At 50.5% G+C, this 142,268-nt stretch overlaps 2 protein-coding genes and 2 pseudogenes across 2 annotated transcripts; all 4 read right to left on the bottom strand.

Annotated features, from left to right (window-relative positions):
* Window positions 1–1,360: 1,360 nt before the first annotated feature.
* Window positions 1,361–5,120, bottom strand: LOC110742557 (annotated as a pseudogene).
* A 22,888-nt stretch (window positions 5,121–28,008) lies between these two features.
* PADI3 (peptidyl arginine deiminase 3) lies at window positions 28,009–66,172 on the bottom strand. The gene is made up of 16 exons (XM_003891205.3): window positions 66,053–66,172; window positions 55,856–56,036; window positions 53,381–53,453; window positions 49,929–49,990; window positions 48,809–48,926; window positions 47,689–47,814; window positions 45,165–45,343; window positions 44,595–44,698; window positions 44,399–44,510; window positions 42,011–42,118; window positions 40,665–40,816; window positions 38,530–38,674; window positions 38,317–38,419; window positions 34,788–34,867; window positions 31,782–31,907; window positions 28,009–29,392 (listed from the first exon to the last, which is right to left on the bottom strand). The coding sequence occupies exons 1-16, from the start codon at window positions 66,142–66,144 to the stop codon at window positions 29,159–29,161; spliced, it is 1,995 nt and encodes a 664-aa protein (XP_003891254.2). The 5' UTR covers window positions 66,145–66,172; the 3' UTR covers window positions 28,009–29,158.
* A 2,774-nt stretch (window positions 66,173–68,946) lies between these two features.
* On the bottom strand, window positions 68,947–109,877 carry PADI1 (peptidyl arginine deiminase 1). The gene is made up of 16 exons (XM_031664837.1): window positions 108,237–109,877; window positions 91,504–91,684; window positions 90,329–90,401; window positions 89,595–89,656; window positions 88,110–88,227; window positions 87,880–88,005; window positions 85,147–85,319; window positions 84,895–84,998; window positions 83,715–83,838; window positions 83,220–83,327; window positions 81,093–81,244; window positions 76,654–76,798; window positions 75,416–75,509; window positions 74,354–74,433; window positions 73,385–73,510; window positions 68,947–70,934 (listed from the first exon to the last, which is right to left on the bottom strand). Exons 1-16 carry the CDS (start codon window positions 108,326–108,328, stop codon window positions 70,701–70,703), a joined length of 1,992 nt encoding a protein of 663 aa, XP_031520697.1. The 5' UTR covers window positions 108,329–109,877; the 3' UTR covers window positions 68,947–70,700.
* Window positions 109,878–116,585: 6,708 nt separating this feature from the next.
* On the bottom strand, window positions 116,586–120,696 carry LOC101001803 (annotated as a pseudogene).
* Window positions 120,697–142,268: the final 21,572 nt, after the last annotated feature.

Raw genomic sequence — 142,268 nt, 5'->3', positions numbered from 1 at the left:
TTCACACAGCTCTTCCCTGTCCCCAGCATCTCTCCTTTCTCTCCCTTGCAGAATCCTCCTAGGTTCTGGAGATTCATGGGCACACAAGGGCAAAATCACGACTCTAACATGTGCCAGGCCCTGCACTGGAGCCCATTCATGTGAACAATACACTAACCCAACGAAAGTCAGTCATTGACAGATGAGCAGCACATTAGGGGCATCGACAGGAGATGGAGCCCAAATCTGCATCGAAAGCCTGCAACCTTCCACTCTGCCACCTTTGAGAAAAGGAAGGGGACCAGTCAGATGAAGGCAAATGTCTCTGTATTCCCTTTCTGGAACTGGCTCCTACCCAACCCTTGACACCAGGTGCTTACGTGTCTTCTCTGGCACCCAGGATTTCTCCTGAGGACCATGACCATGAGAATGTGAGTGACATGAGAGCATGGACTTTGCTTTACTATCTCCCTAGTGCTTAGGACAGGGCCTGGCACAGAGTAAGTAAACAAGAAATACTGTATTTTACTGAATTTATGACACTATTTATTTTAAGATACATTCCTTGCTACAGCATCATCTGTTGAAAGGACTTTTTCAACACATTGTAATTGAATTGTTTTTGCATCTTTGTCAAAAATTGTACATGTTGGGGGCTATTTCCAGGTTCTATATTCAGTTCCATTGGTCTGTGCCTGTTCCTCCAACAATGACACTATCTTGATTACTGTAGGCGTATGATAAATCTTAAAATTGGGTAGTATATTAGACTCTTCCTGCCTTGCTGAAAAGAAATACCTGAGACTGGGTAATTTATAAAGGAAAGAAGTTTCATTGGCTCATGGTTCTGCAGGCTTTACAGGAAACACAGTGCTGGCATCCGCTTGGCTTCCAGTGAAGCCTCAGGGAGCTTTCAGTCATGGTGGAAGATCAATCTGAGAGCAGACATACTTCACATGATGAAAGCAGGAGCAAGAGAGCGAGTGAGCCTGGGGAGGTGCCACACACTTTAAAATTACCAGATCTCATGAGAACTCACTATCACAAAGACAGCACCAAGCCATGTGTTGGAGTGATCAGACCCAACACCAGGTTGTGGGGGCAACAAAGTCTGGCAGAGTCAAAGGAATGAGAAAGAGAGTTTTTTGTTTGTTTGTTGAGAGAGTGTCTTGCTCTGTCGCCCAGGCTGGAGTGCAGTGGCGCGATCTCCACTCACTGCAAGCTCCGCCTCCCGGGTTCACGCCATTCTCCTGCCTTAGCCTCCCGTGTGGCTGGGACTACAGGTGCCCGCTACCACGCCCGGCTAATTTTTTTTTTTTATTTTTGGTAGACATGAGGTTTCACTGTGTTAGCCAGGGTAGTCTTGATCTCCTGACCTCGTGATCCACCCGTCTTGGCCTCCCAAAGTGCTGGGATTACAGGTGTGAGCCACTGTGCCTGGCTGAAAAAGACAGCCTTGAGAGAGAAAGTGGGCCCAGGGGGGTGTTCCGAGTGTGGAGGCTCTGTAGGCACCCCCCCCCCACCGGCTCTGGGAACCCACCCTATTTATTGGTGTCCAAACAGGTGGTGAGGATGTGGGGGTTGAAAGGAAACAGTGTATCAAGTCAATGAGAAACATATGGCTGCTTGAGATAATGGGAGTGCTAGAAGCAAGGAGCCAGCAAGTCTAGCAGACAAGCAACACCTGCCTCAGCTTCTCTCCCAACACTCAGCTTTTCTCCCAACATGCCCTCCTTCTGTTTTGTAAAAACCACCACAGCTATCATTATTATTAGCATAAGGTGGTCTCTCCTTTTTAAATTAATTAAGGCAATTGCAGGCTGTACAGCCCTTAATTGCCGGTTGGTGATCCAGCTTCATTTTTCTTAGCCCTTATTCAAAATGGAGTCGCTCTGGTTTGAATGCTTCCCACATATCTCCCCTTTCCCTTTTACAAGAGGACCCTTAATCCTAGGGGTTGCAGAAGGTTGAAGGTCCATCTTCTGTAATTTCTTCATGCTGAATAGGGGTGATGATACTCCTGCCTACCTATTAGTGTCCCTTGTATTCAGGGTAGAAAGGAGTTCAGTCAGAAAGCATTGGTCCATTAAGCATCTATAGGTAAAACCTTGGCGCTCCAGCAGTTTCTCAACATGGCAAGTACTGAGGGAACCTGGTCTATGGTTAGGATCCATGGGCCCTTCCAGTCTCCTGTTCCATGGTCGTACACATCTTGAGGGCACCTACATGGTTTATCTCCTGCAAAAACACAAGCATACCCTCACCCCCATATTAGTAAATCTACTGAAACGAACCAAAAACTTTTGTGGCTGTAGCCAGGAGACATGCCATTGCTGAAGCATTTGTAACTCAGCTTCGGCCTCTTTGGTTAATTACCTCGGGGTAAAACTTACCATTGATAAGAAGCAGCAGCCCCCTTCTAACAGAAGGCACAGAGAAAGCAAATTGAGGCTTAAAAGCAATCCTTAAACCTTCAATTTGCACTGTACAGGTGGGTCCACTAGATACTGTGGCTCATGATAGATCTCCAGATGTTTGGTGGACACCCACACAGGCACCTCATTGTCTCCTGGAGAGACACAAGCAAATCCTCTTCCCCATAATATTGTCTTTCCTGTGTTCCAGCCTTTTGTATGTGCATCCCTCCACCGTGTATCTTGTCCAGCCTTTTTATTTTCCTTTGTCAGTGGCCATTGCTCCACCCAAACCAGTTTGGCAGTTAGCCAAACAAGAGGAACAGGAGCCGGACGCTCAACAATGACCACTCCTAAAAATGACACCCCAGTCCGGTCCGATCTGTTTGCTGTTGTAATTCTAAAGGTTCTGATTGGCCATTTTTATCTTTTCCTAGTCCTTTTCCTGAGCAATGTCCCATATTTCTCATCGTTTGTCTACTATTACTACTATATTGATCCATAGGAATAGATATTTCAGCATCCCATTGTTGCAGTTAAGTCTCTACCCTATAAATTGACAGGAATAGATGTAATGATAGGCTGAAATGTCCCTTCCTGACCATCCGGTCCTTGACATGGTAAAATCAAGGAACTCTGAAAAACTCTGAGGCAGCGCCTACTCCAACAATACCAATGGATGCCTTTTGCTTAGGCCAGTGCTGGGGCCATTGATTTATAGCAATAATAGAGACATCAGCTCCAGTATCTACTAGTCCTTCAAAATCTTTTCCCTGAATAGTAACTGTGCAAATAGGTCTTTTGTCAGACACTTGATTAAACCAATACACAGCTTTTCCTGCTGGATTAGTATTACCAAAGGCTCCTGTTCTTTTCACTGTGCTGCTTCCTAGTTTTATGTAAGGTAATGGCAACAACTGAGCAATTCTTTCTCCTGGGGAGGCAGACCACAGAGTCAAGGAATTAATAACTAATTGAATCTTTCCAGTATAACCAGAGTCAATTATTCCCGTTTGTACAGTAACATCTTTTAAATTTAGACTAGACCTTCCAAGTAATAGACCGACTGTTCCTGAGGGTAAGGGTCCCCTAACTCCCATGGGGACCTTCTTTGGTGGCTCCCCAGGAAGTGTGAACTAAAAGATGAGTTACATAGATGCTTACAAAACACAACTGGACATTTTCCATTATTTTGGGATAAACCAAAATAAATTTTAAAGTTTCATTTGCAGATTTCAAAGCTGAAAATGCTTTCAGCAAATTCTTAGACCTTAAGAAAGTGCCATAGATCTTAAGTATATATTGTCCATTGTTTATAAAATCACTTGCCTTTTTGATCTAAAAATTTGAATTCTTGAATTTAATAGGTTTTTCTTCTGGAAAAGTTCTTTGGCATTCAAGTAAAATCAGTACTTTCAGAGTAGTGACCTGCATCACACTGGAGTGACTGCTTTAATTTCTAAATCATCAATTAGTGTAACCCAGGAATACTGATGGCCTTGATACATAATTTAATCTTGTCATTATAGCGTGTGGAAATCAGGCCTTTGTGGGGGCAACATCTGACCCCATTTCTTTTTACCACAATGGTTCCTGCTACAATGTCATAGGCTGTTCGATTATGTTGAAAAAAAACAGCAGTGTGATGAAAGCAGAGAAAAAAGAAGCAATCAAAAAATTGTTGATCATAGCTCGTATAGTGGACGTTGTAATGCTGACATTTGAGAAAGGAATCACTGAAACCCGACTTAGTGCAATAAGCACTGACGTATCTATCACATGTCACAACTTGAAGCCCCACCAGGAACTTCCCTGGGGTAGCTCTAACTGCTCCCCAAATGCAAATTATCTCATAAAAACAAACTAATAATCTGTATATAAGAGACACAACCATAATTTTCTGCAAGTTTTCCATTGATGTCTTCATCTGTTTTTTCCATTATATAATGCATAGCAAACTTAAGAGATACCCTTTATCCCACTGAGGCGCATAATGCTTAAGACAATGGTTGCTTTTACAAAAAGAGAATAAAGAAATCCACCATCTCTGCCATAAATCTGTGAGTCAAGGATGGAATAACATATTCCCTGCCTGCCTGGTGCCCGGTCTCACTTGGGCTTCGCAAGGGGGCTGCACATCCTACCTTCGTCACTGGAGTGGCTCGGACCTACGCCTGCACCTGAGGAGCCTGGGGTCTCAGGCCAGCAACTGGAGCAGCGGTGCTGATGCCAGCAGCCGTCCCGGGGTCAGACCCCGAGGCCCGAGGGACTGCAGCGCCGCCCGAAGGGAAACTCTGCGAGGGCCGTTGGAGGCTGCAATAGGCGGGGAAGGCAGCCAGGCTGCTGCGCCAAGTGAGTTAGCCGCAGCAGGACTGCCACAGCCACTTGTGCATTTGCTGGGAGTACTCGTGGGCGCTCAGCTGCGCCGGTCTCTCCCACGGTGCGGCGGCTTTGGGCCCTTGGCTGCTCCGCCTGCTCCGCCTGCTCCTGCAGCCCGGCACTGGAGCTGGAGGCTGCCTCCTTGCGCCTCCCGAGCTCGCGGGGCCGCTCCGACGTGTCAGCAGCAGCGGCTGAGAGAGGCCTGCGGCCTTGGGCCAGCCTGGGGGCTGCCGCGGGGCCATGGGATGGCCGCGGCAGAAGGTCCCGCAGCGAAGGGACGGGCTCCTGGTCCCCTCTGCCCTCCCCGCGCCCGGGAGGGTGGCCTTGGGCCCCCTCTCCCCCAACCATCGTCACCCCAGCAGCACCCCCCCGCGGCACCTGTGACTGCTCCATCTTTATATGCCCTTTTAAAATCTCTTCCAATTCTCACCCATTCATGCAACTCTATAGTACCCTGTTTCGGGAACAATGGGCAAAACTGCTTTACCATACTAAAAAAGTGATAGCAAACTCTTGAGTACTTTTACGCCCCCACTTCATAACAAATGCTTTAAAAAACTTAAATAAGCAGAATGTCTGCTTTCACTTTGTCTCATTGTTACCCTGGTTCTTCCAAGCACTCAGCTTTCCCGCAGAGGTTCTTTTAGACGTCCTCAGGTGTCCTTTGACAATGTATCCTCTGCTTTCACACACTCTGAGGTTCTTTCACCGGGGTCTTTGTCGTCCCATGTTGGGTGCCAGGAACGTTTGGGGTGATCAGACCCAACACCAGGTTGTGGGGGCAATGAAGTCCCCCAGAGTCAGAGTAATGAGAAAAAGACAGTTTGACAGAGAAAGTGGGACCAGGGGGCCATCGCGAGTGTGGAGGCTTCGAAGGCCCCAGCTCTGGGAGCCCATGCTATTTATTGGTGCTCAAAGAGGTGGTGAGGATGTGGGGGTTGAAAGGAAACAGTGTATCAAGTGAATGAGAAACATATGGCTTCTTGAGATAATGGGAGTGCTAGAAGTGAGGAGCCAGCAAGTCTAGCAGACATGCAAGCCCTGCCTCAGCTTCTCTCCCAACACACAGCTTTTCTCCCAACACCATGAGGGATCTGCTCCCATGATCCAAACACCTCTCACCAGGCCCCACATCCAGCATTGGGGATTACAGCTCAACAGGAGATTTGGGCAGGGATAAATATCCAAACTATATCTATAGACAAATTGCTTCTACTTTATTCTTCTTCAAAATTGTCTTAGCTATTATAGTTCCTTTGGCTTTCCATATAATGCTAGAATAAACCTGCCTATATCTTCAAAAACATCTTGCTAAGATTTTGATAGCAATTGCATTAAATCTATATATCAATTTGAGGAAGATTGATGTCTTTACTATGTTGAATCTCAATTCATGAACATGGTATGTGTCCCTATTTAGATGCTTTTTAGATTTCTTTCATCAGTCTTTTGTAGCTTTCAACATGTAAATCTCTTACATGTTTTGTTAGATTTAAACCTAACAATTTTTTTGGAATGATTATAAACAGTATTGTATTTTTAATTTCTTTCTTTTTTTTTTTATTTTTGAGAAGGACTCTTGTTGCCCAGGCTGGAGTGCAGTGGTGTGATCTTGGCTCACTGCAACCTCTGCCTCCTGGGTTCAAGTGATTCTCCTGCCTCAGCCTCCTGAGTAGCTGGGATTACAGGCACTTGCCACCATGCCCAGCTACTTTTTTTTTTTTTTTTTTTTTTTTGAGACAGAGTTTCACTCTTGTTGCCTGAGTTGGATTGCAATGGCATGATCTTGGCTCACTGCAGCCTCCACCTTCCGAGTTCAAACAATTCTCCTGCCTTAGCCCCCCAAGTAGCTGGGATTATAGGCACCTGCCACCACACATGGCTAATTGTTGTATTTTTAGTAGAGACAGGGTTTCATGATGTTGGCCGCCAGGGATTTTAATGGGAATTTAGACCCAAGCTGGCTCAATGTCCAAGACTTTTCCTCCACTACTGGGCAGTTGGATGTGAAGAGCCCATGGCAACTATGTGAGAGAGGCTTTCTTGGTGCTGGTGACAACTGGTATCTGGTCCAGCCAGTGGAGAATAGGCTCAGAATCTGCTTTCCTCCCTGGTGAAAGGAGGCTTCCCCAGCGTGGCAGAGACTAAGTCAAAGGATAAATTTCTTCTATTTTGGGGGGAAACAACCAGCTCATTATTTGGGAGTTTGAAGAAGACTTCTCTCCCTGACAATGTTCAAGGATCTTACCCTACCCACTGGAGGAGACTCAAAATGCCACCAGCTTTGGAACTTTGCTTCCTGTTGATGGAAACCTCACAAAGGAGACCTCATATTTTGCAGGGTAGAATTAGTGAGTTCCATAGTTTCTTTTTAAAAAGTTTAGAAACCATTTCCCCCTCCTTACTATAAGTGGATGATAAGAAAAATGATGGTGGAGGGGGATATGAGTTGAAGGGAATACAAAATAAAAATATTACCTGGTTTCAATCAAATAGTCATTTCCAGCACATAATTTTATTTCCTTCCATTTTTAACAGAATTTTTTATTTCATATCTTACAGATTATTTATTATTTATTTTTTTTTTGGAGACAGAGTCTTGCTCTGTCGCTCAGGCTGTAGTGCAGTGGCACGATCTTGGCTCACTGCAACCTCTGCCTCCCGGGTTCAAGCTATTCTACTGCCTCAACCTCCCAAGTAGCTGGGATTACAGATGCCCATCACCATGCCTGGCTAATTTTTGTATTTTTAGTAGAGACGAGGTTTTACCATGTTGGCCAGGCTGCTCTCGAACCCCTGACCTAAGGTGATCCACCCACCTCAGCCTCCCAAAGTGCTGGGATTACAGGTGCGAGCCAGCAATTACTGTTTCAAAACTATTATTAATAGTAGCAATACTGATTTATATTTTCCAGCTTTCTTGAGGTATGATTGGCAAATAAAAATTATGTACATTTAAAGTGTATGAGGCCATGCAAGGTGGCTCACACCTGTAATCCCAGCACTTTGGGAAGCTGAGGTGGGTGGATCAGGTGAGGTCAGGAGTTTGAGACCAACCTGGCCAACATGGTGAAACCCCCATCTCTACTAAAAATACAAAAATTAGCCTGGTGTGGTGGCATGCACTTGTAATCCCAGCTACTCAGGAAGCTGAGGAAGGAGAATCCCTTGAACCTGGGAGGTGGAGGTTGCAGTGAGCCGAGATTGCACTATTGCACTCCAGCCTGGGAGACAGAGTAAGACTCCACCTCAGAAAAAATGAATAAATAAAAAAAGTGTATGTTTTGTTATACACATGCATTGTGAAATAATTATTACAATCAAGCTGACATATCCATCACCTCACATAGTTACATGTGTTACTGTGTGTGTGTGTGAACACCGGAGATCTCTTAACAAATTTCAAGTATAAGATACATTATTATTAACCATAGTCACCATGCTATATATTAGCTTTCCAGAATTTATTCATCTTGTAATGGAAAGTTTTACCTTGACTAACATCTCCCATCTTCTCCTACCCCCATCCCCAGTAACCACCATTTCTCGTCTCTGTTGCTGAGTTCAACTTTTTAAAGATGCCAGTTATAAGTAAGAATGTGCAGCATTTGTTTTTATGTGCCTAGCTTATTTCACCTGGATAATGTCCTTCCAGTTTCATCCATGTTGTCTCAAATGGCAGGGTTTTCTCCTTTTTTCAAAGGCTGAATAATATTCCTCTGGGTGTGTGTGTCGTGTGTGTGTATCACATTTTCTTTATCCAATCATCTGTTGATAGACACTTAGGTTATTTCCATGTCTTGGCTACTTTTTTTTTTTTTTTTTTTTTTGAGATGAAGTCTTGCACTGTCGCCCTGGCTGGAGTGCAATGGTGAGATTTCGACTCACTGCAACCTCCGCTTCCACACCTGGCTAATTTTTGTATTTTTAGTAGAGATGGGGTTTCACTATGTTGGCCAGGATGGTCTCGAACTCCTAACCTCAAGTGATCTGCCCGCCCAGACCTTCCAAAGTGCTGGGATTACAGGCATGAGCCACCACACTTGACCTTCCCTCTTTTTCCCTACTTTAAAAACTTAAAAGATGCAGTCAAAGCAAATCATGCCTAATTTAATCAATTTCCATAGGTAACGATTACTACAACCACCGTCACTTAGACCACTTCTACTTTCTTGTTTAGCTCTTTGTCATTTCATGGATGATTTTCTTTTGTAGTCATATTTTTTCACTTAACATAAAAGGTATTTGTCACACTGCCATAAAGACCTCAGAAGTTTCATATATTGCATCAAATGGAGGCACCGCAATTTTCCTACTCATTCCCACAGGTTTCTAACATTTTGACCAGCTCGATTCTGATTTTTTGCTATGAAGCATCCCTAATAAATATTTGTGTCTGATTAGAGATACTTCTTTGTTTATTTTCCTAGAGATTGAACTCCTGATATTTGAAACTCTTTTCCAAAGGATGATATCAAACCCCACCTCTATATTTAACACTCAAGGCTGCTCACTTCACCCTGGCCTGTCCGGAAACTTTCTTTTTTGTTTCTGTTTCTGCTATTTTGATTGTGGTGTTTTATGTTCATTTACTGCTTAATGAGATCAACAAATGTTCCTGGTATTTGTCATCAAGTTGTTGATGTTGTAGTTGCTCTTGTTATATGAGAGCAATATTGGTCAGGAGAGATGTTGGCAGGGCTGGGGCAGTGGTGAGGGGCTAGAAGTGGGAGATGGTTAGTGCCAACACCGGGAAACTGGAGCGCTGCAGGCAGTTTGCAACCTCACAGATTCATCACTTTACTTTTTCTGGTTAGGACTGTGATCGTATCCTTCCAACGGCAAATTGAAGGTTGAACCTGGAGCTATGTTCACGTAACATTGCCATAAAACTTGTACCTTGGGCTGGTTTGAAATAACTCTGACTTCTCACATTCTCCTCTGTCAGGCTTGAGTGATTCTCTTTGCCAAAATTTATTTGTTCTGTGATTCACACTCAGCAGAAGTCATGAGGTAGGGCTGGATCATGCTGTCCCAAGGGTGTTGGCAGAGCTGCCTGTTTAGTTGGTGATTAGTTCTTCTCTTCCCAGGTGTCCCAGACTTCACCAAGCTTTCCTTCTTGCTAAGCAGAGTTGCCCAGGCATCTTCAGCTGCCTTTAGAATGGTTTAGAGTGAACATGCCTCTTGGTCCTATAGTCCGGGACCCAGAAACCATGATGGAGAAGAGTTAGGCATGGGGTTGCTATATCTCCTCTTACTTTAGTGCTCTCATCCTATTTTTCACTAATCAGGGCCTCAAATGGCTGTAACATACTATTTGTGCACCCCTCCTCCATTCAATTTCTTCGGCACTCATGTGCCAGGCCCTTTCCAGGTCTCAAGAAATTCAGGCCTCAATTTTTCTGGAATGTTCTGATTTCAAATATGCTGCCCCCAAATAATATTTCCTCAGATACCTTTGTGCAGAGAATGGTAGGTCCTAATGTTCATGTTCCCAGCCAGTGACATTGACTTTGGTGTGCTGAGCCCTCTGCAGGCTTCAGGCTGAGCTGCTGACATGCACCACCTCATGTAATTCTTTTTTCTTTTTTAAGAGATGGAGTCTCGCTCTGTCGCCCATGCTGGAGTGCAGTGGCGTGATCTCGGCTCACTACAGCCTCCGCCTCCTGGGTTCCAGCGATTCTCTTGCCTCAGCCTCCTGGGTAGCTGGGATTACAGGCACATGCCACCACGCCTGGCTAACTTTTGTATTTTTAGTAAAGACAGGGTTTTGTCATGTTGGCCAGGCTGGTCTCAAACTCCTGACCTCAGGTGATCCGCCCGCCTTGGCCTCCCAGAGTGCTGGGATTACAGGCATGAGCCACCGCACCGGCCTCACGTAATTCTTATTTCAACCCCATGAGGAAGTCATTATTGACCCCATTTTGTAGGCAAGGAAACAGGCTCAGAGAAGAGGAATGACTCAACCAAGATCGTACAACTGTTAGCAAAAGAAATCAGGACTTGAACCCCGATCTAGCTAATTGCAAAGCCTTAACCATAAGGTTTTGCTGGCCAAATACAGGGGGAGATAAAAGATCCCAGACCCTCTGATCTTCTGGTTTAGATTCATTCAATAGACACCTGCTAAGCACCCCTCTGCTGAGCACCCCTCTATCCTAGGCACTGGGGACACACAGAAACAGAACCAATAGAACATATAGATGTACAGATATAGATGTAGATAGATATCTATCTACATCTATATCTGTATGTTTGTATATATGGAGTGGGGGAGAGAGAGAATTCAAGGAATTGGCTCAGCTCACATGATTGTAGAGGCTGGCAAATCCAAAATCTGTTAAGTAGGCCAGCAGGCTGGAGACCAGGGAAGAGCTGATGTTGCAGCTCAAGCCAACAGGCGTAGAACTCCAACTCCCTCTTCCTTGCGGGGATGTCAGTCTTTTTTCTCTGGAGGCTTTCAGCCAATTGGACGAGGCCCACCACAAACGAAAGTCATCTGCTTTACTAGAAGTCTATTGATTTAAATGTGAATCTCAACCAAAACGCACCTTCACAGCGACATCCAGACGGGTGTTTGACCAAACATCTGGGAGCTGGTGGTCTGGCCAAGTTGACACAAAAAAATTAACCAGTACCAAACACATAGTTTAAGGCAGGGTTCCTAATCCTATGGGGTCATTTAGCCTTTTGAACATTTAAAGGAAACAGTCAAGATGCCCTTTGCTTTCCTCTTTTTGCATGTGGGGAACATGAGGCTCAGGTAGAAGCTGTAACTTGCCTTAAGCTACAGGCAAGTGGATGCAGAACGAAGGCAGGGGCTTCCTCTTCTGACTCCAGTTAGCGTTCTTCATCTTCTGGGAGGTTCTTAGTTTGGGCTCCCCCAGAAGGCAATTCTGAGACAAAGATTTGTGTGCAAGTGGCTTATTGGGAGGTGCAGGATACACAGGTAGAGAGTGGGAAAATGAGTCAGGGAAGGAAAGAAGCGAATAAAGGGTCTGTTAATGAGCTGATTACCACCTGTGGGTAACTGAAGATCACCCCGCCTGAGGAGTGCTAGAAGTAGGGTGAAGCCCATGCCTCAGAGTTAGCCCAAGGAGCAAGGGAGCTGGGGCATTTATACTCCCACTCCCTTCTGCAATTGGCTGAGGGCTGCTCCAGGTGGTATTAGTTCCCTGGCGCTTTGGTCAGCAGGCTCCAGTGGTCAGAGAAGGCCTCAGGTAAACAGTGCAGGTGCTGGCACTTAGAGTCCGGGTCTCTTTGAGCTGAAGGAGGGGTTGTAGGAGGAGTGGGTGGGCACACATGGCATCTTCTACAGGCTGGGGGAGGGTTAACACTCCTTCCAGCAGCAGAAGACAACTGGGAACACACTCTCCTGAAAGACACACATGGAATTTTCTGTGTACAGTTGGACGGATTTATGGACCCATGGACCTCACCTGGGGACCCAAGTTTAAGATTCTTGACTTGAATCTTCCTCTGGCGACTGGTCCTTCCTCTTTTCTCCACGCCCATGCACCTGCGCTCCCCAGGAAATAGGCAAGACTTCATTGACACAGCTGCCATCCACCCACATGTGCCCAGGAACTTTTCCAGGAGGCGGCTCAGTGATGGCATCCTGGTGTGGTCCCCCACTGTGCAACACCCTGCTCTTCCCCAAGCTTCCAGCAGCTGGCCCCCTGCCAGCCCACCCCCAGTACCCCCACCGTGGGTAACTCAGTCCTCTGCAATCTGCCCGCTGGAGGCCAGACCTCCTCTTTGTCCCATCAGTGTGAACAGTGTGGAGTAACTGGATTAATTCACATACATATGCATTCATGATTGCCTTTGTATCTGTGTGCAGCTTCTAAAATTGCAAAATATACATCTGGAGGAGTGTGTAAACATATGTGCATTTATGGGATAATACTAAACTGAGTACCAAGTAAACACCACCAAGGTTAAGAAATAGAAAGTCTTCAGTAGGCTTTTTTTTTTTTGAGACGGAGTCTTGCTCTGTCACCCAGGCTGGAGTGCGGTGGCGAGATCTCCGCTCACTGCAAGCTCCGCCTCCTGGGTTCACGCCATTCTCCTGCCTCAGCCTCCCGAGTAGCTGGGACTACAGGCGTCCGCCACCACACCTGGCTATTTTTTTTGTATTTTTTAGTAAAGACAGGGTTTCACCATGTTAGCCAGGATGGTCTCTATCTCCTGACCTCATGATCCGCCCGCCTCGGCCTCCCAAAATGCTAGGATTACAGGAGTGAGCCACCTTTGGGGATATCTCCCTGACTACATCCCCCCCGCCCCCCAGAACTAACAGTTACGCTGACTTTTGTGATCATCATTCCCTTGCATTTATGGTTTATACTTTATTGTTATTTTCATTGTTTTAGAGACAGGGTCTTTCTCTGTCGCCCAGGCTGGAGGGCAGTAGTAGTGCAATCACAGCTCACTGCAGCCTTGCACTCCTGGACTCATCCTCCCAACTCAGCCTCTTGAGTAGCTGGGACTACAGGCACACACCATCATGACTGCTAATTTATTTTATTTTATTCTTTGTAGAGACAGGTTCCTACTATGTTGCCCACACTGGCCTCAAACTCCTGCTTCAAGTGATCCTCCCGCGTTGGCCTCCCAAAGTGCTGACATTATGGGTCAAGTGCATTGGTTACTGTTTAGTTTTGCCTGTTTTTGTCTTTATGTGAATGAAAGCACACTTTATTCCTTTGTGGCTTGCTTCTTTCACTCAACATGGTGTTTGTGAAATTCATCCATGTTGATGTATGTTGGAGGCTGAAGGAGTGAGGGTCATGATCAACTCAGTATACCACTGGAGGCTATATGAGTAAACAGCAAACTGTGCTCATGAAAGCAGAATGTTGGCAAACTGACAAACTGCGTCTGCCACCCAGAAGGACTGCCAAGGGCAGTTGCGACCCAGGCTCAAGTGTTTCTTGTTATAAGGTGTAATTGAAGCCTGTTAGTAATAATGTGAACCTGTGATCAATTAAGCAGCTGCCCAATCGTTGCCTCCTCCTCCCTGCTCTTTCTACCCAGCGAATGAGAAGGGCTGTGGAAGCTCAGGGACTGCCTTGCTCACTAGAAGCAGGGAGCTCTCTTCTTCCTGCCTGGTTCCTCTTCCTTTATAATAGTTTCTTTTGTCTTAAGTTTTCATTTCTACATTCATCCCTTCATTCAGTCTCGTAATGATGGTCTCAAGCAGTAACAGTAGTAATTGCTACAGTGATGGTCTCAGGTAGTAGCAGTGGCTGTCAGCCACAGATGTGTGAGTCATAAATTGTTCATCTTTATCACTCTCTAATATTCCGTTGTATGAATAGACCACAATTTAGTTATTTGTTCTACTGGTGATGGGCACTGTTTCTAGTTTTTGGATAACATGACCAATGTTGCTATGGATATTCATGTCTCCTGAGGCAGAACAAGGGTTTCTCTAAATATTACCTAGGAGTCGAATTTCTCGCATTGGGTGTAGGCATTTTCAACTTCAATGAGGAGCACAAACTGTTTTTCAGGGCTGGTACCAATTTCATTCCCATCAGCAGTTGTGAGGGGTCTGGCTCCTCCACATCCTTGCTACCAGTTCTATTTTGTATATTTATTTTTTTCCTAAGTGGTGAGCATGTAATAGTGTGCCACTGAGGTTTTAATTTGAATTTCCCTGATAACTAATTAGGTTGAATACCTTTTCTGTTGGATTGTTTATCTTCTTTTTCTCATGTTTATTGAATGATTGGAGCATTGTTTGTACATCTTAGATACTGGTTCACAAAGAACAAAATGATAAAAAGGAAAGAATGATAAATTTAACTATTTTAATATATTATTAACGCATGTAATATAATTAATAAAAGTAAGAGCTTCTGGTTTTTGAAAGAGTAGAAATAACTCTGGTTAACAGAGTAGAAATATAAACCACAAACTAGGAGAAAATGTATTTGTTACACATGCAAATGATGACTGATGAGTATATAGGATTAATAAACAACTGCTATCATTCAATAATAAAATGTCTTGCCCTCTCTTTTGTGTAATTGGTCTATTTGTCTCTGCATAAGTTCCATATTGTCTTAATTACTGTGGCTTTATAATAAGTCTTGATATCTGGTAGAGCAAGTTCTCTTATCTTTTCATCTTCAAGGATGACTTAGGTATTCTTGGCTCTTTGCACTTCTATATAAATTTTAGAATCACCTTATAAATGTCCTTCCCTTCCTGTCCAGTCCCTCCCCTTCCCATCCAGTGCCTCACCCTGCCTCGCCCCGCTTCCCCTCCCCTCCCCTCTCACATGTGCACACACACATACATACACGCTGTAGAAATTCTGATTGGATTTACACTGATTTGTAGGTCTTGCAGAGAATTGACATCTTTTTAATATTGAGCCTTTCAATCTATGAACATGGCATATCTCTCCATTAATTAGGTCTCCTCTAATGTTTTTTCAATACAGTTGTATAGTATGCTCCATAAGGTTTTTGCACATCTTTTGTTAGATATGCTGTTTTTTTACTTTTTGATGCTATTATAAAAGGTATATTTCAAATTTGCCATTTTCTATTTCTTTTTAGTATATAGAAATGTAGTTGGGCCAGGTGTGGTGACTCATACCTGTAATCCCAGTACTCTGGGAGGCCAAGGCGGGAGGATTGCTTGAGGCCAGGAGCTCGCAATCAGCTAGGGCAACATGCGAGATCCTGTCTCTACAAAAAAACAAAAACAAAAACAAAAAACCAAAAAAATTAGCAGGCATGGGGGCACACACGTGTAGTCCCAGCTACTTGGGGGACTTAGGTGGGGGAATTGCTTGAGCCCAGGAGGTCGAGGCTGCAGTATATTGTGACTGAGCCATTACATTTCAGCCTAGGCGACAGAACAAGACCCTGTCCCACAAGAAAAAAAAATACAATTGATTTTTGTATATTGGTTTTATAGTGACAGCCTCGCTAAACCCTCTTATGAATTCTTCTGCTTTGTAGATTCTTTTGGATTTTCTGCATATATGATAATTCCTTTCTAATCTTATAACTCAATGGCAAGAACCTTCTGTTCAATGCTGATGAACAGTTATGATAATGGGTATTCTTATTCTGATCCTAGAAGGAATGGTTTCAATACTTTATCATTAAGAATAATTTTTGATGTGAGTTTCTTATAGATCAGTAGTTCTCAAACTTCAGTGGCACTAGAATTACCTGAAGGGCTTTATTGAAACACAGACTGCTGCTCCCCCAGCCTCCAGAGTTTCTGATTCAGAAGGTCTGGGTGGGCCTGAGGACTTCCATTTTGGACATGCTCCCTGGTAATGCTGATAATGCTAATGCTGGTCTGGGGACCACACTTTGAGAATCACTATTGTAGCTTTTTTTTTTTTTTTTTTTTGAGATAGAATCTTGCTTTGTCACCCAGGCTGCAGTGCAGTGGCGTGATCTCGGCTCACTGCAACTTCTGCCTCTTGAGTTCAAGCAATCCTCCTGTCTCAGCCTCCTGAGTAGCTGGGATTACAGGCATGCGCCATCATGCCCCACTGATTTTTGTATTTTTAGTAGAGATGGGGTTTTACCATGTTGCCCAGGCTGGTCTTAAACTCCTGACCTCAAATGATCCGCCCACCTCAACCTCCCAAATTGCTGGGATTACAGGAGTGAGCTAGCATGCCCGGCCTATAGCTATTCTTTATGGGGTTAAAGAAGTTTATTTTCACTCTTAGCTTAAGTTTTGTTTAAAAATCATAAATGGCAATTTTATTAACTTTTTTTCTGATTTATTGAGATGATCACGTAAATTTTTTCTTTGATCTATTAACCTGTTGAATTGATTTTCTAAGATGCAACTTTCATTCCTGGGATCAATTTATTCTGATCTGATATTGTATAATCTGATGATTTTTGAATTGAGTTTGCTAATAGTTTTGTTTAGAATTTTTGCATTTATGGGTTTATTGTTATGTCTATAGGTTTTCTTTCTTATTCTGTTCTTGTCAAGCACAGTAACAAACTCAGGTTACATGCTAAAAAATAGAAGCTATTACAGTTATTATTATGGTTTTACAATTGTACTTATCATACCATGTTGCTACTGTCCGTTTGCCCTGCTTCTCTACTAACCTGTGAGCTTCCTAAAGGCAGACTCCATATCTGCTCACCCACTTCTGTATCCCCAGAATCTGCTGCTGAGCTGGATACATAGTAGGGAAAATTGTGCCCGTGTAAAATAGGTGTGAGGATTAGGTAGCTACCCTGGAGAGGATAAAGAAGGCACTAAGCTTGCCGGGGATAGAAAATGAAGAAATAAACATTTGTTAGGTTCTTACTGTCTGCCAGGTACTGCTCTAGTCCTCAAACACCCCATGAAGGTAAGCATTATTCCCATTTTACAGATAAGCAAATGGAGGCTCAGCCATAAGAAATCTCCCATCGAATTTGGTCTTGCAATTGCTTCTTGGCCTTTTGGCTAAGAGCAAATGTAGAATTTGCTCTTGCAAGGTGGTTGAGCACACTGACCACTCCATGTTCCTTTATAAAGGTCCATGTATGATGGGAATCATTTTGGCATGCTGCCTTCCTTCTGATAATGAGAATTAGGTGGTTGACTCTGGTTCTCTTCTTGCATGGGCTGCTGGGAAGCTCTGATCCTAATTATAGCTTGGTTCTTATGGTCATATATTTGTCCTTTACTGTGGGTTTTATTTTCTGGATTTTTTTTCTGTTTTGGTGTATTATTATTATTGTTGTTGTTATTATTTCGAGAAAGAGTCTCACTCCAGTGCCCAGGCTGGAGTGCAATGGTGTAATCTTGGCTTACTGCAATCTCCATTTCCTGGGTTCAAGTGATTCTCCTGCCTCAGCCTACTGAGTAGCTGGGATTACAGGCACCCGCCACCATGTCTGGCTAATTTTTGTATTTTTAGTAGAATGGGGCTTCACCATGTTGACCAGGCTGGTCTCAAACTCCTGACCTTAACTGATCCACTTGCCTTAGCCTTCCAAAGTGCTGGGCTTACAGGCGTAAGCCACCGCGCCTGGCCTTGGTATCTTAATTAAAACAAAAAAAAAAATTAATCATCAGCTTGTTGAATGTACTCTTAATGTAAGTCACCTCAACTCCATAGAGGAATGTGCCAAGGGAATTAAAAAAAAAAAAAAAACAGTAAGTAAATGTGCTGATTGAGCTGTCCAGTAGCCTCTTGGGGAGCGTTACTCACATAAACACTTACTTCTGAACGATGCCCTGCCCAGCCCTGCTCAGGTCCCTGCTTGCTGGAGCACTGGAAACTGCCCGAGGCAGCTGTAATTTCTGTGATTGAGATGTTTTGGGTTAAGATAATTGGCATTGAGATGCAGTTTCTCAGAATGCCAAGACTTATTTAAAGACCCAAGAAGGGTTCGGAAAAGAAACTATGGAGCTAGCTTTAGTGCTGGCTTCCAGTTCTTGAAAGACAGCATTGCTTCAGAGAGCCAGCTGAGCCGTGGTTTCTTTCCATCTGCTGGTTCAGGACACACACATCCACCAAGCGCCCACGCCAGCAATGTTCAGCCTGGGTTTCTGAGTGTGCATTCCTTTCCAGGAACTCGGAAGGTGACCCTTGCCCCCTGACATCCTATCAGGAACCATCTCAAATCCTCACCACCAACCTAACAATGAAATGCTGTGAACCAGGAGACCCAGGCCTGGGGCCCAGAATTGGGGGGATGCACTTGGGGGAACAGGGATCCCAGCCCTCTTCTTGCCCCAAGCCTCAAAAAACTTGCCCACTGCTTGACTCATCTGTGAGTCTTGGGGGAGTGGCCACTGGCCCATCGTGGTGGGCAAATGGGGGATACACATACCTGCTTTGTTATCAAAGCTTTGCTGTAGTCAGGCTTTTTTTGGGGGGTTTTTTAGATGGAGTCTCCCTCTGTCGCCCAGGCTGGAGTGCAGTGGCGCGATCTCGGCTCACTGCAACCTCTGCCTCCCGGGTTCAAGCAATTTTCCTGCCTCAGCCTTCCGAGTAGCTGGGACTACAGGCGCCTGCCACCACGCCCAGCCAATTTTCGTATTTTTAGTAGAGTTGGGGTTTCACCATGTTGGCCAGGATGGTGTCGATCTCTCGACCTTGTGATCCGCCTGCCTCGGCCTTCCAAAGTGCTGGGATTACAGGCGTAAGCCACCACACCCGGCCTATAGCCAGACTTTTTAAGTGTCCAGTTGCAACTTTCTAAAACCATATTTGTCACCAGGAAAAAGTGGGTAAGAGACTCCCTGGGTGGCAGTGCAGAAAAACCGAGTCTTCAGAGCCAAGCACACCTGTCTTTTTCGTTTACTTGGGCAAGCTGCGTCAAGTTATATCCTTCCCTGACAGATAGCTGCTGTTTGTTGACTGCCAAGCACGAGGCCGAGCTCCTCCCTGGACCACCTCTTAATGCTGTTCACAATGGCTCCCCAAGATACGTACCACTACTAGCCCCATCTTACTGACAAGGAAAGCAAAGTTCAGAGAGGTTAAGTAACCTCCCCAACGTCACACAGCTGACAAGTGGCAAAGCCAAGAAGCACACCCTGGCAGTCTGGCCTCAGAATCCATGCTTTCAACTCTGCTGCAGCCATTGCCACTTACTGTCTGGGCACACAGTCCATGCTCAATAAACAGCTAATGAATTAATGGGAGTGTACTTGAGAGTCGGCTCCTGGTTCCACCTCCCATTTGCGAAGCTCTCATTTGTGGGCAGTGGGCAGGTACAGGCTGGCAATCAGCCTCACCCTGCTTCCACATTGGCATCTCCATTGCTTCATTCCCACTGACAGGGAAACGGAAAAGATGGAAAGAGACATTTCTCCAAACACCTTCATCAGTCACCCTTGATGGGCCCTTTTTTTCTGCTTATACTGACTCATTCGTCTCTCTCCAGGAAACTACTTGCTGTGGCTGTTGATCCGTGGTTGAAACACAGGACTGCAGGATGAATGTGCTGGGAGTGGGGTGAGAGGGCAGGCAGAGAGGAACCTACAGGGGCTAAGTCCAGCTCTGTATGGCCACAGCTAGGAGAGGAAGGCTGACTCTCAATCCCTAAGGATAGGATACCACGAAGTGAGCAGCAATAAAACTGGAGCTACAAACTGAGGGTTCAGACCTGGGGTGCCTCCCCTGGGGAGAGATTTTATTTTTTTTTCCCTGGCCCATTCTTTTTCTCTCCTGAGTCAGCAAAGAACTTCTTCTCCCTCTTCTACAGCATGGATTTGACTCTAGGAGGCGGCTGCCCAGGTGAGGACCATGTTACCCAGAGCCCCTTGCATCCAGATATGGCCACTGAGTTGTTCTTGCTGATGGACTGTAAGTGCAAGTCATGTGTGTCTCTTCTGGCCCGACATGATTAAGAAGCAGGTTTGCTTTCTCCGTCTTTTCTCTTCTCCTTTCTGCTGGCTCGAGGTCAACATCCAGGGTGATCTTGGAAGTCACATTTGGAAAACAGCAGGGCCTCTATTAGCCTGGGTCCCTGAGTGCCTGTGTGGAGCAGAGATCCCCCATCCCACCCTGATACACATGCATACTTACCATTCAGACCTGACCAGCCTTAAAGGGTCAACACGAGCAAGAAATAAACATATATTGCTACTGAGCAGTTATACATGTTTTAGTCTATTTGTTAGAGCAGCTAGCCTACCTGAGTGAGTGAGTGTTTCCTCCAGACTGATCCTTTCCCTTCTTTTCCCATGGCTCCACCATTCTTCTTGTTCATAAAGCCAAAAACCATCTAGATACATATTCTAGAGAGATTCGTGAACACCAGGAACATCCCTAAGAATGTTGACAGCAGCATTGACTATTATGACAAAAGAATGGAAACGACCCACGTGCCTGTTGACAAAAAAGTATGAATAAATTGTATATAATAAATTCCATTCATCTGACCCGGCGGTGGCTCACGCCTGTAATCCCAGCACTTTGGGAGGCCAAGGCAGGTGGATTGCTTGAGCTCAGGAGTTCGAGACCAGCTTGGGCAACATGGTGAAATCCCGTCTCCACAAAAAATACAAAAATTAGGTATGGTGGCACACGCCTCTAATCCCGGCTACTCGGGAAGTTGAGGTAGGGGGATGACTTAAGCCCAGGAGCTGGAGGTTGCAGTGAGCTGAGATTGTGCCACTGCACTCCAGTCTGGGTGACAGAGCCAGACCTTGTCTCAAAATAATAATAATATAAATTCAATTCATAAAATGGAATGCTTTGTAGCAATAAGGAGGAATGAATTATGGTGATGTACAACATGAATGACACTAATACGGTGCTGAATGAAAGAAGAGAATCACAGAACACCAACATTAACATGGCCCTATGAAAAAATTTCTAACAACAGGCAAAACTAAACAGTATGCAGTTCAGGGATACTCACATGGGGAAATTATAAAGAGGAGCAAAGGAATGATAAATGCAAATTTCAGATGAGTGAGAATCCCGGGTATGGGAGGAAGTAGGAAGCGCCTCCATAGGGTTGCAGAGGGGTTTGGAATGTTCCCTTTTTAAAAGAGAAGATGCTGAGAGTACACAGGTTTTCTGTTTTTTGTTTTGTTTTGTTTTTTTGAGACAGAGTCTTACTCTGTTGCCCAGGCTGGAGTGCAGTGGTGCGATCTTGGCTCACTGCAAGCTCCGCCTCCCAGGTTCACACCATTCTCTTGCCTCAGCCTCCCAAGTAGCTGGGACTACAGGTGCCCGCCACCATGCCCGGTTAATTTTTTGTATTTTTAGTAGAGACAGGGTTTCACTGCATTAGCCAGGACGGTCTCGATCTCCTGACCTCGTGATCCGCCTGCCTCGGCCTCCCAAAGTGCTCGGATTACAGGTGTGAGCCACCACACTCAGCCAGCCAGAGTACACAGGTTTTCATTCCATAATTATTCTTTAAGTCATTCAGAAACATTATAAAAACTTCGTTTGTATTCATGATTTACTTCATAATAAATCAATGAGTAAATAAATCTCCAAATCTGGGAGGGACTCTTGTCCCTGCCCTTTCCCTGTTCCCCACGTCCTGCCCAGCAAGCCGGTCGCTTCTGGTTTCCCCACAAAGAGTGAATTGAACGCAGTGGCTTCTCTTCAGCTGAAATAGCTGCCACCTTCTGACTTGTCTCCCTGCTCCCATCCCTCACTCCAAAATTTCATGCTAAACTTTTCCCCATGCAGAGCTTTCTTTATTATTATTTTGAGATGGAGTCTTGCTCAGTCTCACCCCAGCTGGAGTACAGTGGTGCGATCTTGGCTTACTGCAACCTCTGCCTGCCTCCCTGGTTCAAGCGATTCTCCCGCCTCAGTCTCCCAAGTAGCTGGGATTACAGGTGCGCGCCACCACGCCCAGGTGATTTTTTTTTTTTTTTTTGAGACAACGTCTCACTTCATCACCAGGCTGGAGTGCAGTGGCATGATCTCAGCTCACTGCAACCTGTACTTTCCAGGTTCAAGCGATTCTCCTGCCTCAGCCTCCCGAGTAGCTGGGACCACAGGCACGTGCAACCACGCCCGGGTAATTTTTTGTATTTTTAGTAGAGATGGGGTTTCACCACGTTAGCCAGGATGGTCTCGATCTTCTGACCTTGTGATCCACCCGTCTCGGCCTCCCAAAGTGCTGGGATTACAGGCGTGAGCCACCACGCCCAGCCAAATTTTTGTATTTTTAGTAAAGACAGGCCATATTGGCCAGGCTGGTCTCCAACTCCTGACATCAGGTGATCTGCCCTCCTCGACCTCCCAAAGTGTTGGGAGTACAGGCCTGAGCCACCTCGCCCAGCCCAGAGCATTCTTTGAAACAGGGTAGGCTGGGTGCGGTAGCTCATGCCTGTAATCCCAGTGCTTTGGGAGGCTGAGGCAGGTGGATCACTTGAGGTCAGGAGTTCGAGACCAGCCTGACCAACATGGAGAAACCCCGTCACTACTAAAAATACAAAATTAGCCAGGCATGGTGGTGCATGCCTGTAATCCTAGCTACTTGGGAGGCTGAGGCAGGAGAATCGCTTGAAACCAGGAGGTGGAGGTTTCGGTGAGCCGAGATCGTGCCATTGCACTCCAGCCTGGACAACAAGAGCAAAACTCGTCTCAAAACAACAACAACAAGAACAAACCAAAAAAACAGGGCTGCAGACTGGTACCCATCTGAGGCCTGTTAAGAACTGCTCACAGCAGGTGAGCAGCAGGCAAGCGGGCGTTACCACCTCCTGTCAGATAGGGGCGCCATTAGATTCTCTAGGACCCCGAGCCCACTTGTGAACTGTGCATGCAAGCGGTCTAGGTTGCATGCTCCTTATGAGAATCTAATGCCTGATGATCTGAGGTGGAACAGTTTCATCCCGAAACCACAACCATCCCCACCTTCCCTATGTCCTGGAAAATTGTCTTCCATAAAATCGGTCCCTGGGCCGGGCACGGTGGCTCACGCCTGTAATCCCAGCACTTTGGGAGGCCGAGGCGGGTGGATCACGAGGTCAGGAGATCGAGACTATCCTGGCTAACATGGTGAAACCCCGTCTCTACTAAAAATACAAAAAAAAAACAAAAAACTAGCTGGGCGTGGTGGTGGGCGCCTGTAGTCCCAGCTACTTGGGAGGCTGAGGCGGGAGAATGGCGTGAACCCGGGAGGCGGAGCTTGCAGTGAGCCGAGATCACGCCACTGCACTCCAGCCTGGGCGACATAGCGAGACTCCATCTCAAAAAAAAAAAAAAAAATCGGTCCCTGGTGCCAAAAACGCTGGGGACTCTTGCTTTAAAAAATGCAGAGCACCTCATGTCACACCCTGCTTAGAGGGCTTCCACTGCATCAGATGGCAGCCATGCTCATCGCTGGGGCCTCCCAGACCCCAGAGACAGGGACCTGCCCTCCATTCATGCTATCCAATGCCATGCCTCTCGAGCCCACACACCCCACCCCAGAGGCCTTCGGCCAGTATCTGGAACACATGGAGCCAGTCCCCACTCAGGGCATAGCACGAGCTACTCTCTCCTCCCTGGCTCCTTCCCATCCTTCACACCCAGCCTGAGATGCCACCTCCCTTGAAGGCCTTCCTGGCCACTTCTTTTTTTCTTTTTCTTTTTCTTTTTTTTTTGAGGCAGTTTCACTCTTGTCACCCAGGCTGGAGTGCAATGGCACGATCTCTGCTCACTGCAACCTCCGCCTCCTGGGTTCAAGTGATTCTCCTGCCTCAGCCTCCCGCATAGCTGGGACTACAGGCAATTTCCACCATGCGCGGCTCATTTTTGTATTTTTAGTAAAGACGGGGTTTTGGCATGTTGGCCAGGCTGGTCTCAAGCTCCTGACCTCTGGTGATCCGCCCGCCTGGGCTCCCAAAGTGTTGCCGTGTCCTGGCTACACACCTGAGTCACCGAGTTACTTTGTGTAACATCCCAATGTCCGGACAGAATTTCTGATGGTGGGGGCCTGGCCCTGCTAGGTTTTAATAGCCTTCCAAGTGATTCTAATGTGTAGATGGGTTGAGAACCACTGGTGTGACTGGTTAAGAACCCAGGGTACAGAGGTCACGTGTCTAGGCTCAAATTTGTCTCCCCCACTTAATAGCTCTGTGACCAGAGCAAGCTCTTTTATGTGGCTGAGCCTCAGTTTCCCTGTCTATAAAGTGAGAGCAATAATAATAGCTGCCTGCCGGCATGCTGTGAGGGATATATCAGATGGTGCTCAGGGAGCATTCGGTACCTGCTGGCACAATGCTTGCATTCACCATCATTATGCTGGAGGGGACTTGGGATGACAGAGACTTTGTAGGAAGTGACAGGTCCCACGGACTCTGTCCAGCCATCCTCACCCAGGGCCCTCTTTCCTGGGCTGCTGGAAGCCGCAGGAGGCCACAGGTTGGGCAATGTCTGCCGAAGCCCTGCAGCTACTTATTCCAAATTTGAAGAAAGCATGAGTCAGGGCCGCCCAGAGCTGCAAATCCCCATAAGAAAGACGGGCTTGCTTGTCGGCTTCTTGTCTGGGCAGGAACCTCCACCTGGGCCATTCCCACACAGCTGAGACAAGCAGGGTATGATCTGAGAATAGCCAGGACAGCTGTCCCTTCCGTACCTCCCTCATCTCGCCTCTGGGTCTCAGAGGGTCTTTGTCATCTATTAAAGTGCGGGGATTAGGAGTGTTTTACACAGCAGATGCTTGAGGAAGGGCTAGGGGATGTTATGTAACAACAGTCATCATTTACTGAGCACTTACTATGCACCATGCACTGTGGTGTTAACACTAAGTGTGTCTTGTGAGTTACCCTACTTCATCCCCATGCAAGCTCTATGAGGCAGGCAGTTATTTTGCCCATTTTATGGAGGGGGAGACTGAGGCTCACACAGGTTAAGTGCTCAGCTACAGAGTACAAGTTCAGCAACTAATGGTCCAACTCCGAGGGGTTCCAGGCAGCCAGCTGGGAGTAGGTGAGCCAGCTGGGTGTCTTCCCTTATCCTCAGGCCTGGTCAAGGTTGCCCACGGTGTTAGAGGAACCACAATAGGGTGAAGGGGAAGTTTCCCCACAAGAACCCCAGCCTCATCCCAGTCTCCCTGGGATTTCCAGGCCTGAGAACCAGGCCCCGGAAGGGACCAGGAAGTGTGGCATAGGCAGCTGTCTGGGAAGGCAGTGGCCAGTGGAGGTGACCCCTGACCCCAGGCCTGGTAGGGGCAGCTTCCAGTGCTTTTTGGAGCCACCCAGCCTGCATCTATGGGATCCCAGATCTCAGCCCAGCTGAGGGTCCAGAACTGAACACCAGTCCCAGAGTGAGGGCTCATTGACTGCATCTTTCTGCTGCTGCCTCTGTGGATTTCAGAGGGGACCGGGTATGGTCTCACTCTTGGAGGCCAGAAAGGGCAGTCGGGGCCTGGTTGCCTGTAGTCAGCAGAAAAATTCCACTTTCCACTTTCGAACCAGCAGAAAAATTCCAAAGATTTCCACTTTTGAATCTGCAGAACTCGTGAGTATATGACCTTCTTAGTAAAAGGGAATGAAGGTTGCAGATGGAATGAAGTTTGCTCATCAGCTGACCTAGAGATGGTGGGTGAGCCTTGCTTATCCAGATGAGCCCAAGGGCATCGCAAGCGTCCTTACAAGTAGAAGAAAGAAGCAGAAGAATCCGTCAGAGGAAGATACAAAAATGTTACTACGCTGCTGGCTTTGAAGATGGAGGAAAAGCCCAGCAACTGAGGGGTGTAGGCAGCCTCTAGGAGCTGGAAAAGGCAAGAAAAAGGATTCTTCCCTAGAGCCCAGAAGGAACCACCGCTTCCGAGATGCTGACTTTAGCTCAGTGAGAGCCATGTGTATGGCAGACGCACTGCCAGCAACAGCTTAACTGAAGCATACTCTGAGAATGACCTTACAGTCTGTGACGAATGTGCATTTGGGATTCCCAGCTATGGAAAGTGCCCAACCCAGAGATTCATTTCTTTTCTGTGAGGAACGTTGGGACCCACCGCTTATCTCATAGAATGCAGGCTGTACGGGAGTTGAGGCCCTTTGTTATGGGTGAAATGAAGATTGCCAGGAGGAGGTTGTCAGGGTGAGAGTGCTAAGTGAAAATGCTATATAAACTGCATGCTTTTCTTTCCTTTTTTTTTTTTTTTTTTTTGAGATGGAGTCTTGCTCTGTCGCCCAGGCTAGAGTGCAGTGACACCATCTCGGCTCACTGCAACATCCACCTCCCGGGTTCAAGCAATTCTCCTGCCTCAGCCTCCTGGGTAGCTGGAATTACAGGTGCCCTCCACTGCACCTGGCTAATTTTTGTATTTTTAGTAGAGACGGGGTTTCACCATCTTGGCCAGGCTGGTCTCGAACTCCTGACCTCGTGCTCCACCTGCCTTGGCAAACTGCTGGGATTATAGGCATGAGTCACTGTGCCTGGCCAACTGCATGCTTTTTACAAGCAGAGGTGGTTCTCCTGTCCAGCCCACCACCACCGGATTGCCCTGTATATGAGTCCCCTCAATAAACCTTGTCTCGGTCACTGGCTCCAGGTCTCTTCTTTGGTCTCTCAAACATGGTGCCATCCCTATCTTTTTTTTTTTTTTTGAGATAGAGTCTCACTCTGTCACTCAGGTTGGAGTGCAGTGGTGTGATTTTCGCTCACTGTAACCTCAAACTCCTAGTCTCAAGCAATTTTCCTTCCTCAACCTCCCGAATAGCTAGGACTACAGGCATGTACCACCATGCCCAGCTTCTACTGAAGTCAGTAGAGGTCCAGCATGACACCATGTCAGACTTCTGACCTCCAGAACCATAAGATAATACATTTGTGTTGTTTTAAGCCACTTCGTTTATGGTAATTTGTTATAGCAGCCTTCGAAAAGTAATGCACTGACCCTGTCCTTTGCTGTGGACAGGTGGATGCCGTGTTCAACTGTTTTGCTTCTCGTCCGCCTTTGGGTTAGGTTGCCCCACCCACACCAACCTAGAGCACAGGGAGCAACTTTGAGAGGCAAGAAGTTTCCAGGGCTTTATGCTGGGTCCACCCAGAGTCTTGTGTTTAGTCTTGAGAGTGAGAAAAGCCTGTTGGAAACTCATCCCTCTTCTCCGAATTTTAGGCATTTGCCTTCTAGAGAGTCACATTTCCCTCCCCAAACCCTTTCAGAAAATAAGATGTTCTCAGCCTCTTCATCTGTCTCAGCTTCTCCTGCTGGGGGAAATGGGGGAGGGAGCTTATTTTGTCAAAATCTGGGCATGTGAGGGGACACCGGGAATCTGTTCAGAGAACCTAAGTAATCTATGGCAAGGAGGCAGCACTGGAGAAACCTGCACAGCTCTAGCCACCCAGCCTGGGGTGAGCTTGAGTGTGTTTCTGTGTTTTGCACCTTGAGGGAGAATAAGGGGGTTGGGAGGGTGGAGGGCAGAGGGACAGTGCCCGAGTGCTCTGAAGTAAGGCTTCTGCAGCCTCTTGCAGGCAGAAGGAGGATGCTGCTAAGGACATGCAAAAGGCCTCCACATGCTCCCCACTGCCCCTCCTTCCACAGTGCAACCTCCGGCCACAGCCCGGCCATGCTCACTTGTCCTGGTAGCCTAGCATTTTACCCCCAGGCTTGCTTTTATGTGTCCATATCATCACAACTGTCCATGGCAGCCCTAACCTATCTTCTGGCCAAGGCAAGGCAATCTCAGTCTTATCAAAATTTGGGTTGTCAGCCCCAAATTCTTGGGGGTCAAGAAAGCAAATGCTTCAGCTGCAAGAAAGTCCTCTTTCTTTGCTGTCTCATTCTAAGCTCAAAGAAGGGTCAACATGAGAGCCAAGCCATTTGTGTTTCTGTTGATTTATTAGCGAGTGATGGAAACGCAGCTGGACCCATACAGAATACACGTGTAGCTGGCACACATCTCGAGAACCGCCCCCCCCAACCGCCATTCCCTGAATTCAGTGGTTCATTCCCAGAGTTTTCCCGCCGTGAACTGTCTTGGTGGATCCAGTCCCTTTAGCCCCCTCTTCTGCAGCTATGCGGAAACGCTGACCAAAGGCCAATAGAGAGCCTGGGACCAATCCAGAGGAGAGGCAGGGGTCTCTCCTCCTGCAGAGAGAGGTCCTGGGGCCAATGAAGCATCCTTCTCCAGACACCTAATATTAACCATCACAAGGTGGATCACCATAGTCCACCATGTGTATTATGGGAGATATTTTTCACCCTTGTACCCAGTCTTCCCAGTACCCAACAATCCCCCAGATAATTTCATCTCCAAGAAATTCCAGGAGGATTCTGGACAAAGCTGGATTTCTGCATGTCAGATGATGGGGAGTTTATAAGGCTAAGGGACAATTCTCATTGCTTCCACACACATCTAGAAGCTCATACCATGTGACAGCTCATGCTGGGTGAGGGTCAACATCTGGGCAGGAACTTGGCAGGGTGAAAGATGGTCCCGCCCTGATCTCAGTGGATCCCCAGCTCCCTTTTTATGGGGGAAGCTTTAGGAAGAATCTCTCCTGCCTGTCCTGTGCGGAGTGATCTCTTTTTAGGGTTGTTCCTCTGCAGAGAGGAAGCAATTAGACCAAAGCAGAATCATGGATCCTTCCTCTGTTAGGATAAACAGGACAAGATGGCTGATGAGATACATGGATGTTTCTAGACCCCAATGTGGATTTGTCCCCAAATGGATGATTTCAGAGTGAAGAGGGGACATCTCCATGGGTTGTGTTGAATCACAGGAGAGGCTGTAAGAAATGAGGTCCTTCTTTTTGTGGGGCCAAGAAGATTCAAGTCTGAGAACCACATGGGTTGTAGGTGAGGCATGGACACTTCCAGGGAAAAGGCTTCTGAGAGGGACGGTCACCCTCCATGTTCCATCTGGAGCCTTGGGGTCTCTTGGTGCTTATCGTTCAGGGGCCTGTCTCTGTCTCCACCACCTGGGCCAATGCCCGCCCCAGGGGGACAGGATGGTGGGTGGGAGCTGTCTCAGGGCACCATGTTCCACCACTTGAAGGAGAAGGGCTTTCTGCGCACATTGGTGCCACAGTGCACCTCCCCATGCAGCATGTGGTATGGAGTGAAGTCATCAATGAAGGTGCAGTGGAGGCCTAGCGGCTCCAGCAGGGATCGCACCTTCTCCTCCAGGCAGCAGCGGCCGTCGATGATGGGCCCGAAGGGCTTGGGGATGCCCAGGTGCTTCCCCAGCACCAGCATATTCACCTGCAGTCCGAAGGGGAGGCAGAACTTCATCACTAGGCTCCCACCTCACACCTCTACTCTATCTGCAGGACCTAGGTTTGTGTTTTAGGCAGTCTTATCAATAGCTGCTCACCCTTTCCTGTGCAATGAGAGGGTAACTGGCTAAAGGGGCTGGGAAGAACACTTTAGCCAGGTACCTTTGGGAGCATCTACAGAGCTCACTCTGGCAACGTCCTCTGGAAACTGCCCTAATGTGAATTTGGAATTGTGGATTGTGGCAGCTGCCATGTTTGTGCTACAGAATCCCAACCTTCTAGGCCATAGCTGATTGGGCCAGGGAGGACAGCTGGTCCAAGATGGACCAATCAGAGTCCCTCTCCCAGGAATTTGAAACTGACAATGGGAGAGTTTAGTCGGTCTCTGCCCGTGTCAGTGTCTCTGTGCATGGCCATACTCATCTTTGTCCCCAGGAACAGAGAAGCAAAGGAAGCCAAGCTGGAAGAAGAGGGAGAGGAAGTAGGAGATGGAGAGGGTGAGAGAAAGAGAGAGAATGAATGATGTAGACACGGAAACAGAGAGGATTCCAGGCTCTGCTGCAGCTATCCTGCCCTCAGGTTTCTGGTGTCCTTATATTAAGACTCCCTCTGGCTGAAGCTGGCTTGAGTAGGACTCTCTCTCTTGTGAACACAAGAACCTGAATCATTGCACAAGCTTCTTGGGGCACATATATAATTACAAGATAGCCTCGAACAGGAAGGAAGGGGAGTGGCAAGAGGCTTTGCAAGTGGAGGGCAAAAAGTTGCCTGAAAAGAGGAAGGAAAAAGGGGGGCATGAAGCAACAGTGGTGTGGACAGGTTCCCCTCAAGGCTCTGACAATGGCAAATTGAGTTCTTCTAGGGGATGGAGGTGGGGAGGCGTGGAGAGGGGAGCTGGGTGGCCTATAGCAGTGCTGCTCAAACTGTGTTCCTCTAAAACGCAGCATCAGCACCACCTGGGCGCTTGTTAGCGAGGCAGCAGTGCCTTGGGCCCTGCCTTAGACCTGCTGAATCAGGACCGCGGGGTGGGGCCCCACCTGTCCCGGTGTTTCAAATGCAAGCTCAAGATTCAGAAGCAGGCCAGGCACGGTGGCTCCCGCCTGTAATCCCAGCACTTTGGGAGGCTGAGGCGGGTGGGTCATTGGAGGTCAGGAGTTCAAGACCAGCCTGGCCAACATGGGGAAACCCCGTCTCTAATAAAAATACAGAAATTTGGCCGGGCGCGGTGGCTCAAGCCTGTAATCCCAGCACTTTGGGAGGCCGAGACGGGCGGATCACGAGGTCAGGAGATCGAGACCATCCTGGCTAACATGGTGAAACCCCGTCTCTATTAAGAAATACAAAAAACTAGCCGGGCGAGGTGGCGGGCGTCTGTAGTCCCAGCTACTCGGGAGGCTGAGGCCGGAGAATGGCGTGAACCCGGGAGGCGGAGCTTGCAGTGAGCTGAGATCCGGCCACTGCACTCCAGCCCGGACAACAGAGCGAGACTCCGTCTCAAAAAACAAAAAAAAAACAAACAAACAAACAAAAAAAATACAGAAATTAGCCAGGTGTGGTGGTGCACGCCTGTAATCCCAGCTACTCAGGAGGCTGAGGTAGGAGAATTGCTTGAACCCTGGAGGCGGAGGCTGCAGTGAGCAAGATCACGCCATTGCACTCCAGCCTGGGCGACAGAGCGAGACTCCAGCTCAAAAAACAAAAACAAACAAACAAACAAAAAGATTTAGAAGCATTAGAGGCGAAGCATCAGAGGCAAAGCCCTCAAGGCTCAGTCAAAGGCCACTTCTTCCATGAAGCCTCTTGGATCTCCAGTTCTACCTCTTAGGCTGGAAGTGCTTTGTTTCACCTCCAAACTGCCACGTCGCCTTATCCTACAAAATAGATCATTGGGACATGTCCTCAGAGAGGGGGAGCATTTCCCTCTCAACAGATTAGACTGAAAGTCCCTTGAGAGCAGCGGGCATTCTTAATCATCTCTGCATCTGCCACAGGAAACCCTAAATACATGTGGGATGGATGAAGAGTGGCAAGCTGGGACGAAGAAAGCAGAATGAGCATCTGGGTTCCCAGCTGATGCCATGTGCTTTGCACACGTGACCTCATGCAATCATTCATTCACTCCACAAATGTCAAGTGGTCCCCTTCCCTGACACCCCTTGGGCCAGGGCTTGGCCAGCAAGCATTCCACAGGGACCATGGTGGTCAGCCAGCTAGAAGCCCTTCTGAGGAGCACCATAGGACCCCTGATTCTCCCTGCCACCCCCACTGGCCACCACAATCCTAAATACGACTGTGACCAAACATTTTTCCCCTCTAGGGCTTAGAGGCTTGCAGCCTGATTTGGCGTAGTCCGGAGTCATGGGTGGTGGCCTCACCAAGTCAGGGAAGAAGGCCATTGCTTTTTTCCTCTCGGTCTTGAAGAGCTGCGGGATGTCGATGATGTCACACTCGGCCAGGCCCAGCTCCCGCTTCAGCACCTCACGGTTCCAGTCGATGCAGCTCTGGGGGCAGGGGAGGGCTAGAGTTGGGGGCACCTTGCCAGTGTGTTTTGGGGGCACTCAAGGCATCATGTCTAGTTGAGGAGAGGCAGGATACCCAAGTGCCCATAGGTCAATTGTCCACACAGACCTTATCTGCGTGCCCCTTTGTCAAAATATGCCTATCGCGTGTCCACCCCTCACAGTTCTACCCCATAAGGTTAAAAATGAGTGTTTCAGAGTGCTCCGTCCTTGACCCTCTTCTTCAAATCCCTCATGCCTTAGAGGATCTCACTCTGTCTCATGTTTTTTTTTGTTGTTGTTGTTGTTGTTTGTTTGTTTTGAGATGGAGTCTTGCTCTGTCTCCCAGGCTGGAGTGCAGTGGTGTGATCTCGGCTCACTGCAACCTCCGCCTCTTGGGTTCAAGCGATTCTCCTGCCTCAGACTCCCAAGTAGCTGGGATTACAGGTGCCCACCATAACACACCCAGCTAATTTTTGTATTTTTAGTAGAGACAGGCTTTCACCACATTGGCCAGGTTGGTCTCAAACTCCTGGCCTCAGGTGATCTGCCCGTCTCAGCCTCCTAAAGTGCTAGGATTAGAGGCATGTGCCACAGCCCCCGGCCTGTCTCATGGTTTAAAACACCTCTATACAGTGACAACTCTCAAATGTGCATCTCCCCACCTCTTTGTTTGTTTGTTTGTTTTTTGAGACAGGGTCTCCCTCTGTCACCCAGGCCGTAGTGCACTGGCACAATCTTGGCTCACTGCAACCTCTGCCTCCTGGGCTCAAGTGATTCTCCTGCCTCAGCCTCCTGAGTAGCTGGGATTACAGGCACCCAGCACCATGCCTGGCTAATCCCAACCTCTTTATAAAGCCCATCTCTTTCCTAAGCTCAGACATGTGAGTGTGGCTGCTTACTTAGCATCTTCACGTGGGTGTCTAACAGGCTCATCAAACATGATGCATCCAAAGAGAAACGCTTAATTTCTACCCCACTACCCCGCTTCTTCCCCCAGGGTTCTTCAGCTTAGTACATGTCACCGCTGTTCACCCAGCTGTTAGGGCCACAAGTCTTGCTGTTATTCTTGATGTCTCCTGTCCCCTCCTCCAAATCCAATTCATCAGCAAGTCCTGTGGATGCTACCTTTGCCATCTGTTCCCAATCTGCCTCCTTCCCACCTGGTCTGAAGGCCACCCACTCCAGCCTGGTGGACCGCGATGGCTTCCTATAGGGTCTCTGCCCTTGCCCCATGTGGCAGCCATGATAACTCCTCTTGCACACCTCCAACTTGGGAGTGTAACTGACCAAGGGTGCTTGCTGCCCAGCTCTGAAGCCCTTCCTGGGTTTAAGGTCACACCTCACTGACTGCTCCTAGCTAATGGCTGAGAGTGATAGTGCACTCAGGCGGACCCATTTCTGAGAGACGAGGGACTCCTCTAGTGGCCGACTGTGGCTGGTGGGATCCCCCACGGCTTTCCTGAAAGTTCCCCAGGCTGTATGCAGTACAGGGTGCATGCACCCCACCTTCCTTCTCTCTTCCACTCGGGGTCTCCCAGTCTTCTCTGGCTCCCAGTCTATTTCCTCACACAGGCATTTTCACTAATAAAACCCTGACATGTTTAACCCCATCTTGACATTCTTGGAGGATTTCGACTCATGCAGTCCCTATGTGGGAAATTCTGTTTGCCCTTCAGGAACACTGTACACCCATCTCTGCCCTGTGCACGGGGAGGCTGATCCCTAGGAATCAAGGACTCCAGTGCCCTCTGGCTCCTGATTGGGCTGAGCCAACTGGAGCAAAGAAGGAGGAGAATACAGCTGAGGTATTTGTCCCTGCAGCTCCCTCCCTCCAGTTCACTGTGGGTTGGCTGTCACATCTCCTGTCTCGCAGCCTCTTATCCTGGTGGCCTCTCCAGGTTCCAGGAACAGTTCCCTTCCCTCATTCCTTCAGGTGTAGGGGTGGTAACACTTCCCGCTCGTCCTAGCCTGGGATACTGAACAGTCCTTTGCTAGTTTCCTTGAGCCTGCCTGTACCTTTGTAAATATGTCCTTTATCAACCTCTTCTGCAGTTATACAGCTCCGGGTGCCATGTATTTCCCGTTGGAATCTACTGTCACCTCTTACCTCCACAGAATATATGTTTTCAACACAGCAACAGAGAGATTTTTTTTTCCGAGATAGAGTCTTGCTTTGTCACCCAGGCTGGAGTGCAGTGGTGCAATCTTGGCTCACTGCAGCCTCTGCCTCCCAGGTTCAAGTAATTCTCCTGCCTTAACCTCCTGAGCAGCTAGGATTACAAGCACATGCCACCATACTCGGCTAATTTTTGTAGTTTTAGTAAAGAAGGGGTTTCGCCATGTTGGCCAGGCTGGTCTCAAACTGGCTGGTCTGAAACTCCTGACCTTGTGATCTGCCTGCCTCGGCCTCCCAAAGTGCTGAAATTACAGGCAAGAGCCACTGCGCCCAGCCGAGAGATCTTTTAAAGCATAAGTCAGACTGGTCTCTCTGCTCATATCCCCTAATGGCCTCAAATCTCACTCAGAATCACAGCCAAAGTTCCAGCGATGCCTACGAGGCCTCACGTGATGTGACCTGGCCTCTTCTGGCTCCCCATCAGCCTCCTGACTTGTCCTAAAATACTCCAGGCCTGTTCGTTCCACCTCAGGGCCATTGCCTGTGCTGTTCCCTCTGCCTGGAATGCCTGTCTTCTTCTCATACACATGCCTCGATCCCCTCACTTCTCCTGGGTCAAAGGGGGGTGTGGGGGCCCCTTTGTCTGGGCCTGTTCTAACCTGAGCTTTCATGAACAGTGAGCCTTAGATGTCCGTATCCCATCCTTGCCTCCAGGCCCACCTGCTCCCAAATCACAGCCCACAGGTACACCACAGCCCTTGTACCTGAACAAACTTATTGTAGTTGATGAGGTCTTTATTGGAGAGCACCTGGTTGATGGAGATGGTCCTCACCCGCTCATCATCTGTGAAGGAGAGAGATGAAAGGGAAGGACATGGACAGCACCAACATGAGGACCCCGTGTTTAGGGAAGCAGACAGGCAGGAGCCAAGTTCACAGCTACTGGTCTTGCCGAGTCAGCAGCCTCTGACTTTCCCGGGCCTTGGGTGGGCACCACCTATCTAAGCTTGTCTTGGCCATTGTGCACATCTGGGTGTGTAAGGAGTGGGAGGGTCTGGTTCCCATAGCGGGGTGAACTTTAGACCTTTATTTGAGTTCACCAGAAGTGGTAACGCCTTTCACTGGAAATTTACAACCGCCCGAGGGCACTGCATGAGGACTCCTCTTGCTTTGGCTGAGCCAGGAGCTGGGTCAGTTGCTGCCTACCCACCCACCATCAGAGTCAGGTTTTCTAGGTTCACTGAGCAGCGAACCAGCCAGTTCTGGGATTCGGACACCATCAGGCCCCAACCCTGCCCTCCAGGAGTGACTGCATGAAATGGGGACCTCCCAGGGGCCCAGATTTTCTCAGCCTGATGGGGTGCCCATGGAGATGAGACTGGACAGGGAAGGGGAGGCTAGAGTCAATGGCACACAATCCTATGGCTGCCACTCAGTAAGCGCTTACCATGAGCAGGCCCCGAGGGCAGTGCCCACGTTCAGCATCTCACTTAACCCTCATGGTGACCCCCACAAGGTATGCATTATGATCTTCACTTTACAGATGAGAAAACTGAGGCTCAGAGAGGTCAGAAGACTTGGCCAGGGTCACACAGGTAGGCTATGTAGGGGCTTGTGATTCAAACCCAAGCCCAGGGTTCGCACAGGGCCTCAAGCCTTGACCAAGGGAAAGGAGAGGGCTGCCCGGACCCATCTGCAGGCCCAACACCCGCTTCACCCCAGTTTAAGGCAGGCAGCTGGGGTCCAGTCCCAGCTCCACTGCAATCTTGCTGAGGCCTCTGGGCCAGTGACGTCCCCTCTCTGAGCCTCACATTCTTGGGTACAAAGGTGGGTGATGGTCATCCCACAGGCTCTCGTGAGATCAAATGAGATAACACGTGTGATGCACACAGCGTGAGGCCTGGCACACTGAGGTGCCTAATAAGCGCTCTGGCCCCTGTGTCTGTATAATTAATCGCCACAGTCACTGCCTGAGTGTCAGCCCTTGAGGGTGGGGTGGCTGCTTGTGGCCTGCCATCTGTGAATTCTCCCACGCTCCCTCCCAGCTGGGCAGGTTGGAGTAACTTTGCTCAACCCATTCCTGGGTCTTGCTCACCACGAACATGGTTCTCCCAGGAAAGATGAAGGTGGCATTTCTCCCTGCCTGGTACATCATTTGGATTTAAGGATTTCTAAGACTTACTCTAGGTTCACCAGAGTCTAGTCAGGGTCCCTTTGGGAGCAACAGGATCAAGAAAGACTATTTCTCTTCCATTTTATTGCTAGGTCTCCAGGGTTGTGTTGGAAGAAGTTAACGCTAGCAAACAGAGAGCAAGGGGACTTTGGAAGTTATTATACCTGGGAGCATCTAAGTTCTAAAGGAGCTTTTTTTCTCTCTGAGCTGTGTTTGGTCTAGGATGCTATATGCCTCCCCTGAGGCCATGGGGCCAAGAAAACCTACGATCCTGCATGCCAAAGGGTCTTTGCCCTGTGGCCTCTGGGGTCACCGAGAAAGGGAGGATCCTCTGGGATTCATGCAGTCTCACTGGGGCTGGAAAGGAAATGAATTTGAGAACTGTTCCAGCAAGTTTGCCAGATGATGACTCCAGTCCAGCCAGCTCTCTCTCTCTCAAAATTCCTCCAGTGCCAAAAAAAAAAAAAAAAAAAGTGGGCCCTCGCCAGACACAATGGTTCACACCTGTAATCCTGCACGTTGGGAGGCCAAGACAGACAGATCACTTGAGCTCAGGAGTTCAAGACCAGCCTGGGCAACATGGTGAGACTCCATCTCTACAAAAAATACAAAAAGCCAGGCGTGTTGGTGCATGCCTGTGGTCCCAGCTACTCGTGAGACTGCGGTGGGAGGATCGCTTAAGTCTGGGAGGTTGAGGCTGCAGTGAGCTGAGATCATGTCACTGCACTCCAGGCCTGGCTGATAGACCCTGTCTCAAAAAAGAAAAAGAAAATGCCAGCTCCTTGCTTAAACAGCAGAGAAAAAGAGTACCATTAAAGGTGCTATAGTATAAAGCTGTTTCTTTCTCCCCGAATCTCTCTCCTGACTTTTCAGGATGGTTTTTATTTGCTATTTCACATTGCACTTTGCCGGGGACACGCATGGGGCTGGGCAGACCCTTGCTGGTGTCAGGGCCTGGCCTGTGGGCCTCATAGTGGAGGCCTAGCTCCCCGTGGGCTGTGCCTGGGCATGCCTCTGCTGTGAGACCCACATGCTGTGCCCTGGAATGGGGCCAGCAGGTCCAGCCTGGCATCTCTCCTTCCCATAGGCCCGCCACCCCAAGCCAAGGCAAATGGGCGACCTCCAGAGTATTGTGGCCTCTGGGTATGTGCTGGGTACCTGAGCAAGGCTGGGTGAGACACTTACCCCTCCCCAAGTTGCCCACCAAATGCCCTTGCAGGGCAGGGACGACTGATGCCATGAAGATGCTGAGTGGCACATGTGCCCATGCCAGGCTCCTGCTGGGGGCACAGTGCTGCAGCATCTCAGGACAGTGACAGAGATGGGGAGGCCTGGCACTGGGGCTCCAGGGAGCACAGGAGTAGGCAGCACATAATCTGTGCCAGGGAGGCAGGGAGGCTGGGAGACAGGACTGTGCCTGAGCAGAGGCTCCAAGCCCCATAGACGCTCCATTGATCCATCAGACCTCACAAAACAGAATTAAGATTTCAGGACAGCCAGGTGCGGTGGCTCACACCTGTAATCCCAGCACTTTGGGAGGCTGACCGCGGGCCCATCACCTGAGGTCGGGAGTTCGAGACCAGCCTGACCAACATGAAGAAAGCCCGTCTCTACTAAAAACACAAAATTAGCCGGGCGTGGTGGCGCATGCCTGTAATCCCAGCTACTCAGGAGGCTGAGGGAGGAGAATCACTTGAACTCGGGAGGCGGGGGTTGCGGTGAGTGGAGATCACACCATTGCATTCCAGCCTGGGCAACAAGAGCGAAAATCCGTCTCAAGAAGAAAAAAAAAAAAAAGAAAAAAAGGGGGATTTCAGGACAGTGACTGCAGAACATTAAAGCTCCACAGCGTGACTGCATTGGTCGCCTGCCTGGGAAGCCACTATGTCCCTGCTCAGTCCATGCCCACCTTCCATCACCCCGCTCCCCGCCTCAGCTTGGCCCCAGTCGTGGGCAGTGGTATCTGGTGAAGCAAAGGTGCGGGGGTAGGAGTGAGAAGCCCTGAATTTGGGGACACACCCCTGCTTTAAAACTTGCCCTCCCCCTCTCAAGCCATAATGTGTCTTAATTTGGGTGAGGGGCAGGCAAGCTGCAAGGAGGGACATGGCGCTGTTACCCACCAACAACCCCCTGGAACAGGAGGGCCCTCCCGTGGCCACACTTCCGCTTTTCCTGGAAGAGCTTGAAGCAGGCCCCGGGGCTGGCCAGGAGCATCCGGAAGCCCTGTGTGCAGAGAACAGATTCGGCTGAGCCTCCTGCCTTGGTGTGGCGCCCCGGAGCTCAGTTCTTGCCCCAGATGCCAGGGAAAGACATGTCATGCACCATGCTCTTACCTTCCCATCGGGGGCAGGGACGAAGCTCAGAAACTCATCCACGTGGCCCACAGCCAACCAGTCCACAAAGAGCTCCACGGGGGGCTGCACCTTCTGGGCATGGAGGAAGTCCCGCACCACCTGGGTGACCCTGCGGCCACTTGACCTGGGACCCACGAGGTTAAAAAAAAGTCGCTTAACTAAAAAGACTCCATGCAAAAATAAAATGACAAGAATTTAGCATTCCTGCAATATCTGATTTTTTTAAAAACAAAAAATATGCATTACTTTTTTTTTTTTTTTTTTTTTTTTGAGACGGAGTCTTGCTCTGTCGCCCAGGCTGGAGTGCAGTGGCCGGATCTCAGCTCACTGCAAGCTCCACCTCCTGGGTTTACACCATTCTCCTGCCTCAGCCTCCCGAGTAGCTGGGACTACAGGCGCCCGCCACCTCGCCCGGCTAGTTTTTCGTATTTTTTAGTAGAGACGGGGTTTCACCAGGATGGTCTCGATCTCCTGACCTCGTGATCCGCCCGTCTCGGCCTCCCAAAGTGCTAGGATTACAGGTTTGAGCCACCGCGCCCGGCCACTTTTATAAACAGGAAAGATAATAAATATGTATATTTTATTTTATATATATATTTATTTATTTTTGAGATGGAAACTCACTCTGTCACCTAGGCTGGAGTGCAGTGGCACCATCTTGCCTCACTGCAACTTCCGCCTCCCAGGTTCAAGGGGTTCTCCTCCTCAGCCTCCCACGCAACTGGGATTACATGAGTGCACCACCAGGCCAGGCTAATTTTTCTGTATTTTTACTAGAGATAGGGTTTTACCATGTTGGCTGGCTGGTCTTCAACTCCTGACCTCAAGTTATCTGCTCGCCTCGGCCTCCCAAAGTGCTGGGATTACAGGCATGAGCCACTGTGCCCAGTCAGATATGTATATTTAAAAATTCCACTCAGGGTGAGTTCTGCGTGAAGCAGACTCAGGACAGGTCGGTCATACCAGGGCAATGACCCACCAGGTCCCACCATCCAGGAAAATCTTCAGAACCACCCTCATACCAAGTCCTCATTCTCCAAGAGACAGATTTCACCCCCGTGTTCAATCTTTAGGAAAATGTATCTAAGGGCATGGTCCAGCTTCCTCTTTCAATGGGATATGTATTTGAGGGCAGTGAGTCCCCTGCAAAGCTTGATTCTGGATTCATTCATTATTTGATCCCAAGTCTGTTCTAACAGCTTTGTTGCATTTGGTTAGCTCAATGTCTTGGTCTAGTGCACAGCAAGTAACCAATATGATAGGATTCCTTTTCCATCAGCACCCCTGTGTCACTACTGAACAACACATCATTTGTTTTGGTAAAAATGATATTTTTACCAATGGTAAAAAATGATATTACCATTTACATGGTAGTATGAACAAGCTTTGACCTAAAGGTGTTTTCTCCCAGGACTGTTGGGAATGGAAACTTTTTCTTTTGTTACTTTTTTTCTTTTTGAGACAGAGTCTCCTTCTCTCACCCATGCTGGAGTGCAGTGGTGTGATCTCAGCTCACTGCAAGCTCTACCTCCCAGGTTCACGCCATTCTCCTGCCTCAGTCTCCCAAGTAGCTGGGACTACAGGTGCCCGCTACCACGCTCAACTTTTTTTTTTTTTTTTGTATTTTTAGTACAGACGGGGTTTCACTGTGTTAGCTAGGATGGTCTCGATCTCCTGACCTCATGATCTGCCCACCTCGGCCTCCCAAAGTGCTGGGATTACAGGCGTGAGCCACCGCGCCCGGTCTTCTTCTGTTACTATTAATTGACTGTTACTAGTATCATCTATTTATTTTCAGAATCAGAAAACCTGAGTCTAGTTATAACTTTGCTTTCTATGTGACTCACTTACCCTCCCTGGGCCCACTTGTAAAATAAAAGTGTTGGACCGAATGATCTCTTAGGTCTCTGCTCTCTCTGGTTTCAAAGTCCCCGAGGTAAGTGTGTACCGTGTCTGGTGAACACCCACCACGCCCACTACATCCGGGAGTATAATTTCATCACTCCTTGCTTCTGATTCTCTTCAAGGAGTGGAATGGCCCCTGCTCCAACATCACCACCACCCCTAACCCTCAGCCTCCACCCCAGGAACTCCGCTCCCTGTCACTCTCTCACCCAGGCAGGTTGCCCCCAATGAGGATCCTCCCCAGGGGGTACTCCTTCCCATTGGCCACCACTGGGGGGCTGACCTCCAGGTTCCCAAAGGAGTCCAGGCCACTCACAGACCTGTCGCGTGGTTCCCGAGTCACGTAACCAAAATCTGGACCCTGGAGAGGGAAACCAAGTTAGGCGGGGGTGGAGGGTACCAGGAAGAGCCTGAACCAACTTGCTGGGCTCTGAGCTCCTTCAAGACAGGGTGGGAAAGGCCATCCATTCTTCAGATGGAAATACAGAGTCATTGGCGGTGGGTGGGGGATCTGAGCCAGTCAAAATTTCATGCACGCATAGCAGGCCAAGTTGGGAAGTGCTCGGACTCTCTGGCCTTGCTGCCTTATCATGGCAAGACAGCAGGGGACGCTCTGGTCGCTCCACCACTCCGCATCGGACATACAGCCTGAGGCTATGGCCACTCCACCCCCTTACCTACACAGCCTTCCTGCCAAGTTCAGACCAAGGGCAAGTGGCAGCCCAAGTGGCCAGTTGTGGGAACCAAGAGGCTGCTGATGGCTCTCTGGGCCTCTGTCTTTGAACTCTACAGAAGGGGAGACCTCCCCAGGGCCATCTCTCAGAAGGAACTTCGACAACATCAAGGGTCAGGAGAGAGAGCTCCTAGCATCTGTGTAATCAGTGAGGGGGTTGGAGGGGTCTTCTGTTCTTTATGGCACCAAGCAAGTCACTCCTCTTTTCTCAGGAGGTCCCAGTTAGCAACCATCGCCTTCCCTCTTATCCTTTTTAATTACAATAATGATAGCAGCTAACGGTGGTGCGCGCGCACACACACTCCCTCCATGCAGGTACTGTGACGATGAGACGCTTCACAAACACCTGTGAGGCCAGGGCCAAAGTATCATTGTTACTGATGAGGAAAATAAGGCTCAGAGAGTGGTAGTAACTCACGCAACATCACACAGCATGTAAGTAATGGAGCAGGGTTGTTCTGACTCTAAAGTTTGTGTTCTGAACAGGTGCACCATCCTGCTTCCCCTATTTAGTGCTACAAGATTTAGTAAATAAAAATACAGGATGCCCAATTAACTTTGAATTTTAGATAAACAACAACTTTTTTTAGTGTAAGTATATCCCATGCAGTATTTGGGACATACTTACACCAAAAAGTTAACCTGTTGCTTGTCTGAAATTCACATTTGACTGGGCATCTCCTGCATTTTATCTGGCAACCCTACCCTCATCCCCAAAGAGCACAGTTCCCACCGCTGCCCTCTGTACCCCACACCCCGTTGTGGCCCTTGGGGTAAGGCCTCTCAGCTCTCACAGGTGGGCTGCAGCCGGGGACCACTCACCAGGATTCTTTTGTAAGGGAAATCCTGCAGTTCCCCATTCCTTGGGGAGTCAAAGACCACTGGGAGGGTCTTGTGTGGCGCCTGAACGTAGCCCAGCTCCATCTCATCCTGCAAGTGAGGAGAGGCGAGAGATGCACAGCTGTGACAGTCAACAGCTGCCCCTGCTGGTTCGGCTCTGAGCCCTGTGTGCAGACTGCTCACCAAGACCCCTGTCCCAAGCATGTTTTGCACTTGGATGTGGAGAGGACCGAGGTCAGGGTGCCTGCTGACTGGAGGAGGGGCTGGAGGCTCAAAGAGGGGGTGCACTTGTCTAAGGTCACACAGCAAGACAGAAGCCAGAGGTGAACGAGAGGGGGTGTCCCCATGAGTGCTGGGCCAGGGCAGGTGAACACAGAAACCCCCACGGTGGCCTGAGTTGGACAGGGCTGAGGGACCCTGTGGGGATACAAATATGCCTCCTTCTCAGACCCACAAATGTGCCCAGGTCAGTCCTGACCCCCCAGATTCTGGAGGAAAAGATGGCCCAGTGTGAATGAACTACACATCCAGGTCCTGCCCTAAACTCTTTATAAACATTAACTCCATTCATCCTCATGACACGCTTGACGTGGGTGCCATAATTACCCCATGTGACAGATGAGGAAAATGAGGAACCAAGAGGTCTAATTATTTATCCAGTCTGGGTGTGGTGGCTCACACCTATAATCCCAGCACTTTGGGAGGATGAGGCGGAGGATTGCTTGAGGCCCGGAGTTTGAGACAACCCTGGGCAACATGGCAAGACTCCATCCCTACAAAAAAATTAGCTGAGCCTGATGGCTGCACCTGTAGTCTCAGCTACTCAGGAGACTGAGGCAGGAGGATCACTTGAACCCGGGACTTCGAGGCTGCCAGTGAGCTGTGATCACGCCATGGCACTCCAGCCAGGGTGACAGAGAGACACTGTCTCCAAAAAGAAAAATAAATTAAAAATATATTAATTAAAAAAATAAAAATTAAAAAATATTTGTCCCAAAGCTCACAGCTAGTCAGTTGGTGGCACAGCCAGGCTCTAAACACAGTCCATCTTGCCCCAGAGTCCTGCCCCAAACCCTCTCACTGGACTGACCTCCAGCCAAGAGGAAAGCTCCTTAACTTGGCGTTCAAGGTCTCCCACCTCAACCCTTGCCTCAGGCTGCCAAGTACCAGGCTGTACAGGAGGCTCAACCCTGTACAGCCTCCTGTACAGCCTGGTACTTGGCAGCCTGAGTCCCAGCACTGCCTGTACCAGCTCTGTGGCCCAGTCACGCTCCCCTAAGAGCTCCTGAATTATGGTGGACTTACAGGAGGTTATCAAGAAATGATGCTATGCCTGGCCTGCAGAAAATGCTGTGTAAATGGCAGAAGTCATGTGCACCCATCTGCCAAGTCTGGTCCAGCTCAGATGCTCTCCTTCCCGGAGGTCTTCACTGATTCCCTGGGCAGAGGTGATGCTGCATCCCCCAAACCCTGCTAGTGCCTTGCTGGTACAGCCTCTGCACCCTAGATCTTTTTTTTTTTTTTTTCCTTCCTTCCTCCTTCCTTCCTTCCTTCCTTCCTTCCTTCCTTCCTTCCTTCCTTCCTTCCTTCCTTCCTTCCTTCCTTCTTTCCTTCCTTCCTTCCCTCTTTCTTTCCTTTCCATTCCATTCCTTTCCTTTTTCTTTCTTTTCTTTTCTTTTTTCTTTTCTTTTCTTTTTTGAGACAAAGTCTCATTCTATTGCCGAGGCTGGAGTGCAGTGGCACAACCACAGCTCACTGCAGCCTTGACCTTCCTAAACTCAGGTGATCCTCTGACCTCAGCCTCCAGAGTAGCTGGGACTACAGACACACGCCACCATGCCGTGCTAATTTTTTAACTTTTTTGTAGAGACGGTTTTACCATGTTGCCCGAGCTACACCTTAGATGGTAGGAGTAGGTATTTTTGTAGCCATCATTCTGCACGCCAGGGTTTCTCAGCTTCAACACTACTGATGCGTGGGACTGGATTATGTTATTGTGGGGGCTTGTCCTGCGCGCTGTCTGCAGGTACTGCCAAACGTCTCCTGGGGACAAATCGCCTCTTGATGAGAACCACTGACCTCAGCTGTTGAGGGCAGGGAGTGTGTGTTTCACACCTGTGCCACCCCTATGGGCCTAGCCCAGTGCCTAGCCCAGATCCGGTGGGTGAATGGGTGTTGAATCCAGCATCAGCGTGTGTCTGGGTCTCCAGAAAGTTCTGGAGAGAGGCCTCTAGGTCTCACATTAGAAAGGGCAGCAAGTTCCCTGGGGAGCACCCAGGTCCTCCTGGGCGTTTCTCGGTGGCCTCCAGATGAAGGCCTTTCCCTCTAGGATGGTGTCCTGGCCGGGCCCTGCCCAGCGGGTGTGGTTACCTGGATCCAGCGGTCGTTGCGGTTCTCGGCCTGTGGGCAGATGGTCAGCTTGCAGCCGGCCTTCCTGGCCAGCTCTGCCACCGCATCCACAAAACACGTGTTGTTCCTCACACTATGGAGAAGCCCAGGGAGGAGGGGCTCAGGATGGAGCCAGGGCCTGGGGGCCAGAAGAGCCACCCACTGCCCCAAGACTCACCGGCACACGTACACCTCTAGGGGCGGCAGGGTGCTGGGTGTCATGATCCAGGGTGCCACTCGGAACACCACAGTGTCAGTGAAGATAGGGGATGCCGAGAAATCCTGCAGGGGCAGACCAGGGGAGAAAGAGCTGGACTTGGAGTCCAGAGGCCTGGGGGGACTCTGAGTCCACCACTGTGGTCTGTAAGAAAGCCCCTTGCTTCTCTGCAAGACGGAAATGAACCAGAGGGGGCGCTAAGAAGTCCAGGGTCTTTCACACCAGTGGTGCCTGGTAGACTTACTAGGAATGGAGCCCTCCCTACCGCCCTTTATTATTACTACTTTTTGGAGACAGGGTCTTACTTTGTTGCCCAGGCTGCAGAGTGCAGTGGGATGATCATGGCTCACTGCAACCTCAACCCCCCCTGGATTCAGGTGATCCTCCCACCTCGGCCTCCCAAGTAGCTGAGACTATAGGTGCACACCACTATGCCTCACTAATTTTTTTTTTTTTTGTAGAGATGGGGTTTCACCATGTTGCCTACACTGGTCCTGAGTGGACCCCCTCTTGAACCGCCTCTGTCCCTACCTCGTTGGAGTCGTCCAGCAGAGTGACATGGAAGGAGATGAGTCCTGTGAAGCCGGCATCGGGGAAGGACAGGCCTTCCACGAAGAAGCGCTCCTCGTCCCCATGGAAGCGGGGTACCTCGTAGGACACCTTGTCTTGGCCCAGCACATGCCTATAGGCCTCACAGACATCCTCAGGACCTGGAAGGGGAGGGAAGGGGTGGCTGTGACTCCCTGTGGGCCCAGGGAGCATGAGTATGAGGGACACGGGAAGAGGTCTGCAGCCTCACCAAAAATTCCAAGTCCTCCAACAACTCCATCCTTTCACCTCCACTGGCAAAGGAGAGGACAGGTAATACACAGTGGGGGCGCGGCTGAGGGAAAGGATCTTCCTTTCTAAGACTGGCGCTCATGTCTTTTTGGAGGGCAATTTGGCAGCATCCAACAAAGTAATGTTTACCCCTAGCCCAGCAATTCCACTACTAGGTATCTTTCCTACAAAAATACATCTCCAGGCTGGGCACGGTGGCTGATGCCTGTAATCACAGCACTTTGGGAGGCCGAGGGTGGTGGATCACCTGAAGTTAGGAGTTCAAGACCAGCCCGGCTAACATGGTGAAACCCTGTCTCTACTAAAAATACAAAAATTAGCCGGGCGGTGGTGGTGCACACCTATAATCCCAGCTACTCAGGAGGCTTAGGTAGGAGGACTGCTTGAACCTAGGAGGCAGAGGTTGCAGTGAGCCGAGATTACACCACTTTACTCCAGCCTGGGCACAGAGCGAGACTCCGTCTCAAAAAAAACAAAAAACAAAACAACAAACAAACAATAAAAGATACAAATTCACATAATATTTCTGTACAAGAGTGCTCGATATTCATTAATTCATCAAATATTTACTGTGCAACTACAGTGCACCCATGGGGTATGGTTCTGGACTTGAACAAAGCCCCTGACCTCAAGCAACCTGCACTGTTATAAAATCAAAACACTGCAAACCACTATGATGTTCAGAGAACTGTGTAAGTCACAGCACCTCTACGCTTAGGAATATTATACAGCAGTGGAAAAGAATGAAGTGGAGCTCAATAAATACCAGGAAAGATGTGTGGGATTATTATTCGATGAAAGAAGCCGTTTGGAAAGCAGCATATGGACACATGCCGGAGAGCATGTATAATAAAGTTGGGAAGTGCATAACCCAATTCGTTAACAGTGAGAGTCAGATTTAGGCCAGGTGTGGCGTCTCACGCCTATAATCCTAGCACTTCGGGAGGCCAAAGTGGGTGGATTGCTTGAGCCCAGGAGTTCAGGACCAGTCTGGGCAGCATGGTGAAACCTTGTCTTTACAAAAAAAAAAAAAAAATACAAAAATACAAAAATACAAAAATTAGCAGGGTGTGGTGGTACATGCCTGCAGTCCCAGCTACTTGGGAGGCTAAGGTGGAAGGACTGCTTGAGTCTGAAAGGTGGAGGCTGCAGTGAGCTGAGATCACACCACTGCACTCCAGCCTGGGCAACAGAGGAAGACCTTGACTCAAATAAATAAATAAATAAATAAATAAATAAAATAAAGGCAGATTTAGAGACGGGGTAGAGAACTCTCAGGTTTCATTTTCTATACTTCCATATTGTCTTTATTTTAAAAATTGTCATTATTTTTAAAATGTCATTGTCATTATTTAAAAAATAAGCGGCTGGGCGTTGGTTGCTCACGCCTGTAATCCCAGCACTTTAGGAGGCTGAGGCAGGTGGATCACGAGGTCAAGAGATCGAGACCATCCTGGCTAAGACAATGAAATCCCGTCTCTACTAAAAATACAAAAATTTAGCTGGGGGTGGTGGCACATGCCTGTAGTCACAGCTACTTTGGAGGCTGAGGCAGGAAAATCGCCGGAACCTGCGAGGTGGAGGTTGCAGTGAGCCAAGATTGCACCACTGCACTCCAGCCAGAGTGACAGAGCGAGACTCCATCAAAAAAAAAAAAAAAAAAAAAAAAGCATCTTATTACTTGTATACAGTTTTACTTTCTCAAAGGCATTTAGATTCTTACTTTATTTCTTTCTTGTGATTTGGGCACTGTGACTATGTAAAACAGCAGCCATCTATATCTGGGGGGGAATACAAACTGAATTAATTAGGGGTGAAATCTATGGTGTTTGGGGTTGGTTTTACAATACTTCAGCGAGACAGACAAAACAGTGATAATTGTTTAATCTGAGTGAGAGGCACGTGGGGATTCATCGGCCTGCTTTTTGTGTATGTTTCAAATTTTTGATAAGAATTTCTACATACGCTTAAAATGTATTTGAAAAGTTCATTCATCCAATAAAATGACATCAGGCCAGGTGTTGTGCTGGGGGCACCAGTTCGTCAGTTCCAAAGCCCCCACTTCTGACTGCTCTTACTGTGACCCGCCACCCACCAGGGCATCTCCCGGAGTGTGAGCAGGACCTGCCCATGGCCCAAGGCAGGAAGACGAGGTTCCCTGGCAGGCAACCTGGCAACAGGGCACAGACGGCAAGGGGGAGTGGCACAAACTCACCGCAGACATGGAAGACCTGTGCCCGTTCGGCATCATAGCTGGAGGTGTGGAGGACAAGTTTGTGGTCGTCAAAGAGGGCTGCAGGGCCCTGCGTCCGCAGGACCATGACAGACATATCTTCCAGGTCTGTGAAGCCAGACAGAGTGGTCGTGACTCAGGGGAGTCCTGGCCACTGGCCCCTTCCTCTGCTGCTTGGCTCCCTCCCCTGGTCAGTGGGTATCAAGACCTGGGTCTCCTAGCCCCAGCTTTGTGAAAACCCTGGAAGCCATCAAGAACAAACCACGAAGACATCTATGCTCTCCTGGACTCATGTTTCCTCAATTGCCCAGAGAAACATGAAGTGTGGCATAGCCAGCCGGTGTCTGACACGCAACAGGTGCTCCAGAGAAGCGAGGAGGGTAAGGCCATGGGGGCATTTCACAGGTGAGGGTTCTGGTGTCCGTCCCAGCATCCCTCCCTGTGACACAAGCCTCTCCCTTCCGGAGCCCGAGCATCCCCATCTCCAATGGTGCCCACTTCAGAAGGCAGCCATGGGCTTCTTCCGTGGACAGTACCTAGCACACCCTGGAATAGTGCAGCTCATTCTCCGTGGGGCTGGAATTCAGGACAGATGGGCTTAGCAAGAGGTGGGGTGTCACAGAAATTCAGGCCAGAAGTGCAGAAGGAGGAGGCCCAGATTTGGGGTTGAGAGGGGAGGCCCTGGATCAGACACCGTCTTCAGGGAGTCTCCTTGCTTCTGAGTCTCAGCATCCTCATCTCTAAATTGGAGTGATGATACCGTCCCACTTGGATGATTCAACGAGAATTTGGGGAAAGGGCCTGGCACACAGTAGATGCTCAAACAATGCTAGCATCCTCTGCTCCCCTGGAGGAAGAGAATGGCTAAGTGGCTCATTTCCAGAGCTTCTCCCCTGGCATGTGAGTGCCTGCTGGCACTAGAGACACTAGGGAGGGGCAGCTGCCAGCCTGAGATGGGTTTTGAGGAGCATTGAGGAGTGTCTGGAGGCTGGCGCTCTCCCCTGGACTCTGGCCTTAGAGTCCCGCGGGTGGGTTGGAACTCCCAAGGGGTAACTGAGCAGTGACCCTGGACACCTGGGGACTCAGGCTGCCCTGGCCTCACCTTGCAGGCAGCGCACGTGCTCGTCACAGTTGTCCTGGACACCACAGCTTGGATCATCACGGTCACAGTTCACCAGCAAGATGCCACCATACCCACTGGGCCCCCAGACCCACTGCCGCTGCCAATGGCAAAACATAGCCAGTGATGAGGGCTCAGATGAGACCTGTGCCTCCCTGCCCAGGAACCCCAGCCTGGCCTGTAACCACCCCACCCTGTGAGGTTAGGTCCATGTTCTCGAAACACCTTCTCAAGACATGGCAATGGCAATGGCTCTCTATTGCCCACACCATCCAGTCCAAAGCGCAGAGCTGTCTTTCGTGGCTGTCTGTGATGGGCCTTCAGCCAACATCCTCTTTCTCAATAGGCAATCTCCTGATTCTAGGACCACATGCCTTACTCTGTGCTCATTCCTCCATTAAACGCTCCTTAGTTTTGCTCCTGCCATTCCCTGCACCTGGAATGCCATCCCTCCTGCATCCCTTCAGAGCCCAGCTCAAGAGTATGTCCCTCCAGGAAGCCTTCCTCTCCTGCCCAGCCCACCTCGACCTTCTCCATTAACTCCCAGGGCACCAAGTTCCAACACAATTCAGTCCCAAGTTCTTCAACAGTTTCATATTTGGTTTCTCTTCTCGCCTAGGTCAGGATCAGCATATTATGAACTGTGAGCCAAATCAGGCCCACTGCCTGTTTGTATAAATAAAGTTTTATTGGCACACAGTCACATCCATCTGTTTGTGTATTAACTGTGGCTGCTTTCGCACTATCATGGCAGAATTGAGACCTATGGCCCACAAAGACTAAAATACTTGCTATGTGACTTTTCATGGAAAGAGTTTGCCCACTCCTGACCTAGATCATGAGTCCAGAAGGTCTTGATCCCACAAACCAAGGCCTAGCTCAGGGCTGGGTACCTCCATGCCTGATAATTCCTGGTGATGATTTTTCTGCTGGTGAAAGAAGATCCCCAGCCAGCCATACCTGGTTTCTGTTTTTGGCTCCCTTGGCCTCAGCATCAGCTGGGAGGCAGGGAGATACCTGTAATGGCCTCGCCTTTCTTAACCCAACCTAGAGCAAGCTCCAACTGCACTCCCGCTTCCTGGGCCCAGGCAGAGATGCTTACCTTGTCTACAAAAGTCCTGTCCTGCTTTCCCTCACAGTTCAGGTCGCAATCCAGAGAGATGTCTGTAAGAAGAGGTGGAGGGTAAGTCACTACAAGGTTCCCAGGAGCTCAGGGCAGGCCTTGATCTCAGGGCTTGTCTGGGGCTGGGCAAATGCAAGTCATTTCCAAGGAGACACCATCCAAGAGGTGAGGGCATCTGCACCCTCTGGGCTGGGGAAAGACGCCTGAGGCAAGGAGCAGGGTCACAGCAAAGGCCCAGGACAAATGCTGCCCCCTCTAGGAAGCCTTCCCTGACCACTTCCTATCTGCATTCTTGCAGCCCTTGCAGTCCCAGGCACACCCTGAACTGAGCCCAGGTCTCCAGGAACATTCTTGTCTATATAAAGCTGCCTCATCTCCTTGGAATGGGGTAGCAAACCTGGACTTTGGTGTCAAACAGATGTGAACACGAACCCAGGTTCTGCCACCTACTGACTGTGTGTCCTCTCTGAGCCACTCACAGTCCCCAAATCCCACCCCCATCCCACCTTCTTAACATTTATCCCTAGACACTGGGGGAGATTTCACAATGCAAATGGAGCATTCAAGAGGTCAGATCAATCTTCCTGCTCTGAAAAAAAAAGTAGTCTTCTTAGTTCTTAAAGAAGAAGCAGTGAGGAGCACGGAGGGAGAGAAAAAAGAATAAATTGGATAGGATTTTTTTTTTTTTTCCCCGAGACAAGACAGGGTCTCTGTTGCCCAGGCTGGAGTGCAGTGGCATGATCATGGCTCACTGCAACCTCTGCCTCCTGGGCTCAAGTGATCCTCCCACTTCAGCCTCCTGAGTGCTGGGACTACTAGTGCATGCCACCATGCCCAACTAATTTTTGTATCTTTCATACAGACAGGATTTCACCATGTTGCCTAGGCTGGTCTTGAACTCCTGGGCTCGAGTGATCCACCCACCCCAGCCTCCCAAAGTGCTGGGATTACAAGTACGAGCCACCACGTGTGGCCTGAAATGATTTTTAAACTTGTGAAAAGATACTCAACCACCATGCAACAAGTGGATAAATCTTACAAACACAACATGGGGCAAAAGATGCCCAACACAAAAGAATATACGTGATATGACTGCATCCGTAGAAAATCAGATGGTAAAATGAGACCATGTTATTTGGGTATGCATATTCAGGAGATAAAACCATAAGGAAAAGCAAGAAAATACTTATCACAAGATAGTGGTTACCTGTAGGGGAAGAAGGGAGTTATGATCAGAGAGGGACATTGAGGGGGACTTTGGGGTGCTGGTAGTATTTTATTTCTTGGGCTACTCTTGGATTTATTTCCTGGGCTATTCTTCAGTTTGCTTTGCAATTATTTGTGTGTGTGTGTGTGTGTGTGTGTGTGTGTTGTTTTATACACATATGTATGTAAAATAAAGCTTTATGTACTTTTCTGTCTATGTTGTTTTCCAATGATCATGTGTGTATGCATTTGGGCTGCAGATGGGAAATGCCCAACCTCACTCCTAACTAAAGAAAGGCAAAGTAAAACAACAGTGAGATGCCAACTGATTGGCAAAAAGGGAAAAAGTTGATAATGCAGTGTTGGCAAAGCATATATGCAGTTGGCAGACATGTATACTGATACAATGTTTTTGGAGAGCAATTTGGCAATATCTATCAAGTTAAAAAATATAGATTCTCTATAACCTAGAAGTTCTGCTTCTAAAAAATGCCTCCTACAGATAAAGCATTTTCAACTTCTTTGCTAATTGCTTCGCAAGTGTGTAAGCCAAAGCAAACTCCCACCCACTCCTTTGTAAGGAGTTTCCCAGCTTCACCACCTTGGCAATGCTCAGTTAGGCATCTTTTAATTTGGGTTTTGATCACTGGGGCTTTCTCTTCTGTGAATTGCTTATTCATGTTTTTGCCCATTTCTATTATTTTTGTCCTTTTCTTATTGATTGGAGTTCTTCATATTCTATATGCACCAAGTCAGCCATATGCATTGCAGATTTCTTCTCCTAGTTCATAGTTTGGCTTTTTACTTGTCTGTTGCACATAAATTTTTAATTTTAATACAGTCTAATTTAGCAATCTTTCCCCTTACGATCTTTGCACTTTCATTTTGCCTTGTTAAAGAAAATCTTTACTATCTTGAAGGTACAAATATATTCTTTTCTAAAAGCTTTACAATTTTGATTTTCACCTTAAGATTTTTAACTGACTTGAAATTTAGTTTTGAGTATGGTGTGAGGTAGGGCTCCAAGTTCATTTATTGCCACACAAACATGGGTCTGTTATTTGCTCCATTGCTCTATACCAATTTCACAATGCCTCAAGTACTATAGCTTGAAAAAAAAGTCTTGATATTTGGAATTGTGAATCCCTCCACCTTGTTCTTCATCAAAATCATCTTAGCTATTCTTGACCTTTGCTCTTCCATACAAGTTTTAGGATCAGCTCTGTAAAGTTATAGTAAAAAGCCATGTTGGGGCTGGGCACAGTAGCTCACACCTGTAATCCCGGCACTTTGGGAGGCCGAGGCAGGCAGATCACCTGAGGTCAGGAGTTCAAGACCAGCCTGGCCAACACAGCGAAACTCTGTCTCTACTAAAAATACAAAAGTAGCTGGGCGTGAAGGCATGAGCCTGTAATCGCAGCTACTCAGGAGGCTGAGGTAGGAGAATCATTTGAACCTGGGAGGCAGAGGTTGCAGTGAGCTGATATTGTGCCACTGCACTCCAGCCTGGGCAACAAGAGCGAAACTCCATAAAAAAAGAAACCATGTTGGAATTTCTATGGGAATTGCATTGAATTTAGACCGTCTGATACTGTCACAGAGCTCTTAGATTTCTTATGTTTTTTCATTTGTTTGTTTTATTCTTTTTTCTCTTTGGGTTTCAGTTTGGGTAACTTTTATTCACTTATCTTCAAGTTCACTGATTCTTTCCTAAGCTGTGTCAGGTCTACTGGTGAAACCTTCAAAAGCATTTTTAAAATCTCCATTATTATGGTTTTTATTTCTAGCATTTCCATTTGACTCTTTCTTAACAATTTTCTTTTCTGTTGAAATTCCCCATCTGTTCATGCATGTTGTCCACCTTTTCTACTAGAACTCTTAACATATTAATCACAATTACTTAGCTCCAACATCTGAGTCATCTTGCATGGAGTTTGTATATCCATTTGTGGAGGCTTAGCAGAAAAACTTTAAGCTGACAAAAGCAAGGTCCAGTTTCATGTCTATAGTATGCTTCAATTTGCTTACAAAATAGTAGGGATATACAGGTATGTATGTGCCTTCATATATAAGCACAGCATATCTCCAGGAAAATGCTGGGTTTGGGGAACTAGAAGTCTTGAGTTGGAGGGAAGGAGGTTTAATTTTCAATGTATACTCTTTTGTACTGTTTGAATTTTTAAAATGTGCCCTTGGCCACACCATCAACATGGCCCCCAACTTACCAACACAGGTGAGGTAGAGCACCGCGTAGGCCAGGGGCAGAGGCTTGTGGCTGGAGTGGTAGGAAATCTGAACCTGTGGAGAGTTGGGCACAGAGTGATACCAGCAGAAGCCAAGAGCTCCCACCCCAAAAGATAGTTCTCGGGGATCTGGTAAGGAGGGGAAGGGGCTCCAGGAACCTTGCTCTTTCTTTAACCTCCTCTGTGCCATTTATTTTTCTGTGTCTTGGTTGGCACATCTGTAAAACGGGAGCTATTTGTAAGAGCTTCTCTAGAGACTTGGGTCCCAGTCCCTCCAATAACCTACTCCATGATTTTTGACAAGCTCTTACTCCCCTTTGGGCCTCAGTTTTGCCATTTGTAAAATAAAGGGTTTGGACTAGGCAGGGTTTAGGCACACTCTCCAAGCCAACATTCTTGTCTGTGGGACTCAGGCCTGGGCTTGAGCCTGGAACCTCTGGGCACTCTATGACCTTGGCCAAGGCCTCTCACCTCTCTGAGCCACCTCAGTTTTCTCATCTGCAAAATGGGAAAAGGTCTCTACCTCTATAGGTCTCTACCTCAGAGGCTTGCAGTGCAGCTTGGAAATGATAAATGTAAAAGACTGAGTCCATAGGAAGTGCCCAAGAAATACCAGCTACTGTTATCAGTGGGCAGATGGCATCTGGTGGGGTGGGAGGTGGTTAAATGCAGGGCTCTGGGGTCAGGTGGCCTGGACTCAGATGCTGGATCCTCCACTTTTGAATATCCCAGGAAAAGTTACTGATCTTCTCTGGGCCTCAATTTCCTCAACTGTAAAGTGGGGATAATAATAGTTCCCACCCTTAGGACTAATTAGAGGCTATGAAGATGAAAGGAGTCATGCATGGGGCATGTGCAGCTTGGTGCCCGGCCCACAGTGAGCACCCAAGAACTGTTACAGGGTGAGGATGAAGATGGCGAGGATGATATTTGGTTGGAGGCAGACGAATCCAGGGCATCCAAGTTCCCTTTAAAGCAAGACCCTCCTGTTGGGGTGCTCCCTCCTGATGTGGGTCTGTCAACTCTCTGCTTCTGATGTTTGAATTTCAGCCAGAGGGGGAGGATCTTGCAGGGGCCACTCACCTCCTTAGTCCTGGGAGCCCCTAAATCCTGCAATTACTGACCCCCACGTGTCAATCACCAGCAGTGATGCTTGCCTCAAACATACAGTTACTGGGATCCTGGCCAAAGGCCGGATTGGGAGCAGGGGTATATGGTGGGCAGGGGGAAGAGTGGGAGAGACTCTGAACTTCCTCCATCCCACCAGCCATCATGGCCAAGGAATTCAAGGAGGGGGGTACCCACACCATCCCCAGTTCAACCGGCACCAAGGTGGGGCCCCTCACAGGCTGGCCGGTCCTCTTGCACTGCCCCTGGGACTCTGTCCTGACTCTCACCAACTCTGCCACTCACTAGATCATGTGACTTCAGGAAAGCCACACCCCCTTCTCCATCTTAGTTTTCTTGCCTGTTAAATGGGTTCACTGGGTCCTGCACTATGTGCCTCACGGAGTTCAGTGGAGAGGCTCAATTCAGATGCATAGCTGGGAACAGAGGTGGGGGTGATGGAGGGAGGCTGCCCCCAGGGGTCAGGCAGGTCTGCACTGAATTCTAGCTCTCCTGACCATTAGTATGTGGTCCCGGGACAGTTACTCTGAACCTCAGTCATCCCATCTGTGAAATGGGCATCAGTCCCCTGCCTCTCTGGGCTGCTGTGAGGACTGGATAAGGTCATGGCTGCCCAGTGCCTGGCACGTGGTCAGTGCTTCTTAAAGGGCTAGTTTCTGACATCACTTCTGACATGGAGTGGATCCCACTCCTCCCACCCTCCAAGTCCTGGTCCCCATCAGCCCTTGAAGTGAACATCACCTGTGCGAAGCTTAAAGGCCACCCATTTCTCCCATGTGTTAAATGTCCCTACCCTGCAAAAAGGATCAGGAAGAGAGTGGCTTAAGGACAGCAAAGCACCTTGGGGAAATTGTCACCTAGGAAGGGGGTCTCCCCAGGCACCGGTGTCCCTCCCCTGTCCCTGCTTTCTCTCTTTCATTCAAAGTAGCAGAGATCCCCTGATCAACCCTCAGCCTATATATGAGGAAACTGAGACCCAACTCAGCAGAACTGGGACAACTCCTTCTCCAGGGGGTCTTGGGAAGCAAGAGAAGGAGCAACACTGGCTCCTGTGGCACTCCGCAGCAATGATAGGACGCAGGGGTTCTGATTATTCCATTTTACAGATGGCAGACAGAGGCCCCGAGGGGTGATACGGCTTTCCAAGGACACAAGGTATGTGTCTGTAACTTGCAGAGCTGGGATTCAAAACCAGCAGCATGGCTCCAAGGCCAGGCACTTACCCACTGTGCTGCCCTGCGCTCTAGAGAAAGAGAATGTTGGGCCCTCCTAGAGCTAGACAGCTGCCTCCCCCGCAACCTCTCCCCACTCCACCAGGGACCAGCTCACATGGCTGTCGTTGAGGTCATTGCTGGGGGAGTTCATGACCACGATGATCTCCAAAGTCGCGTCAAAGCGCCACCGTCTGGTGTCTGCGCGCTCCCGGCCCCTCTCCATGTTGGGAGAGATGTAGATGTCCACTCCAGGCGTCCCATAGACCTCGAACATCTCTGTGCCCTCAGGCACTGACCTGGGCAGGACAGACAGCCATGGGCGGTGCTGAAGGAGGTGTGTTTTGCTCAGATGTTTGAGCTTTGGCTCAAGCCCTGCTTCCTCTAGGAAGCCTTCCTTGGCCACCCAGGCCCCTCAGATCCTCACAGCAAGTTCCCAGGAGTCAAGCCTGGACCCCACACGAACATATACACAGTCAGCCAGGTGTGGTGACTCACTCCTTTAATCCTAGCACTTTGGGAAGCTGAGGCGGATAGATCACTTGAGGTCAGGCACTTTGGGAAGCCGAGGCGGGCGGATCACTTGAGGTCGAGACCAGCCTGGCCAACATGGTGAAACCCCGTCTCTACTAAAAGTACAAAAAATTATCCGGGCATAGTGGCATGCGCCTGTAATCCCAGCTACTGGGGAGGCTGAGGTAGGAGAATCGCTTGAATCCAGGAAGCAGAGGTTGCAGTGAGCCAAGATTGCACCACTGCACTCCAGCCTGGGCAAGAGAGCAAGACCCGGTTTCAAAACAAAACATACACACAGTCTGACGTTCTAAGCCCCTGTGTTAATGTCATTAACATTTCCCTTGTGAGTTTCTTTACCACCCACCAGAATGGCGAGCTCCTCAGAAGTCAGAAACCAGCCGTGTGCTGGATAAATCCCCAGGGCAGGGCTGGGCACGAAGAGCTCAGTGAACACCAGCCAGTGGTGGGTGGAGCCCCTTACAGTTCTGAGAGCTTTAAAAAGAGCAATTCTCACCCCAGATCCCATCACATGTCTCCTTAGTGGGTGGGAAGATATCCTTGGATTCTTCCCTGGGAAGGGAATTCAATCTGGTTGAGTGCCCGCTGCATGGCAGGCACCTGGCACACACAGCTCCCTCCACTCTTACAAGCTGTAAGGTGAGCAACATCATCCCCATTTGACATATTAGCAACTGAGGCTCAAGAAGGCCTAGTGACAAGCCTGAGTTTGCATCAAATGGCAGAGCCAGGTGTGCACCAGGTCTGACTCCAAGCCCCTGCTGTTCCACAGCTCTGCAGTGTCACCCGGGAAACTTGGCCAGATTTGGTCAGATATCTGTGATGTTACCTGGCCCTGAAATTGCATTTGCCTCGTTCCTGCTAGTCTGGGGTTCCTCGTTGGAAACCAGCTTGTGCATCCTTTGACTATGGGGTGCCCACTGTGCACTCAGGTACTACCTGGCTGGGCCGATCCACCCACAGCTCTCCCCACTGCCCCAGAGCTGTTGATCCCGCTGGGGAGCTGAGGACCAACATTGTCCAGGGGAGCCAGATGGGGCTCGGGGCCACAGGATTACAGTGGGAACCCATGTAGGGAGAGGCCACTGTGAGTTGGAGGGCTTCCTGGAGGAAGCAGCATGCACCCCCCTGGGGGATAACAGTGACTGACACTTGTTGAGCTCATGCTCTGTGCCAGCCCATCATGCAATCCTCTCAATAACCCTAGAAGGGAGGCACCATCTATTACTGTCTCCCATTATACAGATGGGAAAGCCGAGGTTAAGTAACTTGCCCAAGGTCTGTGGTGGGGCTGGGATCCAAACCCAGCCATGTGGCTCCTCAGTCCACAGTCTTGCCCACCACCTCCCCAGGAGTAGTAATAACAACAATACCGTTAGACAAAAACCCCCCAGCCTCTGCGCCCTTAGCACAGCAGGCCTGGCCAAGCCTTTTTGTACATTAGCTCATCTGATCCTCACTGCAGTCCCAGGATGAGATAATTACTCCTGTTTACACATGGGGAAATGAGGCTCGGGATACATACAGGACTCCCCGAGTTTTCACAGCTGGCCACTCCCCTCCTTTCCCATTTTCCCTCGGAGTAAGGCAGACCTCCCCAAAAACACCCTCTTCACTCTTCCACCAACATGATTCTGATACATCTCACAGCAGCTCTTTTATAAAAAGGGAAATAAACCAAGCTCAAGCTTCTCTCCATCAGGCGGGTTACACTCTGGGGTGCGGGCCCCTGTCAGGTGTCCTCACCAGGTGGAAGGGACAGACACACCTGTTTCTCCTCCTAAGCGGGGCTGCCAGACTTAGCAAATAAAAATACAGAATGCTCAGTTGGACCTGGATTTCAAATAAACAGTCAATCATTGTTTGGAACTCCCATGAAATATTTGGGATATACTTATACTAAAAAATTACTAATTATTTATCTGAAATTCAATTTTAACTAGGCATCTTTTATTTTATCTGGCATCCCTACTCCCAAAGGCTGTAATTTCCAGGGCTAGTGGAGCCCTCTGGCCTGTTCTGCCCTGGGCAGCGCCCCACAGGGGAAATGGCAGACCCAGGTAGAGAGGCATGAAGACACAGAGACAGAGAGATAGGGACAGAGAGACTTGGAGAGACACAGCGAGATGGAGAGTCAGAGACAGGGAGTCAGAAAGACAGACACAGGAAGACAAACCCAGGTAGGAAGAGCAGCCTCTCATACCCTCAGGAACACCCTCAGCCCCACTCCTGAGGCACCTGACTTCCATCTCCCAAGTAAGCCTTTTTTGTTTTGTTTTGTTTTGTTTTGTTTTGAGACAGAGTCTCGCTCTGTTGCCCAGGCTAGAGTGCAGTGGCCAGGCTGGAGTGCAGTGGTGCAATCTCGGCTCACTGCAACCTCCACCTCCCAGGTTCAAGCAATTCTCATGCCTTAGGCTTCCAAGCAGCTGGGACAACAGAGCCCACCTCCGTGCCCGGCTAATTTTTGTATTTTCAGTAGAGACAGGGTTTCACCACATTGGCCAGACTGGTCTTGAACTCCTGACCTCAGGTGATCCGCCTGCCTCAGCCTCCCAGCTGGGATTACAGGCATGAGCCACCACGCCTGGCTGAAGCCTGTAAACTTTTTATGGAACTCCCTCAACCCCAAAGCTGTTCCCTGGGCCCCGAGCATCCATGGGCGAGGGCTGAGCACCCTTGATAGTCCTTCTGGTATGAAAATCCCACTCAGTCCCCAGGCTCCAGCCCCTGCGTGTAGGGTATTTCAGCCCAGCGCCCTTGCCCCTCCATGTGCCAGGCTCTGTGTGAGATGCTGGGGGATTCCTAATGAAGATCCTACCGTCCAGGAGAGTCCCCAGGGCCACGGTCTGAACAAGGGCTTCGCACAGAAGGTGAACAAGCTACATCTGAGGTTGGGGAAGGGAGGGTCCGCAGAAGTCGAGGGCTCGGGTGATGCTGGGACCAGACTCAAGAATTAGGTTCTAGACCAGGCTGGGTCACACCAGCTGAGCTTGACTAAATCACTTAGTCTCTCTGGGCCCATTAACCTCACCTATAAAGTGGGATAATGACACTTGGCCAACCTCATGGGCAATCATGAAACTCAAGTGTGATAATAGATGGGAAAGGCTTGGAACACCATTGGCCCAGGACAGGGAAGGGGTTATTAAAGTAAATGAGGGTGCAGGAAACGGGTCTGGAGGCAGGATGAGACAGTGGGCTGGGCAGCTGGGGCAGGTTCCCCAAGGAAGGCACCAAGAGGAGACACAAGTGAGGGGAAGGTGTTTTCACCATGGAGCCTTAAGAGGTCTAGTTTAGACTCAGGTTATAATGAGCTTGTTTTCATTTTATCCCTCTGTAATGGGGAGCCAGCGACGGCTCTTGATCAGGGGGGCAACATGATGGAGCCGTGTTGAGGTACTTGAGCCCGTGGTCCCGGGGCCAGGCAACTGGGTTCAAACCCCAGTCCCACCACTCATTAGGTGTGTGACTTTGAGCGAGTGACTGCCTCCCTCAGCTGCAGCGTCTACATCTATCTGGTGGGGATGAGGAGAAGATGAAAGGAACCAGTGTGGGTAAAGCACTCAGGATAAGCAAAAGTCATGCCCTCATTTCACTGCTGGGGAAACTGAGGCCCAAAAGAGAAGCGACTAGAAGGTAGGGCTGCTGACTCCCAGTCCAGTGCTTATGCCTGTCATGAAAACTGTGTGCTAGGAAAATGAAAGGGGCAGCTGCTGGGAGGAGATCCTGCATCAGGTACAGGAGGATCTAGCTTCCCATTTCCTAGAGAACAGGGGAAGTACCTGGAGCCTCACCTGGACAAAGTCCTTCCTCTCCAGGCCACCTTGAGCTGCCAGCATGGCTGAGTCGCCACATGCTGGCTTCTGGGTTTTCTAGGCAGTGCTTCTGGTCTAGCCCTGGGCTCAGGGCCTTGGGCCCTCCCCTGCTGAGGCTTCCATACACAGGCCTGTCCAGGGCTCTCCCAGCCCCACACCCTCCCAGCCAGCCCGAGAACTCAATTGCTCCCATGGCACAGCCAGCCTAAGATGGTGAGTGGGGGGTAAAACGTGGTAGGGTGGCCGACAGCATCGGTTTGCTGGGACTAAGGCTGTCTCTGGATACAGAATTTGCTGTGCTAAAACCTGCCAGGTTCCAGACAAAGAGGAGCAGTTGGTCTCCCTAAAAGTAGCCAACCGCAGACCCACCTTATTGAAAATGTAGATTCTTACAGTGCTGCAGGCAGGGCCCTGGAACCTCATTTTAAGCCATTCTGATGTTCACTGACATCTGAGAATCACGGCTTAAAGTAGGTTGTCTTAGAAATGCTGGAGTCTGGTCCCTCCAGCGCGTGTAGAGTTGACTCAGTGTGAGCCCATCCCCTCGTGTATCACCCCCTTCAATGGTGAGGAGGAGGATGGGGCATTGGTGATGAAGGTATCCCCCACAGCCATATGACATGTGTGCTATTATCCCCACTTTACAGATGAGAATACTGAGCCTTGGAGACGGCAGGTGATTTACCCAAAGTCACACAGCTAGTAAAGGACAGAGCCAGGACTCACCGCCAGCTCTGTCCCCACTCCCCCGCAAATCCAAACCTACCTTCTCTCTTCATGGACTCAGGGCCTGGACTCTCTGGGAGCACAAAACCAGACATTTCAGGAGCTGAGAAACCGATGGGAAAGGTCCCCATGGCTGAACACAGAAAGGCTGACAAGATGACCAACAAGGTCTCCACCAAGCTGGACTGTGGGAGCAGAGGAGACCAAGACCCAGGCAGCTGGGTTTCTGGGTGGCAGTTCCAGCTGCCCCTCCCCAGTCAGCAAGGATCCCAGATCTGCCGACCCTGCCGGCCTCATCAACCAAACCAGGTTCAGGAAATCACGGTCCCACCGTAATCCTGGATGGCCCTGCCCCACCCTACCCCTGGAAAGTGGCAGCCACATACGCCCTTTTTCCAAATCCCCCGTATTTAAAAGGGTAGAAATGCACCAGCCCCCCCAGGGCCCAGCTCTCTGCACAGGCAGGTCAGAGCTCTCACATCAAACAAAATCAGATGTTGACAGAATGGAAGCTGCTTTGTCAAATCAGCGAGGGGATTCAGAGGCCTCCATGAGTGGAACTTGAAACCCACTGTTCTGTGCCAACCCCTTCAGCATCCATATGGGGAAAATGAGGCCCAGGGTTGAGTGGAAAGTTGCTCAAGATGACATAGTGAGTGGCAACAGAACTAGGACCAGAACTCAGGGTCCTGGCTCCATTAGGCAGCCTCTGCGGAGACAGGGTGACATGAGCCGTTTGTCCTCCCAACGAGGGCAGCAGTTCTCAGCCCCAGATGCACATTCATCCCCAGTGGATCCTGGAAAACCTAGGGTGCTGGGACCCTTCAGAGATGAGTTGAATCAGGTTTCGCAAGGTGGGGCCTGGGCATCCATTATTTTATGGGTCCCCAGGTGATTGAAACACGCTGCCAGGGTTGAGAACCTCCGAGCTGGAGAAAAGAGGGGCTGGATGGCTCATCACCAGGTGTGGTCCCTTAGGAGACACCTGCGCGGGGTACCTTAGTGGTGGGCTCTCTGCCTTCTGTCTTTTCCATGTGCTGCTACTTGAGGTCATTCTCAGGGGCGGGAGCTGTGCACCTGCTCAGGTCAAGGTGGCCCCCTCTTAGAGGTGTCCGGGCTGCCATCAGAACAGACTCCGCTGCCCTCCAGGCTGCTATGTGTGCTGGGCCCCTCTGCAGCCATGCAGATGGGACCTGACCCTTCCGGGACCTTCTGACTGCGGGGCCTACACAGCTGTGCAGCTGAGAATACCTGGAGCTCTGGGGCCCTTAGAGCCAAGTGTGCCACAAGCCCCACCAGGCCCTCCAATCCAGGTGAGTCTCAGCACCTCTGTGACTCAGTTTCCTCTTCACCAACAGTCAGAGATCCTTCATTTGAATTGGAAGATCTGGTTTCTAGTTTTAGCTCTGTCCCTAACTCGCTATGTAACCCTGAGCAAGTCATTTACACTCCAGGCCTCAGTTTCCCCAAGTGAAAAATGAAGGGGTGGGTAAGACCCCAGAGATGTCTCACTGAACCAGCCTGGGGACTGCTCTCCAAGGCCACCTGTGATGAATCCCAAAGGTGACCAGCTTCGCGGGCCCCTCAGCCACAGGCGCAGCCACAACCCAACAGACTCCAGGAAGCATCTCCACATGTTACGGGAAAGCGCCGTGGGAGTGGGTCCAGTCCGTCCTTGCTACTGGACCAATGACAGAGGCCCTGAGGATGGCCCTCTCCACCAGAGGTGGTCCTGGGATTTTGATTTTGCCCATTAAGAATGAAACCAGGCCAGACATGGTGGCTCTCACCTGTAATCCCAGCACTTTGGGAGGCTCAGGCAGGCGGATCACTTGAGCCCAGGAGTTCAAGACCAGCCTGGGCAACATGGCAAAACCCCATCTCTACAAAAAATACAAAAATTAGTCAGGGACGGTGGTGCATGCTTGTAGTCCCAGCTACTCAGGAGGCTGAGGCGGGAGGATCGCTTGAGCCTGGGGAGGTCCAGGCTGCAGTGAGCCAAGATTGCACCATTATGTTCTAGCCTGGGCAACAGAGTGAGCCCCTGTCTCCAGAAAAAAAAAAAAAAAGGAAAGAAAAAAGAAAGCAGCTTTCTTCCTGCACCAAGGCTTTGTGCTAAGGTTTGCGCTGATGATTGAGCCTTGAGAAAGAGCTGTGTGGAACCAAGCAAACCACCTGGGCTGTGGAACTTGATGGGATCTGGGTTCAAGCACTTGTCAGAACACCATCCCTCTGAGCCTGCCTCCAGTTGCAGGGAGGAGTTAATGAGCCACCAGACGCCCAGTGCATGGCTCAGTGCACCAGGGTACCCTTCCTTCCCTTTCCCCATCCTAAGACTCACTGCTCAGGAAAGAAAAGCCCCCATATCATGCCTGGGTCATCTTCAATTCATGGAAAGGCAAGAAGATAAAGTTGAATCCACTGCCACAGATAGAGAGGCCCAACAGACTTGCTTGTCCTCGTCCTTCAAGGCTTTGACTGGTGCCCCTCCTCCAGGAAGCCTGCCCTGACTCAGCTAGGCTAATTTATCTTTTTTCAACTCCTTCTCCCAATACGGTCCAGAGGCTGTTTCCCAGACATCTTGCATATGGCAGGTTTGGGGATGCTTGAGGCTGTCCACAGGCCCAGGACAAAGCCTTAAACCGATGATGATGATAATGGTGACAGTTAACATACTGAATGTTCACCACAAATCAGTATTAGTTACATGCTTTGCACACACAATCTCATTCAATCCCCCCAACTGCCCTGTGAAGTAAGGCCAAACTGGGTTACATCCTGGCTCTGCCACTCACTGGCTGTGTGACCTTGGGCAAGTTGTTTAACCTCTCTGTGCCTCTGTTTTCTCATCTATAAGATGACGATGATGACAGTACCCACTTTAGAACTGTGTGAGAATTAGTTAACATATGGAAAGTGCTTAGGACCAGCACTGCTGGGGAGTGGCATTAAGTGTCATTGCTGGTATTATTATCATCCCCAGGCGACAGGTGAGGAAACAAAGACTCAGAGAAGTTAAAGGAGTTTTCCACAGTCGGAGAGCTGGGAAGTTGCAGAGCCAGGATGGAGCCACCACACCTACTGCCCTTTCTCTTGTTGGCCCGCAGGCTGAGCACCCAGGAATGTTACATCACAGCACCTCCAAGCCAGGAGGGACCTCAGAGCTAACTCAGTCCTGCTCCCTTTCCCAGAAACGAGTCCTTTCTGCAGCACTCCTGTAAGAAGGTTGTCCAGCCTCTGCCGGCCTCTCAGAGGGGAGGGGCTGCTTCTGCACCCTTGTGTGTGTCCCCAGAGCCTGTGCTCATCCTTCAAGGCTCTGACTGGTACACACACTAGACTCAAAAGAAATACTTGAAGAATGTGTGAATGAACAAACTAGGAGGTCTCCACTCCCACCCCTGGGGGGTTAGGCCATCAGGGCCCAATAATCCCTCATTTGAAGGCATCAGAACTTCCATCCCCTACCCTGTGACTGTCCCACCCTCGGCCTTCTCTGTAAACCTCCAGTGTGGCTCAGGTGACTCCAGGAAGCTATGGCCTTTGTCTCCTATCACCCCAATCCATCCTCTATCCTCTAAGGAAGCTCTGCTGGGGAGGAGCCAGCCCCAGGCTTCCTGGGGCAGGTCAAACCGGAGCCACATCTGCCCAACAGGCACGAGGTAGCAGGGGCAGGTGCGTCACCCCATGGCACACAGCCCAGTCACCTCATGGCAGGCAGACAGTGGTGCCAAGTGGTAGCTACCCCTCCTTCCTTACCCCTCCTCCTTACCCCTGTGGCACAGCCTCCGTGGCTTCCCCTTCCTGCAAGAACCACTGAATCCCCTTCCTCCTCCTCACTGCCCATCCACCCACCCAATACCAGGATTTATGTCCTGGACTGGCTCTGCTCCAGACTTGGTTCCCTCCCATGAGCAGCTCCTCAACCCTCTCATCCAATGCCCTGGAGCAACCCCATCGCTGCTCCCAAGTTCACCCCGATTTTTCGAGTCTTAGTCTCGGAGACTCGTTCTCAATGGGTGGGCTATTTTCCTCCCCACCCCAGGGCACATTTGGCAACGTCTGGGGACATTTTTGGTTGTCACAACTTGGGAGCGTGCTGCTGGTATCTAGCAAAGAGAGGCCCGGAATGCTGCTCTCCATCCTACAGTGCACAGGGCGGCCCCCATGACAAAGAGGTACCGTGACAGTAGTGCTGAGGTTGAGAAACCTGGCCCGAGGAGAGGGCTGGGAGACTTGGGAGGCGGGAGCTGTCCCACAGTTCTGCACCCTCCTCTCCCAATATCCAGATTACCTCAAAGCCAGGTAACCGGAGACTCCCCAAAAGCCTAAGAAGCCAGCTCCCTGGTGGTCCCCAGAGCCCAGCTCCTAAAACCCTACCTTAACCCTCTTTTCTTCCTAAGAGAGAGAAGACAGGGCCTTACCTCCCTCCACCAAGGGCCTTAAATACATGACCTGGCACACAGTAGGGGCATAATGCATGGCCATTGAGTGTCTGGAGGAAATCAGGTTGGAAATCTCTATTTTCCAAGTATCAGAGCAGCTAAAACCATAAGACTCTTGAGTAAGACCACAAGCGGGTTTAAACTCTGGCTTTGCCACTTAGTAACTGTGTGACTTGAGCAAATGGCTTGCCCTCTCTGCCTCAGTTTTCTCATTTGTCTGATGAGATGATGCTAATAATAAACGTAGTTCACAGGGTTGTTGTAAGGGTTAAATTCAAGATTAAAGTTCGAAAGTTAACTCAAGAGGCTTGTGAAGCTCTTAGAACAGTGCCTGGCACATGGTAAGTGCTATGTATTAACCTATTTTTTAAAAATGATTCACGCTCTGTTTCTAGGCTCATGGGCTCAGGATGGGGCTGGGGATATCTGCCTCTTCCTATTCTTTCGTGCCCCAGACAGATCCTCAGCCTAACCTGCAGGATCCCTTGGACACAGAAAAGTGCCATCTCTTCGTGGCACCAGCCCCCTCCAAGCCCCTGGCCTGGAGCTCAGCCATTGAAGCCTCTTCTACCCCGCTCAGCCTCCCAAACTTCAAACTCCCTGGCTGAGGTCTTCAGGAAACTCAGCTGACCAAGAGGAGGACCCAGGCTTCCCTGATTGGCTGCTGTTCCGAGGCCAAGGCTGGGGAGTGGGCCCTGAAGAAGCCCTGCCCGGCCTGCAGGGAGGAAGGTCCAAGGGAGGAAGGTTCAAGGGCATCAGCACCAAGGGCCTGCAAACCACTAGACCTCTGACTCTTACCCATAAATGTCCACGACGGTCTCCACGCCAGCCACACACACCGCGCTGGTGGGATGCTCCAGGGACACACGCACGATTCTCTGCAGCGACATGCTGGTCTTGGACTTAGCTGTGGCCGCCAACCCCAACACTGCCCCTGAGGCCCCTTAGGATGAGGTTTAAAAGCCCCTGGCCCCACCCCTCCAGCCAGGGTGCCGATTCATTGGCTCCAGTCATGAAAGCCCAGCCCCTTCCCAAAACTGAGAGCTCAGGATAGGCTGGAAGGGACCCAGTATTTGTAATGAACCTGTTGTCCTGACCCCAGCACCCAGGAAGTTAATTTCTTGGGAAGCAAGTCCCCACAGGTACCTGGCTAGGCACCAGGAACTGTTGGGGGCAGGTGCTGTTGAAGGGGTGCAGAGATATATGATACCGGTCTCGGACTCTTCTTTCCCCCTCACCTCCATTTTCTGCATTTTCAGAGACAATATAATTTAATGGGGAGCTTTCTTACTCTGCTGGGGAGCTGGTGAAAATGCGGATTCCCAGGTCTGTTGTCCACTCTGATCCAGCAGGTTAGGGGTGCAGCCTGGCCTCTGGATTTTTTTTTTTTTTTTTTTTTTTTTTGAGGGAGTTTCACTTTTGTTGCCCAGGCTGGAGTGTAATGGTGCGATCTCAGCTCACCGCAACCTTCGCCTCCTGGCTTCAAGTGATTCTCCTGCCTCAGTTTCCTGAGCAGCTGGGATTACCGGCGTGTGCCACCACTCCTGGCTAATTTTGTATTTTTAGTAGAAATGGGATTTTTCCATGTTGGTCAGGCTGGTTTCGAACTCCAGACCTCAGGTGGTCCGCCTGCCTGGGCCTCCCAAAGTGCTGGGATTACAGGCATGAGCCACCGCGCCCGGCCCTCTGGAGTTTTTAATAAGCTCCCCAATGCATTTTGGTGTCCTTTGAGAAACACCAGCTTTTTTTTTTTTTTTTTTTGGCATGGATTTTAGAGCCAGGCCTGGGTTTCAGCCCTGCCTCAGCCACTTCCTGGATGGGCGACCCTGGGCAAGTTTCTTAATAGTTCGCGCCTCACTTCTCTCATCTGAAAAATGGTTGCTGTGAGGCCTCATGGACAGCGTTAGTAGAGCTCTGGAATGGAGCCTGGCGTTATTGTATTACTGTTGTTGTCATTAGATCTCAAAAACCTCTGAAAGGGGTAAATGATGAGGGCGAGAACTCTCTCCAGCCAGGGGAGCTTGGCATGTCAGAGTAGGAAGGCTCAGTCGTCGGGCGGGAAAACCGAAGTCAGAGGGGGCATTCGGGCTCCTGGAGGAGCAGGAGCAAAGGCTCTGGGGAGAGAAGTCTTGGGTTCAGATGCAGACTCCACTGTGTACCCACAATAGGGCCTTGGGTGCCAGTGTCTCCCCCTCTTGGAGACTCGGTTTCCTCATCTGTAGAAAATGCAGCTAATCACTGGCGCTGGCGGAGATAATAGTGAAGACGCACCCTGCCTGGGGGAGGCTCAGGAGATACTGAATAGAAGTTTCCTCCCTTTTCCCTGGCAGTGCTGACAGCCTAAGGCAGGATGGGGACCAGGACCCGCTCCCCAGCACCTCCAGCTGGGACATCTGCACCAGTTCAAGGACCTCAGCAGGACCCTAAGATTGTCATTTCCATGTCTCAGTTTCTGGGAAGGATGTTCTTTTCAAGGAGAACTGCTGGGCTGCTGGGCCAAGAGACAGCTTCACTGTTTTCAGCTGTGGAACGGCTTGATGGCTGTGTCAGCCCTGGGTAAGAGTTCGAGCTCAGGAGGAAGCCTTAGTCTCCCTAGCCTGCTTGTGAGCACAGATGGGGAATAGACGCAGAAAGTGGGGGCTTTCCCTGGAGTGCTGGCTCACCACCTGCCTCCTTCTCAGAGAACTGTATGTGCCTTTGGAAGGAGACTCATGCCTTCACTTCTCCCCCATTAATACCAACTTTTAGAAACAGGTTTGTGGTTAACTCAGACTAAAATGTCAATGACTAACAGGCAACAACTTTTTGCCCTCTTAGTCCACAACAAAAGCTAAAATAAAGTGAGTATCAAAGGGTATAATTTGAGGCAGCAGCAAATGTGTAGGATGAGAGGGTGACATTTTCAGGCATCCAAACTCAGACCACTGAAGCCGGGTAACTTAGAAGCTTCAGAGGCAAAAATGGAAGGGAACTGGGCCAGGCACAGTAGCTCACACCTGTAATCCCAGCACTTTGGGAGGCCAAGATGGGAGGATAGCTTGAGCCCAGGAGTTTGAGACCAGCCTGGGTAACACAGCAAAACCCCAGCTCTGTAAAAAATAAATTAGCAATTTGCGCATGGTGGCCTGTGCCTGTATTCCCAGCTACTCAGGAGGCTGAGGTGGGAGGATCACTTGAGCACAAGAATTCAAGGCTGTAATGAGCTGTGATCGCACCACTGCACTCCAGCCTGGGTGACAGAGCAAGACTCAGTCTCAAACAAAACAAAACAAAACAAAAACCAGAAAGGGAACTGTAGTGGCCTGTGGCCCTGGGAACCAGCCCTGCTGGGGAACTCTCACCTCTGTTAATAGGACCCAGGCTGCCTCCCCGTCCTGTCCTCCCTGAGAGATGGAGGAGATGCTGAAGGAAGAGAGGAGAGAGGAAGAGGCAGGACCCATCCCTGCCCCGATCTGATCTCCATCTCAGCAGGGCCATCAGCCCCAGAGCAAGAGGCATGTGCCAGTCATCCTGCTGAATCAGCCTGCCTGGCACTGGCCGTGGCACTGTGAGGCTCTCCCAGCTGAGCAGGGTCTGCCTGTGGCAGCAGAAGTTGAGCCAAGCAGCTGCATAGTGGGTGGAACTGGAAGCAGGCGTCTCCGCTTTCCTCCCCTCCTCCCCAACCCAACAAACAGGTTACGGAGACAGCCCTGTAAGAAACGCATGTTGACATTTTTATTGATCGGAAAGGAGGTGACTGGTCACCCAGAACATTCTCAGAGCCAACACCAGGGCCCCTCGATGGCCCAGCAGCAACTCCAGAGCTCCCCACACCCAGGGTGGCCCTGACCCCCAGCCCTATCTCTGCAATGCCCACTCCCCTCCTACCCACAGCTCTTTCTCGGGGGATTCCCAAGCCCAGCTCACACCCCCGGCCCCTTCAGAGCCTCCTTCTCCTTCTTGACTCAGTGCAGCCTGGGGTATGATCCTGAGCAGAGGGTGCTCAGGTTAAAGCAGGAGCTTGCAGATGCGGTTCTGTAGAACCTTCCAGAAGGGGATTTTCAGGTTCCTGCTCACCCACTTTAACCATAGCAGTTCCAGGCTAGCTTTTGTTGGTTAAAAGAGTGACAGTAGTTGGCTCAGTGTGAGGTCTCCCCAGGGGCCACCAAAAACCTAGATGAGCAGAGGCTCTAGGGCTGACTGCCCTGCAGGGACCACACTGGCGGTGGGGGCTTTCTCCTGCCCGTGCCCTGCAGCCCAGCTGAACCAGACTGCCTGTGCCTGTCTCAGCGACCGCACTCAGAGCGATGAACCTCCCGTGGCAGCTGTCTTCCCTACTGTGGGAGGGAACACGGGCCTGCCACAGCGGTGTATTCAGGGGTGAAACCCATGCTGTGTGCAGGGTCCCTGGGTTGCTGAGAGAGACCAGGCAAGCCTTCCCTTCCCACTGCCTGCAGAATGAAGGGGAATAATTAAAGACTATTAAAGGAAATTAAACTCCACCTTCAGAGAGAACCTAATTTCCTCCCAACACACACACCCACTTCTAACATTCTGGGCCCCCACCCCTGCTACATCTGGAAGCGCCAGCTCCCTTCAAATCCAGAGTTCAAAATCCCAGCCCAGGAGCCATGGACACCTCTAGGCCCCCAAATCCATCATCACACACTCCGCCATCCTGACCTCGTCCCCTCCTGCCCCATCTTCCTTTGTGTGTCCTCAGGCCTCACATTGGCCTCTCAGCATTTCTGAGGAGGGAGAAGCCGGCTCCGGTAATTAAAGTCTTTCGAGAAAGGTAACAATCAGTCTTCTGAGGTTGGAGTCAGTTATTAAAATTTTGTTGTCTTTTTTTTTTTTTCTATTGAAATTGGCCCTTGGACATTGGGTTTTTCTGTCCTTGTTTGTCCACACACAGCTGAAAGGTGCTGGATGGGGGTGGAGGTAAGTGTCACAGCCTTGGGCCCCCTTTGGGAGAAGAAATCTGGATGGGGCAGAGGATGTTTCTGATCTTTCCTAGCTTTCCAAGAGCAGAGGCAGCCTGGTGCCTGGCACACCAGACCCCAGGTCCTCCGGGCCCCATTCCTGGTGCAGACACACAAAGTTACTGTCCTTGTTCCCCAGGGAGGCATCAGAATGAAGGGGGAGCAATTCAAAGTGGGGCCCATCTCCCTAGGCCACCCACAGCCATTCTCGAACATGCTAACATTGGGGGTCCGGAGCCTCTGGGGGCTGTGGGTGGGGAAGAGGCGAGGGAAGAATGACGTGCGTTCTTCTCAGGTTGGGTAGGCCGTTCCAGAGGCGAGGGTGGGTGGTATCCATGCCTGTGTCCTGGTGCCCACAGGGGCCAGGATGTTTGCAAAGTGCCAAGGCTCCCCCAAGAGAATGGAGGCCAGGTGGTTGTTCCTTGCCCTCACCCTGGTGGGGTTCCCCAGCAAGAGGGCAGAGAGGATGGCGGGTGGGGGCAGGCTCAGGGCACCATGTTCCACCATTTGAAGGGAAAGGGCTTCCTGCGCACGTTGGTGCCACAGTGGATCTCGCCCTGCAGCTCGTGGTAGGACAAGTAGTCATCAATGAAGACGCAGTGCAGGCCCAGAGGTTCCAGCAGGGACTGCACCTTCTCCTCGAGGCAGCAGCGGCCGTTGATGATGGGCCCGTAGGGCTTGGGGATGCCCAGGTACTTGCCTAAGACCACCATGTTAACCTGCAAGAGAGAAAAGGCAAGAGGGAGGCTGTCTGGCTGCGAGCGCTGTGCTTCTAGCACCCCTTCCTTGCCGGAATAAGACAGACCCTGGGGAATGGGTTGGCCATCGCTAGAGCCCACAAAGGGCTCTAGGACTGGGGTTTGCTCAAGAGTTAGGGTCTATGAAAGCAGAGGAGAAAAAGATTCAGGGTTGGAAATGAGGTTGAATAACAGCCAGGGCTACCAGGAATTTTGTACATAAAAAAAAAAAAAAAAAAAAAAAAAAAAGAACCACTTCTCCAACACTTTCTTCCATCTATGAGAAAACTGTCATATTATAGCAACTTTGTTAGAACAAGAGATTTTCATGTCCTCTACCAAAAACTTGTACAACAAATATACACACCTACAAGGTCTGTGGTGTGAATGTCTTCCAAAGTGTGGTGTGCTTTTGCAGTGCACAGCTTGCTTAACTGTCTTTGGCAGCCCTGATCATTGTTAGCATTTATTGAGCATTTTCTATGTGCCAGATATATCATCACTAAATCTCACAGCCTGCCTCCGAAGCTGTGGCTCAGACAGGTTAAGTCACACAATCATACAACCAGAGAATGATGAGACTGACATTTGGACTTGGATCGGACTGATGCCAAAACCCATGCTCTTTGTATCTGGCCACCTGTGGGACTGAGGAGTTGGGGGAAAGGGCTGAAAGCTTTTGGGGACACTTGAGTTTAACTCTGGGGGCACCTCTCCTTCCCTTGATTGTGGACCTGGCTTGGGGTCCTAATTCTGGGGATGGGCCAGAACATGCTGGGGTGGGAGTGGGGGTGGGGCATGCAGGGGGCAAAGGGCAGAAAGAGGAAAAAAGAGCCAGGACCAGGACCAGGACCAGGGCCAGGGTCAGAGCCAGCCGGGCCTCTGCTTCCTCCTAAATGAGGAGTTATGGGATTGGGGGCTGGTCCCAACTCCGCCACTCGCTCACTGTGTGACCTCAGACACATGACCCACTCTCCTTCTAAGCCTCAGTTTCCCCATCTGACAAACCAAGGGGTTAACTGGGTGTTCCCTATGGGACCCGCCAGTGAAGACAAGCTGGGATCCTTCAGCAGAGCCTGGAATGAAGCTAGGGAATCCCCACAGGATGGCCCACAGGCAGGGGGCTTCCAGCAGACAGAGGCCAGGCCACAGTCACACGCGCTCCAGCCTAGGCCCTCCCCCCACCTTCAGCCAGAACCAGAGCTTAGCAGTCCCTTAGAGCTCTGCTGTCCACCACAGTAGCCACTGGCACATGCAGTTGTTTAAATTAAAATTAAACTTATATACAGTTACAATTTCCGTTCTTCATCGACACTAGCCACATTTCAAGTGGTAGCTGAGTGGCTACTGGACTGTATTGTGTAGATATGGAACATTTTCATCAGCACAGAATGTTCTAACAGACAATACTGCCTGACTTCAAGCAGTGGTTCTCAATCAGGGATGATTTTGTCCACTAAGGCATTTTCAGTTGTCACAACTAGGAGAGTGCTATTGGCATTTAGTGAGTAGAGACCAGGGAGGCCACTAAACATCCTGCGAGGCACAGTACAGCATCTACAACAAAGGCTTATCCAGCCTAAAACAGCAATAGAGCTACAGAGTCAAGAAATCCTGCTTGGGGGTCTCTGCCAGGACCTAGAGGCTGGAATCTCCCCAGGAGGAGTTAGGAAAGCACACGGGTCCTCCCCACCTCCCACAACCTGCATCCTGATTCCAACATTCGCTTCCAACCCTCGGCTTGTCCCAAGAGAGGGATTCAAGCTAAAGACCGCAGTGTGAAGAAAGAGGGTCTATCCCCATCCTGGAGGACCATCCCTCCCAGGTGCCAACACCCCAACATCCTTTCACAAGAGGTTAATGGGCACTTGGGCCAGGTCCACCCCGATAGCATCGCTCAGGCCTCTCCCAGGTGAGATCACATCTGCCCATCTCCTTGTCAGCTGCCCGGTTAATGAGAGTCAGTGAGGCCACCGCCCGCCCCCGCCTGCCTGCCTGCCTGACACAGGACCCCCACTGGGGAGCAGCAAGTGAGGGACTGTGGTGGGAACACAGCAGGCAGTTGAGACCCAGAGAGAGAAGCCTGAAACACTTGGAACCAAACCACGTATTCTTTTTCCATCTGGGTGAGGAAAAAAAAAGTGCTTTGAGGCGGGGCATCCCATGCCCTGTAGGATGTTTAGTGAAATTCCTGGCTTCTACCCACCAGATGCCAGGGGCACGCACCTCCCTGTGGCAACAAAAAATCCCCTGGGGGAAAAATTGCCCCGGTTGAGAGTCACTGATAGGAATGTTCTCTATATTCACAAAAACAGACCCTGGAGAGGTCCGCAGGGCCCTCCAGCCTCTGCACCAGCCTGCCCTGGGCCAGGGAGTGCTTCTTCTGGGAGCCCCGCAGACCCCCCAGCAGGACCCTGACCAAGGGCTCTCACCATGTCTGGGAAGAAGGCTTCTGCATAGAAGTTTTTCAGGAAGAAGAGCTGAGGAATATCCACGATGTCACTCTCTGCCAGGCCCAGTTCCCGCTTCAGTACATTACGGTTCCAGTCAATGCATTTCTGGGGAAAGGAGGCAGCTGGGCAGCCCGGGACCAGGAAGAACATAACACTGGCCAAGCACCTACTGTGTGCCAGGCCCGTGTGGAGCCCTCTGGGCCCGTTAGCTCCTTGAAGCCTCACAACAGCTTTGTGCCATAGAAGCCATTGCTGTCTGGGGGAAACTGAGGCTCAAGCAACCTGCTCAAGTGCACACAGCTAGGAAGTGCCAGAGCTGGGGTTCGAACCCACACAGTTTTGTTCTTGTCAGTACAACACACTGTCTCAGCCCCAGCCACAGCGTGGCTGATGCTGCTGTCTCTTCTCAGCAGCTTAGGAGAAAGTGCTGGGCACCACCGGGGAGGGGTAAGGGGCCTCCTCCCGTTAATTGAGCACCGACTCTGACTCTGCGCTAGCCCCTTCACCTTGCACAGGGCAGGCACTTTTTATCTTGGGGTGAGCCCTGCCCCTTCCTGACACCTTGCTTTACCTGTTCTCACAGAATCCCCCTGACTCTTACCCGCCCCACCTCTGGGCCCCGCAAGGTCCTATTTCCCCACCATGTCTCTCGTCTCGCATTTCACCAGACTTCTCGGATGAGAGGCTCAGGTTTGCCTCTGTGGAAATAGGTCATTGCCCCAGAGTGGGGCCAGGTCTCCCTCATTAGGCTGGGAGCTCCCTGAGGGCATGGCTCTGTCTCTTGGGTTCCTGAAGGCAGAGGCTGTATCCTACCCACAGGCCCCAGCAGCCCCCAGGACCATCAGAGCTCCAGCGCCGAATCCCTGACGCTCCCCCAGCAGTTCCAGGGGCTGCTTCTCCCTGGAAGGGAAAGGACCCCTTAGAGCAGCTGGTGGTCCTGCCCCTCACCTGTGCATGAAGATTGTCTCTCCGGAGGTGTCTGTCTGCCAGCATCTCATTAATGCTTATTTTTGCCTGGTGTTTTAACCCTGCAAGAAGAGAAAGACAATGCATAGCTCAGGGAGCACTGCCTGGAGGCCCTCTTCGGCCTGGGGCTACATAATCCAGGCCAGGATTTCCCTCCTACCTCAGTGCCAGGGTCAGAAGCCAGGATAGAGAAAGTCGGAGACTGAGAACCCTGATGGAACCAGGCCCTGGCTGCAAGGAAAACCTGGTGATGGATGAGGAACCTCTCAGGAAGTGACTCCGGACTCAGAGCCTAATAATTATGGCACAGGTACCATTATTGAATGTCTGCCATGCTCTGGACATCCCACTTAATGTATTATTAATATTTAAAGCAACTATAAGAGGGATTAATTATCACCTACAACTCAGAGAAGAGGAAACTGAGGCACTGAGAGGTTCAGAACACACCCTTGATACCAGAGCCAGCAAATGCCAAGACCAGGATTTAAACCCAGGACTATCCTTGTGGACAGTGGCACCACATCCATTCCAATGCTCTATTCCCCAGATGAGAACACTGAGGCTGTGACAAGGAGGGGAGGTGGGCCAACCAAGCCCTTGGAGGGTCTGTTAGCTCCTGCAAGAAGCTCTGCAGAGTGGCCCTGACCAAGCCTGGCTTCTCCTCCTTCCTCTCTCGAGCCCCCAGCCCTGCTGCTCCCTGGCTGCACAGCCCTGGCCAAGCCAGTTCTCCTCTCTGAGCCTCAGTTTCCACTTCTGTGAACAGGGATAAGGAAGAGGGAGGAGAGATCAGATGGGAGCGAGAACAAGAACGTGCCTGGCATTGACTGGCACCTGGGGCACTCATGGCTTCCTTTGCCTTTCCTCTCCTGGGGTGTGGCCCAGGAACTTCCCCACCCATCAGAGGACCTGGGGGCCCAAGACACAGAGAGTGGGTGTTGGGTTCTGAGCCCAGCTGAGAGCCCTGCAGGTGCAGGGACTGTAACCAAGGTTGGTGATGAAAGGGCAGGGTTCCCCAGGGGTGACCGGGTCATTGGCACTCACCATCAAACTGGGCTGCCTCGCCATAGCCCTCTTCTTTCTTCTCTTGGAAGAGTTTGAGGCAAGCGCTAGGGCTAGCCAGGAGCAGCCGGAAGCCCTGGCACAGAGGGAGGGAGAATGGTTCAGTGGACAGGGTCCCCCTAGACACAGGAGACCCCAGACTCAGGAGGGGCCTGACAGTGCTTATGACTCCCCTCTCCCGCTCAGTCTGCACCCCAGCCACAAAGCACTGTCTGCAGCAATCCCGGTCCTCTACGCAGGTTCCCACCTCCAGAACTTTTGTCTGTGCTGTTCTCCCTCCCTGGAGGCCCTTTGCATTTTGCCCACTAAGGCATTCTGACTTCTTCCTTCAAGGCCCAATTCAGGGCTAGGTGTGGTGGCTCACGCCTATAATCCCAGCACTTTGGGAGGCCAAGGTGGGCGGATCACCTGCAGTCAGGAGTTTGAGACCAGCCTGGCCAACATGGTGAAACCCCATCTCTACTAAACAGACAAAAAATTAGCCGGACATGGTGGCGTAATCCCAGCTACTTGGGAGGCTGAGGCAGGAGCATCACTTGAACCTAGCAGGTGGAGTTGTAGTGAGCTGAGATCGCACTATTTCACTCCAGCCTGGGCGACAGAGCAAGACTCTGTCTCAAAAAATAAACAAACAAAAACAAAATACCCAATTCAGATGTCTCCTCCTTCACTGTCAGAGCTGTCCCCTAGCAGAGCTGTAACCACTGGTCACTGGGAAGCCTCTTCTCCCAGGCTGCTGGCTCCCTGGCCATGCCTTCCCCAGCCACCTCTGCAAGGCTTACTGTAGAGGCCCAGAACCAGGATTTGAATCCTATCCTGACACCTGCAGGCTGGGTGATCTTGGATGGGCTAATGGCCCTTCTGAGCCTCAATTTCCTCACTTGTAAAATGGGGCAATAATAATCGCACCCACCTGACGGGCTTGTTGGAGGATTAAATGAATTAAAACGTGAGTATTTGGCACATAGTAGGTGCTCAGTAAATATTACCAATTATTATCAATATCATTCCTGACTGTTGGCTAAGGGATTTGGGTTCAAGCACAAATACCCAGGAAGGGTGAGGATGAGCGTGTTGGGGTGCCCTGACCCAGAGGATGCCCCAATCCAGAGGTTACTCGGGGCACAGGGTTGAGCTGGTTCTAGATGGCTTTGCCCTGACTCATCCCATCAGGTCAGACAGGGGCAGAGGTGGCTCAAGCAGGGAGGGAGGGGACGCACCTTTTGGTCAGAGGTAGGCACAAAGGTCAGGAACTCGTCCACATGGCCCACAGAGAGCCAGTCTGAGTAGAGCTCCACGGGTGCCTGCACCTGCTGGGCCTTCAGGAAGTTCCGCACCACCCTGGCCATCTGCCGCCCGCCGGACCTGGCCAGGAGGGAGAGGGCGTGCAGTCACCTTGTGCCTGGGAGGCATCAGGCCTTACCTCTCAGTCATCATCAGATCTGCCACCAGGGGGCAGGATTGCTCAAAGAACGCTTTAAATGTGGGGTGTAGAGGGTGGAGAGGCCAAGACAACAGAGAATGGACTGTGCATTTGTGTGTGCATGTGAGCACCTACTGTGTGCTGTCCTTAGGGTACTCTCACTAAGTGTCTTGTTTAATCCTCCTGATGACCCTATGCTATACATACAAATACCAGCTCCAAGTTACATCTGAAGTGTGCTCGGCGGAGCTGTCTGGCCTCACTCCCCACTGCGCACCTCCTTGGTCACTTGGCTCCAGGTCCACCGGCCTCCCTGCTGGTCTGCTGTCTCCAGCCTGCTCCTGCCTCAGGGCCTTTGCACGGCTGTTTCTACACCCTGGAATATTCTCCTAAGTAGCCACATCTTTAACTGCCTCTTCTTTCTTTGTTTCCTTCTTTTCTCTTTCTTCGTTTTTCTTTTCTTTCTCCCTCCTTCCTTCCTTCTGTTCTTTCTTTTTCTTTCTTTTCTTTTCTTTCTTTCTTTCCTTTCTTTCTTCTTTCTTTTTTCTCTTCTTTCTTTCTTCTTCCTCTCTCTCTCTCTTTTTTTTTTTTTTTTTGAGACAGGGTCTCACTCACTCTGTCACCCATGCTGGAGTGCAGCGTTGTGATCATGGCTTACTGCAGCCTCAACTTCCTATGCTCAAGCAATCCTCCCACCTCAGCCTCCCGAGTAGCTTGGACTACAGGTATGTGCCACCACGCAGGGCTAATTTTTGTATTTTTTGTGGAGGTGGAGTTTCACCATGCCACCCAGGCTAGTCTTAAACCCCTGGATTCAAGCGAGCCCCCCACCTCGGCCTCCCACAGCACTGGGACTACAAATGAGGGCCACTGTGCCTGGCCTAACTGCCTCTTTTCCTTCAAGGCTTTGTTTAAACATCAGACTCTCAGCAAACCTGAGACAAACATTTACTGACATGTGCCACACACATGCTTTACCCAGGCTACCTCATTTAATCCTTATAACAGCCCTGTGGGGTGGGGACCATTACTGTCCCCATTTTACAGATGAGGAAGTTGAGGCCCAGAAAATTAAAGATATGTGCATTTGTTTATGCATTCATACTATATTCATACACATGATCGTAGGTACTTATTTGTTTTGTTTACTTATTGTCTGTTTCTCGCTGCCAGAATGTTTGGTTGTCTGTTTTGTCCATTGCTAAGGTCAGAAACCAAGGCAGGGTTACTGGACAGCAGCCTGAGGTGCTAAATTTGAGTTTGGGGCCCAGGTAGAAGGAGACCTGGGTTCTGACCGTACTGCTAACTTGCGGTGTGGTCCTAAGTACGTAGCCAACCCTTTTCAAACCTCAGGTCCCATCTGTCCACCAAAGGCCTGATTCCTGGTTTTCAATCCAACAGCCAATGGAATGGGGACACGTCCACACTGGAGATCCCTCACTTTCCCATGTGGGGTCCTTGCTCTGTGCCTGGGAGTTCCCCTGCACCCTTGAGAGAAGGCTCCTGGCTTGGTTCCCTGGCTCGTGAGGCTTGTGGGAGCAGACAGGTAAGGATGCTCATGTATTGCAGCATGATACAGAGACTGGGGCAGGAGCCTGGGACACAGAAGGAAGCAAAGTCCTTGGAGAACACCAAGGAGCCCCTCTCCTTCCCCAGCCTGCATCCTCTGAGCTCTCGGCTCCTGAGCCCAGGTCCCAGGGATCCCGGAGGAGAGAACCGCCCTGTGAGGCATCTGAACAGAATGATTTCTCCCCGAACTCTGTCCCCAGCTGGACCTGCAGAGCCCTCTCCTGCCTGAGGTCCTAAAGTCCATCCCCGCTCATCTGCATGCCACCCATACTGAGTTCTTTCCACTTTTCCTTTGAGCTGCACCTTCTCTGGCTTCCAGGCTTCTGCCTATGCTCTTCCCTCTGCCTGCAACACTGGTCCACTCCACTACTTTCCTTCCTTCCTTTCCTTCCTTCCTTCCTTCCTTCCTTCCTTCCTCCCTCCCTCCCTCCCTCCCTCCCTTCCTTCATTTGTTTGTTGAGATGGAGTCTTGCTCTGTTGCCCAGGCTAGAGTGCAGTGGCGTGATCTCGGCTCAACGCAACCTCTACCTCCTAGATTCAAGCAATTCTCCTGCCTCAGTCTCCCAAGTAACTGGGACCACGGGTGTGCACCACCATGCCCAGCTAATTTTAGTATTTTTAGTAGAGACGAGGTTTCACCATGTTGGCCAGGCTGGTCTCGAACTCTTGGCCTCAGGTGATCCACCCACCTCGGCCTCCCAAAGTGCATGAGCCACTGTGCCCAGGCTACTTTGCTTCTTTCCTTACCTGCCTGAAGTCTGCTCACTGTTTATGATTACGTGTTTATGATTACGTGTCCATATCGTTGGCTGCCCCTAGGAAGCCTTCTGGGACACCGCACGTGGGATGATATGTGATCCCCTCTCTGATCCATTGCTTCACTGTCTCCCTCATTAGACTCTAAATCTCAAGGGCAAGCTCCTCAGCCATTTCTGTATCCCCGGCATTCAACCTTGGGCTTGGCCTATAGGAAGTCTCCATAAATATTTACTGAATTGGTAAACGAATGTATGAAAGAATGCACATAACTTTTCCAAGCCTCAGCTTCCTTATCTGTAAAATGGGGATGATGATGGTCTCAGCCTCACAGGGTTTTTGTAGAAATTCAATGAGGTAGCCTTGGAAAAGCACTATGGATGTGACACGTAGTGGGTAGTAGGTGGTCAATACATTTTGTCCAATTAGTTCCACCTGCTATGAAGCAGCTCCACTACTGGGGCCAACTGAAAAATACCTAAGCATTCAAGAGGTAGATGACACGAATTCTTTATCCCCAGTAATGCTGATTCTATAGCTGGGACTGGGATTTTCATCAGGCCCATTTTAAAGATAAGGAAACTGAGGCATGGAGTATAAAAGAATTTGCTCATTTAAAAGGCATCTCTTTTGTTCACTGATGTATCCCCAGTACCTTTAACTGTGCCTAGCACACAATAAATATTTTTAAATGAATTAATTGAGTACCTATTGTGTGCCAGGCACTGTGGTAAACACTGGTTTGGGGGACACATCCCCAATCATGTGGCTGGCAAGTGGCAGGGCCAGGACTCAAACCCAAGTCCATCTGATTCCAAAGCCTGTGCTCCTTCCTCACAGCTTCCTCCCTGAGTTAGAGAAAGACCGTCCTGAGGCCTCAAGGCCTGTCTGCCCCCAAGGGTGTGGGCAGAACAGCACACACAGTAGTGTCTGGGCATGAGTCACATGCCTCTCGCCTGGCCAGTCTCAGCCCCAGGCACCCTGCCTGGGCACCCAGTTACGTGCCTGGGTGGGTGCCAAGAAGCCTTACCTCATCTGATCCAGAGATCTGAGACTGCCAGATTCACCAGGTGAGGCTGTGACCTTCTCAGCACTGCCTGACTCCTCTGGGCTGGAGACCAGATGGTCAGCCAGGGCTTGGGGGGCAAGTGGGGGCACCCCTGCCATGCAAAAACCCCACAAATAGGAAGGTGATCTCCAGGGCTTGCAGTGGGTATCATCTCCAGGGAGGAAACAGGGGAACCCACCAGGACCCTGCACTGCACACCCCATTCTTTGATTACCTGCAGGGAGGGTGTGCACCCATTCAGCAGGACCTAACAGACATCGCCACCTGTTTGAGCATTAAAACCTAAATACCTTGTTTCCTGCTCCATCACATCTGTCCGGGGTGAGATCCACTGACTCACCTCTGCCATCAGGGTATCCTGGCCAGTCACCTGCTTACCTGCAGCCACCTGCTCTGGGAACCTCATGACCTCAGGGCCCTTTTAAGCTATGGTTAGGACAGAAGCTATTCTGACTTCCTAATGGGAGAAGTCGATGAGTCTATTCCTCCGTCTCTGTGCCAGACTGTATCTCACCTCCCCAGCTTCTCCAGTTTTTCATGAGAAGCCAGAAACCTTGGCTTTTTACGGGAGGCCCCCTGATATCTCTTTAACGTTGATGACTCATTAAGCCCATAAAATGAGGTAGGTCAAAAGATCACAGGCCACAGGCATATGAGTTTTCTCCTAAGATTCTGTGATCTTTTGAGATCCTAGGTTGCCGAGTCTTTGATTCCAGGATTCCACACAGGAAGTTAAGACCACTTCTCAGACTGGGGAATTGTGTTTGTGATGGGGGCACAGGGAGGGCGGATGCTGCGGTCAACCCCGTGTGCCCCCCCCACCTCCCACCCCAGCTCCTCACTTGGGGTAGCTGCTCCCGATGAGGATCCGGCCCAGGGGGTACTCCATGCTGCCCACCGTGACAGGCGGACTGACGTCCAGGTTGCCGAAGGAGTCAAGGCTGGAGGGACCAGAGAGTGGGATCTCCCGGGTCACATATCCAAAGTCAGGACCCTATGGAAGGACCAGCGAGACCCCCGCCCCAAGAAGGAGAGGTCAGTGAGGACAGGACGAGGCGCTTCTTGGAGCAGAGGGAAGATGCTGGGGGCCTCCCACTCCATGGCTCCTGGTGCTTAAAAAACGATCTCTGTCCACTTTTTACAAATCCCCCCGGGCTCTGAGAACCATGCAGTTAAAGTCAAATCAATAACCAAAAGATAACTAGAAATCCCCCCGAATGTTTGGAAATTAAGCAATACACATCTAAGGAATACATAGATCAAAGAAGAAATCAAAGAGGGCATTAGACAAGATTTTGAAGTGAAAGTTCATAAAAATCTGCTGTGTTTTGGTAGCACATTAAAACTCATGGGATGTTGGTGAGGCAGCACTGCTAGGGAGTTGCCAGAGCTCTAGACATGTATATTTAAACCGAGCGTGGTGAGGCATGTCTGAGTTCCTGGCTCCTCAGGAGGCTGAAGTGGGAGGATGGCTTGAGCCTAGGAGGTGGAGGCTGCAGTGAGCTAGGACTGCACCACTGCACTCCAGCCTGGGTGACAGAGCAAGACCCTGTCTCATAAAACAAAGTAGGCCAGGCAAGGTGGCTCACACCTGTAATCCTAGCACTTTGGGAGACCGAGGTGGGTGGATCACGAGGTCAGGAGTTCGAGATCAGCCTGGACAACATGGTGAAACCCCATCTCTACTAAAAATACAAAAAATTAACCTGGCATGGTGGTGGGGGGAGGGGGCGCCTGTAATCCCAGCTACTCGGGAGACTGAGACAGGAGAGTCACTTGAACCTGGGAGGCAGAGGTTGCAGTGAGCTGAGATCGCGCCATTGCACTCCAGCCCAGGCAACAGTGCGAGACACCGTCTCAAAATAAATAAATAAATAAATAATAAAACACGTGTGTTTTTTAGGAAAAGGCTGAATCATCTTAGATTCCATTTGAAGCTAGAAAAAGAACAGCAAACTAAACACAAAGAAAGTGGAAAATGAAAGCGATAAAGAGGAGAGCAGAAATCAGTGAAAAAATCCTCTGGCCCCTATAGGCCAAGCCCAGGGCAGGTCAGGTGGGTCTCTCTCCAGCATACTGGCCCTGGCAGGTGCACTCACCTGCTGGTTTCATTGTCACCTGATCCCTCCAGGCTGGGATGAATGTCCCTGCTCTGTGTGCCCACAGACTGCATCCCATCACAGCTCCTACCTAGACTGGGGCTGTCCCAGCAGTGGGGGAGTGGGAGCCGGGAAACAGGCAGAGACCATGGGCTCACCTGGAGGGGTAGTGCACTCGAGGCTGAGTGCAGGGCTGTGCACTCAGCTTTGCATCTTGGTGCCACTATTAACTTGCTGCATGGCCTTGGGCAAGTTATTTAACCTCCCTGAGCCTTGGTTTCCTCATCCATAAAGAGGAAATAATGATACCACTTATCCATAGGCGTGCCCCATGGAATTCATGAGGTAAGCCTTGGAAGGCTAGAAGACAGTGCCTGGAACTCAATATGTAATGGTGGGTGCTGCTGTTGCCATCTTGTGCACAGGCGGTAGCACAGTGCCTGGCACGTGGTAGGTGTTCAGAAAACATTTGACACCTAAAGAGAGGACCTAGCTGTTAAGAACAAGAGCCATGCAGGCTCACTAAGTGTACATTCCCTCCAAAAGGCAGTTTGGTCTCCCCAAAGCTGACCACGCTGCCAATTCCCCCTTGGTGACCAGTCCCTTCTCCAGAAGAGCTCTGCTGACCTGCCCCTCTCAACACAGGAATAATCAGGCTGCTGCCTATTTGCATGTGATTTGCATATCATTTCCATCTCTTGCCCAAACTCCCCACTGGCTCCCCAGTTTGCTGCTGTCCCACCTCCTGTATACTTCTGCCTCCTTTTCCTGTTCTCCAAGCCTCATAGGACCAGGCCCAGATGAGACTTCACCAGTGCCCCTCCAGGAGGACCCAACCAGGGTTTCCACACTCTGCCTGTCGCCACATACCAGGATCCTCTTATAGGGGAAATCCTTCAGGCCTCTGTTCCGGGGGGAGTCAAAGACCACGGGGAAGGATTTGTGAGGGGCCTCGATGTAGCCAAACTCCATCTCGTCCTGGGAGGGCAGAGATGAAAAAGTCATGGTGACCTTTTTCGGGTGGGTTACAGAACAGGGTGGTCCCCACCGGGCCTGGGGCAGGACAGGGCAGCAGATCTTCCCTAAGATCTGGTGAGGGGCAGAGGTAGACGTGAGGCCTCTTAGGACCCCAGCCAGGTGAGGACTCTCGTCTGGGACCAGAGCGTTTGGAGGGCAGCAGTGGGGGCTGGGGCTGATGCAGGCAGCGGAAAAGCCCTCGCCCCGGAAGCCTGGCCCGGGCGGCCGTGGCTTCTCTAGCGACACGGAGGTCCATCAGGCACCTGTGCGGCTTCCCTTTCCCCAAGCCAGGCTGCAGGCTTCCCGGGCTGCCCCCAGCTCTCTTCTGGAGTCGGCTTCGGCTCCCACCTGGATCCAGCGGTCATTTCGATTTTCAACTCGAGGGCAGATGATCAGCTTGCAGTTGGCTTTCAACGTCAGGTAAGACATGTCCTCCAAGAATTTCTCATTGGAGCCGTGAGTGTCCATCACACTGTAAAAGGCAGGGAGAGGGGAGCATGCTAATGGCCTCTGACTGTGGCTGAGGTGTGAGTGGCCTTGATTCAGTTTGTGCTGGGCCCTGTGCAGCCTCTGGGGTACAGGGGTTCCAGCTCATGACCTTGAGAGGCTCATAGGCCCATGGGGAAGATGGATAAAGTCTCCAGATCATATCAGGTGACCCGAGCAAGGTGAGGCATAAGCGCAGGCTGTGGAGCCCAGAGGCAGGGCACCTAACCCAGCACAGGGAGTCAGGGAAGTCGCCACAGAGGTGACCTGGGGCTGAATCTCTCGGGTTAAAATAGCAGCGAGGGGCAGGTGGCCCCGTCTACTCCTGTTCCACACAACTGACCTAAGCAAAGGGGTCAGGGTGGGATTAGCAAGCAGAAGAGTCTCTTTTTAATACCTACACACACCTAGACCCAGGGAAGCACAGCAAACCTGTGTGGCCACACCCTTCCCAGCCTTTTAACTTCTGTCCAGCTCGACTGTGGCTTTTTCCAGTGGTCTGACCTCTGGCACAGAGGCCTGGCAGGGCTTTGCCAGTCAAGGCTGGTCCTTCCCTCAAGGGCATGGTGAGGATTCTGAGACAGCAGAAGGATCAGCAAGCTGGGTGAGACCGGGCTTGCAGTGAGACCTGAGGACTGGGTTCCCACGTCCTTAGCAGGCACGGGATTGTACCCATGTCACAGTAAGGATAGGTCTCCAATGGTCACCAGCAGCCTGTGCAGAGCCTGGCCCCACTGCCCAGACTAAATCTGAGATGTTCTGGGGCTGCAGCCACCGGACAGGATGGGCAGGAAAACAAGAGCTTGAGCCAGTGACCTGGGAGGGGCCTTAGCTGCACAGAGCAGGGTGGGTCAGGGTTGGGCAGGGTGGGTCAGGGTTGGGCAGGGTGGGGCCCCAGCCCACCTGCTGCTGTCCTGCCACCAGCTGAATTGGTGCCCACAATGAATCCATTAGTCTGAGTGAGGCACGCAGCCCTGAGGCAGCTTCTGTCGCTACCTCTGCACTCCAGACCTGGGGGAGGGCGGGAGGGAAGGAGCCTCACCTGCACACATACAGCTCCTCAGGAGGCTGAGTGTTGGGCGTCATGATCCAGGGGGCCATGCGGAAGCCCACAGTGTCTGTGAACAGGGTCACCTCAGGCAGGGTCTGAGGGGAAAATGAGGACTTGGTGGGCCCTGCAGGGACCCCTAGCCTGCCTCAAGCCCCCCAGCCCCCAGCCTGCCCAGCCCTGGAGCCTCCAAACTAGGTCCCCAAACCCCTCAGCCTCCATGCCCACCCCCAGTGCTGTACACACCCCCGTGTCCACCAGGCTGACACTGAGGGAAACCAGCCCCAGGAAATCGGCATCGGGGAAGGTCAGCCCCTCCACATAGAACCTGATCTCCTGCTCCCCCGACTGCCGCTCAACTTCATAGGACAGATGCTGGGGCCCCAGCACCTGCTTGTAGTCCGAGAGAGAATTCCCACCTAGGAAGAACAAGAATCAGGGACTAGCGTCGGGACAGGGGTGAGGGGCTGCAAGCCCAGGAATCCAGGACAGAGCCCCCTTTTTGGTTAGAGCTGCTTGGGTTTCTCTCTGGCTCTGCCACGTGCAAGCTGTGTGGCCTTGACTCAGTGACTCAACCTCTCTGAGCCTCAGTTTCTTATCTGTAAAATGGTTAACATTTTCTCATGAGGCCAATATAAACTTTAAGCTAAATAAAGAGATAGAAGCACCTGGCACAAAGGTGAAAACTACCCATGGATAAATACATATGCAAAATGTGATATAGTCATAAGATGGAATATTATTAATTCATAAAAAGTAATGACCAGCCAGGTACGGTGGCTCATGTCTGTAATCCCAGCACTTTGGGAGGCCAAGGTGGGGAGATCGCTTGAGACCAGCCTGGGCAACAGAGTGAGACCACATCTGTACAAAAAAATTTTTTTTTGTTGTTTGTTTGAGACAGAGTCTTGCTCTGTCGCCCAGGCTGGAGTGCAGTGGTGCGATCTCAGCTCATTGCAAGCTCCGCTTCCCGGGTTCACGCCAGTCTCCTGCCTCAGCCTCCCAAGTAGCTGGGACTACAGGTGCCCAACACCATGCCTGGCTAATTTATTTTATTTTTATTTTTATTTTTAGTAGAGATGGAGTTTCACCATGTTAGCTGGGATGGTCTCGATCTTCTGACCTCGTGATCTGCCCATCTTGGTCTCCCAAAGTGTTGGGATGAGCCACCGCACCGGGCCCCCAAAATTTTTTAAAATAGCCAGGCATGGTGGCATATGTCTGTAGTCCCAGCTGCTCGGGAGGCTGAGGTGGGAGTATCACTTGAGCCCGGGAGTTCAAGGCCGCAGTGAGCCGTGGTAGTATCACTGCACGCCAGCCTGGACAACAGAGTGAGACCCTGTCTCTAAAACATAAGAAAAGTAATGAAGCACTGATTCATGCTACACCATGGATGAAACTTGAAGACATTATGCTAACTGAAATAAGCCTACTGTATGGTTCCATTGATATGAAATATCCAGATAGGGAATTCCAGAGGTACAGAAAGCACATCAGTGGCCGCACACGGCAGGAGAGGCTGTCCCTTCACTTGTCAAGACTCTGCTTATTCCCTGGTGTCACATTAAGTGCTTTCAAGCTGAGTCCTCTGCCTAAACGTCCACCACTGGTCCATGGGAGGGAACATTCTGGCCCCTGCCAGGCTCATTTAGCTGGAATAACTAGTTCTGGGTCAGTTTGAACAGAGGAGGGTGAAGGGGAATCAGGAAGGGCTAGAAGCCTGTTGCTGTTTGTAAAAACAAGTAAGAGCACTCCGGGGTTAAGGAGTGGTACATTTTTTATTTAATTTAATTTATTTATTTATTTGAGACAGGGTCTCACTCTGTCTCCCAGGCTGGAGTACAGTGGCATGAACACGGCTCCCTGCAGCCTTGACTTCCTGGGCTCGAGTGATCTCCCACTTCAGCCTCCAAAGTAGCTGGGACTACAGGCTAATTTTTTTGTATGTTTTGTAGAGACGAGGTTTTGCCATGTTGCCCAGGCTGGTCTCAAACTCCTGGGCTCAAGTGATCCTCCCACCTTGGCCTCCCAAAGTGCTGGAATTACAGACATGAGCCACTGCGCCCAGCCAATTTTTTTTTTTTTTTTGAAATGCAGTCTTGCTCTGTCGCCCAGGCTAGGGTGCAGCGGGGCACGATCTCAGCTCACTGCAACCTCCACCTCCCGGGTTCACGCCATTCTCCTGCCTTAGCCTCCCAAGTAGCTGGGACTACAGGCACCCGCCAACACCCCCGGCTAATTTTTTTGTATTTTTTAGTAGAAACAGGTTTTCACCATGTTAGCCAGGATAGTCTCGATCTCCTGACCTTGTGATCCATCCGCCTCAGCCCCCCAAAGTGCTGGGAGTACAGGTGTGAGCCACCGCACCTGGCCTAATTTTTGTATTTTTAATAGCGACAGGGTTTCACTGTGTTGGCCAGGCTGCTCTCAAACTCCTGACCTCAGGTAATCCGCCTCCCAAAGTACTGGGATTACAGATGTGAGGCATTGCGCCCAGCCTTGGCCATATTTTTTAAAGCCACAGGCTGATTAATAAAAACTCTGGTGAGAAAGTTGGGTTCTGGGGCCAGGGGCAGGGCCTGGGCCTCAGCCTCGCTGGTTCTCACGCCCTCCCTGCCTGGACAGTGCTTGGCATGCGGTTCAGTCCACACTGATTGACCAGAGGAGGGAACGGGGGTGGGGCAATGGTAAAAGGAGGAACTTTGGTGCACCCAAGACACCTGGGTTGGAATGCCTGCTCCACCCCAGGTGGTTGTGCCACAGTGCATTCCTGCATCTGAGCCTCAGTTTTCCTCTCCATAAAACGGAACTCGTTGCTGAACCTCCTCCTTGAGGACTATATTTGGTACTGATGGAGTGGTTGTTTGTAAGCTGTAATGAGAGTTACAAAAAGGTGATGGAAAAAAAAGAGAGAGAAATGGCGAGGAGAGGATAGACATGGATGGAGCTGGGAGGACAAGGCCCCGTCAGGCCACTCACCCCGGGCACAGAAGACCCTCACTCTTTTGGAATCAGAGACGGGCATGTTCAAGACAAGCTTGTGGCTGTCGAAGAGCTCGTCGGGGCCATTACAGCTCAGCACCATCGGGGACATGTCCTGCAAGTCTGGAGAGAGTGGCCCCCTTGAGATCACCCTTTCTCCACTCCGCCAACAGGATCCCCTCCCATCCCCGCACCCCACTCCCCAGACAACACCTTGTGTCACTCACCAGCCAGCGACATCAGCCAGCTGTGGGTGAGGTCAGGCTCTGTGGACCTGTGATTGTCCCGGTCACAGTTCACCAGCAAGATAGCCCCATAGCCCTCAGGGCCCCAGCGCCAGGTTTTCTGTGGCAAAATAAGATGCCTTGGGATCAGTGGGACCCAGGAGGCTCCAGGAAGGGGTTCTAGACATGGCCAGGGCGGGCTGCTTTGTTAGATTGTATACTTTCATATTCTTGGTTTGCTTAAGGATTTTAAAAAGGATTATTTGGGGAATGGAGTTACAGGTAAGGCTCTAGACCCACCTCATCCTTGTGCAGTGAACAATCTGCACAACCATACACAATGGCTCCACCCAGTCATCACACTGGAGAAGCAAAAGTGTTACCATACCCAGAAATGGCCCTCAAAAGCTGGCTAAGCTTTAGCTCTGCCTGGGGGGGCAGAGGCTGCCCACCATGACCTTGATGAGGGTCGGGATCTGGAGAATCTTTGGGAGACCCTCCTCATCCCAGCACTCTCCTGGGACCTGTCCCATAGGTATCTCTGGCATCTGCCTGCAGTCCCGCAGGATCTGCAAGCTCAGGTCTGAGCCAAGGCGGGAAAGATGGCTGGAGCTCTCCCTGCCTCTGTGGCTGCTGCTCTCCCCAACACGCCTCCCCACCAGACCCACAAGGCAGGGCTCACTTTCCCCATTTCACAGAAGGGGACGGGGAGGTTCTGGGAGGTGAGTCCCAAGCCACATAGCTGGCCTTCAAACCCAGGTCCTTGGGATTGCCCAGGGCTACTATTAGCCTTTATGGCACTCTTGCCCACACCTCTGGGTAGATGCCACTCTGCAGTAGGGTCCCAGACATGATTTGTATCATAGTTGCCACCATGCCCAAGCACTCTTGTGCAGTGAACTACCGGCACTGCCATCCGTGGCAGCCCTGCCCACCTTGTCCTCCAAGCCTTGTGATCCAGGCTGCCTCTCTGGAGTCTTTCTCTTCAAATTGTACCTTCTAGCCCTCCCAGGAAAGCTTCCAGATACTTCCTGTAGGGGGAGGCCCTGAGCCCACTCGGTCCTCCATACTCTTCAGGCTTTACCTGGGGCTGGCCACCATAGCCTCCTCTACCTGAAGGCTTGTCTTCTCCTTGCCTTCGGTCACTCAACAACCTTTTAGGAAGCACTCCCACATGTGTAGGGGTCCAAATATCGCCCTCAAACTAAAAAAGGCAGCAAGCAAAAGAACCAATCCCAATTTCAAAGTGGCATAACAGAGACCCAGAGAGGGTAAGCTATTTTCCAGCAGTCACAGCATGTTGGCTACAGGGTGTAGGTTAATATCCATTCATGCCAACTTGGCTGTCCCAAATGGGTTTCCTACATGATTGGATACTACAGACCCTAGGAATCCATCATCCTTCCGTAGGGAGGGCACAGTCCACCCGGGACCACCCCAAGTTTGCCTTTCAACCCTGCAGTCTTGGAGTGCCCGGGAGGGTCTCACCTTGTCCCCCTGGCTTCTCTTCACCTTGCCTGTGCGGCCTGTGTCGACCTCAAGGGAAATATCTGCAAAGAGATGGAGAGGGGCTGCCAGGGCTCATCCAGCCCCATCTTCACACCCCTAAAGTCCAGGCTGGGCAAACTCTGACCCTGCTACAAACCCGTGAGGACCAGGATGCCCTGCCTGGGGGTCAGACCCCACACTTGGGAGGCCCTTGTGGCTTGCCCTGTGGTTCTGGGAGTTGGAGGGACCCAAGCCTTTGGCTCTTGAATGACTTGCTTGCCTGTGCATGTCCACCTGCTAGCTCTTGCTGGCTTTGGGGTTCTAGATCATATGCTGGTGACCCCAAACTCCGGCAACTGGGGACATGGCCTGAGGTTGCAGGGGCTGGGTTCTGCCGTTCCATCGCCCTGGGCCCTGGCTGAAGGGGGCACGTTCCGTGCTGGGTCTTGGAGGTCTAATGAGGGTATACGTGGGACTCTGGATGAAGGAGGCTTATTGTGGGTCTAGCCGTTGTTCACTGGGCAGTGAAGTTTCTAGATCCCTGTAGTCCTAAGGACTGCTGGGTCTCAATCCCTGTGGTTCCAGAGTGGACAGAAGGTCCCTGAGGAATCCAAGCCCCTCAGTCATGGAGGAAGCTGGCCATGGGTCTTCCACTCCAAAGAATTCACTAAGACCCTCAAACAGGCAACCTGGAGTGGCGAAGATAGATGGTCTGCCAGGGAGCTACTACTTACCGACGCCAGTGAGGTACAGCATGCTGTGGCCCAGGGCTTGGTCTTCCTGCTCCCCATAGTAGGAGACCCTCACCTGCGGAACACAGCCCTAAGCCTGCACGGCCACCACCTTCAAAGATGGCGGGGGCAGAGGAGATGGGGGACACACCCTGACAGCCCTACTTAGAGGCACAGGAGGCATGGAGACCCTCCCAGTCTCTGAAGTCCCAAGACTCAAGGGCTCCCGGCTGGGATTCAGAGCTACCTCTCCAGCAAGCAGCTGTGGAGCCCACCCTGACTCCCAGAGCAGGTGCGAGGAGCAAGGAGGGTGGGGGAAGGGTGGAGGGATGGGAAAGGCAGGGCAGCGCCCCTCAGGAGCAGCTGGCAGATGAGGGAGGAACAGCCGGCTCCATCGACCTAGGCAAGTCTCTCAGCTCCTCTAAGCCTCAGGTACTTCCTCTATAAAATAGGAATGAGAACCTCCACTCCATCATCACAGTGAGCCCCTGGGATGGCCTCAATCAACAGGAGACTGTCCAGGTCCTGCCTGCAGTCCCAGCAGTTCCTCAGCTAGCAAGCAGAGGAAGTGGGGTCTGAGCCCACGGTGGGCTCCTGAGCCCCTCTCTCAACAGCTGCCTCATCCCTGCGCTTTCCCTGTCGGGGAGAAAAGGTCATGTCTAGGATTTGGTGGGTCACTGTGTGCCATGGGTGGCCAGGGCTGGGGCGAGTGAGGAGGGAATCATCTGAGCTTCGGGCAGGCGATGAGAGAGAAGGTTGGCTTAGGCGTGGGAGATCTGTGCACACGAAGGTGTGGACGTGTGTGTGTGCACCTGCACGGGTTGTTGCTGTGTGGTCCTGCCCACACGAGACTACTGGGGCTTCTTGCTGGGGCTGTGTGTGGGCTGAATACAGGGATTAATGTGAAGTTGGCCATGAATCTGAGGGGGTGACTAGGAGAGCTTGTGTTTTGTGGGAGTACTCACGTGTACGTGTGTGATACTGGAGCGGTGGTGGAGGTTTGCGTGTTTGGGGCATCTGTGGCGTTGTGTCAGGATACGTTTTGTGTGTGTACCATGATCAGCTTTGTGAGGTTTGGTTAAGTGGGGAGTTTGGAATGGGAATTGCCATGGTGGGGCTCTTACCTTGGATGGGGGTGGGGAGATCCAACCCTTTTCTGTGAGAAAGTGGCCTCTTACCTTGAAGTCCCTTAATTCCTTACTGGCTGTGCCCACAGATACGACCATGTCTGCATCAGTGTCCAGTGGCCAACGGACCTTGCCTATGGGCTCTGTCACGTGTGTGCGGTTGTAGACCATGAAGATCTCCACCCCGGAGCTTCCAGAGACCCTGAAGCTGTTGGCACCCTTGGGCACATCACTGGCAGAGAAGGGAATGGGAAGAGACCCAGTACTCAGAGGAGTGGCCACAGTGGGGTGGGGGCCTGCAGCTGCCTGGCTGTTCAAACGGCACCCCTCAACAGCCAGGCCGGGGAGGCACAGGGCAGTGCCACTGGCCAGGAGACCAACCTGGGCTGGGCTTCAGGACGCCAGGGCATAGATGGCAGACCCTTGGACACCCCCAGCCCACACCCAAGTCCCTTCCAGATCTGACACTTCCAAACTCTCTAGCTCAACAGGAAATCCACTAACCAACCACCTCTCACCACCTCCACCGACATAGCTGCGGCCCAAGCCACCATGACCCATCACCTGGATCACCGAGCGGCTCTCCTGGGTCTGTGGTCCCACCCGGGCCCCTCCAGTCTGTTCTGCGCACAGCAGAGCATGTTGTTCCTTTGCTCAAAAGCAGTGGTTTCCATCAAACTCAGTAAAAGGCAGACTCCTCCTGAGTAGCATAAGAGGCCCTTCTGATGTGCGCCTACCATGTTGCTGACTGCCTCCTCCCTACTATACTTCCCCTCGCTCACTTAGCTCCAGCCACGCTGGCCTTCCTGTTGAGCCATGAAGATGCCAGGCTGTCCTGGTACTGGTTGCTTCTGCTGCATCGACTGCTCCTCCCCGAGATGTCCACAAGGCTCCCTCCCTCACCCACTTCAGGGCTCTGCCTAAATGTCATCTTCTCAGCAAGCCCCCGCTCCCCCATCACTCCATTTAATGCTGCACCTTGCCCATCTTTCCCCCTCACTGATCCCCCATCTCCCTTCCCCTGCTCTGATTCTTTTTTTTTTTTGAGACAGAGTCTCGCTCTGTCGTCCAGGTTGGAGTGTAGTGGCGCGATCTCTGCTCACTGCAACCTCCGCCTCCCGGGTTCAAGTGATTCTCCCACCTCAATGCCAGTCAACTGTCCATCTTTCTGGTTGGCAGGTCAGCTCCACAAGGGCAGGAATTTTATCTGTTTTGTTCACAGCTGCATCCCCAGCACCTATAACAGTGTCTGGCACATGGTAGGTGCTCAATAAACATGTGTGAATGAATGGATGGATTCTCACTTTCTGCCGCTCTGCAGGGGGATTCAAGCCCATCTGTACTTGAGTGGAGATCTAGAACTTGACTAATGCCAGTACCCAGTGCAGCTTCTTTCCATCACCCAATACACCGCATTCACCTGATACACCAGAGCTCTGGGATCAAGAAATGGGTGTTGAGAAGCTTCCCATCTGCCTTGGCCCCAGCCTGGGGCACTCATCCTCTGGGGCCCCACCCTACTCCTCACACCACCAGCTACTCCCAGTCACAGCTGATTGGGACCAGCCTTCCTGGCCCGCAGCATCAGAGGGGGATGCACTGCAAATTCAGGCTACAGGGCACCCAGAGCAAAACCAACAGAGCCTCTGTGGGTGGCATCTCATTTTTCATCCCCTGCATAAGCGTGAACTGTGGCCTCTCTGTGCCAGGCACTGCACTAATCCCCAGAGTTCCAGGAGGCTCCTGGGCCCGTGGTGCCCACACTCCAGAGGGGAAGTTGAATCAGAGAACTACACATTGGTGCTTGTTCTTCCTTTGTATGTCAGGGCTCTCCAACATCATCCCCCACAGCAGAGTCATCAGCCACCAGGACACCACCCAAGGTCAAGTCCACTTACAGACATCCACCTGACTACAAAGATGCTGCTGGAGGAATTTTGTCTGTTTTGCTCACAGCTGCATCCCCAACACCTATAACAGTGTCTGGACCATAGTAGGTGCTCAATAAACACTTGTTAGTGAATGGATGGATTCTCACTTTCTGCCACTCTGCAAAAGGGGTCCTTCTGCATATTCTCCCACCTTCATCCTTTGCTGGACCCCTAAAAAACCACCCAAATATTCAGCCCTCTAGAGAAACCAGACCCCCTCCGCAACCTCTGCCATGATCACTTGGCCCCATCAAAAAACTATCTCCATTGACTGTGGTGACAACAGTCCTTATCACAAGTCCTACTCAGTGCTCCCTAATGCTCATCTTAACCCCCCAAAGCAAAAAGATTATAATTCCCATTTTACAGATAAGGCAGGAGTGTGCAGGGGCCTCAGAGCCCCCGCAGACTGCTGGCAAGATCCACCACCCCCATCCCCCACTCCTGGCCTTGTGATCACCACATTCCACAGCACTTTTGGGGGCCTTCCCATCTTACCTGCTCTTCCTCATCATTTACATCAGTTACCATGGAAACCCCAAGTCTCCTAGACTCTCATCCTCTCGTCTGACTCCATTCCTCATCCTCCCCAACTCCCTTTCAATCCCAGCCACCGTCATCTGCATGATATCCTCAGTCCTGCCCCGGACAGTTTTCTTGACCTTGTACTCTAAAGGAAGCCTGCCCCCAACAGCAGGTATGGCCTCCCCTGCAGCCATCTCTATGGTGACTACTTCCCCCTTACTCCCTCCAGCCCCTGGGCCTGGAGGTGGGCAAGGGTCCTTCATGCTCCTCAATGTCCCTTCCAGATCATCATCTTTACTCCGCAAAACCCCAGCTTTGCATTGACATTTCCAGACTACCCTGCCTATCTACAGGGACACCCCTGCACACCGTCGCTCTGTCCTCATCTCGAGGGTGCCAGCTCCTGCCATGTTCCTCAGCCTGCTGCCGTCACCAGTTTATACTTCAATGGCAATGTAGATGGTGTGTTGCACCCTGGTCCCTCAGCCCCTTGACCTCTCTTCCAATGCTCATGACCTCCACCTGTCCTCATCCCCTCCTTCCTGGGGCAGGCACTATAGAATGTCATTACCGAAAAACTGCACCCACTACAAGCTCCCCTGTTAGGAACCCACTCGGGCACCGCTTCCCAATATTCCAGCTCGCTCCTAACACACCAATGCCACCAAGCCTTCAGCCCAATGGGATGCTTGACCTTTGAAGGCTGAATCCTCTCTACCCACTTCCCACTGCTATCCCTCACCCCTCATGTTCCCTCTTCCCTTCCCCAGCATAGTCCCATAGATCCCATAGGTCCCCACTGTGGCCACCCCCTTGCACCACTCCCTTATCTTTTGCTCATCCTTCCCTCTCTTGAGTTGCCTGGCAGAGTTCCAGCTATACAATCAGATCCAACTCTCCACGCTCTCTGCACCTGCACCACGCAGCTGACCACGGTTCACTTGGATTCATGACTGCTGACCTCAAGGGATACATGACATGCCTGGTGCTCCTACAGCATTGCTCCAGGCTCTTTTCTTTTTCAGTGTCCTAGAGGACGATGTCCTATCTTCTCCTATCTCCGGAAGCCTCCCCGCTCCTCTCCCTCATCACTCAGAGCCTTCAACCTCCCTCCTCCCACCACCTCATCTCCCTCCTGGGACAAGGAGTGAGCTGCCTGGGCTCTTGCCCAAGACCAGCCCTCCCGGGGGCACATCCCCTACTCAAGGGCATCACTGGCCTTGCCCCTTCTCCCCCGCCTTGCAGCCAGCACACAGACATGATGAATATCACCCATCCCCAAACTCATTCTCCTTTGACCCCCTCATTTCTTCTGCTCCCTTGATACCTCCAATTATTTCTTCTCTTTGCCTCTGCAACCTGCCGCTAATCAGACTTTCCTCCCCACCACACCAAGGAAACCCCACTATTGCCAAACCCAATGGGTCTTTTCTCTTCTTCCCTTCGTTGACTTATCAGAGGCACTTGGCCCAGATGATCACCTGTGTTTGAAACATTTTCCCACTTGGCAGCTGGGACACGGGCTCTGCTTGCTCTCCTCTGACTCCCTGGCCTTTCGTCTGACGCCTTTGCTGTGTTACCCCCCTTACCCCCAACTCCAGGCAGTGGTGTGCTGGCAAATGTTTAACAACCAGCTCTCTGGAGTGGGGGGTTCTTATGCACACATATGTATATATAAATTTATTATAAATTTTACTGATATAAATAGTGTGTAGCACAAAATGTAAAAATAATAACATAATACATATTATTCTTTATTATAAAATGTATTGTAAATTCTATGTAGTCCATTGATTCTTCCAGATGCCCTCTCTTGCAACCATAGTCAACCTGTGGTTACAATTTGACCATGATTTGGCCAATGCAATTGCATCTCAGTCTGTTTATTCTTTCCTCCATAAGTTTATTGTCACTAAATCTGATATGTGACGTAAACGTTGGTTGATATTTTTGCTTACATTCACGAACAAGATGAAAGGGAAACAATGAAGATACATGCCACCCTTCATTCATTCATCTAGGATGTGAGCAACTTCTTTGCTGAATCAGATAATCCTGGAGTAATATTTCATCAATTTTTGGTACTAACCACAATGTCATGGCTATAGATGCAATACACTTTTAAATTTAGTTGGCATTGTTAACCTGTCTCCATCACTTTCTGAGCTCTAGACATTCAATAAAACCACGAATGAAGCCCTGATTTGTAGCCTCAACCAATGTCTGTGGTGTAAATACTCCCACTCTGGCCAGTTTCAAGTTACCAGCCCAACATCATTGGACTCAGAGTTCCAAAGAGATGCATAATAGCACCTCGTGACATCACTATTTCCACTATATACAGACGACGGTAGAATGCAGTAAAATAATTAAGCAGTGATGAGTTTCAGTATTACTGCCTTTGTTTTTAATATAATTTGTTTAATTGTGTGTACAATTTAATTTTAAATAGTGTCTGTGTTTAACAAGGGGCTCATAACCTTCCTAAAAAATAAACAATCAGATCTCCTTGAGGAGGGACCCTGGTACATTGCCAAAAACTTACACTGCTCATCTTTCTCCCTGCCTTCCCCAAGAGGACGCACAACTTTTTACCAGGGTGACTGTCACTGGGGAAAAGGAAGTAATCGTACGTTTCCAGTTCTCCTGCACACTGGCCCTGAACTGGTCTAGGAGACCCTAAACATCACTGCCGCCCACCTGGCAGAGCAGGGGCTCATGGAAGCCAGGTGATCCATGGAGATTCAGCTCAGGTTCATCTCACGGTGGGTCCAGGGAGCCCCTGAGCCCATCTGTGATTCCGCCCCACCCCAACAAGTTCAGAAATGTGTAATTGAAATAGGCACCATCGGCAACGGCAGAATCCCCACACTGGTACTCTTCAGAGTGTAGCTGGCCCCAGCACACCTGGCTTAGGGCTCAGCCTCCCCTCTCCTCCTCTCCTCCCCTCCCTCGCCTCACCTCTCCTCCTTTCTTCTGTCTACACCCACTTCCTTGGTTTTCTCCACCTGCCACACCAATATGGTTAGAAGTCCCAGACTTCTTCTTTCTCTGAGTTTCTCCCTGGGTGTCTATCAGGCATTTTATTTTATTTATTTATTGAGACAAAGTCTTGCTCTGTCACTCAGGCTGGAGTGCAAAGGCCCGATCTTAGCTCACTGCAACCTCTGCCTCCTGGGTTCGAGCAATCCTCCTGCCTCAGCCTCCCAAGTAGCTGGGATTACAGGAGCTCACTACCATGCCCAGCTAATTTTTGTATTTTTAGTAGAGACGGGATTTCGCCATTTTGGCCAGGCTGATCTCAAACTCCCGACCTTAAGTGATCTGCTGGCCTTGGCCTCCCAAAGCGCTGGGATTATAGGCGTGAACCACTGTGCCTGGCCCTTCCAGGCATTTTAAATTTCACATGTCCAAAGCCAAAAACCTGCTTCCCCATGCCCACTACTTCCCCACTTCTTTCAAACCTGCTCCTGCCCAGCCCACCGTAAGTCTGTCCATAGCGTCTCCACCTTCCGATTCGGCCTCACCTCCTCTTGTTCCCTCACTCACACAGCCAGCCCCTCAGCAAATCCCATGAGCACCACCTTCACAGCAACTGCAGACCCTGACTGCTGTCACCTCTGCCACAGCTCACACCCTGTCCAAGCCACCAGTTGCTTCCACGTGGATTTTTATCATAGGCCGGTGCCCTGCTTCCTCTCTCCCCCGACAGTCCAGCTTTAGCACAGCAGCCAGAGGGATCTTTTAAAATAGAAGTCCCGTCGCATCCCTCCTGCTCAGAGCCTGTCGCCAGAGCCTGTGTGGACTCCCAGGCCTTCCTGACCCATTGCTTTCCCTCCCCACGCCCTCTTACTTGGTTCCCTGCCCTTCCTCGAGCATGCCAGGGCTGCAGCTCTCTCTACCGGGAATGTTCCTGTCGCTGATCCCTGCAGTCCACCCAGCCCCTCACTTCCTTCCCTCATGGTAGCATACGATGCCCTTCCGATGTACCCTTCTTGCCTGTTGCAAATGGCGTGACATGAATGACACCATGAGCCTGGTGCCCCAGCCCCAACTTCACTCCAGCCCGTGGCACCGGCCACCACCTCCCAGCCACCTGACCGCTCTCCCTCTAAAATGCAGAATTTTTTTTTTCTGTTTTATGCTGTCTGCATCGCTGCTGTCATCTCTGCATCCAACTTAGTGCCTGGTATGAACCAGGGGCACAATCAATGAGTTCTGGACAAAGACACAGTGACTCAGGACAGTGGAGTGGCTTTCTCAGGACTGCCCAGCTGGGAGGTGGCTGAGCCATGATTGAATCCAGTCGGCCTGGCCCATGAATTCCAAGAGCAAGTAGCCACAAGCCCAGGGCACCCAGCTGGCAGCAGAAGGGTTTCTAGCTCCTGGGGGACTCCTGCTCCACCCCACTCAGGGACCACCAGTGCCAGACACAGCCCTTTCAAGGGAAGCAGGACTCTGTGGAGCCAATCCCTAGCTTTGGGCAAAAGTTGACATCTCCAAGTCACAGTCTCCTATTTGGAGTCTTGGTAGAAAATTGATGATGATGATGATGATGATGATCATGATTATGATGACAGAAGGGGTAAGAAGTGACAGGCACCATTCCTCTGGGGCTATCAAGACCCTCCAAGCCCAGCCCAGCTTCCTGTAGTCTGGATCTGCTCCCTCCCCACCCCAAACTTGCTCAGTAGCTCACACCTCTGTTCACCTCTCTCTGGGGTGCTGGGCTCCTGGTCTTAGTGTCTCACTCCCCTGTGAGTGACAGATGAGTGGGCAGTGCCTAGAGGGGTTGGGCCTTGGGGGAAAGGTGGCTTCCTGCAGGAGACACCTGCTATGCAGGTCTGAGACCCAGGGCCACTCCCGTAGGCATGAGGAGGGGCCTGTTCTAGTCCCAGCCCTACTGCTGTCAAGACTTGGCTCCCATCATCCCCATCCAGGTCAGCTTCAGCTACAGAAGAGCAGCGGGTACCCCAGCAGGAGGCTTGAAGACCACCAGGAAGAGGCAGGAGGAGGGGACAGCTTACTCTCTCTGGCACCCAAGCAAGGCAGGTTATGCCGGGCAGGCCCTGCGCTGCCTTTGATTCTCATTCCCTTGGCATCCCACCACTCCCCTGCCCCGGGGCTGGGAGACGGGGCTTACACTGCCTTTCCTGATCTCTCAGGTGCCCAGATCAGGTGACTGGCCATGGATGAAGGGCTGCCCTTGGGAGGTGTGACAGGCAGGAGTGGGAGCTTGTGGGGAGCCCCAGGCCACCCCACAGTGGGTTGTGCCGTGCCAGCTTTCCCGAGCTGCTCCCAGCTTCCTCTGAATCTAATAATTCTCTCCAAGATGCTTCTCTTTGGTCTCATGATGTAGCCCCCAGACCTAACCAACTCCCAGATGTGCAGTACTGGCATGTCCCCAAGGGCATAGTAAGGTGAGGTCATAGATTTGAAAGCACCCCTCCAAATAAAAAAAACCAAAATCGTTACCACTACAGGAGTCACCCCATCAGGTGTCCTGGCAATCACTGTTATATTTATCATGGTTTCAACTGTTATGCTGATGAACCTGCCCCTCACCAGGCCTGCTCCCCCATCTCCGCTGGGCAGGGTCATGGCAGGGGGTGGGGAGCGGGGATCTTTTGCATTCTTCAAGACCCACTTCCAATGCCACCTCTTCCACGGAGTGAAGTGTGGGTTCTGTGAGGAGCATGGCCTCAAACTGGGTCACTCAACTGCCTTGATTTTCCTTTGCTGTAAAATGGACATAATCCCAAGAGCTACTTCCTAGGCCGTTGGAGGGATTCCCTGAGATGGTGACTTCTCAGCCTTAGATGCTGTCACCACGGTGACAATTACTCTTCTCAGAGTCCCCACACAGCCCAACTCACTCCAGCCGGAAACCTATTGCTTCCTCTGTGCCCCCATGGCCCTGGTTCAGACCTTCCTGGTGGCTACTTCACATCTTGTCTGTGCCGCCCAGAGCAGCGTCCTCCTACTCACCCTGCAATGCCTGCCAACCTCATGCCCAGAGCAGGGCCAGTTGCATCAGGTTCAATAGAGAGGCTATGAGCAGGATGGGGTGAATTCTTACAGAATCTCACCAAAGGAGACGTGGAAGGTGGGATGAGGAGTGTAAAACCAGCTACTCTCCACCCCTGCCTGCCTCCTGTGGTAAGGTGCGGGTTCACCCACTGGTTATGGCACAAGGCAGCGTGTTCCATGGGTTCTAGTGGGACAGGGAAAGAGCCTGCATTTTCAAGCACCTGCCATGTGCCAGGCACTTGCTTAGCTTTTGCTATCCATGATCTCATCTCGACTTCACTCCAACTCCTGCTTCCCGACCAAGGTAGGTGTTACTTGTCACAGGGTAATGACGGCTGGTAATGCAGGAGTAAAAGAATTTACCAGGACAGTTGTATGCAAAGGAAAGCAGATTGATTACAGAAAGTAGGAAAATACATCGCCAGAGACACGACGGTCAGCCTTCAAGAAAGAAGCCTTTCTCTGGGGTGCAAGAAAGAAGCTGACTGCAAAGAAACAGAGACTTGCTGGGGGGGATTTTATAGGATGATGTTTATGCTGTCGAAAAGGGCTTTGTGCAGTACTGATTATGCCAAGGCTGCGAGGAGTTCAGTTGCAGGGGTCTGGTGAGAGCTGGGCCCAGGAAGATTGTGAGTTATTTGCACAGGAGGGCTGTGTGTCCCGGACCATGAAGAAAGGCAGGCTCGGACCTGATCGGCTTTCTTTTTTTTTTTTACTTTTCCCTGCTCCTACCAGCCTGGCTCCTTTTCCCTAATGAAGACTTCGCATTACTGTCCCCACTTCACAGATGAAGAAATCTCAGAGAGTTAAGTAACTTTCTCAGGTCACACACATGGCAAAGTGAGGAGCTGTCCTGGCTGGTATTAAAATGAGTGTGTGTGTGCCCTGAGCATGCCCCTGTTGGGGACTGGAAGGAGGAGACTATCGGGAATGTCGGAAGGAAACAGGAATGTGTTGAGAGTGTGCAAAGTGAGCTCCTCTGCATGGCTCTTTGGCAGCAGGCCAGGGAGGCCTAGGGAGGGTGGCAGCACCGAAGCAGGAAAGCCACAGCCCCCTGGCCCCACCATGCATCCACATACAAGGGCAAGGCCAGGGGGGTGGTGCCTGTGATCTTCTTGTCCTTGTCTGCCCTAAAATGACAGAACAGACCAAGGAGCATCTTGCATAGGGTAGGCCTTGGGTCAGAGGCGGGCCTCGGAGGTCATCCCAGCCAGCCCCCTGCCCACTCCCCAAGACAGACAGCTCACTACCTCCACCCCTCTCTGCTTTGACAGCTCAGGTCATTAGAAAGTTTTTCCTTTTGCGTGGCTGCAACTTGCTTCCCAGAAGCCTCGGCCCACTGGGGCTCCACAGGCCAAACTTTATGTCAACAGCTCGGAAATGTACCACCTGGTCTCTAGGGAGAAGAGAAATACAGCAGTCGCAAAGAAGGGCTTCCCTGCCAACTGTCTTACGCTGCAGTTTGGACATGGCCAGATCCTGGGGACAGAAACCAAGTGGGTGGGGGTGGGGGCCAGTGTGCTCTTCGGGGTCGTCTGGGGCACTGCGCTGGGTGAGTGGTGGGGGCAGGAGAGGGAGAATCAGGCAGAATCGGATGACAAGGCTGAAGAGCAGCCACTGCTGGCTGAGCCTGTGGCTCCCCTGCATACCTGGCCATGATCCTGCCTGCCAGAGCCCTACATGGACCAGCCGCTAGGTGTCCTGGAATGAAGCCACAAGGAATGCCATAGGGTCAGCCAGCAGGGTCCGGCAAATCCCCTGGGGTGACCAGCTCCGTGGGCGATTCTACCTGGAGCCAGGGATCTGCCTGGAGACTGACAGTCCCGGGGTACTGGCCGCCACCCCGTGAGCTCCAGCGCTAAAGGCCAGCAGCTCCCCTGGGGCACACAGAGCTCCCATTAGTGCTGCCAGTGACTCTGCCTCAACGTACCTTCCTGGGTACCTACTGTACATCAGGTTCCACGCTGGGCACCAGGAAAGCAGAGACAAATCATCCTCGGCTTTGCCCTTGTGGGGTCCACAAGGGGCAGGTCCATCAGAGTCTACGGAGGGTTTTTACTCCATTCTCTGATTCCATCCCCATGGCCCCTGCCTGCTAATAGGAGAGTGATTATTCTTCTCCCCATTTTACAGAAAATGAGCTGAAATGCAGAGAGGTCACGGAGAGGGTGATGGGGCACAGCTGTGCTTGGCCCCTGCCTGGATCTGATAACAAAGCTCATCTGCTGCCCTGCCCTCACTTCACCCCTCACTTACCCAGCAACACAGAAGAGTGCCAGAGCCTAGGCAGTAACAGGGTTGGGCTCACAGAATTTAGAACCAGATGGACCTGGGTCCAAATCCCAGCTCTGGCATTTGTGGGCTGTGTGGCTTCAGAAAAGTCTCTCAACCTCTCTGTGTCTCCATGTGTCTGCAAATGGGGATTATAGTAGTCCCCATCTCACAGGCTTGTTGTGAGGTTTAATTGAGATAGTGCGGTGAGCACTTAAAACAGGGCTGCCAGCCGGGTGCAGTGGTTCACACCTGTAATCCCAGCATTTTGGGAGGCTGAGTTGGGCAGATCATGAGGTCAGGAGTTCAAGACCAGCCTGGCCAACATGGTGAAACGCTGTCTCTACTAAAAATACAAAAAATTAGTTGGGTATGGTGGAGGCAGAGGAATTGCTTCAACCCAGGAGGCGGAGGCTGCAGTGAGCTGAGATCGTGCCGCTGCACTCCAGCCTGGGTGACAGAGCAAGACTCCATCTCAAAACGAAAACAAAAACAAACAAACAAACAAACAAAAACCAGGGCTGCCCTCATGATCATTACTGCCACAGAGGGCATCTGAAAGGCATGGAGGAGTGGGCAGACCTGGGCAAAAGAGGACACAGGGCCCTGTGGTTAAGAGGATGCTGGCACCTCCCTTCACTCTCCTACCTGACCAAGAAAATGGGTCAGGTGTGCAATTGTTGAAACCCACATCCTGAAATTTGTTTAACTCCCCGACTACGATGGAAGCTCCTCACATGTGGCCATGGGCCGTATCATCACCGAGTGCCAGAGCCCAACACATTGCAGGCGCCCAGGAGCAGGCTGCCCTGGGGAAAAGACCACAGGAGATTCTTTGAGATGTGAGGTGTGGGCGCCAGACAGTGGGAGGGGGCAGCTCCAACCCCCAGTCCCCTGGCTTGCAACCCTGGCTTTAGCTTTCCCCTGGGTCCTCTCCCGGGGGCTGGCTGGGGCTGATGGAAGTTGAGGGAGGGCAATGGCTGATATCCCAGACCCTTCAGCATGCTCAGGCATTTTCTCAGGAGTCAGGAGTTACACATGATGTGGCTGTGTCCTGTCTTCTCCCTCATTCACAGAAATCACACTAGTGGGTGCCTTATGCCCTGTCATTGCTTGGGGAGGGGCACGCCCAGAGAGCCCAGGCTGAGGGCGCAGGCTGAACCAGCCTTCTCCAGGAATGGAGGCTGGAGAAGAGGGACAACTTTCACTCACTAGTCTTCCCAGAAGAGGTAAACAGGGGCTGGGGACCAGAACGTCCCTGAGAGATAGGGCCCTGAATTTAGAGTCCAAGTCGTGAGTCACCTCTCCTCTCCCCAAAGCATGTCCGTGTTCTTTGGATTGTGGAATTCCTCAATGCAAAATGGAAAAAATAGGCGGGGGCACAGTGGCTCAGACCTGTAATCCCAGCTACTTGGGAGGCTAAGGCAGAGGATCACTTGAGCCCAGGAGTTTGAGGTTGCAGTGAGCCATCGTCATACCCCTGCATTCTAGCCTGGGTGACAGAGCGAGACCATGTCTAAAAAAAAAAAAAAAAAAAGATAAAAACTGATGCCAGGTGAGATGGCTCACACCTGTAATCCCAACACTTTGGGAGGCCAAGGAGGGCAGGTCACCTGAGGTCAGGAGTTTGAGACCAGCCTGCACAACACGGCAAACCCTTGTCTCCATTAAAAACATAGGGTGGTGCATAACTGTAGTCCCAGCTGCTTGGGGAGCTGAGGAGTGCAGGAGAATCACTTGAACTTGGGAGGTGGAAGTTGCAGTGAGCCGAGATCATGTCACTGCACTCCAGCCTGGGCAACAGAGAGAGACTCCATCTCAAAAATAAAAATAAAATAAAATGGAAAAAATAAAGGTGGCAGCTTCGCAGGTACAAACAATAAGAGATGTCACTCCTATTGGGAGTGACGTGGAAGAAAACAGGCTCAGAGATGCTAAGTGACTGGCCCAAGATCACACAGCGTGCAAAGACCAGCTGCGGGTAAAAGGGATGGGAGTTAAGAAGGGAAGAGGAGAAGGCTCGGAGTGAGGAGACATTCCAAGACTAGGATCCAGGAAATGCCAGGAAGGGGTAAGGAGGCAGAAAGGGGAGGGCCTGGGGGGTCAGAGGGAGGGGAAGAGATTCCCAGCCAGTCCCAAAATGGCAAGTGGCAGTTAGGACCCAGGGGAGCAGGGAGTTCCACAGAATTAAGGGGTGGCTGACCTCTGAGGCCCTTCCTGATGTCAATATTTTATGTTTCAAGAATGCCACCCTCCACTATTCTGAGTCCAGTTCTACAACCCCTGGGCCCATCAGGGTCCCTTGGAAGCTGCAGAGGACCCCAGCTTCATATTCTCCAAGGACCCTGAAACTTGAAGTTTTAATGTTTCTTCTGGTAAAGAGTGTCCTTCCTACCATAGTGACACAGTGACAGGATGGAGCAGAGAATGTGTCCAGCCAGCTGCCGGCAGCCCGTCGCTCGCTGGAAATTAGTGTCGGAGTCAATCCTATAATTTTCCCCTGAGGAGTACAATTATGCCTCATTGTTCTTCTGTGCAAGTTAAAAGCATTAATTTACTCGATGTACACATTACATGTACCACAAGTTTTCAAACTCTGTTTTGGCATTTTCATATTCTGAAATATAGGGAATTCCAGAAAATGCATCTGAGAGGCCTGCAGAGTCCCTTCTCTCCGTGCCCCTCCAATTCTACCACTCTCCGATCCCGAGTCGGTCTTGCATTGCTGCTTTTGCAGGGGTAGGGAAGGCTTGGGGGAAAGTGCAGGAGAATGTCCCTGTCGCCTACAAGGCCAGCCTTCGGCATCCCAAAGAATAAAAGTCCTTTACGGCCTCCAGCCTGGGGCTCTGGTTCCGGCCTCTGGGCAGTCAAGGAGGGCCCTGCAGGACCGCAGATGGATTCCTCACACTACCCGCCCCTGTCTTTATTGGCATGAGCCACCTGAACTCCTTAGGCAAGGACAAGGACAGCCAGGGCAGTCTGGCCAGATCCAGGGAGTCAGGGTGGTGAGCTAGCCCACTGGAGTGTGGGGGTCAGTGTGGTGAGCTAGCCCAGTGGAGTGTGGGGCATCAGGATGGTGAGCTAGCCCTCTGGGGTGGGAGGTGGACAGGGTGGTGAGCTAGCCCACTGGGGTGGGGGGTGGACTGGGTGGTGAGCTAGCCCACTGGGGTGGGGGGTGAGGGTGGACAGGGTGGTGAGCTAACCCACTGGGGTCAGGGGTGGACTGGGTGGTGGGCTAGCCCACTGGGGTGTGGGGTTGGACCTGCAGCACATGCTGAGTGGAGGATTCCTAAGGGTTTCCTAGGCTGGGACACCCTGGGGCACACAATTACCCTAAACACAAATGTTTCTCCAAATAACCAGTTCACACAGCCCCTGGGGGAATGAATCACTTCCTGTGACGTCATCCCTACACACCCATCTCCTGGAGGGCTCAGACTCCCAGCGGCTCAGGTGACAGGCAACACCTCCTCTTCTGGGGGCTTCCCCCTCCCACCAGTAAGACCAACTAGAAACTCCACAGTCACCACCAATACCCAGGTGAAGGTTCCTGAAGGGCTCTTGGGTGGAGGTGCCCCGTGGGCTCACTCAGGATCCCAGAGCAACCTCTGCCTCCCAGAGTCAACCAGAGCACAACAGCTATGAATAGCCCAGGCAACTTCCTGTTGCCCCTTCGCTGGGCCAGGGCCTGCGTTTGAGGATGCTAAGGAGCTTTACAGACACCCTATGCTCCCGGCACATGCAGTCTGAGATGTCCTTGTCTGCTCCCACCCTCTCAGGTGTGAGGGAAAGAACAGATGCCGGAGACAAGGGAACTCACAGAGCTACCAGAGCTGTGAGCACTGCCAGGGCACCTACGGCGCGAGGGGCCTTATACACGCATGGCCTCATTTATCTTCCCCTGAACCCATTATAACTGGCGTTATTGTTTCTTCATTTTCAGATGTGGAAACTGAGGCTCAGAAGTACAGCAGCTTGCCCAGGGTCACACAGCCACGCCTGGAGCCAGCCTGAGAATGGAGTGTGTTCGACTCCGGAGTCTGGGTACTTCACCTCCACAGTGGATTGCAGAGTGGACTCGGCTATCTCACGGGGGCTCAGATGAGGAAGTGAAACCCACAGAGGACTAATAACTTGGCCCGCATCAGGCAGGAAGTCAGTGGCAGAGCTAAGACCAGGTCTCCTGGCTCCCCATGAAATGCTTCTGGCCTTAGCAGCACCGTGTAGAGCCAGAGGTTCTGAAATCACCTTCTAGAAACAGTCATGCCCTCAGATGAGAGCAGAAGCCTGAAATAAGAAGAAGGGGGCCTGCAAGGGACCCTTTTTACTCTTGGTGTGAAAGTAGATTCCCAGATAAAATGTGGGATGCCTAGTTAGATTTCAGCTTCAGCGACCAGGCACGGTGGCTCACGCCGGTAATCCCAGCACTTTGGGAGGCCGAGGTGGGTTGATCACTTGAGGTCAGGAGTGTGAGACCAGTCTGGCCAACATGGTGAAATCCCATCTCTACTAAAAATACAAAAATTAGCAGGGTGATGGCGGGTGCCTGTAATCCCAGCTACTTGGGAGGCTGAGGTAGGGAATTGCTTGAACCCAGGAGGTGGAGGTTGCAGTGAGCTGAGGTTGCGCCATTGCACTCCAGCCTAGGTGACAGAGTGAGATTCCATCTCAAAAAAAAAAAGATTTCAGCTTCAGCTAAACTGCAGATTTTTTTAGTAGAAATATCTCCCATGCAATATACTAAAAAAGCTTTTTGTTATTTATCTGAAATTCAGACTCAACTAGGCATCCTGTATTTTTATTTGCTAAATCTGGCAAGCCTATGTTAACAGGGCAGGAGACAATGGGGTCTCTGCTAGCCACCTGGACCCGAGAGACCCAGCCCCCCACACCAGGACTCCCAGCAACAACTTAGAGTCAAGGTTTGGTTTCCATGGCTCCTGGTTCTCCTCCCTAGCCCTGCCACTAGGGTCACAGACCACTGGCCAACAGAGAAGCAGGAAGGGCTTCTCGGGCAGAGGATCACTGGAGGCCAGGTGGGCAGCTGGGTCCTGCATACCTTAGCCAGACCAGCAGGCACAGGGGCTGAGTCCCAAGAGGGAGATAAGAGCTCAGATCCCACCCAGTAACAGACCCCCAGCCCCTAGCTCCTCTTTGAGGGAGACTCCCACCACGAGCCCCCTATCTGCAAGGGGTTCAACCCCACCTGGCCCAGCAGGGATGGAATCCATAGACAGCCTGTCAGAGTTGGAAGTGCCGCCAGAGATCACCAAATCCAATTCCCTTAGTGGTCAGGTAGGGAAATTAGTCTCCAAGTCCCCGTCTGGGCACAGCCAGCACAGGAAAGATTTGGGTCAACAGGAGAAGCAAATGTTACTGCTGCCTCCTCAGATGTCATCATTGCCACCATCACCGCCATCATCGCCATCATCACTGTTCATCACCATAATCACTGTCATCACCATCATGTCACAGCAAACATGATCCCCAGCCTTCTTGCTCCAGGTTCTCTCCTCATATTAATTCACCGAATATTTCCTAACCACTCCCTCCTGATTGGAATCAATCTAGTTACCCCTGGCTGACCTCCAAGGATCAAGCTACCACACACGTCCCTTCGCCTCAGAGAGATGGGGGCTTGGCAAGAAGTTGAGGGATGGGGGGACCAGTTCTCTTCCCCGTCTTGAGCCATCTGATGTTCCACACAAGTTCTACCTAGGTGTCAGAATTCAGGGCCCAGATCCCAAAGCCTGACCCCAGAGCTTAGAGTTAGAATTCTAAGGCCGGACTCTTATCCAGGGGCTTGAGGCCAATGACCTGAGCCCAGTGCCCAGAAGCTGGGGCCCCAAGGAGGACCTGACCAGACCCTAGTTCCTTCCTCCCAGGCTCCATAGCCAACTCCACCTTCTCTGCTATCTCCTGCCAGCATCCTCTTCAATGTGCCTGACTTGTCTATCAGGCACCCACCCCATGACCTCCATTCTAAATCAGCTCTCTGCAGCCAGGTGAGTGCCTCCCAGCTCTTACCTGTGAACGTCCACATGTGCCGAGACTCCCACTACACACACGGCGTGGGTAGGCATCTTCAGGGACAGCTGCACAGTTCTCTTTGGGGCCATCCTGTCACCTGGCTCCCAGCCTCCTAAAACAGCTCCGGCTCCCCAGCTCCCGTCCTGGGCACTTCTTCGCCAGGAAGAAGTGTGAGTTCTGACGGGTTGGTGCCTCCCTCCTCCCTTTTAATTTCACCCTGCGACCTGATTAGCTTGCCTGAGCCTGGTCCCCACCTCCTGGCTCCACACCCTCCTCATTCAGGGCTGTCAATCCAGGAGGTCAGTGTGCCCATGGCCTCTCTGGGAGATGGGGAAGGAGAGCTTCAGCTAGGGGCCCCGGGTGGAGCAGGGCTCAGCTGCCAACAGGAGGCCCTCCAGAGCTCCCCAGCAGCCCCGTCCTCCCCTCCAAAAACTCCTTGTACCTGAACCCCTATTGCAATGATGTCAGTGTTTCTGAGGACTGACTATGTGCGGGCTCTGCCTCTAACCACCTGTGATCCTTATCAAATCTTTTAACCTCTCTGTGACTCAGCTGCCTCATGTGTAAGTTGGCAGCTGTAACAGTAGTACCTGTCCCACTGTGTTGATGTGGGAAAGACATGAGTTATATGTAAGAAGATTAGCACAGCTCCTGGCACTTGGTGTACACTAAAATGCTAACAACTATGACTTGTATCCTCATTTGGCAGGTAAGAGAATCATGGCCGCAGGTCTCACTGCTAGTAAGTGGTAGAGTTAGAACTTCCACGCAGGTTCACCCGTCTCACCACACAATACCACCCCTCCCCAGGTGAGGGAAGGCCCTTGTGCCCAGACTCCACAGACAGCAGAAGCCACCCCAGGCAAGCATTCTTGGGGAGCCAGAGAGGAGGGAACTTGACAAAGAGCTCAGAGCAATGACCTGGGAGCATGGACTCATTTCTGAAAATCCCTCTTCTTTCAGCTCAGCACAGCAAGCTTCAGCCTGTTCTGAGGCTCTTTGCAGAACTTCATTTGTTAATTTGACAAGTGTTTGTTAATCGTCTTTTATGCGTTCGGCACTCATTTAGGTGGTGAGGATACAGCTATGAACAAAAGAGACCATGGTTCCTACTCTGATGACATTTATATTCTGGGGGAGACAGACCATAGGTGAAGTTAAATGAGTAAAGTGTGTATGACATTAGACGGTGCACTGAGGTTCTTCCCATTATTCAAGCGAGGGATGGCGTGACTTGGTCCCAGGGTAACAGGGAAGGTGGTGGGAAGTGGTTGGATCCCGAATGTATCTTGAAGGTAGAGCCGATGAGGTTTGCTGATGAGTTGGATGTGGGTGTGAGAGAGAGAGTGGTCAAGGATCACTGGAGTATTTGGGACCTGAGCAACTAGAAGGATGGAGTTGTCATCAGAGAGATGGGGAAGGCTGCAGGAAGGAAAGCAGGGCAGGGAGCTTGGCCATTCTCTGTTGGACTTATTCAACATGAGATGTCTGTTAGCCAAAGCTTGGGGTAGAGGTGGTGAATTGCAGGTGACATGTTCCCTTCATATCGGGCATCGGGGTGATGAGAAGAGCCGTTCCCTCTGGAATCACAGGACACCCCTCCTCAGTAATGTGGTCCTCTCCTTCCAGGGGGCTGTTATACAGAGTGGAAAAGGGGGCACAGAAACCAGAACTCTGGTGTCCACAGGGCTGGGGTGGGAGGGCAGCAAAGAGCAAGAAAGAGAGAGACAGAGGAGAAACAGCCTTGCCTGAGGAGTTGTCAGTCTGATGGAAGATGTGGGGGACACACAGTCCCTGCCTGCAGGAACCCCAGCCTGATTAGGGAAACAGGAAATGTTAAAATGGCATACACATTTTTTTGGTTACTTTTGATTTTGAAGATCTTTTTGAAATAATCTTTCTTATTGCAAATATTATTGATCTGCAAATTCATTACACCTAAAGGCACCAAGACAAAGTCTAATTTTACCCCATGGATACAGAACTCAGAGAAACAGGTGTTCAGGGATGGTTTTCCATCACCCAAACCCCAAACCCCAATTTACCAGGACCTCAGTCATTTTGTTTAATAGCATTTATTGACATAATCATGTCCATTTCATATGGAATGGAATGCGGAGTGGAAAAAGCAGATTCCTGCAGAACACGTGGGTGTGTTCCCATTAGAGAAGATTAAACGGATGGATGGGTGGATGGATGGATGGATGGATGGGTGGATGGAGGGACAGAGAGATGGATAGGTGAACGATAGGAAAAAGGGAGGGAGGAAGAAAGGCAGGCTGGTGCATAAAGAGCTCTCTAAAAAGATGATGATGATGATGGTGATGATGACAACAATAACGATGATGCAAACACATATATGGCCCTCACCATGTGCCACTGTTTTAAGACCTTTCTATGTATTCATTTACCTAATCCTCACAATAATACTGGGTGGCAGGTATCAATCAAGCCTGGAATCCCAAGTTCAAATAGACCACATGGATGTGCAGGATGTGCCCTTGGCCAGTTGTGGGCAGGGCAAGGGCCCAGGTAGGTCATGGTGTCTTAAAAGAATGTTCTTTGGGCCGGGCGCTGCGGCTCATGCCTGTAATCCCAGCACTTTGGGAGGCCAAGGCGGGTGGATCATGAGTCAAGAGTTTGAGACCAGCCTGGCCAACATGGTGAAACCCCGTCTTTACTAAGAATACAAAAATTAGCCGGATGTGGTAGCGGGCACCTGTAATTCCAGCTACTCGGGAGGCTGAGGCAGGAGAATTGCTTGAACCTGGGAGGTGGAGGTTACAGTGAGCCAAGATTGCACCATTGCACTCCAGCCTGGGCAACAGAGCAAGACTCTGTCTCGGAAAAAAAAAAAAAAAGAATGTTCTTTGAGATAGAAGAAAGAGAAAGGGGGCAAGGAGGGAAGAGCAGAGGGTAGGTAGGGAGGAGGAGAGGAGGATTGGCACATCTCTATTTTACAGTGAAAGAAACTGAGGCACAGAGAAGTTGAGGACCCTCCCAAGTCAACGGTTGGAAGTTGGTCCCATCGGGATTTGAGCCCAGACCATCTGACCCTGGTGGGCTGATTGTTGACTAGATCCCTGGGAGGCAGAATATCAGGTCATTTCTTCCCCATGCTTGTGTGTATTGTTTGAATCACTTTCATGAGCAAACAACATTTTTACTGTTGGAAAAAAAAAAAAAAAAATGAAGTCACCCTCATTATTCTCTCTTCAAGGAAAAATAAGATGCGTTTCCTCCTTTTGGCTTCTCTCCCCACCCTCTGCTAGTCCTTCCCCGCCTCCCTTTTTCATTCTTCCAGCTCAAAGAACATTCTTTTAAGACACCACGACCCGCCTGGGCCCCTGCCCTGCCTACAGCTCACAAACACCACAACCTGCACACCCATGCTGTGGTCGCTTTGAACTTGGGATTTCAGCCTTGATCGGTCAGACTGGGGAGGAGCGAGGGTGGCAGACCTCTGTGACATCACTGCCCCCTTCTCCTCTGGAGGAGGACATAAACCTGGGAGGCCGGCCCCACTTGGCCTGAAACGGAGCCCCATGCAGGGTAGAGCCCGCAGCCCAATGACTAGGGGACTCTAAGATGACCCCAGGAAGCCCCTGGAACAACCCAAGGAACCGCTATAGGGAAAGTGTCTGGTGCTGGGGCTGCAATGGCCAGGGCCTCATTTTCCCTCTTCTTCAACAACTTTTTTTTTGAGCACCTAAAATGTGCCAGACATTATTCTGGCCCTGGGGATACCACAGTGAATAAAATAGACCCAGCCCCTGCCCTCATGGGGCATCCCGGAGGGCAGGCAGGTAGAAAGCTGGTGGGATAGAAACTGCCATATCAGGAAGTGATTCGGACAAATAAAATAGAAGAGAGGAGGGGATGGGGTGCTGTTTTAAGTCAAGTGATCAGAGAAGGCCAATCTGAAGAAATGATATTGGAGCAGAGATCTGGAAATGAGACCTTAGTGATAATGACATAAACATTTATTTGGTTACTATTGATTTTGAAGGTCTTTTTTGAAATAATCTTTCCTATTGCAAATGTTATTGATCTGCAAAGTACATTACACCTAAAGGCACCAAGGCAAGTTCTAAGTTTACTCCACAGATACAGAGCCCAGGAAAACAGGTGTCCACGGACTAAGATTCCATGAACCTAGTGTGGCAAGCCGGGTTCCCATTAGCAGCCAGAGCAGCCACTCTCTGTCTCTCACACACAGAGACAGAGCCCTTTCCTCTCATTCTGATGAACGCATAAGTTAAACATTAGAGAACTGAAGAAAATGGTGTCCAAGTATGAGGGCTGGAATGTGAAAACAAACCCGTTAAGACCACGCCTGGGTTTTCTCAGACCCGAAAGTCTGATGAAATAATGAAAGTATTCTTACATATACACCTCATACCAGGGCCCATTTAGGATTAAGAAACTTTCTGCTGGGCGCAGTGGCTCATGCCTGTAATCCCAGCACTTTGGGAGGCTGAGGTGCATGGATCACTTGAAGCTAGGAGTTCCAGACCAGCCTGGGCAACATGGCAAAACCCCATCTCTACTAAAAAAATAAACTAGCCAGATGTGGTGGTGTGCACCTGTAGTCCCAGCTACTCAGGAGGCTGAGACATGAGAACTGGTGGAACCCAGGGGCAGAGGTAGCAGTCAGCTGAGATCATGTCACTGTACTCCAGCCTGGGCAACAGAGTGAGGCTCTGTCTCAAAAAAAAGATTAAGAAACTTTCCAAGGCTCTAGAAAAAGCTTCCCAGACCCTAGACCCTAAAGATTAGATAAAGATGGAATGAAACAGACCTACTCGCTGGCAAGGTGTACTCCCACACGTAGGCATACAGCTTAGAATGTATACAACACTGGAGAAAAACTTGTACTTTCAAGTTGGTCTGGTGAGTTACTCCGACCTTCTCCCTGTAACTGGTTGCAGAAATAAACTCCCTTCTTTCTCAATCTGCCTGCATCTCCTTATTGGACCACAAGAGCAAGCAGCCTGACCTCATCCATCCAGAAACACTAGGATCACCCCCCCACAATTCCCCAGTCTCCCTATCTACAAAACGGGTTGTTAAGCTAGATCAGAGTTTCCAAACTCAGACACCTTCGGGGGGCAGGCAGATTATATAAATGTGTGACGTTACCAGCTGGGAGACAATAGGGAGGGGTGGTCACTGCTGCAGAGGGAACAGAGCCTGCTGGGTTAATGAGAAACATTAAGTCAGTGTTTCTCAGGAACAGAATACTGAGGTCAAACAAAACCCACCGGTAGGCCAGACCCAGCCCTTGGGCCATGAGTTTGGGCCCCTAGCATTGGTTATTGTGTGTTGGTGGGTAAGGAGAGGGGTGGACGGAATAACTCTGGCTGGGGAAGTCATTTGATACCCTTGAGGGTAAGCAATGAGGGCCCCAGGGAGCTTTGGCACCATCAGGGCATGGAAGTTGCCTGCCTCAGACCTTGGGACCAATCAGGGTAGGTTCTGGGGCTACTCTTGTGTTGCTGACACTAGCTGTGGGCTCTTCTGGTCCGGGAGACCTCTCCCTAACACACACATACACACACACACATACACACACACACACACACACACACGCTGCCTGCTGTGCCTGAGCTCACCTAGGACCCCATGGAGGAAGGTAGGGAGGATCAGCAGAGCCCAGTTCTTGTAACCCCCTGTCTGAGGCCATTCTCCCCTTCCAGCACCCCCAGGGTACCACAGGGACAGTTCCACTTGTTCTCCAGGATCCTCCAACTTCAAGCTGGAAGGGTCCCCAAAACTATCAATCCAGTCCCTTCACTTCCAGCTGGGTAAACCACAGCACGGAGAGAAGCAGTGACTCACTCAGGGTGACACAGTAAAGTCACAAGAAGCCAGATTTGGATCCAAAGTCTTCATTCATTCAACAAACATCTATGAGGCACTTTTTATATGCAGGTACTGTTCCAGAAATCAGAGTCCTGGACATCTGCTGAGTCTGCTCAGCTCCCTGTGTTGACCCAACACCTTCCTGTGCTCCTGGCACCCAGGGCAGGATCCTGGACCTTCTGGTGAATGGGAGAGAAACCTTGGGGGTTCTGACTTGGCCATTGTGAGAAAATAGGGACCCACTGATTCCCACAGGGCCAGAGGGTGGGCTGGAGTCTCTAATGGCAGGAAGTGGTGAGGACCATGAGTCACCCAACTCAATCCACACTGTCCCCTCAGCACCCAAAATCCAGACCAGGCTCTGCTGGGCACCGCGGACCTGCAGGAATTACCCATTCCCTCCTCAGGTCCGGGGACATCCCGGACTCTGTGCGCCAGCATCAGCAAGCAGTGTTAATGACACCATTCATGGGGCAGGGTGGGACATGGCACAGCCCCAGCTGAGCAGGCTTGGGTCCTTTGCCCTCGGGGGGCTGTGACCAGGCGAGTCATCCCCACAGGTGGCCAACTCAGCAGCCTCCAAGCACATCAGCCCCTTCCCTGCCCCCAGCTGACTTTTCCCATCTCAGCAAATGGTGCCACCTCCACCCTAGTCACCCAAGCCAGCCCAGGCAACCTCTCCCTCCCACTCCCCCACACCTCCTAACTGTCAGCTCTACCTCCCAAACATCTCTTGACCCTTCCCTTCCTCTTTGCGCCCATCCTCACCTCCACTATCACCATCCTGGTTCCAGCCACCATCTCTCAGCTGAGACCTCAGCAGCTCCTGGTCTCCCTGGCCCCAGGCTTACTGCATTCCTTGCCACAAGCACTCATGTTCCCTCTGACACGTGTATCCGATTGCATCATTCCCCTGCTGAAAAGCCTTCCCTGGATCCCCCCAAGATAGAGGAGGACTAAGGGGCCCTACCATCTAGGGTTCCAGTCTGGGCACAGCTGCTTCTCCAATTTCAGGGCTCTGGGCAAGTGATTTAACATCTCCGAGGCTCAGTCTCCTAAATGGTAAAATTTGAATTTATTTATTTATTTATTTATTTATTTATTTATTTATTATTTTGAGATGGAGTCTCACTTTGTAGTCCAGGCTGGAGTACAGTGGCACAATCTCGCCTCACTGCAACTTCTGCCACTCAGATTCAAGCAATCCTCCTGCCTCAGCCTTCCATGTAGCTAGGATGACAAGCATGTACCACCACGCCCAGGTAATTTTTGTATTTTTAGTAGAGACAGGGTTTCGCTGTGTTAGCCAGGCTGGTCTGGAACTCCTGACCTCAGGTGATCCGCCTGCCTCAGCCTCCCAAAGTGCTGAGATTACAGGTGTGAGCCACTGCGCCTGGCTTAAAATCTGGAACAATTTAGAAGTAAGAAATAACATATGTAAAAGGTGCCTGGCATATGCTTGATGCTCAAGACATAGACACTTTGTGTGGCATTCAAGGCCCCTGAGACCAGCCTCTGAGGGACCTCTTTTCACTCAGTGCCCAACCTTTGTCCCGATCAAAATTCCTCTGGGCATTCCTGCTGCCCCCACTGGGGGATTGCTCCCTGATCTGGGAGTCTCCGTGAATCTCTGCCCATCACCAACCTTCCTGCCCTCCCCTTCCCTCCCCTAACTCCACCTTTTCCCCTCCAGCACCCACTCCACAGAAGACTCAGCATTTCCACTTCTTTTATAGATTTACATCCCACATCCTAATAAAAAAAAAATTAAGACTGCCCATAAAGTATACCCTGAATAAGGTGAGTTTTTTTGTTTTTTGTTTTTTCTTTTTCAAGTGAGGAAATTAAGTCAAATAATGAGGAAAGAAAGAAAAAGACAGGTCTGGACATCCTGTCCGGTTGGTAGATTTCACCGTGAGTTCCCTGGTGGCCCAGGAGAAAAAGAAAATATAACTGGTTTTAGGAATCATGGTGTTCACAAAGTAAAACTCAACCAGTTGGGGGAAAAAAGCCCTGCTCTTCTAGGCCCTGAGAACTGAGAGAAATCCATCCCTTCCCACCTTGGGTGGGGTTTAATGGATGGGGAAAGTGTGGAATATTGAACCATCTGGTTCACAGCATCCTTATATTCAGGTCTGGCTTGATCCATGGGTTTATTTTGGGATGGGATGTCTATAGAAATATGAGTTTTGGGCCGGGCACGGTGGCTCACTCTTGTGAGCACTTTGGGAGGCCGAGGTGGGCGGATCACGAGGTCAGGAGATTGAGACTATCCTGGCTAACACGGTGAAACCCCGTCTCTACTAAAAATACAAAAAATTAGCCAGGTGTGGTGGCGGGCATCTGTAGTCCCAGCTACTCGGGAGGCTGAGGCAGGAGAATGGCATGAACTGGGGAGATAGAGCTTGCAGTGAGCCGAGATGGTGCCACTGCACTCCATCCTGGGCAACAGAGCAAGACTCCGTCTCAAAAAAAAAAAAAAAAAGAAATATGTGTTTTGGGTCCTTCAGACTCTTCTCCATGAGAATTCTTTGTTTTAACCAAACCTTTGTTTGAATAGTGCCAGGGAACGTGGGGTTTCCCTCCTGGATATTGGCTCTTCCTTGCAGCTGACAGAGCAGCGACCCAAAGTCATCTAAAAGTCAGCCAACCTGGGACTAGAGTTGAGGTCCCACCGTGAGAATCAGCGCAGGTCCAGCACCTTCTACTGATTCACTAAGAGCTGGGGGACACTCATACCTGGAAAGGGGGTGGGGGACAACACCTCTGTAGGGTATCCCCAGTGCAGGACTCACATATCGGCAGCCCCTTCGGTGAAGGCCCCTTGGACCGGCTGCCTCCTTGAACATGTGGAGACAGAGGCAGAGAGTGACTTGCCATAAACCACACAGCCAGGGAGAGGCAAACCGAGGTAAAAGACAGAAAACCAGAGTTAGAAACTTCAATTCTTGGGCCCCTTGCCACGCTTTCTTGAAAAACTCTTTTTCTTTCACAGGGGCAGCTCTGCCTAATGGAGACTCTCCATCTAGATCCGGCCCATCCGCTGTGGTTCTCACGATCCAGGTTGCTGGCAAGACACTGTCTCACAAGCCCTTCATGCGACAGAAGGGCCCAGCATCTTTCCCAAAATCACTCGTTTATTCAGCAGACATTTCTTGGGCCCCTAGCACGGGCCAGGTAATGAACAGATGAAGAGGAGCTGGTCGCAGTCTGCTTTATAGGTGAGCGTGGTTGATGGGGAGTGTGGAAATGTGAACATATTGTTAGCAGGGAGTTGGTTATTCCCCCATGATAAAAGGGAGGGAAGGGATACTAATAATGGGAGCCAGCATTTATTGAGCACTTATGGTATGCCAGCTCGGACTAAGCACTTTGCAGACATCATCCTTAATCCTTGCAACAGACCCGGGAGGGGAGCACTGCTATTGTCCCTGCTTTGCAGAGGGGGAAAATCTAGTGTCAGAGTTTAAGCAATGTGGCCAAGGTCTCTTGCTAATTAGGATGGAAGCAGAGAAGCAACCCCAGTCCATGGAACTTCGGAGCTTGTATTTTAGTTGCTACATCCAACTGGCTCCAAGGAGGATGAGGCCAGAGGGTGCCTGTGTCCCTTCATGGGTTGCTGGTGCTTACAGGCTGCAGGGACTGCCAGCCCCAGCCCCTCCCATTGTGTCACACACCCCCAACTTCAGCCCTGCCAAAGATGTCATTGTCTGGTGTCTGGTCCCTTGGCCCCCAGCAGCCCTCCTGGACAGAGGCCTGGTGGCAACAGGGTTCAAGAGACCCCCAGTTTCCAGCTGTCCCCACACCATTAAGGTCTTCTGAGCACTGGCCACCCAACTCCATCACCCCTTAGAGCCTGGAGCCTCCCAGGGCACCAGTGCAGACCTTCTAGTTCCTGCCGGCCTTGGAAAGGGCCCGGGTTGGGGTCTAGCCCAGAGCTAGGAAAGAGGCCCATCTCAGAAAGGGCCCTGATGGCTGGGGTGAGGGAATGGGGGTACACACACTCCCAGAAAGTCAGGAAAGGAGAAAGCTAGAGATAACTCATAAGTCCCAGGGGCTTTGCATTTAACGCAGATGATATAGTAGACACTCAGGACAAAGCAGGCAGGTGTCAAAGCCTATCTGCTCATCTCTTCCCCTCCAGAAGACCCTGTAACCCTAGTGCAGCAGCCTGAGGTTGCATAGATCCTCTCAGAAAGTCACCAGTCTGTTTGTCACTAATAAGAAGGCCCAGAGAGGGCAAGCAATTGGCCCAAGGCCACACAGCCCATGTTCTTTCCCCTACAACCAGGGAGAGACGAAGTGGCACCGGGGGTGGAGGGGAAGAAACAACGGTTACAAGTGGGGCAAACCACACCAGTAGTGGACAGAGCATGGGGACAGTGGCAGGCCCCACCCAAGGCTACCACTCACCATCTAGGTGACCATGGTAGACGCTTCACCACTCCGGGCCTTTACAATACATGCCCCTTGACACCTCCCAGGGAGGTGGCTGTGCTTATCTCCTAATCTGCTGATATTTATAAAGCACCACCAGGCACTCAGTACATATTAGTCCCCATCCTGATCCCTCGTGATCTACCTCCTCCAGGAAGCCCTCCCAGATGGCTCTGGCTCCCAGGGAATGTGCTGTTCTCTAAGCAGCCCCCACAGGCTCCTGCCTGGGCTAGGAAATTACCTGTTTCAACTCTATTCCCCTTGTCACTCTGGTAAGTAGGACTGCACATTCCAAAAGGACACGGAAAGGGACCTGCTAGGCCTTTGGCTCAGGGGACCAGGAAGCTGATGTCAGTGAAAAACATCTAGATTTGCAGTGGTATGAGAGCTCTCAGCCGCCCATCCCACAGCTGGCCAGTAGCCCCCACGTTCCCTGGGAAAAGGATTCAGCTGCTGCTCAGCAGAGCTCTTAGTCTGGCCCCCATTGCCCTGACTGGGGCACTCAGCGTCATCTGACAGGAGAGTTCCTGCTTCTTCGCACCCCAGTCTGGGCCTGTGGCTCAGTGAAGCCAGAGGGGCCCCTGGAGAGGACAGCATGGGAGGAGAACGGGAGTGCAGGGGACAAAGACATACAGAGAAATGAACGGAAACAGAAAGAAGCAGACTGAAAATAGAGAGACAGAGACAGAGAAAGCCCAAAACAGGGACAAAAGAGAGAGAGAGAGAACTCGGCGAAGGAAGAGAGATGCAGAGAAAGGCAGAGACAGTGAGGTGCAAAGAGAGACTGAGACAACCAGAGACTGAGATGGAGAGGGACAAACTGAAGGACAGAGGGAGGAACAGAACAAAGAAAGACAGAGACCCTGTGAGGGAGAGCAGGAGACAGCTCCCAGGCAGGCAGAACAGAGCCCAGGAACCCTGGGGCCCCAGAGCCCATGGGCTCCCTCTCCACTTTCCGCTTCCCTGGGGGGCTCCCCTTTCCCAAGCCTGCTGTTCCCGGCACTCAGGCAGGGCTGGGGGAGACAAGTAATGATCACTGAACTTGTGCATGGGCTGGGCGCTGGGGTCACGCCCCCTTGACACCTCCCAGGTGGATGGTTGTACTTATCCCTAATGTGCAGATGAAGAAACTGAGGCGGGGAGCCATCAGGTAACTCAGTCAATGACACCGAATGTTAGGGTGCAGGCAAGAGGGTCATGGATAAGGAGACTGAGGCCCAGAGAGGGGTGGTGCCTGGCTCTGGGTCACACAGCAGCCAGCTGCAGAGCCTGGGGCTGGAAGCCGGTTCCCCTGGCACCTTGCCTGGCTCCTAAGAAAACAAAGCGAATCTCATTAAGTCTTTGGTAATGAGGCTCCAGGTCTTATCAGACGGGCGGTGGCCAACACTCTAGAAACTGTCAACGCCCCCTCTGCATTTTCCATGCCCACCTCCTGCCTCCCACTCTCTTTTCTGGGAAGGGTGCCTCTGGGACCACCCAAACTCGCCCTCTCTTCTAGGAACCAGGCCCCTGTCAGTGGCATCTCCATCTCCCCACACCCTGCTCTCCAGCCTGGACACCCGTGTAGAACCGACAAGCAGCAGGGTGGCCATTTGTACACCCCCCACAGTGACATCAGCGAAGCGTGTCCTCAGGCCCCCCGCAAAGACCTAGGCCCCCTGGAGAAAGGGAGGGAGGGCCAGCACGCTGACTCACATTGAGTGGCAGCTCTTGGCGCACACCTTCGCTCGCTGTGGCCTCTTGCATCCCACAAGGAAGGGACAGGTGAGCAAAGCGTGGCTAAGAGAGGAAGAGAGTCCCACAGGTCATCCAGGCCAGTCGCCCGACCCTGAGCTCATGCTCCTGCCATTACCAGGACCCCAGACTGTTTTCCTGTGTGTCCTGGTTCCATCCCTGTCCTGAGCCAAAATGTGGGCCGCCTCGCCCTGCAGCCCTTCCTCCTCCACGTATATGCCCTGTGTCCTGGGATACAGCAGGCCGGGAAGAGGGGGACCCTTCCTGGCTGGGGGCAAGACAAGTCAGAGATCCTCTTGGGCCATGGTGGTCCAGTCTAGGCGGTGGTTTTCCTGTCTGCATCATTTGGGTGGAGGGGGTAGCGTGATGGCCTCTGAGGGTCCTTAGGCTCAACCTCTCCTGAACTTCACCTTGCCTGCATGCCCTCTGAGGCCTGGGGTCCTCATTTCCACCCTCCAAGGTGGCCCTGGTGCCTCGTAGGCTGATCCCGGGTTTCCAGAGCCTTCAGGAGACAGCACTTCTGGCTCCCGGGGGTCAGGGAGCATCTAGGCATGGACGCTGTGATCTGCCTGGCCTCTTGCCCCAGCCTCCTGACCCACGGAGGGAGGGGGTTGGGAACAAGAATGCAGGGAGTCTGCCTGAGGCTGCTCAGGGCTGCACCACACACCCTCACGTGTCCCCAACCTGGCATGCTGCTCCCGGCGTGGGATGCAGCCTCATGTCCTCTCAGAACTCCCAATCTGGGGCTGGCAGCGTCTGGCAGAGTCTGATGCAGACGCAGAGATTACAAGACATCTCTTCCCAGACAAGCATGATGCCCAAAAAACCACCAAGATGGCTAAATAGCAGAAAGGAGCTTTACCGGTGGTATGAATTTGCACACCAGGGAGAGATGGTCTCTGGCGTGCTCCGGAGGTGCTCTCTCTCGGGAGAGGAAAAGGGCAGGTTGGGTTTTGTGCCTCTCGGAGCCCGTATCACGCAATAGAGTCATACATATTCAGCAGGTTTGGGGAAAAGGCTATCTATATTTATGAAGGGAGGGGAGCGTATGCACACAAGCACACCCCACGTTCACTTTGGGCTAGGGTTCTAGTACTAAAATGAGGTGGAATTTGGTTCTTTATAGCAAAAGGTGTAGGACACAAAGACATTTTGTTTGCGGACTCTATAAGCTGCTGAAATGGCTTAAGGACTGCAGTTGCGTATCAGAAGAGGATGTTTGAGGCTAGGTGCAATGGCTCATGCCTCTAATTCCAGCACTTTGGGAGACCAAGGCGGGTGGATTGCTTGGAGTTTGAGACCAGCCTGAGCAACATGGTGAAACCCCGTCTCTACAAAAAATAAAAGAAAATTACCCAGGCATGGTGGTGCATGCCTAGAATCCCAGCTACTTGGGAGGCTGAGGTGTAAGGATCATATGAGCCTGGAAGGTCGAGGATGCAGTGAGCCATGTTCATGCCACTGAACAGCAGCTTGGGCAACAGAGTGAGACCCTGTCTCAAAAAAAAAAAAAAAGAGAGAAGAGGAGGAGAAGACAAAGGAAGAACGGCATGCTGCGCGTGCTGCCATTCACGATCATGCCTGCGACGTCAAATTCCGCTTGCATTCAAACGCTTGCTGCCGTACTGCGTGCAGAAACATGGCTGCTGGCTGCGGAAACATGCGCCGGTACCCGCCACCCTGCCGCCCGCGTCGGCTCAGATCAGATCAATCATCAGATCAGGTCATCGAATCAGGAAGCGAGATCAGTCAGGAGATCAGATCGATCTCCTGTTGCAGGCTGGAGTGCGGCAGTCTTGGCTCACTGCAAGCTCACCTCCCGAGTTCAAGCAATTCTCCTGCCTCAGCCTCCTGAGCAGCTGGGATGACAGGCGTGCACCACCACCACCCAGCTAATTTTTGTATTTTCGGTAAAGATGGGCTTGTCTCGAACTCCTGACTGCAAGTGATCCACCCACCTTAGTCTCACAAAGTGCTAGGATTACAGGCATGAGCCATCACGCCTGGCCAGGTGTGGTTATTCTTGCAGTGGTAGGAATTTAGGGAGTTGCCATGCCAACCAGGCCTTGAACCTTCTGCCTGTAGGTAACTTTTATTTCCTTAACCTTGGGGTCCATCTTAGTTGATAAAGGGGCATCTATGTTGGTGTCTCAGATGATGAACATAGAGGCCCCCCCCAGGACCATGGGCTCTAGGTCCAGCTGTGGTTGGGAGCCTTCCTGGGAGGTGACAGTGGAGCAGCAGGGTGAAGAAGGGACTGGGTGTCAGGCCTCTGTGTCCAGCACACCCCTTGTTTCCCTGTGGTCACTCTGGGCCAGCCCCACCCCCTACCTGCTCCCAGGTGTTCACAGTACCTCCTTCCTAGATAAGCTACAGACAATGTCAGAGCTGTTGGGCCCTTAATGACACATGGACCATTAGAGCAGAGAACTGAGAAGGAAGCTGGGTGGTACCAGGTGAGCTAGGAACAGGGCCCAGGCTAGAATGCAGGGCTTGTGCCCCGCCCAGTGCCCTGTGCACTGCCGTTTTGTGCCTGTTCTCAGACTCCAGGACATGATGCCCCCGAGCCTGCCAAGGTGCCCCCCATCATTCACGCACTGATTGGCCGTGGGCTTCTTTCATGTCCTGGGCCCGGCTTTCATGCATGCCCACCCCCTGTGGCCTCAGTGTGGCCGCTTCACTCCAATGTGGTGGCCTCTGTCCCCATGCCACTCACAGCCCCCCTTGAGTCCCCATCAGGGCTGGCAGCCTGAGGAGTGGGAGGGGAAGTCTGGCTGTGCCTGACATGGCAAGTTTTCCCAGGAGAGGTGAAGATTTCTAAACTGGACCCAGCTTTCCAGAGCATTCACCAGCCTGGTCCCACCCCCACTCCCCACCAAAGCATCTGCCCTCCTGGCTGGATCTGACTTACCCGCACTGAGCACCAGGAACTGGATTCCAGGGCCAAGAATTTGACCACATCCTGGTGAGTCCAGCCTGACATCCCCCAAAACAGGGTGGAAACCAAGGGAGGGATCAGCAGATGAGCACGCATTCAGCTGATGGAGTCAAGGAATCTTCTAAAAGCAGCACTCACTACAAGGGATTTAAAAACCCAGCCCAGAAAATAAGCATAGGGAAACCCTTGCTTTTCACTTTACCTGGGTGCTGAAGAAACCTTAAGAAAACTTTTGTAAGTAAATCGAAAGTTACTTTGGTGAGGGGAGTTGACCCCTTAATAGCCACCTTTATTTCTTGCTCATTCTAAATGCCTATCTCCTCCACCACGGTCGAGCTGTCTTCAAGAACGAGGGCCACATCATACTCTTTCTGATAACCCAGCACCCAGCACAGGGCCTGGCCCATTCATTATTGGTGCTCTTGGAATGAGCTGATGAATAAGCAAGTTAAATTTGCTAATAGAGGAGGTAACTCACAATCCTTATATCTGACAAAGAGCTCACCTCCAGAATTTATAAGAACAGCTACAAATAAATATGAAAAAGGCAAACCTCCTGAATTTTTAATGAGCAAAAAAAATTCGCCAGGCATGGTGGTTCACATCTGTAATCTCAGCACTTTGGGAGGCCAAGGTGGGCGGATCACCTGAAGTTAGGAGCTCGAGACTAGCCTGGCCAACATGGCAAAACCCCGTCTCTACTAAAAACACAAAAATTAGCCAGATGTGGTGGTGCACGCCTATAGTCCCAGCTACTCAGGAGGCTGAGGTAGGAGAATGGCTTGTACCCAGGAGGTGGAGGTTGCAGTGAGTCAAGATTGCGCCACTGCACTCCAGCCTGGGCGACAGAGTGAGACTCCGTCTCAAAAAAAAAAAAACAAAACAGTAAAAGAAACCAAGAGGCCAATAAACATAGGAAAAGATGCTTGACTTCTTTAGTCACCAGGGAAATGCAAAGGAAAACAAAAAGGAGACTCTACCACACTACCACCAGGATGGCCAAAGTTAAAAAGTCTCACAATACCAAGTGTTGGCAATGTGGATGTGGAAAAAATAGAACTCTCAGACACTCCCTGTGAGAAAGGAAATTGGTAGGATCACATTGGAAAACTGTTGGCAGTATCTGTTAGAGTTGGAGCACAACACATATTTTCCCTGTGATATGTGTCCCCGCCGAAATCTCTTATCAAATCATGATCCCCACGTGTCAAGGGAAGAATCTGGTGGGAGGTGATTGGAGCATGGGGGTAGTTTCCCCCATAGTCTTCTCATGATAGTGAGGGAGTTCTCACAAGATCTGATGGTTTAAAAGTGGCAGTTTCCCCTGTACTCTCTCTGTCTCTTTCCTGCTGACTTGTGAAGAAGGTGCTTACTTCCTCTTCCACCATGATTACAAGTTTCTTGAGGCCTCCACAGCCATGCAGAGCTGTGAGTCAATTAAACCTCTTTCCTTTATAAATTACCCAGTCTCAAGTAGTTCTTTATAGCAGTATGAAAACGGACTAACACATCTATTATCCAGCAATTCCACTCCTTGACACCATAGAAGAATGAGATCATTTCCCACCAAAAGATATGTATAAGGACATTCATAGCAACTTTACTTTCAATAACCACAAATTGGAAATAACCCAAATGTCCATCAATAGAAAGAGGGATACATTCATTATAGTACCTTCATTGAATGAAATACTATACAACAATGAAAAAGAACATACTACAGTTCCATGCAACAACTGGAATAAACCTCACAGACATATTGATGTGCAAGAGAATCCAGATACAAAAGACTAAATACTGCGTGTTTCCATTTATATGAAGTTCAAGAACAGGCAAAACTAACCTATGGTGATGGAGGTCGGAAAAGTAATTACATTTAGAGGAGGCAGCATTGACTAGCAGCAGGCATGAAGAAGGCTTCTGGGGTGTTGGAAATGTTCTGTATCTTGATCGGACTGGTGATTACACTGCTGTAATTATATGTAAACGTATATTGAGCTATATACTTAAAATGTATGTACTTTATGTATGGGAACTTCTATAAGCAATTAAACATTTTTTTCCATATAGTGAAAACACGCCCAAACCAGGATAGAAACCAGAAAAGGTTTCATTAAGTAACCACATGTACAGCTGATAGGATTAGAGTCAAAAGCATTCCAGAAACAACATTCACTACAATATTTTTATTTTATTTTATTTATGAGACAAGGTCTGGCTCTATTGCCCATGCTGGAGTGCAGTGGCACGATCTCAGCTCATTGCAACCTCCACCTCCCAGGCTCAAGCCATCCTCCCAACCTCAGCTTCCCAAGTAGCTAGGACTACAGGCATGCACCACCACACCTGGCTAATTTTTGTATTTTTAGTAGAGACAGGATTTCTCTATGTTGTCCAGGCTGGTCTTGAACTCATGAGCTCAAGTTAATTACCTACTTCAGCCTCCCAAAGTGCTGTGATTACAGGCATGAGTCACCATGCCTGGCCTGCTACAAGATATTTAAAAGCCCAAATTTTAATTTACAGGTAAAGCCAACCCATCGTTTTCATTCACCACGCAGGAGGTTGTGATCTGGGGTCAATTTGAGCTTCTCAAGCCGTGATCTAGATCCACGAAGCCCCCTGAGAAACATGGCCCAGCTCCCTGCAGCAGCATCAATTTACCCAACAATTTGCGAGAAAAAGAGTATTTGAAAATGTTAGGACAAATCTGGCCGTGTCATGGCGGGGCCTCCGCTGGCCCTTAAGGCATCTTTGTGCAAAATAAGAAAAAGCATGCCCCTTCTTTGGGATAGATGAGCCCCACATCAGGCACAAAGCTTGGCAAGAGGCGCTCGGACGGGAAGTCAGCCCCGACTCCTCCTCTGTATGCAGTGAACAACCTGTCCAACCACTCGCAGCAGCCCTGTATTGTGGAGTGGAACTCAGTTCACACGCGCACAGATATTAAGCAGGAAACTCCGAGGAGATTATCTGCTCACAGCCAGCCTGTGCAGCTGCAACCTCTGGTTGCATGGATCTACTTGTGTCTTTACTGGGGGGTCAGTTTTGAAAAGTCTTATGTAAAGCAACCCTTTACAAAAGACTTTCAGAGGAATGGGCTTGCAAAGCTAGAGGAGAGTAATAAAAGGGAAGGAGGAGGAATGATGCCGGATAAAAGGATGGGGGTGGTTAGGAAGGCTCTCAGAAAGACCCCTGCCCTGTCACCTGGGTTAGCTGGACTCAGTGCTAACAATTAGGTGGAAGTGGGGGTTCTCTCTTCCCCACTCATATGGCAGGGGCCTCTCTAACAACACAAGCTGTGTCACCAGCTTGGAAGGAGTACTGGGCCAGGAGTCAGGATCCCTAGGTCCCTGTCCTAAGACCCTGGAGACCGGCTGTGCAACCTTCTGCCTCCTGTCCAAGGAGGGGCTTGGGTAGCTGATGCTCAGGGGCCTGTCCAGTTCTGACTCAGTGAGACCAGGTGAGGTTTACATCTCCTAAGGCCCCTCCCCTGCCTTCTCCCCTACAGCATCCCAGTGCCCCCAGCCTCCATGTCCCCACAAGGATCCCCCCAAGTAACCCATAGTGAGTCCAGCCAGGGTTGGGCTGAGTCTGAGAAGCAACTAGCTCCAACCTAGGTGTGAATCACCCAGCCTGCTCCTGGCCCTCTGCCCTGGGAGCACGAGGTGCCAGCACAGCCTGGCAGGGTGGACGCCTGGTTCTGAGCCACCTTTCTGCCTTAATACACGCTTCCTGCCCCACTTCCCCTCAGTCCACGTGCATCCTTCTTTCTCTCAGACACCCAGCACAGGCCTCCCAGGTGCTGGCTCTGAAGGGAGACAGTGCGGCCCACAGTCTGAAGAGGAGGCTCAGCTCATGCTCAGTGAGACCCCAGACAGCATGGAGAGAAAATGCCTGTCTTTCAGGAGCCTCCTCGCTAATGAGGGAGGAACAGCCCCTGCCCTTGGAAGCTTCCAATCTGGTGGGGAGGCATAGCCCTTGAACACACAGATCATCGAGTCTGATAGGGGAAACACAGCTCCCGTCATATAAGAGTTAAGGGATAGGCAATGCCCCTCTCTCTTTTGAGAACCTTCTAATCTAATGGGGAAAGACACAGCCCTGCCCTGGAGTCTTTTGATAGAGGAGGCCTCAGGACACTCTTCCCGCAAGTGGAAAGGACCCACTGCTGTCTTCAAGACCTACCTCTTTCTGAGGGTGGAGACGAAGCTGCTGCTGTCCTCAGGGGTCCTGGTCTGATGGATGAGATGCAGCTCTGGTCCTCAGGAAGCCTCTGCTCTGATTCCTTGTCTGATGGTGGAGGCAGCACAACCAGCAGATGCAGCCAGCAACCAAGTCACAAGGCCTCTTCTGCCCATGTGCACAGAGCTCCCTCTGGGCATGTGGTTCTTGGCCAGGGTGGGAGGCCAGAGCTGAGACGAGAGGTCCGGGCTGGGGGGTAAGGGGAGGGTCACCCAGGGGCCAAGAGCCACTCTTCACCAGCACACTGCTCACTCCTGGCAACGCACTGTCACACGCTGCTTCCCTACCAGCACGCTGCTCACTCCCGGCAAGGCCTGTCACACACTGCCTCCCTTAGGCCTCTTCACAGTCCAGGAGTGAGGCCAGCCAGGGATGGGCCTCCCTGTTTGACAGATAGGGAAACTGAGGCCCGGAAGGAGACGTGACAGGACCAAGGCCACACAGGAGGCAGGACTGGTGCCCTGGTTTATCTCCAGAGGGCAAGGGGGAGGAAGGGAGGCACCAACAAGAGGCAGATGACAGAGGGAACTGGCCCGGGAAGGCTCAGCCAGCCGGGCACTCTCTGCCCCAGTGCCCCCGAGATGGCCTGTCCGGAGCTGGCCTTTCTCAATCCTGTTTGGAAAATGACTCTTATGTGAAGGAGACTGGCTGACCCACCAGGCGTTTATGAGCCTGGCTTATTGGTCTGGACTAGGGAGCCTGGGGCACAGCTTCTGCGTGAGCCAAGGGAAACACTCGCCAAGGGGCAGCCCTGGCCAGCCCATAGCTTCTCTGAAAGTCAAGGCTGGGAGGGGGCTGGGAATCCCCAAAGGCCAGAGCCAGAAGGGACCTGGGGGATGACTTGGTCCAACCCCTGCCTTTTACAGACAGGAATGGTGAGGAGCAGAGAAGGGTGGCAACCTGCCCAAGGTCACCAACACTGGCTTCCAATCCCTGGCCAGGGCTCTCTGCAACCCTGGAGCCATGTGGAGCAGCACTTCCCCTCCAGCTGTCCTTGTGGGGACAGGTCAGGATGTTGGAAAGGTCTTCCGTATTCAGGTTTCTTGAGGGGCTGCCCTGTTTTTGTTGTGTTTTGTTTTGTTTTGTTTTGTTTTTTGAGATGGAGTCTCTGGCTCTAGTCAGCAACCAAGTCCCAAGGCCTCCCAAGCTGGAGTGCAGTGGCATGATCTCAGCTCACTGCAAACTCCACGTTCCAGGTTCAAGCGATTCTTGTGCCTTAGCCTCTCAAGTAGCTGGAATTACAGGCACCCACCACCATGCCTGGCTAATTTTTTGTATTTTTAGTAGAGATGGGGTTTCACCATGTTGGCCAGGCTGGTCTCGAACTCCTGACCTCAGTTGATCCGCCCGCCTTGGCCTCCCAAAGTGCTGGGATTACAGATGTGAGCCACGGCGCCTGGCCTAGGGGGCTGCCCTTTGTGGGGCTGTTCTCCTGGCTCTGTATCCATCCCTATGGCATCCCCTGAGGAGGCTAACCCAGGACCTGGCCATGGCATCTGGCCCAGAGCTCTACACTTAAAACGTATGCACTCTGTAGAGGTTTGTACTACCCCTCCTCCCTGTCCCCACGCCCACCAGCCACCAGGATCCCCAAGCAGGGGAAAGGGCTCTGCTGAGACAGCTGAGCTGCTCCCACCGGGGAAGGAGTGGAACTTACCATTTGTGGGCCACCAACCGTGTGCCAGCCCAGAGCAGAGCACTTGAACATAACATTACCTCATTCAAGTCTCAACGGTTGTGAGACCAGGCATCTTTATGAAGAAGAAAAAGGAGATTCCAGATGTTGAGACACTTTGCCTGAGGTCACGCAACACCTACGTGGGAAGCTGGGATGCCAGCCTGGGTCGATCTGCTTCCAAAGTGCACGCTTGATTTCCCCACTGTATTAGCAGCCTCCAGAAAGGCCTCAGAAGATGCCCGCCTCCTCCAGGGAGCGCCCAGAGCATCCTGTCACCTCAACCCCTGACCTGCAGGGGCTAGGCTCTGCCCGTGGTTCAGAGCTGGCCGTGCCCCTAGTTGTAGCCCTGGCTGTAGGGTTCCCTGAACTCTCTGGGGATAAGCGATGGGACAGGCATAGGCAAACCTGGCCTTGGAACACATTCAAGCCCATTGAGATCCCCAGTTCTATTTTTTTCACCAATTCCCACTTTTACATTGTCACCTATACATTGATTGGATGGAGCTTTATTTGTGTTCATGAGATCTCCTATTGACTACTAATTTTTTGCCTGCCTTATTTATCAATTATTGAGACATGTTAAAATCTCCCACTATATTAGTAAATTTGTCCAGTTCTTAGAGTTCCATCAATTTAAGCTTCACGTCTTTTGATGTCAGGGTAATACTAGTTTGGTAAAATAAATTGAGAAATGACCTCTCCTCTTCTGTTTTCTGGAAAGATTGTGTAGAATTGGTGTAAATTCTTTAAACATTTGGTGGAACTCTCTAGTGAAACAATCTGGGCCAGGAGATTTCTTTTCAGTAGTTTTTAAATTACTAATTCTTCTGGGTAGATACCCAGTATCGGAATTGCTGGCTCAAAAGGTAATTCTACTTTCAGTTCTTTAAGGAATCTCCACACTGTTTTCCATAGTGGTTGTACTAGTTTACATTCCCACCAGCAGTGTAAAAGTGTTCCCTTTTCACCACATCTCTACCAATCTATTTTTATTTTTTTATTTTTTATTATGGCCATTCTTGCAGGAGTAAGGTGATATCACATTGTGGTTTTGATTTACATTTCCCTGATCATTAGTGATGTTGAGAATTTTTTCACTTGTTTGTTGGCCATTTGTATATCTTCTTTTGAGAATTATCTATTCATGTCCTTAACCCATTTTCTGATGGGATTGTTTGTTTTTTTCTTGCCCATTTTTTGATGGGATTGTTTGTTTTTTTCATTGTAAATTCTGGATATCAGTCCTTTGTTGGATGTATAGATTGTGAAGATTTTCTCCCACTCTGTGGATTGTCTGTTTACTCTGCTGATTGTTTTTTTCTATGCAGAAATTTTTTAGTTTAATTAATTATCACCTGTATATCACTGTTTTTGTTGCATTTGCTTTTGGGTTCTTGGTCATGAAGTCTTTGCCTAAGCCAATGTCTAGAAAGGTTTTTCTGATGTTATCTTCTGGAATTTTTATGGTTTTAGGTCTTAGATTTAATTCCCTGAGGAAAAGATACTTGTACACTCATGTTTATAGCGGAACAATTCACAATTGCAAAAATATGGACCCAGCCTGAATGCCCGTCAATCAATGAGTGGATAAAGAAATTGTGGTGTGTATATATATATATAAAATTGTGGTATATGTGTGTGTATATATATATATACACCATGGAATACTATTCAGCCATAAAGAGGAACGAAATAATGGCATTCACAGCAACCTGGATGGAATTGGAGACCGTTATTCTAAGTGAAGTAACTCAGGAATGGAAAACCAAACTTATATGTTCTCATTCATAAGTGGGAGCTGAGCTATGAGGATACAAAGGCATAAGAATGATACAATGGACTTTGGGGACTTAAGGGAAAGGGTGAGAATGCGGTGAGGGATAAAAGACTACAAATTGGGTACAGTGTATACTGCTAAGGTGATGGGTGCACTAAAATCTCACTAACCACCACTAAAGAACTTCTTTATGTAACCAAACACCACCTGTTCACCCAAAAACCTATGGAAATAAAAAAAATAAAAATAAAATAGAGGAAAACGTGAAAAAAAATAAAATTACTAGTTCAATTTCTTTAATAGCTATATGGCTATTCAAATTACCTATTTCACATTGGGTGAGTTTTGTCTGTTTGTACTTTTTGAGAAAGTAGTCCATTTTATCTAAGTTGTCAAATTTATGCTTGTAAAGTTGTTTTTAGTGTTCCATTATTATTGTTTTGATGTCTGCATGGTCTGCCTTGATGTTCCCATTTCATTCCTGAGATTGGTAATTGGTGTCTTCTCTTTTTCTTTGTTGATCTTGTAGGCATTTGTCAATTGTATTTATCTTTTCAAAGAACCAGATTTTGTTTCATTGATTTTCCTATTGCTTTTCTATTTTTATTTTCTTGGATTTCCGCTCTTATCTTTATTATTTTCTTCCTTCTGGCTGCTTTTGGTTTATTTTACTCTTCTTTTTCTAATTACTTAAGGTGGGAGCTTAGAGTATCAATTTGAAGCTTTTTCTTTTTTCTAATGTAAGTGTTTAGTGATTTAGATTTCCTTCTCAGCACTTGCTGTGTTCCATAAATTTGGATATGTTGTATTTTTATTTTCCGTGAGACTTCTTCTTTGACCTATGTATGATTTTGAAGTGTGCTCTTTAGTTTTTAAGCATTTGGAAATATTCCCGTTACTGATTTTTATTTTAATTCCATTGTGGTCAGAGATCACACTCTACAATGCCAATTCTTTTACATTTTTTGAGATTTGTTATATGACCAAGGATGTGGTCTATTTTGGTTTATGTCCCACAGGTTCTTGAAAAAGAATGTGTGTTCTACTTTGGTTGGGTGAGGTGATACAAAATGTTGAGTAGATACTGTTGGTTGATAGTGTTTGTTGAGTTCTATAACTTTGCTGGTTTCTAATTGTTCTGTCAATTGTTGAAAGAGTATTAAAGCCTTCAACTATGATTGCGAATGTGTTTATTTCTCTTTTCAGTTTTATCAGTTTTTACTTCATATATTTTGTAGACCCATTGTTTGGTGCATACACATTTAAGATTTCTATATTTTCTTGGTGAATTGACTCTTATCATATGTGATGACTCTCTCTATCCCTGGTAATTTCTTTGCTCTAAAGTCTATGTTATCTGATATTAATATAGCCACTCTTGCTATTTTTCAATTAATGTTGACATGGTATATCTTTTACCATCCTTTTGTGTTAAACTTACTTATATCATTATATTTGAAGTGAGTTTCTTGTAGACAGCATATAGTGTAGTATTATTTATCCACTCTACCAATTTCCATCTTCTAATTAGTCTATATAGACCATTTACATTTAATGTAATCATTTATATGTTTGGGTTTAGACCTGCCATTTTACTTTGTTTCTCTGTTTTTACAGTGCTGTGTCAATGCCCTAGGGCTGTCATAACCAGGTATCACAACTGAGTCACTTAACAGAAATTTGTTCCCAAATTTCTCACCATTTTGAAGGCTGAAAGTTCAAAATCAAGGTGTTGGTAGGGTTGGTTTCTTCTGAGGGCTGTGAGAGAAGGAGCTTGTATTAGTCCATTTTCATACAGCAATAAAGAACCGCCCGAGACTGGGTAATTTGTAAGGGAAAGAGGTTTAATTGACTCACAGTTCGGCATGGCCGGGGAGGCCTCAGGAAACTTACAATCATGGCGGAAGGCTAAGGGGAAGAAAGGCCCCTTCTTCACAAGGCGACAGGAAAGAGAAGTGAAGGGAGAAGAGCCCCTTATAAAATCATCAGATCTCATGAGAACTCACTCACTATCACAAGAACAGCGTGGGAGAAACTGCCCCCATGACTTAATTACCTCCACCTGGTCTCTCCCTTGACATCAGGAGATTATGAGGATTATGGGGATTACAATTCAAGATGAGATTTGAGTGGGGACACAAAGTCTCATCATACCAGAGCTATTCCAGGCTTCTCTCCTTGGCTTATAGATGGCCGTCTTCATGTTCACACAGTGTCTCCCTGTGTGCATGTCTCTCCAGATTTCCCCTTTTTTATTAGGACACCAGTCACACTGGATTAGTGCCCACCTTCACAACCTCATTTTAACATGATTACTTCTGTAAAGACCCTGTCTCCGGATAAGGTCACATTCTGGGGTATTAGGGGTTAGGATTTCAGCATGTGAATTTTAGGTGAGTAGAGGGGACACAATTCAACACATAACAAGTGAGAACTGATGAACACTACCTCAGCCAGGTGATCAAGGTTCGCCTCGGTGATGATGAGCACCCAGAGCAGGGCAAGGGCACTGATTTCTATAGGGGTCGGGAAGCATCTCTAGCAAAGCAAACTATGAGTGACCTGAAGGATGCAAGGACACAGCCATGGGGACCCCTGGAGAATCTGAGACCCAGAAGAGGGAGCAGCAAGTGCAGGACCTTGGTTGACTCATTCAAAAAACCACTGGGAGGCTAGTGTGGCCCAGGGGTAGGGGAGGGGAAGGGACAGGTTATGTATTAGTCTGTTTTCATGCCGCTGATAAAGACATATTCGAGACTGGGTAATTTATTTAAAAAAAAAAAAGAGAGAGCGATTTAATGGACTCACAGTTCTACATGGCTGGGGAGGCCTCACGATCACGGCGGAAGGTAAACGGCACATCTTACATGGCAACAGGCAAGAGAGAGAATGAGAACCAAGCCAAAGGGAAAACCCCTTATAAAATCATCGATCTTGTGAGACTTATTCACCACCACGAGAACAGTGTGGGGGAAACCACCCCCACGATTCAATTATCTCCCACTGGGCCCCTCCCACAACATGTGGGAATTGTGAGAGCTACAATTCAAAACGAGATTTGGGTGAGGACACTGCCAAACCCTACCAGGGTACTAGGGGATGCAACCAGAGAGATGAAAGGCAGAATCATATTGACCTTATAGGCCAAAGGAAGGGTCCACTTCCACTGAGTGAGATCAGGAGTTGCCGGAAGGGTTTGAGCAGAGGAGAGGCGTAACTTGGCAGAATCCCTCTGGCTGCTTTGCTGACCACAGATTATAGGGAGGCAAGGGTAGAAAGCAGAGAGACCAGTCAATCGTAATCCTGGCGAGAAGCAATGGTGGCTTGGACCAGGGAGGAAGTAGTGGAGCAGGTAACAGTCAGAGATGATTTTTTTGGAGGCTGATCCGACAGGGTTCACTGATGGATCAACTGTGGGGTGTGAGAGGAAGAGAGGAGTGGATGACTCCACGGTTTTGGCACAAGCACACAGAAGCATGGGGAAGTGTCAGGGAGGGGCAAGTTTGCAGGGTTGGACATCAGGAGGATGGTTTTGCAGGTGTGAGGTCGAGGTGCCTATTAGACCTCCAAGGGGCGACACAGGGGAGGGGACTGGTTAATCTCACTGGAGTCCAAAGTCAGAGGTCTGGGCTGGACGTAGGATTGTGGGAGTGGGCAGACAATTTCAAAGCCAGAGATCTCCTAGGAAGTGAGTGTAGGTGGGAGAGAGATGGGACCCAAGGACGGAGCCCTGAGGCCCTCCAACGTTTAGAGTTTGGGGAGAACAAAGGAGCCAGGGAGGTAGGAGGAAACCCAACACAGAGTGGGGTGTCCCAGAAGAGAGAGGGTCTCAAGAAGGAGCATGATCACCAGGAGTGGTGGCAGGAGGACTGTTTGAAGTCAGGAGTTCAAGACCAGCCTGAGCAACAGAGTGGAACCCCGTGCCACAAACCCTCGCTAAAAAATTTTTTTTCTTTATAAGCTGTATGTGGTGGCACACACTTGTGGTCCTAGTTACTTGAGAGGTTGAGGTGGGAAGATCACTTGAGGCCGTTCTAGGCTACAGTGAACCAAGATCTTGCCCCTGCACTCCAGCCTGGGTCACAGAGCAAGACCCTGTTTCTAAAAGAAATAAAAATAATAAATAAATAGATAAGGTGCATGATCAGCATGTGAAAGAAAAAGGTCTGAAAAGCGACCCCAGCTAGGCTTCCCATCCTGATAAACGCCTTTTTAGTTTTAAAATTAACTTTAGGGCCGGGCGTGGTGGCTCACACCTGTAATCCCAGCACTTTGGGAGGCTGAGGTGGGTGGATCACTTGAGGTCAGGAGTTCAAGACCGGCCTGGCCAAAAGGGTGAAACCCCATCTCTACTAAAAATACAAAAATTGGCTGGGTGTGGTGGCGCACACCTGTGATCCCAGCTACTTGGAAGGCTGAGGCAGGAGAATTACTTGAACCCAGGAGGCAGAGGCTGCAGTGAACTGAGATCGTGTCACTGCACTCCAGCCTGGGCAACAGAGACTCTGTCTCAAATAAATAAATAAATAAATAAAATTAACTTTATTGAAGTGTAATTTACATGTGTATATAATTTACACATGGAAAAAGCATCCATTTTAAGTGTATGGTTTGCTGAGTTTTGACAAATGTATAAACTCACATAATCACTACCCCCAGTCAAGAGCTACAACATTTTCACTAGCCCCAAAAGGTCCCTTTTCCTTTTGCAGTCAATCCCTTTCTCAACCCTTGTCCCCAAGCAACCACTCACATGCATTCTGTGGCTATAGACGAGATTTTTGCCTGTCCTGCAAATAATTATACATGAAATCATAGACTTGGTATTCTTTTGCATCTTGTTTCTTTCTCTCTGCAAAATGTTTTTTAGATTCATGTTCTTGAACGTATCTGGCACTTGATCTCACAAGTCACCCACTTGGCCCTCTTCCAAGGATACTTAAAAAAAAAAAGAGGCCGGGCGCAGTGGCTCACACGTGTAATCCCAGCACTTTGGGAGGCCGAGGCGGGCAGATCACCAGGTCAGGAGATCAAGACCATCCTGGCTAACACGGTGAAACCCCGTCTCTACTAAAAATACAAAAAAAATAGCCAGGCGTGGTGGCGGGCACCTGTAATCCCAGCTACCCAGGAGGCTGAGGTAGGAGAATGGCGTGAACCCAGGAGGTGGAGCTTGCAGTGAGCCGAGATCACGCCACTGCACTCCAGCCTGGGCAACAGAGCGAGACTCTGTCTCAAAAAGAAAAAAAAAAAAAAAAAGAAAAAGAAAAGAAAAGGAAGTATCCACAGCTCATTGCTTGTTATTGCTAAGTAGTATTCCATTATAAATTACAATTCGCTTATCTGCTCGCTATTGATGGACATTCATGTTGTCTTCAGTGTTGGGCTATTATAAACTTTTATGAACTTTCATATACAAATCTTCTCATGGTCATGTTTTCATTTCTCTTTGGCAAATACTTAGGTATTACTGGCTCATATGGTAAATGTACATTTAATTTTTATAAGAAACTAAGTCTGGTCCTTTTTAATAGTCTCTTGTTCTGTGCTTATGCTTTTATGCTTTTTTTTTTGTTTTTGTTCGTTTGTTTTTGTTTTTGTTTTTTTTTACAGACAGGATCTCACTTTGTCACCCAGGCTGGAGCGCAATGGCACGATCATAGCTCACTGCAGCTTCAAACTTCAGGACTCCAGCGATCCTCCCACCTCAGCCTCCCAAGTAGCTGGGACTATAGGCTCACACCACCACACCCAGCTAATTTTTGAAAAATATTTTGTGGAGACGTGGGGGTCTCACTATGTTGCCCGGGGTGGTCTTGAACTCCTGGCCTAAAGTGACCTTCTCAAAGTGCTAGGCTTACAGGTGTCAGCTACTGTGCCCAGTGGGACGCTGTTATTTAAATTATGTAGCACCCTTATTACCCAAGACTCTAATTCCAATACCTGAAGTGTTTACAGGTCTAATTCCTCTGTTTGTGGTTTCTTTGCATGTTTTTAAATGTTTTCATTGTGAGCTCATGATCATTAGGACTCTAACTGTAGGAACTTTATAAGGTCTGGTTTGATACATATTCCTCTAGAAGGGATTTTAGTTTGCTTTTGCTGGAGACCTGGGAGTTCTATTCACCAGGGACTCCTTGAAACTAGGTTCTCAGCCTGGTGTTTCTGGAACAAGCAAGAAGTGGGAATTTGGGCCCTGATCTCACCTGAGGGCTGGCTCAGGGGAGAGTTTATTTCCATCTTTATTCTGAGTGAAAGCCAAGACCACCCCTTTTCTTGCCATATCCCTTTAGAAGGAAGATCTTTTTCCAGTTTGCCCTTTCGCTAAGGATATTGCCTGCAGAAGCTCCAACTTCGTGTGGGATCTCAGACCCCACTTTCTACTCAGTCAGGCCTTGGGCTACGTCTTCTATCTCCCCTGCATCTCTTAAAAGCAAAGCTCTACATTGTAGTGGGAGAGGGGGTACCAAATGGCACAGCCCCTTTGAAAAACAGTTTGGCAGTTTCTTATGAAGTCAAACAAACCCTGACCATACAATCCTGCAATCTCACTCCCAGCTATTTACCCAAGTGGAGTGAAAAAACTACATTTACACCATAACCTATGCATGAATGTTGGTAACAGCTTTACTCATAATAACCAAAAGCAGGCCGGGTGCAGTGGCTCACACCTGCAATCCCAGCACTTTGGGAAGCTGAGGTGGGAGGATTGCTTGAGCTCAGGAGTTTGAGACCAGCCTTGGCAACATTGTGAGACCCTGTCTCTACAAAAAAATAAAGAAATAATTAGCAGGGCCTGGTGGTACACGCCTGTAGTCCCAGCTACTCAGGAGGCTGAGGTAGGAGGATTGCTTGAGCTCAAGAGTTTGAGGCTGCAGTGCCATGATTGTACCACTGCACTCCAGCCTGAGCAGCAGAGCAAGATCCTGTCTTAAAAATCAATAAATGAGGCCGGGCCCAGTGACTCACCCTGTAATCACAGCACTTTGGGAGGCTGAGCGGGGCAGATCATTTGAGGATAGGAGTTTGAGACTAGTTTGGCCAACAATGGTGAAACCCTGTCTCTACTAAAAATGCAAACATTAGCTGGGCATGGTGGCGCACACTTGTAATCCCAGTTACTCGGGAGGTTGAGGCACCAGAATCGCTGGAACCTGGGAGGCGGAGGTTGCAGTGAGCCAAGATCACGCCATTGCACTCCAGCCTGGGAGACAGAGAGAGACTGTCTAAATAAATAAATAAATTAATTAATTAATTAATTAAATACCTAATAAGCAAAAGCTGAAGACAGCTCAGATATTCTTCGGCAAGTGAGTGGATCAACAGACTGTGGCACATCTGCACAATACTAACACACTTAGAAACACAACACAGATGAATCTCAATTGCCTTATGCTAAGTGAAAGACAGACTCAAAAGACAGCACGTTGCTGGATGATTCCACTTTTGTGACATCCTGGAAAAGGTAAAAATATAGGAAGAGAAGCCAGATCAGTGTTTGCCAGGAGGCAGAGATGAGAACAGGGATTGACTTCCAAAGGACTCAGGGACATTGACGACACACGAAATTTCTACACCTCGATTGTGAAGGTGGGTACGCAACTCTGTGCGTTTTTCAACACTCAAAGAACTTCATACTAAAAATTGTGAATTTTACTCTATGTAAAGTTGACCACAACTTAAAAAACAACAAAGCTCTAGTTTACAGGAATCTTTTAGGCCAGTTGCCAGTTGAGGGCTCACCCCGTCTTGATTTGTGTACACATTCTTTTTTTCTTTTCTTTTCTTTTCTTTTTTTTTTTTTTTTTTTTTTTTTTTTTTTTTTTTTTTTTTTTTTTTGGCTTTTGAGTGCTTCCTCTACATTCTTGCCAGCTCAGTCATACCTTTTAAAAGATTCTTTTAGAATTTTTGTCCAGGACACTAGCCTAATGGGGGACACCATCTTTAACCTCAAAGGGTCCTAGTCCAATGGAAGACAGAACAGGCAGGCACGGGAGAGCCTCCTCTCAAACATCCATGCATGACAGCTCCCCCAGGCGCCTTGGGGCCCTCCCGGACCTGCTTGAGATCACATAACTTTTTCATAATGACAGTAATGGCTGTAATTAACTGGCATAAAAATGTGAGGCACAAAAGCAGCTGGCCGGGCTCACAGCCAGGGAGGTGGAACCAGGTGACTCATAGCCCTGCTAGGGGTAACATCAGGGCAGGCTCTGAGGGGCGTGAAGCCTGACCAGGTTCAGAGAGAGACCCACATATCTGCAGATGTCACTCCGTGCAGGCAGCCTCAAGGTTGGGACTCCAGTGAGGATGGGCCTGACTCAGTCCTAACCAGCGTCCAGGGGCACCAGGACTGTCCTTCTTGGAGGGAAACAAATGCCTATACCATGAGTTTCACTGGCAACCTTTGTGCTGAGAGTTCACCAGGCATGGAACCAAGCTCTTCACCAGTATGACCAACCGCATGGAGCTCTCTCCGGGCCTCTGATTCAATAGTACCTGTCTTACTGGCAGCAGTGAGGATTCAGTTAGCTGATACGTGTAAAGCACTTAGCACCGTGTGGGAACCTCCATAAATGCTGACCATTATCATCACCAACCCATTTAATAGATGAGGTCACTGAGGCCCAGTGTTGTTAAGGGACTTGTACAGTCATGCAGCTACCACGTTGCAGAATCGGGTATACCTGGCTCTGGAATTTTACAGGAGAGCTTGCCTGGAGCAAGATCACACTTAGACAGAAGTTCTGGGGGCTCAGGTAGGACTAAAAATATTACAGGGAGGGTAAAGGGGCTCCCCTGGGCCCATTCCATCTATCTCTGAGCACCTCAACCCTGTCCTCACTGTTGACCACCCATCTTCTCTGCATTTTCTTCCCATCTCTAAACACCTCCTCCAGGGAGCCTTCCTTGATTCCCCTTCCTCATGTCAAAGCACAGAATTCCATTTCACTCAAAGGCCTATTTAGATGCCAGGCACTGCCTGGAGCTCTGGGGATGTAGCAATAAGGAGCCAGACAGAGCTTTGTCCTCATGAAGCTGACATATTGGTGGACAGAAGAGATAATAAGTTTTAAAACAGTACACTTAATTATAAATCGTGATTAGGTCTGTAAAGGAAGAAAATAAAGAGGTCTGAGAAAGCCTCCTGGGCGAGGCAACATTTAAACTGAAACCTTGGATGAGAAGGCCCCAGACAGTGTCAGGAACAGAGCGTTCCAGGTCGGGGGGCGGGGGCAGGGGCGGGGGCGGGGGGAGTGGGTGGGAAGTTTATGCAAAGGCCCTGGGCTGGAAAATTGTCTCCAGGGTTTAGGGAGCTGCAAGAAGACCTCTGTGGCCAGGAAGGGAGGGAGGGAAGAGGGTGGGATGGAAGACAGAAGCAGCAGGCAGGGGCTGGGATGCAGAGCCTTGTCCTCCAGCTGCGCCCTTTGGCTTTGACTCCAAGTGAGGTGGCAGTCACTGCAAGGTTCTGAGCCCAGGATGCTGTGCAGGGAGTGGACGCTAAGGAGACACGGCAGGAAAGAGGGAGATACAACGGGCTAGATGGGGCTGATGAGAGCTGGGACCAGAAAAGGGGCATCAGGTGGCAAGAGGTGGACAGGTTGGGCTCCTGAGGACCCAGAGCTCATTCTTCTCTAACTCCATGCTGTCCACTGGTGCCGCCCATCCCTTCTCTCGATTTACATCCTAGCTCCAAACACCTCTTCCAGGAAGCCCTCCCTAATTCTCTCATCCTGTGAGCTTGTATCCCAGGCTCTCCCTTCCCCCATCCACATCTCAGGCTGTTGAGAAGATCCTCCTGGAGGTGTGCACAACCTTGTCACCCAGCACCCCGCCCCCTACAATAGAATCAACAGCTATGACTAAGGGTGGAGTCCAAGGCTGCAGACCGTCCCTGAGACCAGAGGCTTAGGGAGAGCTGACTTCAGAGGGGATCTGTTTTTCCCAAATCCCTGTTAATGCTCACCTGCTTCAATAGAGGCTGGATCCAAAGGGTTTTGAAGTTGCTTTGCAGAGGATGGAGTCCCCTAGTATGGGCAGCTTCCAGGTTAGTGCCAGCCTGGAGTCTTCTCCCTACCACCCCCACCCCTAGCCATGCGGCTCCAGTCCTGACAGCTCTCCCTCCTAAACCTCACTCACACTTTTCCCTTCCTTAGCAACTCCTGGGGCCAGGGCCCTGCCTTCTTGCCTGTGAAAGTGTGTACTGTTGACCCACTCACATGCCTACATCTGAGCATCCCACTGAGATCAGAGATGGCCAAAGCACAGCCATGCCTTAGGGGTTCACAGTGTGGAGGAGGCAAGTGGGCAAACTGATGGTGGGATGGTGGTGGCATGATAGGGGTGATGGTGGGATGGTGGTGGGCATGGTGGTGGAGATGAAGGGAATGGTGGTGGAATGGTGAGGATGGTGGTGGGGATAGTGGGGATGGTGGGGATGATGGTGGACACGGAGGTGGGGATGGATGTTGATGGAGATGGTGAGGATAGTGGTGAGGATGATAGTGGGGATGGTGGTGTGACGGCGACGCAGGCGGCGATGATCGCATCCCAAAAACGACGGCGGAGACGGCGGACGGCGGATCAAGCGACGACGACCCGGACGCAGGAAACGGCGGACGGCGATGACGGCGGCGATGCATGACGCCATGGGGATTTATGGTGGACGGTAGAACTGGTGGATGGTGATGGACGATACAGGGGATTTGCAGTGGACGGTGGACGTCGGTGACGGCGGTGATTTGCGACGCTGGCGGTGACTGACGAGGGATTGCGGGATGTTGGTGAGGACTTGCGAGGGCGGGGGCGTGGAACGACGGCGACACTCTGGCGTGACCATATGACCTGCAAAGATGGTTCTGGCAAGCGACGGTGACGGCGGGCGGCGGCAAGACGGCAAGCGCGGCGGTGACGGCGGCGATGACGGCGATGACGGCGCACACGACGGCGGTCTGCGGAAACGGCGGTGACTCTGGCAACGGAGACTCGCGATGATCAACCAGACGATGGTGGCATTGAAATGGAATGGAAATGGATGGAGGGATGGATGGGAAGGGATGGAATGGATAGTGGATGACAATGGTGGAAACGGTGGTGGGGATGGTAATGGGGATGGTGGTGGGGATGATGGTGGGGATGGGGATGGTGATGGCAGGGATGGTGGGAATGGTGCGGATGATGATGGCAATGGTAGGGGTGATGATGACCATGGTGGGAATGGTGGAAATGGTGGGGATGGTAATGGGGATAATGGTGGGGATGTTGGGGATGGTGGTAGGGATGATGGAGATGGCAGTGGGGATGGTAAGGATGGTATTGGGGATGGTGAGGATCATGGTGGGGATGAGGGGGACA

This window comes from Papio anubis, chromosome 1 (assembly GCF_008728515.1).
Source record: "Papio anubis isolate 15944 chromosome 1, Panubis1.0, whole genome shotgun sequence".
NCBI lineage: Eukaryota > Metazoa > Chordata > Mammalia > Primates > Cercopithecidae > Papio > Papio anubis.
The sequence above is the reverse complement of the archived record's forward strand: the minus strand, read 5'-3'. Positions and strand labels throughout refer to the sequence as shown.

Coding starts and splice junctions, on each gene's coding strand:
- PADI3 (XM_003891205.3), bottom strand. CDS start 66,144: ATGTCGCTGCAGAGAATCGTGCGTGTGTCCCTGGAGCATCCCACCAGC. Junction 42,119..44,398: donor GCAACGACCGCTGGATCCAG/GTAACCACACCC, acceptor CCTCACTTGCAG/GATGAGATGGAGCTGGGCTA. Junction 38,420..38,529: donor TCCCTGCCCCCGATGGGAAG/GTAAGAGCATGG, acceptor CTCTGCACACAG/GGCTTCCGGATGCTCCTGGC.
- PADI1 (XM_031664837.1), bottom strand. CDS start 108,328: ATGGCCCCAAAGAGAACTGTGCAGCTGTCCCTGAAGATGCCTACCCAC. Junction 89,657..90,328: donor GCTGTACCTCACTGGCGTCG/GTAAGTAGTAGC, acceptor ATCTCTTTGCAG/ATATTTCCCTTGAGGTCGAC. Junction 74,434..75,415: donor CGAGGCAGCCCAGTTTGATG/GTGAGTGCCAAT, acceptor CTCTTCTTGCAG/GGTTAAAACACCAGGCAAAA.